General features: G+C 36.5%; 1 protein-coding gene across 2 annotated transcripts; it reads left to right on the forward strand.

The window, feature by feature from the left end:
- Positions 1-1,408: 1,408 nt before the first annotated feature.
- lrrtm4l1 (leucine rich repeat transmembrane neuronal 4 like 1) lies at positions 1,409-93,962 on the forward strand. Of its 2 annotated transcripts, none has more exons than XR_005279210.1 (3): positions 1,409-2,115; positions 42,670-44,364; positions 92,307-93,962. XR_005279210.1 is itself a non-coding variant. In XM_038268251.1 (3 exons), the coding sequence occupies exons 1-3, from the start codon at positions 2,112-2,114 to the stop codon at positions 92,370-92,372; spliced, it is 1,701 nt and encodes a 566-aa protein (XP_038124179.1). In that variant the 5' UTR covers positions 1,411-2,111; the 3' UTR covers positions 92,373-93,962. The 2 variants fall into 2 exon arrangements, 1 of the variants encoding a protein (XP_038124179.1); XM_038268251.1 differs by having other exon boundaries at positions 1,411-2,115; positions 42,670-44,300.
- The last annotated feature ends 26,536 nt before the right edge of the window (positions 93,963-120,498 follow it).

Below are 120,498 nucleotides of genomic sequence, written 5' to 3' on the forward strand. Positions count from 1 at the left end.
TTAAACAGTAGACACGGTGTCAGCCTCATGGACTAAAAGTGGTGGTTGTTTTTCAAAGGAATTTTTGATAATCCAGGTCCAGAAAGTAAAAAGCCGGTACAGAAATCAGTTCCAACCATTTGCAATTCCAGCTCGGAAAAAAAAAAACAGATAGTGAGTTGATCACCTCATTAAGTGAACAGAATGAGGGGAAATTAGGCAGGTTTTTTACTTTCTGGATCTGGATTATCCACCTCCAGCATAATTGAGCTATTGGCTGGACATAATGCCAAATATCCTTTTTACTGCATCTTTCTCATCGATTTGTGTAGCTGATTACTCTCGCCCCTATTAGGTAAGCCAAGCTTTTGCTGTGATGCTGTGAAGCTTTTGGTATAATGTCAATAATTCACAGTTATTATTTTTTTAAACATAAAAAAATATCTTAATGTGGCTCTTAATTAGCAGATTGGGCAAGTAGAGAATCAGTCAGAGAAACAGCCAATAGACCTTTGGTTAATCTAAAAGAGCTGCAAAGATCTACAGCTAATGTGTGATAAAATCAACTTGATACAGTAATAACTAGTTGTATGTTTTGTACATATTTTCTTTTTAGATAAGTGGCAAGCAGAATACCATTGTGTAAATATGTTCTAAGAAATCCTGCTTAAGCATCACCAAAAGCTACACATGGGATACAGAGAAAAAAGTTATCTGCTCTGAAAATAAACTACCTGAACATACCAAAGGAGGAAAACATAGTGGTGCTATGGTAATACTCCTTTTCTGTGTAAGATGTTAAAGATGGATGGATGGATGGATGGATGGATGGATGGATGGATGGATGGATGGATGGATGGATGGATGGATGGATTGGCAGGCAGACGGGTTGTCAATCAACGAGATGGATGGATGGATCTTTACATGATAATTCTGGATGAGGAAGCATCAGACGGTTGCATCTAGGTGGGATGTACACATCCCAGCATGAAAGCATTGCTAACCATGTCCAAAATGGCTATGGAATGATTTATATTAAAATGACATTCATGTGTGGATGTCTATTCTGTGAAGAAATCTCACAGAAGACCAAAACATTCAAATCTTTCACACCCACAAACAGTATTATCCGAAACTTGGAGTCGATAGTTGCAGTGAAACTTGGTTCTACAAATATTTTGTTGGAGCAGTGTTGAGGTGCACTCCACACTTTTCAGGCATTTTTTAAAAATTCATATCCTATACCTTCGACTATGCACTAAAATCCCATTTAAATTAAGGTATCTGTAATATGACCAAAGTGTAAAAGCTGCAACTCTGAAGCCTCCTACAAGATATAGGAAAGCAGCAATCTACCGCAGCATTTGGATGCACGCTTGAACTGAACTCTCCCATCTGCAATAATTATGCAACACGAGGTGGGATCAGGCAGGCTACCCACTCAAGCTGTAATGATGACCACATATAGCCCGTCGTTGATCCTTAACACCTGCAGCACAGAGCAAAAACATAAGTGAGAGACGGCTGCGGCTCCACCAGTCAGACCAAATTAAAATCACCGGATCCTGGGAATCGACTCGAATGTTTTCTGCGCCTTCTCCGTTTTAATTGAAGTCACACTCGTGCGCGCCTGCCTCCCTGCTCACGCGGGCGCACGTTCCTCCAGCTCAGCGCGCGCACATCACCAATCAACCTGCGCTGCTGCACAGGAGAATCCCGACAGGAGTATCTCCCGGCGACCCCTCTGTCTTTCTGTCCTCTGGATATTAGCGCAGAGGGTCGCCGCCTCTTCACGCAGCTTCCTTCTGGCTCTTCTTTATTTCTAAACTTACGCGGGCTTAGAACAGCACTTGTCCCGATACCATGGGTCTTTTTGGATGAAGTGTCCTTTCGGGGTTTGGGTTTTTTTTTTTTTTCTGTGTGTGCCAGCTCTGGAAAGTTTAACTGCGTCATGGACATACAAGGCAAACTTTAAGAGGTTTTCTTCGCTTCTGATAGGAGAGTTATTTGAGAATGAAGGCAGGTGAATCACCCGCGGCGTAAAGCGCGCTCCTCAGGTAGACTGGACTGGAAAAGGCGACACAGACGGAGTCGTGCTGCGGAGGACTGTGTGACTGGACCGATGAGAAAACATGGGTAAGTAGGCAAAAATGATTGAATCATTTTGGAAAACATTTCTGCATAATGTTAAGAAGCTGTGGTTTAACTCTATATAGCGGGGCTTCATTACTGTCAGGGTTTTATCTCATATAATCAGCATATTTCCCACTTAATTTCAGGAGGGATGGGTTTGGAGAAGATATGAGGAAAAATCTATGTGAACAATAAATCAAGGCGTCCGTGACCCTCTTCCTTCCGCCCTTGGTAATGAAAGTGTTACTGTATAAGTTTATTTTTACCATCTTTACGGTCAAGAATTGGGGATGTGACTGCGTAATTTGGTCTCCCCAATATTCCTTCAGTTTCTGCCTCCAGAGCTGTGACATGTCTTGACACAACCCCAGCCCCCCCTCCTCCTCTTCCTCTTGACAGCTCTGGGCACCTACAATCTCATCCCACACTGCCTATCACCTCCTCCATTTTACTGACTCCCTGCTCCACCGCTAAATTCGCCGCTCATCCTCGCAAACCCGCACGCATCGTGCAGACGCACGATGCGTGCGGTTTTAAGCTCAGCTGCTCCAATTTTTTGGTTCGGCATATATTTTAGTGCTCATCATTTGAGCTTCTAAGGATATGATGGAACTATTTCAAGCAGCTTCCAAGGAATGAGTCTCTTTTAATTAAAGCAACGTTTGCACTAAAGCTATAGGCTATACCCCCAGTTCTTTTTATTTATTTATTTATTTTTTTAATATCCACAAAAATGAGTTGGTAATTTTTTATCTTATTTTATATTTTGGGTATGATTTATGTAGGTTAAAGAGATTAAGGAGAGTTTTATATTTTCAGAAATTTACATGTTTAGATTTGCATTTCCACGCCTAAATTTAGGAAACAAACAAACAAAAATAAATAAAACAGGAAGAAACTTTTAAACATCTTTAAAAAAATTATTGCATAGAGTTTTAACTCTTAGGGTCCTTACTTGCCTCTTAAAAGGAAGGGAACTATGATAACATCAATAGTTTTCTTCTCACCTCTGTTTCTTGAACCCATATCAAGCGAAAATATACCTGATAAATTAAGCATTTATTTATTTGAATGTATGGAGCAAGTGATCAAGAATGAGATCCCCACATGGGCACTTATTTCTCAAATATGGAAGAAAAAAAAAAAGAAAAAAAAAAATATATATATATATATATATAAGATATAAGTCTAGAAAATATCTACTAGCAAGTACACTGTAAACTCGAATAAGTTATCTTAACTTGAAAAAAATCAAACTTATTACCTCAAAAATACCATCAGATACATCCAAAACCATTTTAGATACATTTTGAATGCACCTCTGAATACACTGGTAAAATCTCTACATTAAATAGTTCCTGCCTCCAGTTCTCATTGATTTGTGTATCTAAAGTATTACAGGAGGAAATTAATGCTGAATGAAATCTTCCAACTGGAAAAAACCTGATTTTAAAAATGCAAAGAATTGTTTTTCAGCAGCAATAGTTTCATGTCATACTTATTAATCAATACTTAAAATAGTTTACATCATTAGTGGCCAAACTTGATCAGCGAGTATTAATTAAATTGAAATATTTAAAACAAAATGAGGAGACAAAAAAGTAGATGGTGGCTTGAGACAGTTCCAACTCAAACTATGAATGAGAGCTGAAGAAATGCAAACATTTTTTACAAGTGTACTCTACGGTACATTAACTTTACAGGAACAGCCCAACTTTATGAAATATGAATGTGACTGTCCTGTTTACCAGGGTACATTGTGCAAGTTATCTTCTTCCAATGAAAATACATGCAAAAACATAGCTTTTTAGTCAATCAAAACTGGACACTGTGAGGAAAACACATTTTCTAAAAAACATTAAAGCAACAATGTGTCCCTTTTGATTAGATAAATATTCAGCACTTTGCCGCATATCAGCGTCTCATGTGGAGTGCCATCTCAACAACGTACCTATGTAACTTGAGGGGGGCGGATCCTTCTGTGAGTCATGTGACCCAGAGCACTGTTTTACAGCCATCTGAGCTCCCCTTTATAATCAGAGCAAATTTGTTTTTCTAGATTACAAATCAGACATGACCTTAACCTGAATGAGTTTAAATTAATTTATTTAAACATCAGGCGCATTTTGCCGGCGCGCATCTAGCGGTCTTTTCCAACACACACAGGTTGCATTTGAAATCCGACCCAGGCCACATAGCCAAGTGGCCAAGGTCGGATTGGAAAAAATCGGATCTGTGTTGTTCAGACAGCCATGAGAAGATCAGATCCAGGTCGCATATGGGCCAAAAAATCTGATTTGGGTCACTTCAGGCTGCAGTGGGACCGTAGCCAGAATCTCAAACAAAGGGATTCTCTAATTTTGCAAGAGTGCAGTGTTGCCAGTTCCTCTCAGTGGTGCTACACCTGCAAGTTTGGTGCTCCTGCAAGCTAAAAGTTTACAAAAAATGCACATGCACAACCCTGTACCCGCTCCCGAGTGAACGCCTATTAAAATCGTGTGAGAGCATGTACGAGCCCATTTCTCCTTGTGCACGCTCTGCTTAGAAGTTCCTGCTGTCATATCTCATACAAGCTTACTGTATCCAAACTTTCGCCCTAACCCCTAAATCCCTCATTCACTATATAGAATGGGGACTATATTGTAGACTTTACAGCAAAATCAGTTAACTTACCGTGTGGGAAAATTATCATTGCTTTTAGCTCCCCGTTGGTCACATAACCCTCCTCCACTTATGTGAACATATCACCAGAATTATTGATAATTAGGAGCACCACTTATTTAGATGATCCACCCGGAAGTAAAAGATAGTTCTCCATACCTTTAAAAGAGTAACTAAACCCCAGGATTCTTTTTTTCTTTTATGCAGACAAAGATTGTCAGTTGGACCTTAAGGTTGTTATCCTAACTGTACTGTGACATCGTCATGTAAACTTGTTTAATTTGGCAATATTTGCTCTAAGAATGTATCAGTGCTGCCCTCTGGGGGTTAAAAAATGGCTACTGCAGTTTAATTTTCCTATTGGTCAAACCGGTACATGTCAGTATAGCCCACATGACATACATTTAAACTGTAAAAGATTCCTAAAAAAACTGTATATATTATATAATATTGTTTCTATAAAAATCCACCACGTATACTAAAATGCTTCAGATCTCACTTCCAGCCATTAGAAAAACAAAAACGGCAACAGAAAATAGAGTGACCAACCACAATTAGGCTACGTTCACACTGTAGGCCCTAAAGCTCAATTCCAATTTTTTTGTGAAATACAATTATTTTTGCGAGGTCGTTTACGTTTCCAAATGTATGCCACCTGTATGTGACGTTTGTGAACTGCAAGTCTTAATTTGTAAGTTTTAATTATTAATACAGCTATTATGTAACATTTATGAGAGAAAATTATTTGTTTCTTGCACATTACTATGACAAACTTTCCATCCATTTTCCATCACGCTTATCCCAAGCCGGATAGCGAGGGGTACTGGTGCCTATCTCCAGCTGTCTACAGGCGAGATATGGCAAACTAATATACCTAAATTAAATAAAGCTTCATTAACCTTTTTCATAATAGCTGCTAAAATCCTTTTTATGGAGCCCTTACTCACCCAATATCCTAAATCATCTAAAATATTTGTAGAACTGCAAGGTAAAAAAAAAAAGGTGTTTGCAATGTACACTGTACGCCAGTTCTTTTATCCTTAGATAGATTTAAATTCCTTTTCATTTATTACTTAATTTTAATTTAGTACATTTAGATTAGACTACGTAATACTCTTTAAGAACCCATGCAACCCACACATCTGTGCTGAACTGTGGCATTTCCCCAAGTAATAAGCAGCTTGTTGCATCTAATGAGCACCTACTTATACAGTTTTAATTATGTCACCACAATTACCCAAAATAAGTGGCTACATTTGTCTTGAGTTTGATATATTTTTTTTTTACCAATGTTATATTGTTCTTAAATGGATAGAGCCGTTCTAGGTCTAAGCATGCTCCTGAAAATCATGTTCATCCAAACAGTACAAACATGTTCCCAAGTGATATTATTTATTAGTTTTCTGTTTTAATTCTCATTCTGTTTTTATACAGAATTGGGTATATATATACTGTATTTAAATTTAAAACAATTGTTACAAAACTACCAGGACAGGCATTAACGTCATATCTCAATGTTTTTCTGTTTTTGTCTCCCACACCTTAGAGTTGTGTGTCATGTCAAATATTTCTTCAAATGCAAATTAGCGATCCAAACTAGTACAACTTTCACACATCCAAAGCACATCTAAACCTGTGGGTCCCCGTGAGACTTCCATTAAAACCAACTGTCTTTCAGACCAAGAAGGATTTAAATGGGAGCAACTTGTGCAGAAATGCAAGTTAGTTTCTTGAGAGATAAACAAGACAAGCCCAAACAACTTTGTGGAGGCTGCTTGATTAATATTGTTGCAACATTTTATTTCTATTTTGTTGGCTAAAGTATTTAAAGCTATTGTTCCACCAATACCGATACCAGTATCTGGCAGGGCCCAGATCCAGAACTAAATTGGTGGAATCAGTATCAGCGAGTACTGACAAATAGAGCACCGATACCATTTTTGGGGGCCAAATGTTTATTCAGCTATTGTCACCTATTCCAGGTAGGCAATAAAAGGTTCTACTGGAGTCGCTTTGTATTAGTCTTTTTCCTGCTTCACAAAGGTAGGCAGCAGCTTGACAAAGCCATGATGGCAATTATTTTACATCCAAGTAGTATGCAGTTCTTCATATATACACACACACATCAATTTTAAACAGATGGTATCGGTATGGTAGAGGTATCGGCCAATACTGCACAGGCAGATATTGGGTATCGGGGCCAAAAAATGGCATCGACGCAACACTACTTAAAACTAGCCTAGAGTATCTCTTTGTTCAAGCTTCTACCATACTTGAGAAAGATTTCCCACCTTTTTTCCCTTTATAAAATTCTTAAAATTGCTATTCTTTTTATTTCAACTTTGGTATTCTTTCACTCATATATGAATTTATGATGAATTTATTGTTTGAGAGTCTGGATTTTTACAAGCAGTTATTGATATTTGTTTTATTATTATGTTACACTGAAGTACATGTGTTAGTATTAAAGTGTAAATAGTTATAGATCCTGAGATCCACAGAACCTTCCTGACTAATTTTTTTAAAATTTATAACTGAATAGCCATAAAGGAGTTCACTCTTTACGCTGTGATGGATTGTATGTAATGTTTAGACAACCATTTAGTGGTGGAAATTATCTGAAATAAATTCTGAAATAACGATGAACGTTATTAATCTTTGAATGTTGATGCGGCTTAATTTTGCTTAACATTGGTGCTCCTAATAAAAGGGATGCAGAATACTTCATCCTTATGCATCAAAGCACATCAACCTTTATCTTTGATGTTTAATCGGTCTGTATAAAAAGGTTAAAAGCATACGTAATTTACCATTTTAGTTTTATTGTGTTTTAGGAACATAAAAAGGATTTTTGCTGCTGACCACCAGTTAAAAATTCACTAAAAACAGGGTAAATATATAAAAAACTTCAATCATAACTTTTTGACAGCCTATTAAGAGAGCATAATAAATACTAACACTTTTTGTCCAAGCTGATTGGAAAAGCAACAGTTTACAATTAACAGCTTGAAATAGTGATATTTGACAGACTAGCATGACAAAGCTCTGACCTTTTTGTCTGATAATTGAAAGATCACAGTAATTGCAAGCAGTCAAAAAAACAATACAAGCTTAATTTCAAAACTAGTCAACAGCAATACAGCACATCTTTTTTTTTTTTCTCAATAGCTGCCAAGCGTGGAAGCATAACAGCCTGGGAGTGATGAATGCGAATCACCTACTTGTATCCTAATCTGTGGAATTTATATTCATTCCTTCCTCCCACAATACAAACAACACAAAGAAGCCACATTTTCAGCAGCAAACACACCAGTGAAGGCATAAATAATACAAGAGCTGCACATTGGCCTGATGGTCTCCAGTCTGATGGAGCATGCTAATCTTCTGTGGTGGAAGTGCTTCAACAGGAGCAACAAGGCAATTAGGCACAAATAATGTCCCATTTGTTCAATAATCCGTCAGTTTCCTCCATCAGGCTGAAACAATGATTATACCCCTGTGCTTTTTTTTCCTGAAAAAAGAAACTTGAATTTCTTTGGGGGTAAAAACAGTCGGTTAAAAATAAGTGGCACATTTTCTTTCTCTTTCCCCAATTTAAAGGTTATTATAGATAATTACGGTTGCCTTGGGTGTAAGCAATTACTAGAACTAGACCATTATGCAGTGGTGATCACTGGTCTATATATATTATAATAGTCTAGATTTAACTAGGTTTAGGATATAAGTGAACATTTTGTTAAAAAACAAGGTATTCTCTGTAAACAATTAACAGGCTAATCTCAAGAATTAAAAAAATGTGACTTTTAGTGTCTGCAGCTGCATTTGAAATAGTTAAACCCATCAATGGTGGATTATTTCTCTCCCGAGAGCTTGACTCTGTGCCCCAATCAGCCATTTTCTGCTCATGTATAGTAATGTATTCACTCCATCACAGGCCACTCACGTCTCTGAACTGTCATATCACAGTACATCACTTTAAATTTGCTCACCGTGTACCTCTGGGTCACTAGTTGTTCCCCTCCCCTCTCCTGATGTGCAGTGTGTGTAGTTTCTTCTCTATATGTTGTAGTCATTGTAACGTTGAGTGACTTCTCCTGAACATGTCCTAAACATCGACTCTATGCTGCTGAAATATGTTCAGTGACTCAAACCTGAGAACAAAGTCTGAAACCGAGCAGCACGGTGAGCTGAGCTCGCTCGGAAACGCAAGGGAGAGACTGCGGTGACATGCAGTGATGTTTTAATGTGACTGAGATGAGCAACACTCTGCGTTCAGTTGCCATGGTTTCATACCTTTGACCATCAACAGCCTGATCAATGGAAAAGACAATTTTACACCACATGGAAAAAACGCTCACAGATTTGTTATTTTATCTGTTAAAAGGAATAAAATGGAAGAAAAAAGGGTTTCTTCAGAGTTAAGAAAAGTATGGAATTTGTTTTTTCCCGTTCTTAATAAGTAAAGAGACAGCAAATATGAGTATTGAAAAATATTCATTATTATATTCCTTCCTTATCCTGTGCCTCCCTTCCTTTAGTTTGTCAACTAATTTACTGATCTACTTCTTTCTTTCATTCTTGGTGTTTTTCTTATTTGTACCTTCACCTCATCCCATTGCGCTGATTTCCTTTCTCTGTGTCTTACTTTCTATGCCCTTCATTCTTCTTTTACTGCTTCTTTATTTCTTGTGTTCCCCCTCTTTCATATCTGGTGTCCTTTCCCACTATTGCATTGGTTTTTAACCTCTTTTTCCCTCTCATTCCTTCTTTTTTTGCCCACTTTGTATTTTTCTTTCCCATTTCTTATTGTCTGCAGATGTATACCTTGACTAACATAATAGTTTGCTATACATTATAACTATATTCTATATATTTAAAAATAATTCACTGAAGGTGTAGACATGTGCTCCATGAATTTCAGATCAAAATTAGTAAAAAAAAAAAGAAAAAGCAAACAAAATCATGCATTATTTTCTCTACCCAGCACTTTTGCTGTTTTATTAAGTACAATCCCAAGAGGATCTGTGGATATATCCTGAGAAAATGTTAATGTGTCTAATTTGTATGAACATTGTTTAGATGAATGTATTCAGGCAATATATTTTCTGCTGCAGAAAGTAATTCTGAAGTTTTATAGAGTGAGATCTAATTACAGAATTTCCAGCTGCCATTTGTATCTAAAATACAGCCAATAAAAGTGATACTAAAAGAAAAATAAAGGCAGTGATTGTGTTTGAACTTGTTTAGGGACCTAAGCTGACATAATACCATTATGTCTGAATAAACAGCATCCAAACCTAACATATATGTTAAAAGTATTGAAAGAACAAGTCAAAGAACTTCAGTCATCAACATAGACTTACACATCTTCCAAAATATCAACTCCTCAAATTTAACAGCTGACCTGCTTCCAGCATTAGCCAGTTTAAACTGCTCAGTTTGTGTTGATCTTCCGGGCATCAGCTCTTATATTGATCAGCACAGCTCGTCACCTCTCAGCACACATTTGGAGAGCTCTGTGGTCCACAGGAAAAAGCAGTGCCAGTAAGGTTCCTAAGATCTGTGTATTATTGGTCTGTGAAGAGATTTAGCTGTCTCTTTTTGACAGCCTGAGTCTGGAGGTAAAGAGCTTTGGGAGTAAAAGTCAAAGGCCTTCATGGCACATTGAACTACAAGTACTCAATCCACAAAGATGTTCCTTCTAAAGTTGAGTCTTAAGTATAAAAAAAAAAAAAAAACATCTACATCTCATTTCATTGAAAGGTATTGGTGACGTTGAGGTTAGGAAGCAAAACATTGTTTTATCTTTTTAAATGAATAAATCAGCTTGGTATAATGAAGGCAGACATTTTGAAAAAAGAAAAAAAAAAACTTTCCAAGTGAGGGTTTTAGTCTCTTGTGTTTCACACATGAGCAAAGGAATCAAGGGGTGGATAATTTAACAACTTCTGAATGTAGTATGTGTTTGCCTTTTGGTTTGGAGGTCAGGTCAGGGGTAGAGAAACCTAAAAAAGACAGGTTGATATATTCCATCTAATATTTTATAAATTATAGGACCTGTGAACATTAATTACAGTAGGTCCCATAACACAAAAGTCATCATAATAATTCTTATGACTTTGTCTAAGGTGAAGTGCATTTCATGTCCTCCTAGTGTTGCAGTTCTCCAAATACACTCAGCTTATGACTCATTTCAGGGGGACTTTTTATAAATGTGGCAGTGTGCGATCAATATGGAAAACTACTGAAGACACTACTTGCAATACTTGTAACAGCTAAAAGTGTTAGGTAATATGCACTGCTAAAAAAAAGGGAACACTTAAATAACACATAATAACTTAAATGAAATCACAGTTCTGTGAAATCCAACTGTCCACTTAGGAGGCAACCTGATGCTGTTGTGCAAATGGAATAGACAACAGGTGGAAATTATTGGCAATTAGAGACACGCTCTATAAAGGTGTGGTTCTGCAGGTGGGGACCACACACCACTTCTCAGTACCTATGTTTTCTGGCTGATGTTTTTGTAACTTTTGAATGTTGGTGGTGCTTTCTCTGGTCTCATCTTTTGTCCCTCTAACAAGCTAAGTTTTAGAAGAACTATGTGTTAAAGTGTATCTACAGTATCTATCTTGTCAGCTCTGGTTAGCTTCCCTGCCCTTACCAAAAGGAAAGCATCATAAATAAATCTTGATGCCACCTCCCTGCAGCACCACACAGATGGTATATTCAAGGGAAAAATGCAGCATTAGTTTACTGTCTCTCACAGCTCAGACAAAAAGATGGCATTTTAGGCTTTTATTTTTACTTCCAATAAAACAAATTTGTGTTTACTTTTAAGTGGTATTACTTCTTCCCCTCTTCTTTTAAGGTCTAAAGTTTGGATTAAGTGAGCAATGTTTTCTTTAATAATAGATTATATAATATTTTCAAGGTAGAGTAAATCAAGCATTTACAGTAAAACAAAGGTGTGCTTATCTTTTCTGTAGGATGAAAATCTAAACTAGATTTTACAAAAAAAAAAAATTATTATGAAACATCCTTAATTCTTTAAGGAATGTTTTTTGAAATGTTAAGCTTCCACTACTGTGCTGCAATGTTAATGCTGACTGTTAAATACATAGTAACAAGTGATTTTTAGTGAGTTCGTGCTAGAAGCAAAACCTTTGAAAAGTTCACGAGGTTAATGTGGTTTTCCTCGCCTGACATTTTGCCAATTTGCAAAATTTGAGTGAATTCACAGTGGATGAAAGGCTCTACCGCATCATCTAGTCTACTGTTTGTTGGTTTCACCTCAACATGTTGGACATGAATTTTACGGAGTGAGTCCCAGTGCTTTTTTTGGAATTTGGAAAGCTGAGCAAAACCATCTGAGTCAACCTCCCTCGGTTCTCCAGAGATGGAACCAATATGGAAAATACCACCACCTCTTCCAGGAGCTGTGCCTGGATAACTGTTGCTTTCAGCATTATTTCCGTCTATCCGTGATCTCTTTCTAGGACCTGCTTTCCGACGCTGGGGGACGAATCCCCCTGACAACAGAGGTAAGATGAGACTGTGTTCTAGAGCTTAGAGAGAAGCAGCGGAAAATATTTGTGAAAACACCGGCAGAGAGAGCACCGGAACTGGAACGATGAAGCTGGCCATATCCCCTGTGGAACTAAGGTACCACAGCGGGACATTTGACTGTGGTAGATTAGAGAATCCCAAAAGTAAGACCTGGCCAACAAAGCAGCAGAGCAAACAGCGACCTACTGTTGATAGCTCAGAAAGAGATCAAAGGAGGACAATAGTACATTGGAGAAGTCTGCTGGGTGAACATATTGGGAGAGAATGCAGCCGACGGACGGTAGCTGTGCTGTACTTATAGGGTCAGATTAAAAAGGGTTTTTTAAACGCTACCTAAAAACCTCTTAAGGGCATTCCCTAGTTCATCTGTTGTAAACATTATTTTGTCGTTCTTCTATTTTGATTAAAAAAACCTGTCTCCGCTGCAATCCTTCACCATAGGTCACAGCCACAGCTAGTCCCTGAGTGGTTCAGATTTTTCAACTGCAAATTTCAATATGTTTTCTCCGCAGGAGAGGTAGCAGTGCTGCTCTGGCTCCACTAAATTCACCAAAAATTTGCAATCAGCCTGACTAATCTGGCAGCATTCTAGAGACACCCTCTGCTGCAATAGAGAAAAAATGAAAATCGTTTGCTCCAGCCATGAAATTTGATTTTGGTGTGAACACAGCTTTAGAGTTTGCAGTGGCACGTGTGCCTACGTCTTTCTTGGGTTACTGGTAAATGTAATCTGTTGGCATTTTGGCCAATCAAACATTAATTGCAATGGCGTAACTATCGGTAAGACAGTATGCAGTTGCTTAGGGGCCCCCAACCTCTTAGGGGCCCCGTCACTGACAACTGGTAGACCCCCTACGCAATTGGGGACTAGGACGTCTATTTGCAAATGTAATGGTACGAAAAAATCATCTTAAACCCACCTGATACTGAACCGAATGACCAGACCTCATTTATACCCCAACACATGGCATATTTCATCAGGATGGTGAACCGTTTAAACACGAAACCAATAGAAAATTGTTAGTAATGTGTTAGTGACGATGGATACCAAAAAGAGTTATTCCAGAAAAGAAAAAGCAAAGAAGAGCTGCTGGAAGAACGGAAAAAAATTCCCAAAATTAAATATGTTGTTTCAAAGAACCGAAGAGGCAGAGTACTGTAATGTAATTCATATGGGGCCTCTGTTCATATGAATGTCTTTAAAACGTTGCAACATCACAAAAAGGTAGACTAATTTAAGTCATAAACTACTTAAGCAGTCTCAAAGATCTTGAATCATTATTTTTCTTACAGTTTTAGACAACTAGATTTTTTGTCTAGTGGAGTATATAGCCATGCTGTGATGCCAATACTAAATAAAAGCACATCCATAATCACAATTACTATCTGACTTAATGGTTTCTACATAACAAAAGGTAAGAAACAACTAAATTAATGATGCAACTTTCTAGCATTGCATTATATTTTCAGTCTTTTAGTTTCCTTACCTTTTATAGCAGCAAGCTGACTTGCCAGCTCTTGCTAAAGCCATCCATTCATTTTCTACCATTTGTCTGTCACTGTCAAGGGGGGCTGGTGGCAAGAGGTAGGGTATACTATACCTTGAGCAGGTTGCCAGGCCATCAAAATGACACACAACTATGCACACACATCTAAAAGGCCATTTTGAGTCACCAATCAACCTAAAGTCATGATTTTTGACAGTGGGAGCAGTAGAACTCAGAGAGAACATCAACATCCAATCTTCATGCAGAAAAATCCCAGGTAAGGGTTTGATCCAAAGACCTTCTTGTTGCAAGACAACAGTGATACAAACTGTGAAGACCTCAAACTAAACCCCTTCTTGTTAATTGTAATTCTTTGTTTATTGCTCTTTAGTTCAATCAACTCTCCAGCACTACAAGGACTACCAAAGTAAATGATGTTCACATAAACAATTTCATTAAACCAAAACATTTGACCAGAAATACTTCAACTAATATCACACTGTAGTGGATGTGCAATCATTAGGAAGGTAAACACAGAATTAATGTGGGGAAGAAAGGCTGTACAAAGAAGATAATATTATTGGAAGGACATTGTGGTATTGAGAAAATATTTTTTTAAGGAGAAGCAAAGCATTACCATCAACATTACCATTTTGTAATGAACTAAGATGTATGTATGTTTTGCAATTTTACATGTCTGATGGCATTTTGTTCAGATTTTTCTTTTTTGGTTATGATGGGGATGAATATACTTGAAAAAATCTGCTGATGTTTCTTAATATTCATAAAGTATTCAATCCATTCAAACACTCTAGCCATATGGCAAAGGGAAAACTAAGGGCACATTACCCGCATGGGCAGTCTAAAGCATCTGAGAAAAGTACACTTAATTTTTTTTTATGCATGAATTTCCCAACAGTTGTATTGTTTTCAGTCAGCAACCTTTAAAGACGAAAAATAACAAGCAGGATGAAAATAGATATGTATGTCTGCTAATGTCTTCTTTTTTTCTAATTACCGTTGTACCTGTCCATGTAAAAAGTTGGGTTTCAACTTATAGGATTTGCTGTGACCTTTGTGAGTCAACAATTAGTGTTTTCCAAATGTATATATAATAAATATATATAATATATTTAGACAAAAACCTTGCTTTATGTCAGAATTTTCTGTAACCTTTTATCATTTATTTATGCAGCCTATTTTAAAATATCTTTTGCTGATTTCGTAACATCTGCTCAGTTCTCATGAAAACCAGCAAATCTGCACAGAGAAAATCCGTAAAATAAAATAAAGGCTATGGAATGAACACTTAAAGGAAAATTTCTGTCAGCAAGGAATGATCAATGGATCATTATTTTTACTTTTAATTTAATTTGAATTAGCTTAAGCAGCGTTTATATTTACTTTATAAATAAATTAACTTGCAAATTATGAGGGCAAGGCTTTTAAAGTTTAAATCTTCTGGCAAAGATAAAGTAAATATCCTGCAATTTATGGAAGTAAAGCAGAATAAAATCCAGCAAGATCAGTAATATGTCAATTAATTATATGCCACATTCCCATGTAAATATCTGTCTTTGGAGGATGTGTTTTTTTAGCACCCCTAGTTCTCTCATTTTTATTCCAAATACAATTTGTAATTTGAATCACAGGGCTATTTTTATCTCTATGGTTCAGTATTTTCTCAAGTAGCAACTTTACCTGCTATACTTTCCTGTCTTAAAAGGCAGAACTCTTCTAGTCTAAAAAAAAATAATTTGTTGAAATGGGGGGGCCTATTGTTTGAACCCCTTAGGGGCTTTAAAAAACAAAAATGTCTTTTTTTGCGCTTTATGAAACAAACTACCCTATATTTTGTGGATGTACAGCTACATTTCTCATGTAAGTTTGCGTAGTTTTAACACAAACATTTATTTTTCATATTGCACTAGTACAGTTAATGAGCAACCTGTACTTGTGTGCTTGTTTGTTCTGTCTAAAATGTTTATTTTGGAATAAAGAGGTTAATATAAAAAAATGTTTTTGTCCGATTCATCGATTAATCGAAAAAATAATCGGCCGATTCATCGATTTTTAAAATAATCGTTAGTTGCAGCCCTATCCACTACTGTGCTGCAATGTTAATGCTGACTGTTAAATACATAGTAACAAGAGATTTTTAGTGAGTTGGTGCTAGAAGCAAAACCTTTGAAAAGTTCACCAGTTTAATGTGGTTTTGCTCGCCTGACATTTTGCCAATTTGCAAAATTTGAGTGAATTCACATTTAATGATTTAATGAATTTAGCGTTAATCAGTAAAAAAAGAAAAATTATTTTCATCACGATCACTGAGTCCGGTACCGGCCATTTTTGCGAAAAATATAGTAACACCTCACTCCTCACATCTTTCGGCAGTGACATCACGGTGCGGTTAGCCTGGTGCCCTTTTCCCCGCTTACAAGCAAAATCAATGGGAACTGCTAGACTCTGCAATCAAAAACTATTATTTAAGATTTCTAGAGGACTCCACCATTGAAATTCATGCAAGCTGTAGTTAAAGTGACAATGCCCACATGAATGGCAGGTGGATGTTGTAATAAATCGGTTAAAAGCGGAAAAAAAAAATGGTTTTACCTTTGCAATTCATGATTCTCCACGGACGGGTTTGTTGTTGGATTGCCAACTTAAAGTCACAACAAATCCCAAAATGCTTCGGCCATGGATGATCACTACTGTTCAAGTTGCATTGTAGGAAATTTTGAGTCCACTACTGTTTCACCCACTAGACGTTTGGACCCTTATCTAAAATGGCGTAACCACTGTATAGTGATTAGTGCGGACATTCAGACACAGCCTAATACTATTGGAGAAGAGATGAAAGCCGTCCATCCAGAGATCTTATTTCACTTCTTTAAAGTATGTATTTTAGTAATGACATTCTCATGTATCTAAATTAGGAAATTATTATTTATGCAGACCATTTTTACGAAACTCTCTTCAGTTATTATTGAGCACTTGTATTCTTTTATTTATATTAAACCTAGGTTGAACCGGTAATGTGCCCATGGCTGGGCCCCATATCTCTTCGTGATAAACTAAGTAATAGGCTTCTACTTTTGATCCCGGATGAGAGTGCTGATGGATGAGGAATGACATTCCATGATGTGCTTCTTTAGCTTTTAAAGAGCTGTTTTAAAGACAGCAATGCCATGTTTCATTGTTATATCTGTATGTCTCTAGATGTTAAACAAAGTGAGTCATCAGCCGTGAAGATAATCAAGATCATGTAGGTAGAAAGAAGTGTCTCTCCCCTAGTTAAGCTGCATATAACTTTTCTGTTTTGAATAGTGTAACAATTATATTAGCAATTCTGAGTGAAATTAGCTCTTAACCATAGCAGACTGTTTTCAGTTTGATAGACCCTAACTGGAAAAGCCAAACATTTTCTATCAGTGAACGCACCATACAGTAGCAGCCATTCAAAATTGCCCTTCAAAGGCAAACGCCAGCCGAATGGCCGCCCACTTCCCTGCAACTCTCAGCAGAATCCCTCCAACTTCCAGCCACTAGTGTGACCCCTTCTTTCTCCTGGGCGTGCATATTTTGTTACTTTGACTCCCTTTCACTGAATTACAGGGTCTGACCAGGGTAGAACGCTTCCATTTAGATCTAAATGTCCACAAATCATGACATAAAGGATTTTAATACAAATATTAATGTTTAACAAAAAAATTTGTAGGGGACCAGCCAAGGGCCCATCAAGGAAAGTGGGGACATTTTGAATGGCTACTACTGTATGCTTTATCCCAGAATTCTTTATACCTCAGCTTTAGGATGAAAGTAATCTTTTAATTTTATCAACATATTTATTTTTGGCTTTAAATAATGTGTGAAGCATTCTTGTTTTGTTGAGATTTCTTTATAGTGAAGGAATGTTTCTGCATGTAAGTACATCAGATTTACATCAGAGTACTTCCTCTTTCACCTTGTTTTTCAATTTTTTTGGATATCTGCCTTAGATCCTATCAGACACATATTTCTTTATGAACACTGAAAATAAAAAAATACAGAGAGAAACTATGAGGAAATTCTTATAAATTTTGCAGATAAAGACAGAACAGAAAACAACAAAGTTACTCCATTTTATCATTTCAGCTGGCTGTAGAAAAGACAAATTCAATCATCTGGAAATATTTTTGGTTGCGAGAATCATCAAAAGTTAATGCTAATGTTCTTTGCCCTTTGTACACATAGCTGATTTGACTAACCCTTGTTTACCTCAAGTTATGGCCAATGCATATGGGTTTTTGTTTGATAAAGAAAAACAAAATCTATTTCTAAATTATAGCATTTATAAAACCTTTACACTAACTTTGAAGAAAATGAGTGTAAAATAATTCAATCATATCAAGTAATAGTTATATAAAAAAAAGACTAAATCTGTGAAAAGTATTAAAAACATATAATAAAGAAGCAGGTCTTATTTCACTCAAACATTTTTCCATGCATTATCAACATGCACCCGCATCTTCCGTTTAAACATCTTTGTTTATCTTCTTTTAAAATAGCTGGAGGTAAATTTTATATATCTTTCCTACTCTGGCCCACGCTTGATGTGCTTGTGCTGGTGTGATTCACGTTGGGTAGCGACTCACTTTGGGTACTTCCTTTGCAAGTTTGGAGTCATATCAACTTTGACTCCCCCCTCCACCCCCTTATTATTTCTGTAGTTTTCAAATAAAACAGCAAAGAGCACTGAAGGCACAGCCATACTGGCTTAAAATAAGCAGACTGGACTAAGAAATTGTGACAGAAATCTTTATATCTGTGGAGTTTTGTTCACTTTAATTTCTTTGTTTCACCCACAGCTGTCCAATGAACTCCAGGCTGCTATTTTTATCATAGGAAACAAAGCAAACCCTCACAATAATAAATAAGTCAACCACATTACAACAACTCATTGCATTTAGGCAGCAAGATGTAGTGAGAGCAGTTTTCTTCAAACCAAGAATCAGAAAAGGAGATTTAAATGGACTGGATGTGGAGTGGATTTGCTGATTCGAGTAATGCTGCACAGTCTCTCGGTTTTTTTTTGGTTCACAATAGATGAAGTATCTGCTGAGGGCCAGCTGTCTGAATGAAGATGGCATGCAGAAAAGTTCCCTCATCAAACTATTGTATTTCATGATGTTTTTCATGATGTTTCGAGCAGGTCAATCTCTGTATTTAGTTGTATTCTCAACCAGTTATCTTTCTCCATTATTCCTGTTGTACTGTAATTTTATCAAATTATGTCTCAAGTTTCCAAGAACCTAAAAATAAAGGTCACAGTAATATGATTTAATCCAGAATAGAGTAGAAAAACATTCAGTTTCAGTGTTTCCAGTGCATGATCTGTGATTAGGCTGAAAATTAGTGTAACACTAGTAATCAAGAACAAATCTGAAATAAAAACAAATCTTGTAGAAGAAATGTCTACAAAAGTTCAGCTCACAAATGTCTGCCTTGAATATTTCCCAAAGCTAGATATAAACTCTCAGCAGGACCATCCCTGCCTCTCCTTATTCTGTTCTTTGGGTCCTGCCAGTGCAGTTTTAGTTGACCATGGTTGTTATATCCCTGCACTACCCCAGAAAGACAGGAGACTGAGCTAACAAAATTGACTTCTCATTTCTTTTAAATTTTTAATGCATACTGTCCCATTTAAGTAATATTTTTTGCCATTCCTTCAGTGATTAACCAGCCATGCTCCACTTTCCCAATCTTCTTTCTGATGTGCTGTACAGCCTGTGTGTAGGACTCACTTCTGCCTGGATCTGTAGCCCGAGTTGTAATAAAAGAAGCTTTTATCGTAAATCAGCAGTTTCATACTGCCTTATGCGTTTACTGTAAAAATGCAATTAAATTTATGGACATGAAATAATGAATATGAGCATGTAAAAGGTACTTAATTTCAATTGGCCATGGTGGCTGCTAATACGTCATGCCTGTTTGAGCCTTTAATTTTGTTTTCAGATTCTAAACATGTTGAATCTGAATGAAGTCACTCAATAAAGCAGTATATTACATGCTGGAGTACTCTAGATTTTTGCTGACCTAAGTCTTTACAAGCATCACACATATGAAACCTCTTGGCATTTATCAGAGGGGAGGAGAGCTGCAGTGGCTGGGAGTATCAGTAAATGTTGCTTTACTTAATAGGTTTGTATCTGAAGGTCACTTGTTTAGTTACATGATGTGAACATGCATCATAGAAGACAAAACCTTTTTTTTGTTTTATTTCCAAAATGTCTTTTAACTAAAGAGACATTTTGGCTACAAATCTTATTATTTATATCGTTAAAAAAAAACCTTAAAAGTAGCTTCTAAATGCAAAAAAGGCGCATAGATAGAATGTTAATATCTTCAATGGCATATCTCTAATTTAGTTTTTGATTTATGAAACAGTTTTTGAATGCATTGCAAAAGTTAATATTTGAAGTACGAGGGTGTCTGTCTCTAGTACAGCATCTTAATACTGACATTGATGTGCTTTATATTTCAATAAATTACTTAGTCATGTTATATGAATAGTGTCTCTAAACATCAGTCTTTTCAAAGACAATACAATTGAGTTGTTGTTTCAGCCTGAACTTTAATTTTAATAAAAACACGTAAATGTGCATAGATTAAAATCACTTAATGGAAAACCTGCAAATTAGACTTTTAGGCTTTTAGCTAGAGATAAATGTCCGGTCAACAAATTGGTTCAACAAGGCTTTGTATCTCAGCAGTTCCTTCAACATTACCATTTGTATCTTGGCAGATTTTCAAATATTAACTGTTGCTCATCTGTGCATTAAGGTGAATGATAATGAAAGGTCTCCAGATCCACCATTCAATTTCAAAAGTGTTGATGGAAAAGTCATGGTCTACAGGGAGATTCCAGAAAGAAGTAATTTTAAAAGGTATCAGTAAGAAAAACAGGACAACAATCATCACCAACTATATGAAACTTGAGACATGTGACATTAACAATAATTGGTAAGAAGGGCTAGTATGGGGCCTATTATTGAAGCTGCAGTAATTCTTTGTAAAGCTTTAGCTGTCTACTAAAAAGGACAACAATCTCCCATATTTCCATATTTCTAAACTGGAAATAGATTAAAATCTTATGTACAAATATTATATTTGCAACATCCTATTTGTACTACAAACGTGGCTGATTTATTCTCTTATAATCCTGTTAAATAAACACAACTCAATTCTTCTGCATTTTGCACCATATTTAATTTGCACTGCACTGAACATTTCCATACCAATGCCTATTGCACCATGACTTTTAAAATAGTTTCCTTTTTCTTGTAATCGGTTTTACATTCTCGATCACTGCTGCACTTTATAAATGGTAATTTTCACTATTGTAAGCTGCTTATTCACTGTTGTAAGCTGTATATATCAACATTTTGCTTTGTATAAACTGTCTATAAAAGATGACAATAAAGTTTTTCAAAGTCAGTTTTGGCTAAATTAAACATTTAAAATAGACTAATGTGCAAAATCAGTTGTAAAAGAAGGTTTAACTTTTTGTTTATAGCTCACTTCATAGATCAGGCCAAAACTACAACATAAACAAGAATGAAGCATAATGCTGGTAGAATCAGTCTTAAGAGCTGTTTCTTTAACCATGAATGAAGATCAGTTTGTGTTAGGACTTCAGGATTCTGAAGAAAATCTTCATTATTTCTCACACCAACAGCCCAAGGCACAAGTCAGCAAAATCTCTTCACTAAGAAAATATTACAATTTTGGGATGATCCAGATTAAAACCAATGATGAATCTGACAGAGAAGCTCAGCTGGGATCTGAAGAGTTTTTTTTTTTTTTTTACAGGAGATGGTTTTTCGGTCTAAAAGGTTTTCAAGCCTCTGCCATGTTTATCAACCTTTCCCGAATAGGATATAGAGCAGAAATAAATTTAAAAGATCTTTCACACACTTATTCAACCCCACTGTTCATGATTTTAAGGTTTTAACAAAACCAGAAATCCAAGTTTTAATGAAGTTTCACAAATTAGATAACCATTTACAGAGATGTGTGATTTTAATCGAATTTCATACCCACTGTAGCTATAGTAGTTATAATGATTTATTTTTAAATTAATGTCAAATAATTTACAATGGGCTGTTTTGTCAATGGAGCTTTTTTCTCCTCTCTTTGAGAGAAAAAAATGTCACAATAGTTCCAGACACTTTTATAAGCTAGTGAATACATGAAAGTTAATATATATTGTGCCACTCTCCTCTAGGACCTGCCGTTGCACATCTCACCTCATCACAGGTAATGTAGACATTAAATAACAAATAAAAATGTATTTATTTTTTAGAAACTTTTCATTTTCCTGAAGTGCCACCATTGGCCAGTTGAGAAGGGCACTCTGGGTAATAGCTTTTGCATTGCTACTCAGAGCTCCATGCTTTCAGATAAAATACCAAATTGATGTTCTGCCAAAGAGGGAGACAGCTGACTTTGTTCAGCGTGCCAGAGCGCACTCTGTCCTGAGGGGAGGAGCCGCCTCAGTTTTATGGTAATATTGGAAAGTTTGCCTCTGAAAGCTGACCTTAAAGGGAGCAACTGGGGAAACGATATGCTCATGCATCCTATGTAATAGCATTCTGTGTGTTCCTCATTTTCCAGCCAATTCTAGTTGACATTTAGTGTGTAAGCTCTGAGTCTAACTTTACTCATGGGAGTAATTAGGCCCTGGGGAAAGTGGAACACAGAAGCTTTGGATTTTAATTTATATTTATTGCTTACAACAGATGCAAAATCCCTTTTTAAGCTTTAGTTTCTGTATGCAATAAAAGCCTTTAATTTTCCTTAAAGTACTGTTTCACACATTTATTCTTCATTAAATAACACTATTCCACTGGGTAAAGAGCAACTTGGCGTTAGCCACACTCTAATTATGCTGTAAAATTAAGTTTGCATACATTGAAATACCAAGACCAGAAGCACATGAAAGCACTGTGTATTTAGGCATAGGATTCTGATTTAGATTCATACTGACTGCATATTAGTTTATTTAAAATTCTGTTTACTTATGATTAACAGAAAACAAGCTTTTATTGTAATCTTTTTTATATAATATATGGTTTATTTCATCAAAAGACATTTATGCGGCTGACTAACTTTCCTGAATAAAGCACCGTTTTCTTTCAGTTCTAAATAAATGTAACAACTAGGGACCTATTGACTGATTCTCTGATTAACACTCTCCTTTCTCAGGCTCTTTGCTTAAGAAAAACCTTTTAAAGACCTTTACATCTATTTTCAATAGTTTGTTTTAACATCGGTATAAATGTCATTTATTTCTTTGGACCCCATTTTGAACTAGGTATATGATCGTACTTAAAGTGAAAAGTAAATGGTTAATGTAAAAAAAATAAAAATAAAAAACGTTGCTTTCGTCAAAGAATCCTCCATTTGCAGCAATTATAGCATTGCAGACCTTTGGCATTCTAGCTGTTAATTTGTTGAGGTAATCTGGAGAAATTGCACCCAACGCTTTCAGAAACAGCTCCCACAAGGTGGATTGGTTGGATGGGCACTTCTTGCGTACCATACGGTCAAGCTGCTCCCACAATGGCTCAATGGGGTTCAGATCTGGTGACTGCGCTGGCCACTCCATTACTGATAGAATACCAGCTGCCTGCTTCTGCTCTAAATAGTTCTTGCACAATTTGTAGGTGTGTTTAGGGTCATTGCCCTGTTGTTGGATGGGTCCATTGGGTATGGCATGGCATTGCAAAATGGTGTGATAGCCTTCCTTATTTAGAATCCCTTTTACCCTGCACAAATCTCCCACCTTACCAGCACCAAAGTAACCCCAGACCATCACATTACCTCAACCATGCTTAACAGATGGCATCAGGCATTCTTCCAGCATCTTTTCATTTGTTCTGCGTCTCACGAACTTTCTTCTTTGTGATCCAAACACTTCAAACTTGGATTCATCCGTCCACAACACTTTTTTCCAGTCTTCCTCTGTCCAATGTCTGTGTTCTTTTGCCCATCTTAATCTTTTTCTTTTATTGGCCAGTCTCAGATATGGCTTTTTCTTTGCCACTCTGCCCTGAAGCCAAGAATCCCGCAACCTCCTCTTCACTGTAAGATGTTGACACTGGTGTTTCCCGGGTACTATTTAATGAAGATGCCAGTTGGGGACCTGTGAGGCATCTGTTTCTCAAACAAGAGACTAAAGTATTTATTTTCTTGCTCAGTTGTCCAACGCGGCCTCCCACTTCTTTTTCTACTCTGGTTAGAGCCTGTTTCTGCTGTCCTCTGAGGGGAGTAGTACACACCATTGTAGGAAATCTTCAATTACTTAGCAATATCTCGCATGGAATAGCCTTAATTTCTAAGAACAAGAATAGACTGTCGAGTTTCAGATGAAAGTTCTCTTTTTCTGGCCATTTTGAGCGTTTAATTGACCCCACAAATGTGATGCTCCAGAAACTCAATCTGCTCAAAGGATGGTCATTTTTGTAGCTTCTGTAACGAGCTAAACTGTTTTCAGATGTGTGAACATGATTGCACAAGGGTTTTCTAATCATCAATTAGCCTTCTGAGCCAATGAGCAAACATATTGTACAATTAGAACACTAGAGTGATAGTTGCTGGAAATGGGCCTCTATACACCTATGTAGATATTGCACCAAAAACCAGAAATTTGCAGCTAGAATAGTCATTTACCACATTAGCAATGTATAGAGTGTATTTCTTTAAAGTAAGACTAGTTTAAAGTTGTCTTCATTGAAGATGAAGATAACACCCCCTCCTCATTTGCATAATGAGACTGAAATGCATACAGAAATGTAAAAAGGGCAGGCAGTAATGTAAAAAAAATATAAAGGACAAAAAATAAATAAGGTAAATATTACAAAGGCAAATAAATAAAGAAGCTAATTAAGAGTTATATACATTTATGTCTCACTGTATAATTTAAATTCTACTTACATTTATTTGTTTATTGTATTTTTTTTGGCAATTAATTGTATGCTTATATATTTATTGAGCATTTATTTATTTCTGTATTTATTTTTAAATATGGCAGACTTGGTCCTCCATACTGGTCAAGCTTTACTTTGCCAAGGGAAATCATAAACCGATTTTTCTGGCTTATCTCATTAAATAAAATCTATCCTTTAGTAAGTATATTTTATTTAAGTCTTTAACTGTAGTATTTTTATTACAGTAAATCAACAGTCATAGCCCTCTCTCGTCATGCCTCATACTCATTTCTTCTCCGTTCGTAATTTAGTCTTACTGATTTAGAAAAGAAAATAATAAATATGAATAAGGAAATAACTACCTTTAAGCAGTATTAATGCTGAGTCATGCCTTACCATCCCTCCATATTTAGTGCTAATCAACCTGTGTTGAGTAAAGGTCCTGCACCGTTCTGTACAGCTTCCCATGGGATCCCAGTGTGCAGATGTTCAGTCAGTTATTACAGCCCCCTCTACAAAAAATCCATACTGAACCAATGTGTCCTAATTTAAAGGTGCTGTCATGTGGAGGCGTTGGTGAACCAGTGGCTGAGCACTCTGTGGGTGTGCAGCCTGGAGTTTCCAATCATCTAAAATCAATGTGGATAACCCTGCTGTTACTGTCACACAAAAGAAATCCCTATAATATAGCGGAAGTGGGTTAAAATGATCTTGTTTTTTCATGATTCATTCAGATTATGAAAAGAAATGAAACAATAGTTCTTTTGGAGCTGTGGAACCTTGGGTGTGTTTACAGAGCAGTTATTGGAGGTGATGGAAGTGACGGTGCATCCATCGCTTGAAGGACATTAGGGGTTTATATATAGCTCCCATCCTCACATTGTGTTCATCGTCTCCCATTCACATATACTTGCCATCACACCTCATTTACCTCTAGATCCTTGTTTTTCCCCTCAGCAGCCTTACCTCTTGGTTGCACTGTGTAGAATCCATAAAAAGAAACAAAAAATATTTTATGGTAATTTATCAGTACACCTCAACACAGAATATGATCAGAAAATGTAGTACTTAAAGGAAGCCATTTATGTTAAGAAATAAAAAAACCTTAAAAAGACGGGGTGGACTCAGATTTCAACTTTGCAATAGAAATGATTCCTTCCCGCTATCATCACAAGCCCCACACCCACAAAGGGGAACAGAACACCTTGCCTGTTCAGCCAGGCCAACAATTCCCTCTAACTACCACCCTTTCAGAGACATAGACAGGTATCAAGTGTTACAGGCTAACACAGAACCAAACGACTGCCCATTCCGAAGGGGGAAAAACCTGTTTGTCTGGTTCAATTTGCATGTTTTCTAAGCTAAAACAAGTCTTTGTTTTTGGTCCACTCTATAAAGCCTAAACTCAACGCTATTTCTGACATTTTTAATTGAAAAAGCTTCCTGGATGGGAAGCCAAACATCTTCAAACTTGGAAACAAAGTTTTTGGACTTAATGATTTACATGTATGAAAAGGTTGACTCACATAAATAAGTGGAGCCAAATAATGCAGTCAAGAGGTAGCACATTTCCTCATGTTGGGGTACTTTTCCTCTTTGAGTAACTTCTAGAACTGTTCATGAGCTCTTGACTTCAGCTCAATGTCAGTTTGTAGAGTCAAAATCTCATCTTCCACTCCAGAAGCATTCAAGTGAAACAGCGCTGAAATATTTGATGCGAGTGAATTACCTCAGCACCTTCCTAAAAAGGATAACACATGAATGTAGCTACTGGTTCGAGCAAAGAAAAGTCTTGAAAGCGTTTGTCAAACTCTGACAGACAATTGTTCATCTGCTCCATGTAGCATGTACTTTTAAGTTTCTTTCATTTGAAAGCGTTAACTGACCAAATCCTATTGATCAGCGTTTTGTCTTTTCCTTGCAGCTCCAGGTTAAGGTAATTTAACAAATTTGTCAGATCAGTTAAAAATGCCAAGTCTAACACTCATTGACCATCATTTAGTTGCTTGTATTCTGTATGTCCAATTACACGGAAAAACACTTTAATCTCTGGACAGAGTTTTCTAACTCTTTGGAGGGATTTCCCACAACTAAACCATCTCACATCCGTATGTAGAAACAACTCAGAGTGGTCGCATTTAGCCATCTTGAGATGTGCACGAAATAACTGTCTTTGAAGAGATCTATCTGAAATATAAAAGGCAATCTTTGTTGCCACATCCATGATCTCTTTCATGTTGAGCATTTTAGTGCATAATGCTTGCTGGTGGATTATGCAATGGTAGCTCAAGAAGTCTGAGAACGCATCGTCCTGTTTGCACTTTGCAATAAATCCATTCACATGTCCAAGCGTTGCAGGTGCTTCATCTGTAGTGATAGACACCAATTTGTACAATGGGAGCTAAGATTTCCCAATAAAGTTTTTAACCGTCTGAAAAATGTCCTGTCCTCGCGTCTGTTTCTCCATGGGAAGCGCTGTCAATAGCTCCTCTTTTGCAATGAAACACCATACGGATAAAAATGCACATCTGGGCAGTGTCACTCACATCTGTAGATTCGTCCAACTGCAGGGAGAAACACTCACCATTTCTGATGTCCTTCCACATTTGCTGGGTTAAATCCTCAGCCATTGCTTCACAGCGCCATGTAACTGTAGGTCTTGACAGCTGCAGAGCTTTAATTGAAGATAATATCTCTGCCTTATTTTTAAAGTCTCTGAACAATGAGTCAGCTGCTTCAACGAATGCTTCTTTTACCATCTCTCCATCTTGGAAGGATTTATTCTTTTTAATGATGACGTGACTCACCTGGAACGATGCTTCAGTGGCGGCTTTTGCTTTTAAAGTGTGTTGAGTGAAAAATGACTGCTGTCCGTCCGTCCGTCCATGTAAAGTGGGATTTTAATTCCTCCATCTTTTTCTTTCTCAGCTGGCTTTTCGCTCCACATTCCCCTTCTTGGGTATTGCAATGGTAGACTGGCAGATGAGGCAAATGCACTACGAAAATGACATCGTGAAAAAAAGTCCGCCTCCCATTTTGTTTGAAAGTGACGTTTTTGCCTTTTTACTCGGTCCAGCTTTCTCACTCATTTTGGTCAGCATATGTTTTACCAAGGGCTTAAAATCAGAGGCAATTTGCCAACTAACTTGTAAGGTTTGCTGTGCTAGCGCCATCGTTTACGCATTAGCTTCAACATTCAGCTGCCATCTGAATGGTTGCACCTTAGTGGTTTCTTTTGAAAGGAATTTGGATTGAAAAGGAGAGTATGTGGCTAAAAACATATATTTTTCAGGGATTAAAACAGAGGACCTAGTAATCAAGGCAGACAGACAGCTAGATTTCTTTACCTACAGTGACTGCAAGGACATCTAAGGCAGGAACCTCTGGTCTTTGGGTTCAGTCCGTGCCCAGAGGATGAGGTTGATTCCATCCAAACGGCTGCCAACAGCACGCGGTAAAAGCCCAGAGAGTCCCAGACGATGAAGACTTGAACACTGCAAAACTGGCAAGAGATCAGATGTAAGCAGACAAAGGAAGGCTGGACTATCCAGAAGGCGAAGCCAAACCGGGGTTGAAGAGTTTCACAGGAGTCTGAGCTAGAAGATCAGAGATCTGAAGAGGTACCGAAGGAAAGTCCAGGTTGGTGTCAGGAAGCAGATCAAGGTTTGGTCAACAGCCAGAATCTAGCAGGAGTCTGAGGACAGGTCAGGCAAACAGTTTAGAAGAGGGACAGGCAGACCCATAGGTCCAGAGGCAAAACGAGTCAGGATCAGGCAATCAGAACTCAATCAAGTACGCTAGAGAACTCTCACAAAAGGCTTGAATAAGCTGGCACTGATGACTGGGAGCAAGCAGTTTAAGTAGAGACTAGAGCAGGTTACGCAAATAATTAGTGATGAGAAACTGGGTAGATCTAGACAGGTGAATGGAATGTACAATCAAGCCAGTTATCAGCACCAAGATTATAACAATGTTTTGTTAATACAGCAAGGTTGAATAGGATTGGACTTGACCTTGCTGACATATTTGCAATATTGCTTAAAAATTTGAGATGTTTTAAGTCTCAATGAAGTTTAATAAATGAATTCATATACTCTTTTTTTCATTGTTTTGTATTTTTAATTTAGTAGGGAAATTAAATGTGAAAGTTTATTTTATTATGTGTTATCAAACAATATCTACTATGAGAAGTTCATTTTCAAATCAATGCTAGTCCAACTCGGGGGGAGTAGGGGTTGTCCTGCTCCGAATGGCATGATGCTGCCGCCGCCATGTCTCATAGTTGGGATAGTGGGAGCAAAGGTTCGGATAATCATGACCCAGGCATTAGCTAAAAAGAAAAGTAGCTGCGCTGTGCAGATATGGGCTAGAGGCAGGGTAAACATTGGACAGTTTGCCAGTCTGTCGCAGGACAACACAGAGAAACACAAAGACACACAACCATGCACATGTATACTGACACATAAGGACAATTTAGAGGAGCCAATTAATCTAACAGTCATGTTTTTGGCCTGTGGGAGGAAGCCAGAGTACGTGGAGAGAACCCACGCATGTGGGGGGAGAACATGCAAACTTCATGCAGAAAGACCCTGGGCCAGAAACAAAACCAAGGCTTAAGCTGTGTGGGACAATTTTGTTTTAATTTTCTCATCTCATCCGGTTCCTCTCAGTCATCACTCAAGTTATCTGATTTAAAGTGAACGAATGAATAAATGAACTAATTAATTAATTAATTAAAGAAATTTATTTCAGACAATTTGACAGACAGCAATAAATCAAAAGTCAAAAATGTTTCAAACAAATAAACAACCAAATACACACAAAGAGAGACTGCTTAACATCAAACCAAGTGCCAATTTCCAAACAAACTAAATGCACCTGAACATAAAAAAAAAAAAAACTCTTTGCCAAATAAACTGTCGGTATATACAGCCAGAGAATAGAGATCGATAAATGTTAATTGTCTGAAAAGGAGTATGAAGAAGTAAAACTTATTTTTCATACCCCCTCTCCCTCTAATTGTACTTTAAGTAAAGTCATTCATTTATTTAAGTGTAATAAATGTATTTATTGACTGCATCTAAAAATATTGAAAACATTTTCAGCTTAAATGAAGATGTGAAATAATACAATGTTGCATACAATGACTTAAAATGTAATATTAGTAGTTCATCAAATCAGTTTCAGTTTAGTCTGTCAAATAGTCCAGCAGTTATCAGTACTGAGTGTCACAGTATCAACTCAGTATCAATACAGTTTGGCAATGTGTAGAAACGCATAATGACGCGTCATCAACCCATCACTATTAGAAAGCTATACTTTACCAAACTAAAACCATACTACTCACTAGTGCATGTCAGCTCTCTTCTATGCATTGATTGAATAGCATTGCACACCCTCAGAAAACAAGTGCAACTAACAACTATACCCCCCTTTGCATTTAAACTGAAAACTGGTCAACTGCAGAGCAGATATTTTTAAAGAAGCTCAGGTAACATTTTCACCCTATCTGCCCTGTTGGGTGTGATGTGTCTCATTTTTCCCTCTCTGATACTCTATAGATACACCATGAAGTTTGGGTCAGGCCAGTTTTCTATCAGTAAACCAGCACAATGATGCCATAGCCGTTACAGTAGGTATATGGTCAGGGGCCATATTATTCTGCAAAAATAAATCTGCATTTATATAAATCTTATCAACAGAGAAAAGTTTGACGACCTCTGATCTGTTCTTTCATATAGAAGCAGCAACTTTAAAGCCAATAAAAAGCTGTGAACAAAAACTAGTAGGTGACTTCTCTCCCCGAATCATCACTGACTGAAAGCTTCACTCTTGTCCCTGCGCAACTTTGATTATTTAAGTCTTGGCTCTTACTGTAGACACTGTGACCTTGGATTTCCAAATGAAAGGCAGACGTTATTTTCTTTTGATAAGAGCAAAAGCCCAGTCCTTTGTCTTGTATAGATCTCTTCTGTGATCTACAATTCTAAAGTTGGTTGAAATAAGAAGTTCAATGTTTTTAGTTAATTGCTGGATTCATCTTAAAGCTCATTCTCCAACCACAGTCCACACCATTTGAAATTATACCAAATCCTCAGATGGACTTTTCAATCCTACTGATGCTGTGTTCTCTTTTGTAGCTTTAGCACCGTTTAATATTTTGCTATATCCCTCTATTAAACTTTCCATTACAATCCTTGTAAAAAGTCATCTGTAATTAGCATCCTCTTTAGTCATGACCTAATTTGGCTTACCAGCCTTTTAGAGGGTGTCATTGACTTTCTGCTTTTATGCTGTTGAGTCAGCAGTCGTCTTCGTGATTGTGTAGACTATAACATAACAGTTCTGTATTAAGAATCTTTTTTCATATACGCCTTAATCAACAGAATAGTAGAACCAAGCTTAAGTTGTCCCTCAGTGACTACATTTTTGTGTATATCAGCAGCAAAGAGAAAACTAAATGAAAGCACACTGATGCACTCACCAAAGAAGCAACATTAATAATGAAAATAGAGACTGCTTTTAGAACAATACAAAAAAAATGAGAAAACACTTCTACGCAGTCATAGCTAATCAGCAGCTGTAGAGTCAAAACTACAAAATTACGTACAAATAATCAGAAACAAACAGTCAAAATATCTCTGTGCTAAAGGAACTAGTATATTAAATTAGTTTAACCTTTTTGAATTAAACAACTGAAACAAATTAACATGTTTATCAATTCTATTAACTTTGTGGCTTTTTGTACGCCTGATAAATTAGATTTAGTTGCTGAATTCTCAACATTTCGTCAATAGAGTACATTTCAGGAATTTAAAGTGGGAAGGGTTAGCTGAAAAATAATATCAATGTAACCTACAATTGTCCCTCATCTACTCTGATGCAGAATAATGTTTTCTTGACATTTAACTTAAATGCCACAGTTGTAGAAAAGCAGAGTCCAGGGGGAAGCATTTGTTTAGCAAGCACCATCCTCTGTAGTGGTCACATTTTGTTAGAGTATCATCCTTCTGCACACACACACAGTGTAAATTCTGTGATTCAGATGTTTGAATTGGATTAATCAAAATAACATTTGCTGCATGCCCTTAATCAGATTTTAAATTATCATTAACGTGTCTGCTGTACTAATCTGTTACAAGTTGCACAACTTGACCCAAACGCTTTTTATAATTGGTGTATTCATAACGGTAAATTCTCATTTTATTGCATAGTTTTAAGCAAGACTACGCAATGAAACACTAAGTTTACATGTGATCTACAAGTAATTATAGACCTGAAGTTTACAATTTCTTGCTGTCTTTTTATTTATAGACAAACAATCTAATACTGGCTGGTCAATTAGTAGGTCTATCAGCTGAGGCCAGCCTGCATTAGCTGCTTAACAAAGATATGGGTATCAGGTTGTCAGCTCCAGTTTCACAGCGTTCCCTTGATAAGAGTAATGGATGACCCCACGTTTATTTGTTAGTTTAATTTCCTTTTTTTTTTAAGCAAAGGCAGGGTGCAGCAGCATGTTAAAGCCAAATGATTGGCAATGGAAAGCAAAAGTTGGGGAAGAGGATGGCAATAACTGCAAAACTGCATTTTCATGTTAATACCATAAATGGTATTTTTTAAAAAGTTTTCAGTTTTGTTCCTAACTTCTTAAAACCTTAATGCATGAAAACAACTCCAGGCTTTGAGGTTTGTCACATCTAACTGAACCGAATCGATCAATATAAGCAGCCTTAATATAAATCAATATACATAGCATCAGCACGGATTCCTATAAAAAGAAGGGCAGGATGGGTTTCAAAACATTTGCATTTGGTCGGCTCCAAATGGTGAGTAAACTTGCAAAGTTTATCTTGCCAAAAAACATATGTCCTTGGATGTCAAGTGTCTGGATGGGTCATTTTCTGAGAAAAGCGCTGTAGAATCATGTTACTTGCAAACCTATGGCAGCAACAATGAAGCCACCAGTCATTTAGCTCAGTTATCACACATATGATGGCAGCTTGAAATTATTTAGAGGGTACAAAAAAAACTGCAACATACTGGAACAATGCTGTTTAAATTTTGTCCTCAGATTGATCAAAATCAGCTACAATGAGTCCTGTGTTTTAAAACATCTAGGTATCATCCAAGTGTCGGATGGATTTTCGTGCAAGGAAGTGAACATATTACTAATGTCTAATAAAAACACAGCTAAATAATTAAAAAGTGTGGTCAAAACATTCTCCAGAGGGAATTTTGCCAATAATTTAGGAAAATTTGGGTTTTCCCATCATGATGGAACCCTATATAATATATGCATAGTTGATACCAAACTAGTTCTAATATCTGGACGAGGAATCCTTGACCCCATGGCTAGAAATCCCCGATATGCCAGCTCTACCTAGAAGTTTATTTCACATGTGCACCAACAGGTTGGTATGTTGGATGTCTTAAGAAAACTAAATAAATAATTGTCTGTAAAAAAAATATTGTTATAATGCCACACAAGAAGCCACACAACCACAAATGCAGGTTGAGAAGTGGGAAACCATCCCAAAATGACCTAGTTGGTGATTAGCATGAGGAGGAGTTGTCAGGCTGGTTCTTATAGGGATTACCCTGGAGTCTTTTTGGTAAATGAATGCATTATTAAACTGCCAGTTTGTCCTGTTTGTTCAAACTTCTGTCTTCAAATCCAGCAAATGACACCACACAAAAGTCAACAGCAGAATAAGCTTTGGCATTGACAGCGAGGATTTGGCTTGTATTTTTTACACACAACCAACACACTAAACTCCATTACTCAATCCACAAATGCATTTTCCCTCCAAATGTGGCATTATGAGGTAAATAAATAAGCTGTCCAATGATATAAGATATATCCATAAGATGCCTTGCTACCACTAAATAATCCAACCAACCGAACACTAATACAGAAGCTCTATTTTTGTGTGTGTATTTATTAGGTAAGATATGGGTCTACATATAATATGAATACCCCGACTGTCTGCTCCTGGTTTAATAGCTTGTAAGCAGCACATTTTATCTTCATCTTTAGTTCTATGGATTTCTAAAAACACCTACAGTTTACATAAGTAATAGAGTAGTTGCATTACTACTCTGATGTAGAGCAAATTGTACATATTAGTTTCCTACTCACTGATCTGGAATGTCAAAACATACACATCTAACATGCTTGGCTTTGTATCACTGTATTTCCAATGTGAATAGTATCATGGTACATATAACTGAAATAATCTCTCCTATTTATTTTTTTTTTCCTTTAGGGAATTCTATGTTTTTACCCCCATATCCTATCTGTGTGTCTGCTTTGAAGTAGTGGAGTGTGAATTATGAGGTTTTTCATTCATGGGTAGTGTAATTTTATTTCCCTGTCACTAGGTCTCAAGATTTTAAGGTACTCATAAATAAGAAACGTGAAAGGGTAATTCATTATGTGTGTGTTTCTGTGATGGGGAGACTTGCTGCTTTAGGCAAGAGCAAAAAGTTAACTTTTAAAGAAACAGTATTGACTATAAGTAGGAAGGAATTAATTTACAACTAAACAGGATATGTTAGAGCCCCAAAGAGTAGTTTTAAAACTGTAAATAACAAAAATGAAAATATAAAATAAACCAGAAATGTTCTATGAGAGAAGAATTTCTGGCCTTGTGTGCAAATTTTATGGAGTGTGACTCAGAGTCAGACCAGAAATAACGAGTTTTCCTCACTTTACCAATACTTCACCTTTACACAGACTTTCATCTACTGCTGTTTTTGTTTTTTCCTAACAGGTAGACAGACTGATTGGTTTGCTATCTAAATTTGAAGCTCGTGAACTTTTTAAAGACACTTTCATTGCTTTTGTTTGTTCGTTCTACACAAATTGAACGCATTGGTGCCTTGGCTGAATGATTACCTTTTCGCTCTCTTTCATTTTGATTGATTTGATCTTATGTGTTAAAAAAATTATCACTTCCAGTTTGAAGTACCAACATTCTACCAAATGGGTCACAACATGCAGTGACAAACATTTTGGTTACTTTTCCTGTTGCAGTCCTAAGGAAAATTGTAGTTTACAAGAATATCACATGTTAGATGATAAATTAGTTTTCAAACATGAAATGCAAGGATAAGGAAGTTCTGGACATTTTGTGTTGAAGGTATAGAAGAAAATCTTCTATTTCGGGGTGGATCATCTAAATAAGTAGTCCTCCTAATTGTCAATCATTCTGGTGATATGTTTTAGTAAGGCGGTCCTATGTGCTCGTCCCCAGTTAATTATCTTTTCTGCACATGAGCACTTTCAGGCATGTATGCGTGGTGAGCTACGGTTTCCGACAGTCATTGAAGCTCCCCTTTTTCATCGCATGTGAATTTTTTTAAGTAGAAAGGGCGGGTCTTTTAAAAAAAATCACAAAAATCCTCCACAATACCTTTAATATTAGTTTAAAGAAAAAAATGTACTTAAGTCATAAAGTATCTATCAGCGTTGCTGAATTAGAAAATACACTTATTTTCTCACAATTTGAAAATTTGTAACAGTGGCAAAATTGTATAGACAGAAGACACCAGATTCTATAAATATCTATGGAATATCCATAGATTAAAGGAAGTCTGAAAAGTAACTAAAAGCCTTTTTTTATCAGATAATTGGATATTTGTCTGGACTTCGGTGGAGCCATTCAAATAAGTAAATATGGTAAGACAAAGACTTCCCCTTGCTCTGCCACTAAAATATCTGAAATATATAAAATATTGATCCTTTTTGAAATGAAGATGATTTCTGACATGATGTTCCAGCGTTTTATCTCCATTGATTGTGCCCAGCTTCCCTGTCCCTCCTGGATACATTTGATTCCACAGTTTGATGCTGTCACTGGTATGTCTCTCCAGAGGGTGATGATATTGTGTTCAGGGTGATGAGTAGTGTATTTTCTTTGCCACATATTGTTCTTTGCCTGTTGAGAAATGTTCAGTCTTGTGGAAATGAAAAGAGTATTGCATGAAACCTATTGAGAATGGCCATCCACTTTAAACAGGGGACCAACCTGTGGCCCTGGGTCCACATGTGGGATTTTATCTGTCAAAAAATGTTTTCAGTGAATAACTCTTACTATTTCCAAGATAGGAAAGCAAAAATGCTACAATAAGAATTGGTTTTATTTTTCTATCTATCTATCTATCTATCTATCTATCTATCTATCTATCTATCTATCTATCTATCTATCTATCTATCTATCTATCTATCTATCTATCTATCTATCTATCTATCTATCTATCTATCATGCTTAATATTTAGTTTTGAAAAGTGTTATGTATTCCCTTATAAATAAATGTATGGGTTGTGTTTATTTCATTAATCCGCTTACAGTAGTCACATTGGTCCAGAGCCAATTTTAACACTATGAGCGGCTGATTACTAAAACCAAATTTACCAATAATTCACTTTTTTTATGCAGAATATCATCTGAATGCCATTTGTATGGTATTTCAATGCGAAAAATTCAATGAAACAGATAGCTTCCTAATTTACTGAATTTTATTACAATACCATGCAAGTTAAATAACAGTATACTACGCTGTGCACAGACATAACTCTGCTAGCCTACGTAACTAATTATGTGCGGTTCGTCGGCTCTCTTGTGCCACCGGTGCATTTTTTTAACAAGTCTGAAAATAAAGTTTGAAACAAATGCTTAATCACAACACAGTTCTGCGCAGTGTGCAGACATAACTCTGATAGCCTACAGTAGGCCTATGTAACTTAATCTTTGCGTCGGCTCTGCTCTCCGCAGGTGCATTTTTTTAACATGTCTGAAAATAAAGTTTGAAACAAACAGTTTTATAGAACAACATAGAAGATAAGTGCATTGGCTACAGCAAATTAAAGCTAGCCTATCTCTGTTTTGTGTTGTGGATCTGCTGCGCCGCATTGAGAAATCACTTCACATATTTACCCACGGTTCCCTGGATCAGAGTATTGCCCAACACCGAGTTCACTTCTTTTTCAAAACGATGTAAAAGGTCAAAGTTTTTGAAACCAACATGCAGGAGGCCAGTCTTTAAAATGCAAACTGCATTCCTCATCTCAGCTCTGGAAGAGACAACAGTCTCCTCTTCTTCATCCTCCTCCCCCTCCTTGCTGCGTGCAGCACTGGTACCCGCACCAAAATGCTCTTCTTCCTCCGAGATGTACATAATTTAAAAAAAATTTTAAGCAGATTTCTTGATTACTATAAACAAATAATATAAACAGCATTTGTATCTAAATGATTCTGTCCCAAGCCTTTTGATCTATATAAGCGGTTGATTACTATATCCATGACCACTATAAGCAGATTCTATTGTATATAATATATATTTAAATTAGGCTGGATTGATAGTTTTTGAGAATTTTTCTTATTACTGACTAGTAAAAAGTAGCTCTTTGGATTTAAAAGGTTGCTGACCCAAACTGACAAGTTGACCAAGGAAAGCAGTATGTTCTTATTTCTATGTTTAATGAGTAAAACAAGATTGATCTGTTGTTTAAGGGTAATACATTTCTTTTGTTTTCCAGGGAAAAAACAGATTAGTCACATTTCTATATGACATGTTGAATGCCTATTGTGGTTTCCTAAATTGTTCATATGACTTTACTTAGATTTTATTTAGAATCCTTTTAAAAACAAGCATTTTTTTGTTTTAAATAATCCCAGTAGCACTTCAACAGATATTTATAGGACTCCTACAAATGTTTGTGACATTATTTACAGTTGTTCAATATTTCAGTGTTTGAACAGACCTCGTCTGTAAGGTGCATTTAAGCAGAACCCAAGGCCTAGATCGCTGTTAGCAGAATAGTGGAAACAATGCAAATAAAACTCTAAATATAAGGTGCTGTGAAAGCTACTTTTATATATATTAGGGATGGGACGATTTATGAAAACCGTCCGAACCGTTCGGTTCAACTGTCTCGGTTCGGTTCGCGTATGTTTCATTCGCTTCATGCGCTGCTCCTTTTTGTCATAGGCGAAGCGGTTACACTCCAGAGCAGAAGGTGGCGATACTGCGACCAAAGCCAACCACCAGTAGTAAACAAGAAGAAGAAGAAGCAAAGCAGCATAGCCGGGTGTAGCAAGGAAAAAAATCAGTTGTTGTGGAGAATTGTGTCGGAATGGCGAGTGGGAAAGAACAGGAGTTGGAAGACGCGCCAGCAGCACTTTATAGGTCTGCTGTATGGGACTTTGCCTTTAGAGTGACCTACAATAACGGCGGAAAGAAAGTTGTGGATAAAAGTGCAACAGTGTGCAAGCATTGTGCAACATATTTTGTTTATGCTAACAGCAACATGACCAACATGTCATGCTAACCCATAAATCCCGCATACTCCGTCAGCAACCCCCGCTCCGCCCCGCTGCGCTCCAGACCGGCTGCTCAAAGCAAAGCCTACAGCCCCCACTGTGGCTCCCGTCCGCTCCCTTCTGAGTCCCTTGGAGATCGTAGAGGGCATGCGCGAGATGATTAAATTCAAAGCAGCAAAACATACGGAAATGATCCAGGGTTTCCGCGGATCATTTAAAATAATTACAATTCATTATTTTTGGGGGGATTTTTTCATTAATTTCATAAATTTTTTTGGGATTTCGGTGTAACAATCAACATATACCGAATCGAACCGAACCGAAAACCGTGCCCACGAAACCGTGAATCGAACCGAACCATGGATTTTGTGAACCGTTCCACCGCTAATATATATACATTTTCCATAACCTTTGACTTCCCCTGAAAACACATGTTTTACATGAAAATATCAGCTCTCTTACTCTCCATAAGCTGCAGCTGTATATTCATGAGCCTGTAGACACTAATCAAAGAATTAGATCACCTATTGTGTGTTCAGATGTTATAATAGTTCTCAACAATCATCATAGTTATAAAATTGTCCATCATTGTTTAAGGCTAGTGGTATAATTAATATTGTCCAAAGAGATGTTATGCATTGATGTCTGACCTTTCACCCATTAACATAAATGTACCAGCATGGATAAAAGCGAGAGGAACTAAAGGCTGTCAAACATAAGATGCTATATTATGTCGCTGCTCATTTCTAGATGCAGACAGTAGGTTTAAAACACTACCTGCATAAATAAATACCAACAGCAAAAGTATAAATCTACTCTTCTCAAACTTGACACAATATGGAGGCAGGCATACGTATATCAGTTAGGGGTATAAAGTTGCTTCAGTGAACCAGAGAGTGTGACACTGCCCCTCCACCACCTGTTGCTGCCCTCTTTACTACAGATTTTCAAATCGATTTTATTCTTTAACAGTTTATGTGCCAGCATTTTGGGTAGTAGATAGAAAAGACAGTGAAAGAAAATATAAATGATTTAAGCAGTGAGAATACCACGGATGTTAGCATTCGCTCTGGAACTTAGTATCTACACTTTCGGACTGTAGTTGTGAACCTAGTTAAAAATCTGAAACATCGTCAAAATGTTTTAGATATTTTACATTTACCTATTTCAAGTCTTTGATACACAGTTTTATATTTTCAGTTCTGGTCATTTTATTTGAGAAATATCAAAAAGGAAACACTTTCAGGGCTTTTGGTGGCATTCAAACCCTGTTAGAATTAAGCAAAAATGACTTTACACCACAGTAAATTAAGATAGCTATAATCTCAGCTTATCTTGTTCTAGAATCCTGGTATTGTGTTATTTAAATGTATTTTGTTTCGGTGGATTTTTGTACACTCCCTTATTTACTGGACAAATCTGTTAAGCTGATCAGGAAAAACAAGACTTTGGAATCAGTGAAGTGTGGTGCTGTATTGATTAATTGACTTTATTGATCTCATAGTGGAGAAATGTACTTGTTACATTGGTTCAAAAGTCAAAAAGAACATGCCAAATTATGTTCTTGAGGGTTATATACAGTGCGTCAACATATATGATTTAGACAGCTGAAGTCTCTTATTTAACAGGATTATTACTCAGAGTTGTTGTACAGGGTATTAAATGGATATTTACATAAATAGGTATTTATACATACTGTTATTGCACTTTGTATTAGTTATACAAAACAGGTTATTGCACAGGGTATCAGAATAGTGATTGCACATTAGATATTGCAAAAGTTATTGCAGTTATACTGTCGTATTAGCTGTTTACCTAAAGCCTTTCTTAAAGATGTATTGGGTTATCCTCACATTACAGCCAAATATTGTTTTATTAAAACGTTTCTGTCAGTTATATTGTTTATTTAGGGCTTACATAAAATGCTGTATAATTTTTGCTGTGGGATGAATACATTTCACACAATTTTTTGTCAGCTCAAGTAGGAAATCATGTCTCCCCTCCAGTTCTGTAATTTCTGCACCTTTGACCCTCTCTGGAAACATCTCCACATGAACATTACATCATGGGCTGATTTTCTCTTAAGGTGGCAGAGTTGTAGGAGCTGATTTTTTTCTAAAATTGATTCAACCTGAAAAGCACAGTTCACACTGTGGGAAAATCACCACAGATGGTGTTACTATTTAGTGTCGGAATGAAAACATCACCTGTCCTCACTGCGGTAAGCCTGTAAACAGCCCTCTGAAGAAAGCATTTGAAGCCCATATTTTAAGGGATTTCTAACTACAAACCATCCAAATTCTCTTAATAATAAGCCATTCACAGTTTTTTATGTAATTTAGCAAGTTTTAGATGAAAACATTATGCAATATCCTGTTCATATTAAGTTAAAGGAGTCTTTTGTGCCTCTAAGCAGCTAACTGCATCATGCTGTGGCCAAGGTAGAATATGCAATTGACATTTCCCTGCCATTAGCTTTCATCTTGTTTAATATTACAACCTTTGCAAAATGTTGAGGCGGCTGAGTGTCTGCAATTGTTATCCTACAGTTAAGCCTGGTAATTTGGCTGCAGCTGATATTGATAAAAGAGGTTTTAAAGGGCTATAATTTAAGCAACAACTCATAGGAAAAAAAACTGTTAAATGAGCATCAATGGAAATAAGGGATAATTTTGACTAGAAGTGCATTATTATACAGAAATAACCAGTCTAGTCAGAGCTATTAAATGAAAAAGTCTTGTTTAGAGAGTGACATTAAAAAATGAGTGACTGTTATTAGTAAAGAGGGCTAAAGAAAGGCGGAAAATGTTTTTAGTTAGACTCTAAGATGGGAACTTCCATTAACATGACATCTCATTAAGAAGAAATGTCTTAGTGGTTGAATGCATATAATCCACTCAACTCTGGTGGCATTTAATGTTTCTTTCCACAGTGCTTCATCCTCATAAGCAGATTTAACATTTTCTGACTTTACAACCCAAAATGTTAATGTATGTGTTTATAATGGAAAGAATGTGATGTGTGTTTTGTTTTTTATTCTTTTTTGATGCAAATCTAAAACCTGTTGCGCATTCATATTTAGTGGATTCATCACTTTTCCCTGACAAAATAGGGCTGATTGTCTTTTGTGTATTCTCTCTGTTTTGCAAGACTAAAATTCTTACACATTCTTTCTGCATAATTTAGGTTTTAACTTCTAACTAGACATTAAAACACATGAATTTATTCAGATGTGAACCTCCACCTCATGCAGTCTCAGGGCTTTTACACGTTCTAAGATAAATCTTTTGAGTTTGCACACCATTTAACCCAATCTACCTTAGCATCAACTCTGTGTCTCTTTCACTTTAAAAATGCATCCCCTAAGCATAAAGTTTCCACCATTATATTTAACTACGAATGAGGTGTTCAGTTTGTTGGTTTTCATCCTCATAAAGAATCCTATAAGCAGTCCAGAAAGTTCAGTTCTGGTCTCAGCTGAGTAGAGCACCTTTGTTATGTCTTCAGCATGATTAATGGCTGTATTAAATGTGATTATGTTAGAGCTTTTTGCTTTTTTTTAACAAATGATGTTGTTCTTTCCAGTCTTAATCAGTATATTAATTTAAGACACAGCTATTGCTTTCTATCCCTATTGAACCTTTACATTGACTTAAATCCATTTGAGTTCCTGCATTTCTGCCTAACTCTGACATTTACCCTAACCATTATCTGTATTTACCCAACCCTGAAATCAACCTAAAGTTAATTTGCACCATAAGTCTAAACTGACTCTCTAAGGTAAAAAATTGGGGTCTGCTATATTAGGATTTAAGTTGGTAATCTATAATCAGTATATATGTATAAAAAATCTCTTATATTATCTTAGGAGAAATGTTGATTTGACTTAATGTATTTGTATCTCTTTTCTATTTATCATGGCCTTAAAGTGCGTTGCCAAGGGCCACATTGACATTTTATTATCTCTGCAGTTGTGAATATGTCTTTTCACCTCCACTAGCCTTTTTGCTGTTTTAAGTCACAGTTTTTTAACAATGTAAAATAGGTTAGGTTCTCCTTTCATGAACAAAATTAAAGCATTATTAAGGTTCCTAGCAGCCAATAAATTACAACTACTAAAAATCACTTACTACATTCAGGTTGAGACAGGCATGTTTTTGTTCAAGTTTGTGGGAAATTAACTCTAATATAAGCTGTATACATCATCAAGCATTAGTAAAGAGTTTTACAGGTAATTGAAAATATATGATATTATTTGGAAATTCCATTGATTTGGAAAAAATAGAAAAATAGAAGATAGATGATTTGTCTTTACCCTTTAACAATTTCTACACAAGGTTTAGTTTATGACCGTCACCATTCAAAGCCAGTCAAAATAAATAAAAAATTCTCTATTTCCTATTAATTATCTTTTCACTACATTTATGCCTGTTTATTTATTTTATGCAATACAACTTATTGTTTTTTGTTCCAAGTTTTTTTTTTTTTTATCATTTCTATTTTAGTGCTGTTTTCTAATCTTACTTTCATTTCTCCTCTCTACAGGTCCGTTGCTGTGTGATGGAAGGCTGACTTGCTTTCTTTTTCCTCTGCTCCTTCTCTTGCGAGCTCCATTGCTGTTCAGCTTTGGTGAGCGCACATGTCCCAACAGTTGCCGTTGTGAGGGAAAAACTATTCATTGCGATTCCTCTGGATTTTTAGAAGTTCCTGAAAACATTTCAGTAGGTTGCCAGGGCCTTTCCCTGCGCTATAATGAACTACATACCCTGCTACCTTATCAGTTTGCTCACCTGGGTCAGCTCCTTTGGATATATCTGGACCATAATCAGATTTCAGTTGTTGACAGTCGAGCATTCCATGGAGTGCGGAGGCTTAAAGAGCTAATACTGAGCTCTAACCGGATTGCATCTCTACACAATTCAACATTCCATGGAGTACCCAACCTTAGAAGTCTTGACCTGTCTTACAACAAATTGGAAATACTGCAGCCCGGCCAATTCCATGGCTTACGAAAACTGCAAAACCTTCACCTAAGGTCAAATGGTCTCTCCAACATTCCAATTCGAGCCTTTTTAGAGTGCAGAAGTTTGGAATTTCTAGATTTGGGTTACAATCGAATCAAGGCTCTTACCCGCACCACCTTCTTAGGTTTGCAGAGGCTGATGGAATTGCATCTGGAACACAACCAGTTTTCAAGGATCAACTTTTTTCTGTTTCCCCGCTTAGCCAATTTAAGATCCCTGTATCTGCAGTGGAATCGCATCAGAGTGGTCAATCAGGGTCTTCCGTGGACTTGGTACACACTACAAAAACTAGATCTGTCTGGAAATGAAATTCAGACCCTGGACCCAGCTGTTTTTCACTGTTTGCCAAATCTTCAAGTTCTGAACCTGGAATCAAACAAATTATCCAATGTTTCCCAAGAGGCTGTGACAGCATGGATGTCCCTCACCTCCATCAGCCTTGCTGGCAACATATGGGAATGCGGAGCTGGTATTTGCCCTCTTGTTGCTTGGTTGAGAAATTTCCGGGGGAGTAAAGATACCACTATGATCTGCAGCAGCCCCAAACATCTCCAAGGAGAAAAAATCATGGAAGTTACACGCAACCATGGTATTTGTGAGGAAAACGATTACTTTATGACTGAAACACCATCACCAATGCCAGAGCTAATCTCTGATGCAACTGCTGAACCCACCTTTGCCCAGACCAGTGGTTCACCAACTACCCCACCACCCATCACCTTTGGTCCCCTTCCTCCATTCAGACTACGACCAATTCCTCATCCGACCTATCCGGGGCATATGAGCAAAGACACTAGAAACACAGCGATTCGCAGTCGACCCACCCATATATCACCCCCGGCGATAGAACACATGGCGCTACATAAAGTAGTGGTGGGTAGCGTAGCACTCTTCTTCACCATGTCACTAATCCTGACAATTATCTACGTGCTGTGGCGGCGATACCCAGGCGCCACAAGGTTGCTGCAGCAGCGATCAATGGTGGGACGGAAGCGGCGCAAAAAGAGCCCAGAGCCAGAACAGAACCTCAGCACTCAACTTCAAGAATATTACATGAGCTACAACCCCGCTGCCACACCAGAGGCACTGGAGGTGCTGGGCAATGGCACTGGTTCCTGCACTTGCACAATTTCTGGCTCCAGGGAGTGTGAGGTATGACGCATCGCATCAGCCTAAAATAAAACCTCTAAATCAAAACACAAGGCTCAAAAGAGAGGTAAATACTTTACCAAGTATGTCCTGTAAAAAGACACACTTGAAATCCCACTTTTCTACCCCAAAAGTCCTCACTGTTCACACCTTAAACTTAGATGTTGGATGCCTCCAATTATTCCACCTAGTCCTGTTATTCGTTAATTATAAGTAAGAAAAGCTAACTCACCTTACCAAATATTAATAACAAAAATTTAAAACAGTAATTTGTCCAAGTGATTTCTCAAAGGGAGACTCACACAAACTGATGCACTTGAAATGAAAACTGTTTTCATTTTAAGCATTTGTTTCTGTTAATTTTGATGATAACTGCTGAGCTTATGAAAACCCAACATTTATTTTCTTTCAAAATTAGAAAATTATATTAGAACAACATGGATGCTTAAATGCTATGGCTTACACAGTTATTGGGAAGTGTGCTGGCCTAACCTTTGTTCAGTAGACATCCACTGAGACTGTAAAGAAGAAGGGTAAATTTCACCTGAAACAAGGAGCTTTATCTAAATTAGAAAAGGTTTGGTAAACCAAAAATGGCTCTGTAAACAGCTAGCTTCAGTGGGCTTCTGTGATTGTTTGCTAAAAAACTGTCTAGTGAAAACTTCTCTGTATTTGTATAAATAATAACACGACTATATAAGAATGGTGAATAAATCAACTAAGTAAATATATATATATATATATATATATATATATATATATATATATATATATATATATATATATATATATATATATATATATATGTATGTTCATGAAAGCTCTTTAACATCTGATTCCACTTATGGTGTTACCTCCAAACTATATTAAGAATTTTCTGTTGCTTGTTTACTGTTTTCCACCAATTATGTTTTGTTTTCACTCAGCTTTCTGTAACTATGCTTGCATTCAGCGCTCATTATACACCCAGCTTCTTTAGTAGTCACCAACATTTTTATTCAATCTACAACATGTCTACAGAAATCATTTCATTTTTTACTGATGTGAACTGAAACTGAATGTTGGGTTTTCTTTAGATCAGCATTTGTCTTTCAAAATGTTTAATTGACATTTATTGAAAATGCATTTTTGATGAAATTCTAAATTTACCTACATGCACCTATAGTTAGATCCAAAGTTATTCAACCTGGTTGCAGATCTTGATTTTGTTCTATGACCCCAACCTTTTTGTAAATCTGGGGGGATTGCTAAGGTCATTAATTACTAAGTATTACTGCCAACCAGAAGAAGCCTATAGATAAAATGAAATCTAAACCTGCTATGGAGATGGGTAATTTGGCGTTTGCTAAATGACCACAATTATAATTTGGCATAGATACAGTATTTTCCTTTTACTATATAATAAATTTAAAATACAAGTGCTCTGTTATCTTCTAATTTAAAAAAATCTGTGAATAATTGGACGCTGTCTGACTAATGTTTTGTCCCTTCTCCAAGTGAGCATGTTTTTTTTTTTTTTTTTTTTTGGTTGGTTGGTTGTTGTTTTTTTTGGTTGGTTTATGTGCTTTATCCCATACTCTGAAGATGTGTGGACTTGTGTTTTGCAGATGTTCTGTTTGCATCTCTGGCTATTTTCTGAGGCCTATTCAGATTTTCCATATTACAGAAAACATGCTACTGACTTTAAAAAAACAACAACAAAAAAAACTAAGTTCTGGTACAGTATACAGGAAATTGGATGAAGTCTTTGTGGTCAAGCCTTGAATGAGTGGTGAGTTTAGTTGCTTGGAAACCATTTAGGATCCAACGTGCCATCAATGGAGACTAAACGTCAATCTTCCAAAGTTCATTTGCTACTTCTTTAGAAGTAAATGTAATTTGTTTTTTGCTTTGAGGAGTCATTTTAGATGTTCTTTATTTAGTGTGGAACAACTTAACAGATACTTATTTAAAAACCAAAACATATACATAGCTCAATTATTACATCTGATTGTCCCTATCCCTAACCAAACTGCAAAGAAACTACTCAGTATTGAAATAAAAAATGTCCTTAATGATTCTTGCTGAATTTTTGACCACTTTTGCCAGAAATAGTGGAGCCAATGTAAAATATTCTGTTTCCTGTCATTGAACATGTTGGAAGGCAGCATCAACCTAATGCCTACATGGTTGAGATCCAGGCTTTTGTAAAACCATTCTAGAAAGGAACGTTTTTCATGTCAATTCTATTTTTAGTGTTTTTGATCTTTACCAACTTGGAAAACCAAACAGTGTCCAAACGTTCAGCCATCTGACCTGGGTAGACTGTTCCAGACTCTTGGAATAATTTCTAACACCACCATTATTTTATGTTCACACAACAAATATACTACGTTGTTTTGCTGCAGCGATGAGACATATGGTGCGTTTAAAAGTGTAAAAGTCACATTTATATACAAATGAGAAGTATACTGCCAATCATTATGGTGGTAGCATCATACCGAGGGGCTGCTTCACCCTATGGGAACCTGGTACTTACTAAGAGTTCACCCAGCTCTCCAACCCCTCAGAGAGCAATTAGTTGACTGAACAAATTGGCCTTTTGAGAAAGACAACAATTAAAAAACAGCTCCTGAAGTAGCCCCAACCTGAAAGCTACAAAAAATGTCAAAAAATTCGAGTAAAAGCTGGATTCATTAAATAAGGGAAACCCATCATTTTGCCCCAAAAAGATATCCTGTTGTCAGAGTTATGCCAGGGCCGTGTTTATGACCAAGTTCTCTGCAATTTGGTGAGGGATTTTTAACCAATTATGAGAATTGTATGTATTAATTTCAACACCTATACATTATAGAAAGTCAAGGCTACATTTAAAGTTTGGCACCTGTTTTTGAAGTTACTAAAGTACTAAAGTAAGCACAGTACAGCCTGTGCTTATAGTTAAGATACATAAAGTCTTCACCTGCTTTGTACATATCTACTGTTTGCGGTTAGCATAAATGGGGTTATATGTCGATTTAAACCACCATTTACAGCCAAACTTGCTTTACTAGGAAAAAAAAGGAAAAATCTGTATAGAGAGAAGCAAAGAAAGCTTTGAAGCTAAAAAATAAAAAATAAAAAATTATGTAGTGTTTGTAGATGTTGATGTAGTACTTTAAATTGGCTTTGAATATGGTCACTTTTTATTATCGTTTCATGGTTGTAAAGGAGGCACCATTGCAATGTTCTTCTCCACACCGGACAGGAAAACTTTGCCTCTTCAATTTGAATTAATGTCCAGACTAAATGTTAGCATAAATGTCTTAAATGTATGCCTTTACAAATGCCAAAGGTTGCAAAGAGAAAAATATAGGATGAAGGGAGAAACAGCAAAGTACATGGCAGAATGAATGCTTTGCACATAATCAGATTGTGTCCACAAGAACAGTCTGTTGACACTTACATTCAGAGGGATATTACAGTGAGGCTTCAGTGCATAAACCTCTCATTTCAAAGTTGAGTGAGCATTTGAAAGCTCACTGGGGCTTAAACTAGAGGCGCTTTTCAACAGTTAAGCAAAAAAAAAAAAAATAAGATAAATGCACAAAAAAACATTTTTTGATTGGAATTATTTTATGCTACAAACACACAAAACTAAAAAAAAAAACTAGTGGCCTTTTGCGAAGAAAATGGAAGAAACTACATCAAATTAGTTATTTTTTGCAACAGAAAATCTTTTTTTTTTTCATTTCTCCTCATCAACTTTTTTTTTTTTTACTGTTGTGCGTGCATCTCTACGAGTTTCACATCTAAACCTTTTAAATGTTTTCATTCTTTTTTGCAAAATGCATCAAGCCCAGACTTGAGGCAGGATTGTTTCAGGTTTTTCCCTAATTTCTATATTTAATTTCAGTTTAATTTAACTTTGAATGGGCTGTTCAAAACTATGACTCTGCTTTAATGTTCAATGGCTTTTATTTTGCCACTCTTTAGTAAAAGATTTGTGGAGTCAATGATGATAGTTTTCCTCTCCACATATTTTCTTACCTGTGCTGTAGGTCTCTGCCCCCCTACAGATTTGCCATGGCTTCTTGGCTGTTGAACTTAGTAATGATTTGTTGCCAGTTGCACAATTTTCTCTCTATTTTCAGATTGTGCAATGATGTGTTAGATCCTCAAAGCTCTAAATCACAATTTAAAACCAAATCTTCCTCTATACTCTTTTCCTGTCTTTTGTATTCATCGGTCTTGATTGTGTAGGCCTTTTTACAGATGTTCTTTAACAAACTTCTGAGGCTTTTACAGCTACAGCATGTATATAACACACAGGTGAGATGCAGGGGTGGTTTCAGTCCACTTTACCATTAGGGTTGCAAAAATAAACCAAATAAATTGTAGTAAAAATCCAGCCTCCTTGATTATTTTAGCATAAAAACTGCTATTTTTATTTGTTTTTTGCTGGTGCACTCAAAATAATTCAGATGTATCCAAAACTTTTAAGAGTCCTTTCATCCCAATTGTAAGATGTTTTTTTTTTTTTTCCATTTCCAAAGATTGACAGCGTAGTGGTTCAATAACAATTTAGATTTAATTCAATCTACTGACATTTGGGAGAAGAATGCCATTGTAGTTTTGAGACACAATAGTAAAATTATTATTGAAATGGTACCATGTAGTATTTTTTGGGGATGTTTTCCACACCAATATTAGAAAATATGTATAGGAGAGAATTTTTTTACTTTTTTTTGGCCCAAAAATGCAGTCTTGGAATCTCACATATGATTAAAAGTTAGATCACATTTAAAATAATCACTTTCAACCAAGTTCTTATATGCTCACTTGCATTTGTAACCATAGTAGCACATTGGCATATTTAAGCAACCTTTCCAGTAAATAAATCTATTTTATTGTTATCAGCTCTGTACCTTTAACATCAGAAATTAAGTAAAATTGTAAAAAGAAAACATATAGCCACATGCCTACATTAATATAGGCATGAATACATCAAACTGTTTCACTCATTAACCCTGAATTAAGTGTATATTTTACATAATGTCGGTTCCTCTTACAGTATATACTGTATATTTTCTTTTGAATATAAAAACCTTCTGTGAGACTGACCTAGCTGATGGCACAGACTGTATATATTTTCTGTGAAATTTTGTCAAGCTTGCAGTGGCCAGATTTTGAATAAAAAGGCAGAGGAACTCACATCACTAATAACTGCCTCATGTTCCGTTTTCAGTGTAAGGCTGGCAAAATGCAACCACTTGACTCTCATAAAGCATCCAGTCATTTTCAGGTAAGGGGAAATTGCTGTTGCAGAGAAAACTATCAATCCATAATCAATATATTAACATATCAAAAACATAGTGATAAATATGAGAGAAGATTTGTTTCTTTAGACTTATACAGCTAACATTAGCCGAATGGCTGATCCTCTCTGAGAGATTTTTTCAATAAAACCACCGATTTCCGCTCCAGGCTGTGAGATAAAGGATTCATAAAAGAGCAGCTAATCAACCAATCAGTGCCTGAATTGTCAAGGTGGTTTCTCATTTAAAAGAGTTTTTTTTTTTTAAGGCAACATCAATAATTACAGTGCAAAAATATTCCTAGTGCTGAAGCTAATTAGGAATGTTTATGTTTATACATTTGTTTATGCATTCAGCTGTTGTGTTCCTATATTGTTTCAGAAAGACCAATTCAATTTAAACTTAATTTAGTATGAAATCATAATGTGCCTAAAAATACTCTTTAACTTTTCATGAACTACATAATTGTGATGACCTGGGACATAAAGAGCAGCTAAAGTAATTTGAAGTTTTTAGTTGTAACTATGCACATCTTGATACTTCTTTTTTGGAGGAATATATTTTAGTTATGGTAAAATCAAATTTAAAACCTCAGAGCTTTTATTATGCAGAATCAAGGTCTTTAATTTTATTGACAACTTTTTAAACTGCCAGTGTTTCAGTTGACCATGTAATGACTATAATAATGAGAGCAGTTCAGGTTTGAGGCTTCTGTCTGTATAGTTTTATGCCTGATGTGTTACTCAGCTCTATGCAATTTGTCAGGGCGAAACAGGGAGTGTTCTGACATTTCAGTAGCAATCAGTGTTGTAGCATTGTCTCGCTCTACATAACCATAAGCCATAATATCTTATCTTCTGAATAAAATTTTCGCCTTTTAACATCACTGATGGGTGTCAAAGTCATTGATTCAAAAACATTCCACGCCGTTGCTTATTTCACATCTTAAATAATTGAGAAGCTGGCGCCAGCCTTGTTTAGTTTGATGAAAGTTCCATTTTGCAGGTCTGCGCAGCTGGCTTTGTGGCTTTTCATTATGGCTCAGCGCAGCACCATCAATCCCCGTGGATGGCAATGTGGGGGAACAAAAGCCAGCAGAACACATTTCCCCCGCTGCGGAAAGACTTCGGAGAGGTTTTGAAAAAGACTGACGCAGAACTGTGTATGAGCACAGCAAGAGGCAGTTTACTGTTCACTTCCACTTTTACTTCATAACTAAAAGATTTTTAGGGCAGGAGGAACAGGAAGCCCCAAACCCCTCATGAATCCTGATATGTGCTGCTTTGCTGACAGCAAACTGATTTGACCAAAAATTCTTAAACTTTGTTCAGTTACACTTCATGATGCATAAAATGAATGTTTAAAGCTGGTATCTTCCGGGGGAATTTGGAAAGGAAACAGAGAGGAAAGGAAAATGCAATGATGATGTTAAGAGATTTGGCATAACATGATGATGGCTGACAAGTGAGGTAAAAACACCTGTTAAATTTTCATCATGGTAGCTGCCAGTTGATGGGATATAACAGACAGTTCCAAATTAATGTTAAAATCAGGAAAGGGAACAGGGTGTATGAATTTAGTGATGTAGACAAGAACAATGCCGACAGAATTGGTTCTGGATCTGAGAGAAAAGTGTCAGAATTACAGTGCCTTGCAGTGTGCTGTAAGTAGAGTTTAGACCTGCAAACCAAAAAGCATATTTCATTTTTGTTTTACGCTATTAAGGGCTGGGCAATAAGTCAATATCAATATATGTTATGATAAAAAAAACAACTAAAAAATTATCGAAATCAAGTGATATAACCGGTTTATGTCATGATACTTTTTTTTTTTGGCCATATCTATCTCTGGGTAAAATAAACATGGACCAAGCGCAGGAGAGAGATACTAAGAAAAAAAAGTAATCAGCATCACAATGACTGCCGCTTGATATTGGTAATTTTCATAATGACCATTCGGTCACCAATCGTGGCCAATCACATAAAAATCGTCCAAGCACTGCTGATTGACCAGCACAAGTGTGGTATTGTGTTGTTAATTCACCCCAATGGGATTCTTAAAGTATAAGTCAGACACTAGAGACAGTAGAGACAGTAAAAGGCAACATTTCATTGGGCTTTTAGCATTAAGTATTTGAAAATGAGGTAGAGCTTTAGTTGAAAGCTGTTAGCTTCTTTATCTGTTCTAAAACAAGTTGCAATGTGTGTTTAGGATTAAGGTCCAGCTGTAACATCCTTTGGCTGTTGGTTAGGAGATTTTGGAAAAAAAATAGAGGTACTCCAACTTTGTGCTGGTTCCTGATAATGCTACCACTATAGTTGATGGATGGTGATTTTTTTTTTTTTAAACCGACAGCATAGGTGCTTTTTGGATTTTTTATTAACATCATAATCACATTTTTCTCATCTGTAGAAGACAGTTTGGGTTAGATTGTAGAACAGTGAAGACTTCCGGTGTTGCAACGAAACAATATAAAAAAAACCCAAAAAAGATGGGTTTGAACAGCTTACAATGAAAACCCTAAATAACATTATTGAAGCCCTCATCTTAACTCCTTTCACCCCAAGATATGGATTAAAAAGATGAGCCATGAGCAACTCCTGGAAACAAGCCACTTTAAATTAACTCACACCTAGAAGAGTGGCCTGATGATCTACCAAGACTGACTGGAAGTTCTTTAAATAGCTCAAACATGTGAGTGAGCAATATACAGCTTGATGAATTACATTTATTGTCTGGGCTCATAACAGAGGACCCAGTATTTAGACAGAGACATAAAGACAGGACATTTATTTAAAAACAACAAATCTGTAGTGAGCAGCTTGGGTATCTAAGGCATGAACCTGTGCTCTTAAAGTTCAGTCTGTGCCCAGAGGTGGATTTTAGCCGGATGGCTGCCAACATGACGCGGCGAATGCTGCCCAGAGAGTTACAGACTCTGAAACCTTGAAGACTCCAGAACTGGTAGATCAGGTCCAAGCAGACATAGGAAAGCAGGACAACCCAGAGGGAAGTCGGAGCCAGGGATGAAGAGGTTCAGGAGTCCGGGACAGGAGATCAGAGATCCGAAGAGGTACCAAAGGGAAATCCAGGTCGGTGTCACGAAGCAGATCCAGGTTCAGTCAACACGTAGAATCCAGCAGGAGTCCTAAGACAGGTCAGGCAGACAGATCAGAACGGGAACAGGGAGGCTGAGAGGTCCAAAGGCAGAATGGGTCAGGATCAGGCAATCAGAAACAATCAGGTATGCTAGAGCACTCTCACCAAAGGCTCAAGAATAATCTGCAACTGATGACTGGCTAGAGGGCTGGTTAAATAGAAGCTGATGCAGGGCGATCAGATGAGCAACGATGAGAACCTGGTCAGAGCTAGACAGGTGAATGAGTAATGAGTAATAAAACCAGTCATAAAACCAGTCATGTGCCAAGATCATGACATTTATATGTATTTAGTCAGGCTGTAGGTTTAATTTTGATCATTAATGAATTGCCAAATAATGATGGTTGTTGTCACAAAGTGCCAATGCATGATTCTGACCAGAACTGGACATGAAAAAACAGAAAAACGTTTTTTTCTTTATGACTAATGGTTAAAGGTAACAATGTGTTTTTTTTGTTGTTTTTTTTTAATATTGTTATATATTACTATGGGGAATTTATTTTTATTAAATTATTTTACTAAGGTGTATGTTTTTAGCCTTTACTTAGCCTTTAATTATAATAACATGCTGCTTACAGGCAATGAACAATGTATTTTTTTATTTCTTATCCTGGAATATTACAAAATTACAATGTAAAACAAACTTCTTAGAGAAATAAGGGTCTATGTTTAGTATGTTTTTTTCTTAGCAGAATAGAGGTGCTAGTTTGGAAAAGGTACATTCAGTCTTAGAAAATAAGCCCCAAATAAAATAATTTCTAATGTATTACTTATTGTTATGATAGATAGATAGACAGACATATAGCTAGATCGATAGAAGTATATTTATCACACAGACTTTAAAGCTGCCTTTTTCTGCAGCTGATGCAGCTGTCAGGATGTCTCACTTAAGCATTTCACACATGTATCTTGTGTTGTTATGCCATTTGACATTTTCAAATCTAGGTCTTCAGGATTCATCTGGCTGTGTTGCTTACATTAAAGCTCGCTCTGTATAGAGCTGTCACCAACAATCACAAGAAAGTCAATCACAAATAAAAACAAGTTGAATGTTTTGAAGATGTATTTCTGTTCAACACCGGTGAACCATGTTAAACCCACAAACAGAGGATCACAGTTGAGCTCACTGTTCTATATTTAGCTTTTACTATGCGAAAAAATCTAACAGAAAAAAAAATGTAAAAATGTAATGAATACAATAGAAAGCAGACATTTAAATACACTGAACTAATCCTATATGTGATTATTTTCAGTTTGACTCACAAAGACATATTTCACCCTTCCAAACTTTTTCATATTGTCATATGTTAAGACTAGACACATAAGTGTGGCTTATATATTAGGCCAATTTAAAGGAGTGCATAAGTTAGAAGGGGAAGATAAACAATAAATGACTAGTCCTACTTCCTCTTCACTACTTTATTAAGGTACCCTTAAATAAGATCAGGTACCACCAATATTTAAGATTTTAATCGATATGAATGGATTTGCAAGACATTCAAATATTAAGGCTGAAAATTTTTATCTAATTGTCTGGTTTATCCAGTTAGCTAAAACATACTGTTTCATTCCATTGATACCAACTGATTGCTGTATGAAAAGTAGAGGTAACCATCATAAATGAATATTGCTTAGACTTTCTGGCACACTGTAACAATCAGCAGTGTTCCTATTTATTCACATCTTGTGTTGGAAAATGTGAGCACATTATTATTGACACCTACACATTTTATTAAAATACAGAATAAGTGAATTCACAGCTGTGGGCAGACTGCAATGAAATATGTCACTGGTTGTGTTTGCAGGGCACTAATTTACATGCAGTGGGTAATCATAGCATTGCTACTAAACTATTCTGTTTTACATTATTTATTTATTTTATGGGGGGTTGTTACTTCTATCAAGCAAAATTCAGCTCAAAGCCTTTAGAGGATCATACTCAATTTAAAAATTATTATAGCTATTAGAATTTCTAGATAAAGAAGTTTCACATTTGTCACTGTTAATTAGTGTTAATGAAGAAAACATATTTTTGACACATTTCTCTAAATTCTGTGAAAAATCGTTAAATATTCATTCAAATGCATTTAATGTAAATACTTTCTTGTTGTTTTGTGTTGAAAACTTTTGAATCCGCTTCTCCATATTTTTGTTTATCTTTTGTCACCAAAACAAATGTGGTGAATTCTGGACTAATAATTGACTTGCAGCTGTTCCCACCTGAGCTGTGGATCTCTGCAGCTCCCCCATGGTTTTCATGAATAGAGGATGCACCTGGCAGCTTTGTCATCCTTTCTTCATTATCAGATTCTTGATTGACCAGAGCTCTGTGATATTTTCAATGATTGTTATAGTGACTGAAAGAAAATTAACATTGACTTAACCTACAATTTGTATATTAATCATTTACAAGTAAATATTCTAATTGGCTCAGCAAGAAAATCTTAATCGATTTACTAAACAAGGAAAATGATAAGCACAATATTTACAGTAATTACAATACTTACATGTAAATGACTACAATACACATTTTGGGTTAAGCCATTGTTAAGTTTTTAATATTCTCCACAATTTTGTATTGTTCATTCTCCATAATGCCGGTGAGACCTTCACGAAATAATTGTGTTTACACTGAGATTTTAAAGGCTACTAGTTGTGTATGATTTAAGGTTATCAGGGTAAACTGGACTATATTTATTTATTTATTCATTGTTTTAAGAATCTGTAATCTAATACCGGCAGACTAATATGCAGTGTGTAAAGAAAAATTGTTTGGCTGGAACCTCATTATGAAGTATTTTATCTGTTTTAAAAAGCAAAACATTTTCTTTCCACTTGACAACTATGTACCAGTTTGTTTTGTTCTTAAATAGAAATACTAAATGTTTTGTGGTGGAAATGTTAATGTAACAAAATATGAGAACTTTAAAAGGGGTAATAACACTTCTGCAAGAGCAAAAATCTACCATAAGTAACCTAATTAGAAAGCCTTTAGAAATAACTCATGTATGTTTCTTATGAGATAAAAATAAAAACAGTGTATTGGCAGTTAACTATTACTCTTTGGTGTTTTCATAAATTCCCCACGTACAGCTGGAAGACACTAAACTGTAACCATAACCAAGCCCTTCTTCCCAAACAGCTTTGCAGAGTAAAAAAAGAAAAAGAAAAAAACTTGCATAGAGGGGCTGCATTTGCTCCCTTTGCATGAGCCCCCAGCTACTTTTCCCTTCAGTCCTGTTCCACTTGACAGGCATTGCTCTAAAAACCATTTAGCAGTAGACTTTCATTTTCTGCTCCCGCTCCCCTCTAACTCATCAGAACTATTAGGAGATTAAGCAAAGGAAGGTGTACTCAGGAGAAAAAGAAAAACACAATATGCCTCATCAGAGGTCTCACACGCCAACTTCTGGTTATTTTATTTGCTCTCTTTCTGCTTTCTCCATCTCATACTTTCTTAAAGACATTGTGCATTGTGAAATCCTCTTTGGTCATAGATTATTGAAAACCTAAACTTTGTGATTGTGCAAGCTAAAGTTTTTAAAGACTCAGTAATTATTGTCAATAGAAGCCCTTCACTGACAAAAAAAAGCATGCAGCTTTAAAACTATGGACTTTTACTGTTACTGGAGTAAAATGTTGCACTGCTTTTAATTATTAGAGGAAGGAAATGAAAAATCCTTTTAAGTGGATTCAAAAAGTAAAAGTCATATAATAGTAATTTAATACATTTCATTTCACCATTCCCTATGAATTCCTAATTAAAATAACTGCCTTTTAGGCAATAGGGATACCAAGCAGGATTAAAATGATTAATAGGAGGCCCATCTAAGATGTCTAGATACACTGGTTACATTTTTAGAATTAGGTTACTTGAAAAATAGCTCTTGGTAAATAAATTCTGAATGTTTTTTTTCACCTTTTATGTGACATAAATCTTTTCTCCACACCCGTGAACTTATAAATTGTAAAAAGATTTTCTGAAATCTTTTCAAAATTTTAAGGATATAAAAAAAATGTCAATACCTTTTACTTAGTTTTTTCCTGAGTTTTGTTTATCAAAATTAACAAAAGTATTGCTTTATTTAAAGGAAATTAAACATCAGAATAGCCAGGCAATCTAAGAAATATGTGGGACCCTCTAAAGGGCAAAGTCCTCACAATCTAATAGAACAAGGCTGTCAAACTTAAGTCCTGAGGGCCCCGTATCCTCCAACCTTTATATGCTATGTCTCTGGTCCACCACAACTGAACCAAAAGGCTGAATTGCCTCCCCTTGCAGTCAAAGTTCTCCATAGTCCTGTTAATGATCTAATTATTTGATTCAGCTGTAACACAGCAGAGCTGTGTTACAGCTCAAAGTTGCAGGATAGTGACCTGGACAACTGGAGTTGGACAAATGTGTAATGAACTTCTGCAGGGCATCATGGGCAAATATTACAAGCACTGATAAATTCCTGCCAAAGAAAGCTATGTGCTAAGAGTAAATCAAAAGGTCCTAAATTTATTAGCTAAAATACATTTAAACATCGTAATGTTTTACTCCCAGATATATTTGTTTGTTTTACAGATAATTGTAGAACTTAAATGTGACATCAAAGGGGAAAGAAGTTTGAATTTGAGGCTACGGGAGGCAAATTTTACCTTTTGCACTCTAAACTGAGGCCAAATATATCTATTAATCTCCTACATCCACTGCGCCATGTAGAGTAATTAAGGTGGTGTCCACCAACAGCAGTGAGAGGCAAGGTCCATCCTGGAATAGCATCACAGAGACACAAAGGACAACAACGACAGGTGAACACACTCATAACTACAGTAAGGGCAGTTTAGACAGACCAGTTAACAGACAAAGATTTTGACTGGGAGGAACCAGTCATGCACTGAGGAAACACACAGAAAGGGATATGATTCTGGGATCTTTCTGCCAGGTATGACAATATTACTACTAATATGTCATTGTGCAGCCAAGTACCAAGCCCTAAATGAAATTAACATGCACTGAAAACAATCGAAATCTAGATTAGTCTTTTTTTTTTTTTTTTTTTAATAAGTGCATTTGTTCTTGGATTAAGGAGGTAAAAGAGACATTTTGCCAATGGAACAAGACAATTTACATTTAAAATAAGAAAATACAATTGCATTGTCTTATTTCAAGTGCATATTATCTAATTATCTTATTTTAAGAGTAAAAATACTCATTCCATTGGCAAACTATCTCATTTACCTACTTAAATTAATGGTAGATACAATTAATTTAAGATATTTTTTACTTATTTCTACATCATTTTTCCAGTGTGTCAATAAAGTTTGTTTCTAGAGTAAGGTATGAAGTGCTCTAACATTTGACTTTGGACACTAAAAACTTTTAAAACCAACTTCATCAGAATCAACAATTTACCTTTTCCTACCACCGTTGTTTTTCCTTTCCTAACCTTTTTATTAAAATTCTTGCTCAAAATTGCTAGTTTCTGTTACAATGAGACTCATCCTTCATATAGAGGCTGTTGGCGAAGTAAGCAGTCTTTTCTATATCGGGATAAGACACAAACAAGCCATAAAACATTTTTTTTTATATGTTTTTATATGTGTTTATAAGATTTTATATATTCTATTATGTCAGGCAATACCTCATTTAGCTAAACACACCATTTTAAACACTAGAATATAATTTACTTTCATTGAAATTCAACATCTGTTTTCTAGCTTTAAAAAAAAAAATCTTTACTTGTATTGATTTAAAAGAGTCAAAGGTTAGAAAAGCCATACGGACAGACCTCAGAACCGGCAAAAGCCCTGGGAGCTGCTTCTGTCTCTACAGCGCAACCACTTCACTTCCTCAGAGGGCCAATTTCATGCCCTCTTCCCTCGACTGCTGGGTCATTCTCCAAACAGTAACCCACTGAGGGTGGACGGAATGATGATTCATGGACTCAAAAGTTGTTAGATTGCTCTTTTTTTTTTTTGCTCCAGGCGTTCCTCCCTGTCTCCCACACTGAAATATAGTCACACATACTTGAAACCAAACCTTGGTGAGTTCATATTATTAGCTGCATCCGGAGCTTGCCTTAGCCCTGCAGCTTAGGCAAACAAGGATCATCTGTGTTACAGGATAACATGACTAAAAACGGAGAGAAGTTATAATAAGACATACTTTTAATAGCTTATGTGTTTTTCATTTGTCCACATGTGTGACTTCAACAGAAAAGGGGAAAAGACCTCAGTGGAACCTTACATAAAATCCACCCCCTCTTTTGATCTAAATTTAATTTTCTGATCTGCTACTTGCCCCCCTTCCTTCCTTGTTCCTTGTTCCTCTTGCTGCAGGCTTTGGCAGTCACTGTACACTTTATCTTCAGATAACGGTGGCATCTACCCACCCACCTTTACTTGTTCACTCTGAAAAAAAAAAAAAAACAACAACACAGAAATACCTCATTCTGCCATGTTTTTAATAACTTCAAAGCTCATGTACATTCATGTACTGAAAAGCGTAGAGGATGCAGGAACAAATATTTCATTTTGTCTTGACAACACAATTAAACTAAAGAGACCAGCCTACTGTATGTAATCTACAAGATATCTAAGTTGAGATGGTAAACACATAGGAGAGAATGGAAAAGGCTCCTATTAATAATGTTTTAAAATTGCTTCCTTTCAGTTCATAAATGTTTTCATAAACAGCAGGTTTTTATAGAGTTTATCACCATACTGTACATACAGTATAAGTCATATATTTATTGCATGAGAAAGGTGTACTGCAGGGACTTCAAGGCTTCTGTAGCTTTTTTGAATTTTGATAAATCTGTTACAACTGGCATTGTCAACTTATGTACATATGAGTCTGCAGGTGCCTGTGGCTGATTGGTTTCTAGACAATGACAGAGATGCCCAATTGGTGGCCTCCCAGAGGTGACGGATATATAATCTGCTGAAGTAGACTTCATGAATTCATTCTGAGCTCATCTCAACTGGCCAAACTCTTTAAAACCATGTACAATAGCAGCCATTCAAAATGGCCCTTCCCAGCCAAACACCAGCCAAATGCTAGCCCACTTCCCTGCAACTCCCAGCGAAATCCCCTCCAACTTCCAGCCACTGGAGTGACCCCTCTTGTACATGTTTCACTCTGACTCCACCATTCCACTGAATTACAGGGTCTGACCAGGAAATGACGCTTCTCTTTAGATCTTATTGTCCACAAATCAGGACAGAAAAATATTTTAGTGCAAATATTGATGTTTAAAAAGGAATTGTAGGGGATTGCAGTCTCACTCTATTATGCAATTACAACTGTTTTTAGGTATGTCTCCGCCAGTATGCATCAACATTTTTTCCTTTTCTTCTTGAAGGTATAACACAACTGGACAGGATCAAGAACATCTTTGCTAATTCATTTTGAAATGTTGCCTCAGATTTTCGACTAATTCAGGTGTGGATTATACTTTTTAGCACAGAAATATGTTTAGGGTTAGGGTTGAACAATTTCATTGAGACTCTGGCTGTGAACCCGAGTTCCAGACACATGCATTTATCTATTACAGGCTTTTTGTTCACGGTTGTGCTTTATTGTCATTTACCCATCTTACTATCAGACAACATTCAAATAGGATGATGCTGCCATAACAAGTTCGACCACAGGGGGTTTGCATGTTCAGCATACTGTACTGTGTAGTTTTCTATAATGCACACTCTTATATGCACTATGTAAGGAGTGCATATAAAAGAGTGTGCACTCATTATAGACGCACACAACACCCACACACACTCTAGTGAGAGTTTGCGAACATTATGATTTAGCCCATAAATATAATTACGATTAACAGATACTGAAAAACCTTTGAAAATGAATTAAAGTTGGCTTGGATGCCACAAAGAGCAGGGGTGAAAATAGTTTTAAATTCTTGCAGTTTAAAAAAATAATTGGCTCATTCTTTCTTTCTTGCACCCTGCATGCAAGATACATTTTTTTGGGATATTGTACTTTTTGATTTTGTATTTTGAGCCTTTAGCCTTTCCATGTTTATTATTCAAAAGAATTTATAAATATTAAAATGTAAAATTCAGGCTGACTAATAAATGATGATTAATTAAAAATCCAAATACACAGATATTCTTTATCTTCAGAATAATAGATAATAATAATAATTTTATATATCCTGCATTGTTATCCAACTTTCTGAATAATTAAAAATAAAAAGCCTTTATTAACATAACGGCAATGAAACTTCCCAGGGATAGTACATTTTTTAGCTATACTCAGGCCGATGCAGCACCAACAAAACTCTTTTTAAAAAGAAAGTTTTTAAAACATTAGCAGTTATTTTAACTCTTCATTAACAATTAATAAACTTAATTTATAAAAGTTTTACCCATGAAATCCACTAAAATTTTAAAATAACCTAATATGAGCTTGAAAAACAATACACAACAAACCTTCAAAACAGCCTTATAATGCCAAACCAGAACTTTAAGATAAACTAGAATGTTAAAAATATCATAAGAAAAATAGAGAAAATGTTTTTATGAAAATACAAGGAAACATTTAAAGCCTAATTGGATTGATAGAAACAGAGGAACTGTGAAAGAGAAAAAGTCAAAGAAGGTCTTCGTGCCTTTTTTTCATTTGGGTCTGTGTCGAGAAATAAACAGTAGGATAAAGTAATCTGGATCTGGATATAATTTAATAATTCCTTTTGCATCACCTTTCTAAAGCTGAAATAAATAAAATCTTGAAGGTTAGACAAAATAATATTTTACACTCTGCAGATAGTTTTGTTCAGCCAAGTATAGTTTATTAATGTTGGGAGGGCAGATGCAGCTGATGGCACAACATTTGTTAAGTGAGTAAGGAGCTGCTGAACGAGGAGAACAGTGTTGTTTTTTGAAGCCTCGTAAGTTTTAGTGTTAGACTTTTGGATAAATATACTCATTAATTTTAGTCACATTGAAGTTATTTTATATACAACAGTTTTGGCTGATGAAAATAAAATGCTGCATTATGATTAGTTAACAAAACCACTCATAACTACCTCTGAAAGTAGACACTAAAGCTCAATGATTACATGGAGCCATTGCTCCTTTGGTAACAGAATGGATCTACAGTACTGTAAGTAGTTGAATAAATCACAGGACAACTGCTTAGATCCTTGCCATTGACAATGTGGTGCTCTTCTGCTTCTGTTACAATGACAGCTACTGCCATTGCACAGCATGGTATCATATTAACCGTGTACACACAGGATTTTCTAAATCATAAAAAAGCTAAAATCGCAGACAGCCTCAGTCAGGGATAGATTGTCTAAATTGGGGGTTGTCCAGCTAGCAGACTGTGTGATAACTAATCGCACGTAAACTGACCTGATAAACATATCATAATGTACCGAGATCTACATCAACATAGATAAGGAGGTAAATGTTGCTGTCTAAACATAAATCTTTTTTTTTAATGTAACAAATAGAGCATCAAACCCAACTTTAGTCTGTCAAGGGGACCTTTGCAGGAATGACACTGCAAGGAGCCTCAAGATATTAGTGTGGTATTTTCCTTCATCACTTATGTCTACATAACCTCAGTTTTACTCTACAACACATTTGATTTTGTTTTGGATGGATCATATTTAAAGTATATGCATAGGACTTCCTGTGTTGCCCAAGCACCAAGCCTGGCTTCAGCAAGCTGTGGCCTCTCTCAGGGGGTGGAGGACGGGGCCAAATAAGAAAAGCAACGCTGTACTTCAGGCTGCTTGAGCACATCTTATTTCTATTTGCTTTTGCTGAACTGCGGTCATCAGGATCAGCTGCGCTGAAGCCAAAAAACATTGAAAAACCTGTAGGACAGCGGCCCTCAAGGACTGACTTTGGACATGTCTGTACCACACACATAATAGGAAAATATAATTAGTTTAGTTTGTCCAAAAAGTCCTGAGATGTATTGAACGTGCATGTGTGAGATTTAAATGGTGCACACCTGTCGCTCAGACCGGTAATTGTTTGCTGAAATTGGCGGGACAAAAAAAATGTAGGCAGCAGGTTTCCTAAAACCAACCCTAAATCGTGAGTAGTGCATTAGACGCTGTGAAGGTTTTCAGTCCGGGGATGGGGGCAGAGAGGGTTTTCATGCCGCCATGCAAGAGAAGCCCTTATTGGCAGCTGCCCACATTGCCCAGACCACTGCATGCATACTGCAGACACACATTAAAAACTGTAGTTAATTCACTGTTTCAACTTATAAAGCTCAATGGTCTCTGCTCCACTTTTTTTTAACATCATGACTTTGAAATTGTTTCTTGGACAAAAAACATTTTTTTATTATTTTAGGCAGAAAGAAAATAGCAGCTTTCTTCAGCCAGCTGGCCAGCAGGACCAAATTGAAAAGAATCTCTCAGCTCATCAAAGTGGCCTTAAACAAAAGGAATGGTAAAATTGATTACTTTTTAGCAGTTAAAACTTAACTTTTTTTTTCATGTATCTTGTACTACTAACCTTAGGTGAACTTTATATGGTATTCTATTTGCCATCTAATACCATCTATTTATTCTATTAGCTGGCAAACAAAGATACATAAGATAATTGTCCAGACACAATCAATCCCAATGCAATATTTGTTCTATGTTTTTTTTTTTTGACTGTGGGGGAAGCTTGACTGGTAAACCCACTCATGTGTAGTAAAAACAGTAAGCAATACTAAACTGCAATACTAAGCTGGAATATACTTTCAAAAATCCAATTATGGATATGTTGTAACATCTAACATTCATGTGCATTCATTTATGAGAGAAGGCAACACTAATTATCTATATCTTATATGAAAAATATACTATGCTGTCGCTTGCAGGGACAACATGCATTTCAAAACACAATCATAACACAGAGCAGTAATAGGCCTACAGTTGCATTTCTTCATGCAGGGATCACTATTCTACTCCTCTATAATGGTGCTGCTTCTTGTTCTATTAGTGAGCCTTTACAGTAAATTGGTCAAATTGCATGACTGTGGCTGTGCTTTAGTTGTCCTCTCATTCAACATAGTCCAACATATAGCAAGTCAGCTGTTTTTGGTAAATTCTTGCAATTTCCGCTGCAGTTATTCATTTACTAGTAGAGTACATTTTGTGCTCTACAATATACTATAATTGTGCTTTACAATATAACTTTCAAAACATAATACTGCATTCTCTGAGCTTACAGGGTATGCTCATGCTAACATATAAGATAACCTTAACCCTGTAATGCCAAATGTATCATATTTGATACATACGGTTTCTGAAATGTTTTGCGTCTGACACCTTTTGCATAATTTAATGGTAAAAACTTTGCTCAAAATGCTATGGTACACAATCAGATGTACCTGATAACAGAGGGCAGAAGACTTCACAAAAAATAATCTTGACTTATCGCATAGTAATAAATTATTAATATCAAAAATGTATTTCTGTTTTTTCTTTTTACATATTTTGTTAAAAGGCCAAATAAGGACTTCAAACCAAAAAAAAGTAATTTTCTGTTTTGTTTTATTCTTGGATTTGGCTTTAAAGGGTTAAACCCATTCGACACAATCGGTTTAAGAAAAAATATATGGAACACTAGAGAAACCAGATTAGAAATTGGATGTTTTCTTTGACAAAGTTGTGACTGAAGCAACATTTTAAAAGCAGAACATGATCAGAAAGGAATACAACAAGAAATGATAACCATACATCTTCTCCAAACTTTTGGTTTTGGTCAAAAACTCGAGACAGAAGTTGGAATAAGTGTTTTTTCCCGGCTTTATTTAGTGGATCATTTCTGTCAGGGTTTAAAAGCCCAGATTTAGACAATATAACAACACAAAGGCTGTGATGTCTCAGTGGGAATGATGCTTGGAAGCAAGCCACAGCTTGTCCTGCTTCTGTTATTGAACAGCTTGTGACTCACTGTTTTAGTCAAAAAAGTACTATTATTAAATCTCTTTCATCCAGTCCTTAGTCCTCTGTACAGTATATATGAAGCCTTTCTGAATGAACCTTGAAATGTTGCAAAGGGAAACAATGAATATTTTATTGGCTTCGTTCTGCTGATCAAATAAGTTAGTACATCCAACCCCCTAAAAATTATTCTGCCTAATTTTTTTGGAATGCATAACTCTAACACAAAAAACAAAAGAACTTGTATTCAATATTGTTATGCGACTGCTTTACTGGCCATGGTTGACATTTCAACACTTCACTGACATACAGAGGGTTTAGCTGGCTTCACGGATGTTAAGACCTGACAAACAAACAGGAAATATTTTGCCTATCATTGCTAGTGTTTTCAGATTCCCCATCTGGTGTTTTTGTGCTTTTTGAAATCCAGGCCTATTCTTCTCCTTTAAACAAGCCAGTGTAAGTTTTTCTCATTTTTGAAAGGAACACATCTTTCCCCTTAAATGCCTAAATTATTAAGATCTACTTTCTGTTGGAGGCAGCAAACTCAAAACAATTTTGTGCTGAAGTCATCTGCCGTCAGAACTGGCAAAAATTGTGCAACTGTTAGAAAGCAGATATAACATATCTGGATTCACAGGACTAAGTGTATTCCATGCAGTAAGTCTGTTTTTACCAGCCATGGAAGAAAACACATAAAAAAAATGTCAGTCTCACAGGTTGTGTTATGAACCTTATAAGGTATTTGAGTTTTGGATTTTAAAAAAAAATCTATTTTGTTTTTTCTTATTTCTGTTCACTGGTTGATTAACCTGACTCCACCAGATGGATTTGCTCCGCATATCCATCTGGAAACCTTCCGTAGAAGTAATTTTGGGAAGGGGCGAAAATACTGTTTAGCTGATTGGCCTATGTTGATGATAGACGGGCCAAATAAACCAATCAGATCAACGAAGCATATAAAGTACTAACAACCAGGCTACTCTTGCCGAAACCAGTCGGGAGAAGAGCAAAAACATCTTTTCCTCTGAGAAAAACCCCCAGAGCAGTGTTTTGCTCTTCTTGCAGTGAAGAAATACTCTGTAATTCCGATAAAACTTGCTCGATAGCCACGCTAACGCTAGTTTCATCGGCTGAAGCCGCCATGTTCTTTAGACTGAACTGTCGCACTTCTCGTTGCGTCACACCTCAACCCGCCTCAAAGCCAACGCTGATTGGACGTTCGTTTGGTGAACGGCTCCAAATTTTCTTCAACAGAGAGTCTCTAGACTGATTAGCGAGTGAAATCTTGAAAGCTCGCGAGATCAGGATGGTCTCACGAGGCTACTGGTTGATGGCATCTTATTTTATTTCTTAGTGGATTCGGTTATATGTACTTGTTGTGGTATTTTCTGTGCAATAACTGGTATTTCTATCCAACTAGCTCTTGTTTTTTCTCTTCTCACCTTAGCTTCCTCTTACTTCATTCCTTCTCCACCCGACTGCTGTCGCCTGTCTCTAGCATTTCCTTCTCACACTTTTCACAGCATATAAGCTCCATGGCTTTCATTGATAATCACCACTGTAATTTCCTATTCAAGTATGTTTTCAGTCTTGCTTTTTATGGAGGTCATTTATGTAGTATTTATCTCCCTGATTAAGTCCTTTTCAAAACCAAACATGATAGGGATAGTTCTGTAAACAGAGATGTCCAGAAAACACTTATGGTGTCTTCACCCTGTTTTGAGCATATAAAATGCGTTCAATGCCTCAACTTGGATGCCCAAGTCAGATGCACATCAAGAGCTTTGTTAATGCTTTGGATGCTTGAAGCTTCTTAATGATTCTCAAGCCAAGTGTGTTGAGTTTTCTGTTCTTTTCCAGTGCCTGTATTAGTGGGAAAAAATAAGTTTTAAAATGTTTTATGCAGAGAGCACACCTCGGAATGTCATCTGTGCACTCACCTCTTCAGAAATATGACCTTAGTTTTAAATATTTTGTTGTTAAGAGCAGCAAACCTTCTTCATACTATCCGCTAACAGTGCAAGGAGTCTCTCTCAAGTCAGCCAAGCTGGCTTGGATTAGGTTTGAAGCAGCTAACTGATGATATAACATGATTTTGAAGTTTGTGGTTGAATACTACAACAATATAAGATAAAATGTTTTTCACCAACAGGTTTTGACTTTTTTAGACCGGGTAGTCAGTTTACGTATTGAGATGATAATTATTATAATACATTTTTAAATGTTTAATGTATAAATATAAGTTTTTAGGATTGAAATTATTGTGTCCCACTCGGCAGGTGGGAGCACTCCCCTCCCTGCAAAGGGAGAAACCTTACATTATAGATAAATTGCGATAGATCTGATGGACATCTGCACTTTATTTTAATGGTTTAATGCTACATTCTTGACATTTTGCCTTTAGCATCAAAAGAAAGTGCATTACACAGACTGTGCCATGGTGTCTCATAATAGCAATGTGCAGCTTAAATTTTGTTGAGATAAATTATTGGCTCTAAAAACCAAAACAAAAAAAACAGCGCTGATAAAAATATTTGAATCCAATATTAAAATAGCTCTACTTGCATGGAGGATTATGAGCATTTGCTCTCCAATATCTACAGGCTCCACCTGCAAAGGACAAGCCATTTGTGATGCTTTCATGATAGGGCTCAGCCGAAATGTGCTACAGATAAGTTCAACAAATCCTGCAGCTGACCACAGTTAGTTCACAGATATAAACTGGACTTATTGTGTGTTCTCATTTATCCTGCTTTCTGTAGAGGGACGCATGAGGAAGCCATCACTCCAAAAAAAACATGAAAACCATTAAGAGACAAAGGGGAAAACTAACTACTATTAGGAGGCCGTGAAAGGATTACCCAAATATGTTTGACATATTTTCTTACAGTTTTGATTTTGACAAGATTAAAGGAAATGCATCTATAATATCTATATGTTTCCAATTTGGCTAGCTTATATTAACAATAACTGAAAGTTTCAAAGAGTTATATTCTTCCGCATCATATCGTTTACATTCAGTTTTCTGTTGCATGTCATATCAGAAATATCCTTCGTCAACAGCTGCATATGAAGCTGTCGCAAGCAGACAAAGTGTTGGCATTAATTGCAGAAATGCCCCCTCTGGCAACTGTCAGCAGCCATTTATGAGGAGTTAGAAGGAAATAAGAATAATGTTTCCTGCAGCTCTTGGCACTTATTTAATATCAGATCATAATATGTCAAACAGTCTCAACTAATTAGGAGCAAATGAATACAACTTGCCTCAGAAACTACGAGAGGCTGCAAACATAGCATTCAAAAGTCTTGTTTATTCTATTTGAATAGTACTAAATGTATGAAGCTGTATTTTGTCACAGCATCATGGCATCTCACTGAATCTGTCAATTTATGTGGCAAAGGAATGATTGTAGGACTATTTTGTCATGTTTTATTTGATTTTTTTAAGGGTATTTATTTAAAACTACAGAGAAGTTAATGCTATTTTAAACAGGCCATTACTGCAACCACAAGTAGATAGTGATTTTAGCACAAAATGGATCAACTAAAGGTTCTACATAAAAAGCCTGAAGTTAGACATTCATTAAAAATCACTAATTCACTCCTCATATGTCTCTACATGGATCTACAGAATTAATATCAAGATTTATTTCCAAGGTTTGGGCTGTGTTAGTATAAAATATTATTTAAAAATAATTTTTGTATTATTAAAGTAAATCAGCTGCACTGCATCTTTTCCTTTGTTGGGTAATATGATTATGACATTATTATTGATTCAACCGAGGTTTTCTAACCAAAGTTTTGCAGCTTTACTCACAGTAGAATGTACTGCTTCCTGATATATGCTCACTGGAATATAAATTATGTGAAGATTAAGGGTCAGCAATGACATTGAATTAAATAAAAGAGAAGGACAGAATAGGCCTGTCGCGATAATCAATAAATCAATTAATCGCACGATAAATAAAAATTATCCACGTCATTTAATTTATCGGCTATATCGTCTCTGCCTGTGTTTTTCTCCTTCTATTGATGTCGCTAGATGAAAAGGCTTAACTCCGGTGCTATCCACTGACCCCTCCCCTTCCTCATTTTTGAGGAGTGAGCAGGAGTGGACTATCGCATCAGGTAGGGAGCGCGCATCATTTTGTACTTATGCAGCTGTAGAGCCCCGTTAGGCGTTAGAGGAGTTATCGAGGTTTAAAAAAACCCACATCTTATGTTGGGGGAAAAAACTCGAAATGGAACTGGTTTGAAAGCCGAGCGCAACAGCCGCAGTGTGGGAGTATTTCGGATTCAAACCAAATAACAGGGACGAACCTCTGAACCTAAGCGAGCCAGTATGTCGCATTTGTCATAAAACAGTAGCAACTAAGAGCAGCAATACAACCAACCTACACATGCACCTTAAGCACAACCACCCAGCAAAGTTTCTCCAGCTGGAAACAAAAAGTACAAGCGGTGGTCCGTCTGTGTCTTCAAGTTTGTGACAGTCCACCATCACTGAAGACATTAATCGACAGGCAGCATACAAAAAGGACGGCACAAAGTGGCGCGCGCTCACAGACAGCGTAGTTCATTTAATTGCTAAAGAGATGCTTCCATTTAATATTGTTGAAAAGCCGGCATTTCAAAAAATGTTGCAGACATTTGATAGACAGTATGAATTCTCTAGAAACCATACATATGACCAACGTGATATTTTGTATATACGTTTTTATTTTCACTGGTTTTATCTTGTGTTTAGTTTTTTTTCAAGTGTATTTTAAGTTAACAGAGACTGAGAGTCCATTTAATTTTTATTTCTCGTTTTATTTTTGGCAGGAAAATGCATGCATTATTACATAATTTCCACTAAATTAGTGTAAAAAGGTCTTCAAACAATATTATCGTTTATCGCAATAATTTTTGAGACAATTAATCTTTCTGCAAAATTTGTTATCGTGACAGGCCTAGGACAGAAAGCAGTTGGAAATTTAGAAATCCTAACCGAAAACATAAATCTAAGAAAAAATGTTTTGTTGATTTCAGAGATAGTTACAGACCAAACAAGAGAGCAAACAAATCCATTAGCAAACTTGGGCAGACAGGGGTTACAATCACATAAGGACTTAAAGAAAATAAATAAATACTCTGATTACCAATAATCACAAACGTTTTTTATTAAAAGAAAGACAAAAGGGTTATGTACTTACAGTATATATAGAAGAGCAAACAAACAAGACTTCTGTTGTCTCCTGAAGATTTCTATCAACTCAAATGAAAGGATGGGGCAGGTTAACGACCAGTGTGACATTTCCAATTTCATTAGAACAAAGATTTATAAGCCACAAATTAACAACCCAGTATCAGATTTGAGGTAGCGTAAAAGGTCCTCAAGAAAAACAACTAGAACACTAGTTTGTTTTTATGAAATCAGGATTTTTTTAATACACATGTACAACAGAGCCTCCTAAAATATCTAACTTTGAAAATGATAGATTTTGATGTTTAAAAACTGCAATGTGACATTATTATTCTAAAATGTTATGTCAAGCTCTTCCCATCCTCTGATTGAATTAACAAATATGATAAGCATATGGCCTGGATTACCTTATCTGTCAAACGTGGTGGGGCTCTGTCATGGCTCAGGCATGCTTGGCTTGTAATGGAAGTGGCACACTGGCATTTGTTGAAAACTTCAGTGCTGAGGGCAGCAACTAAATGAAGGCAGAGGTGTGTGCTCAGCTTCAGTCAGCTGTATCTAACAACATTTCACCCGTCAGTAAGACAAAACTCCTCCAGGGGACCCAAGGGGGCTTTTCAGGCTGAATAGGAGAACAACTTAAATGACCCCATCTCTAGATTTCAATGACTGGGCTGCATTCTGTTTACCTAAATCAAGATTAGAGGTAGAGATGCCACCACAAGCCATTCAACAAATGGAAGAGTGTTTCTTTAAATTATAAATGATATAAGTTTATCTTTTGTTGTCGGATGGAGCATTGAGGAAAAGGGAATAGCATATCAACAGATAATATTAGCACAATGATTTTGAAGACTTACAAAGAAAGGAATGGTTTGTTCAGATTATATTTTTTTTTCAAGAAAATACATTTTCTGATAAAACAGAATTCTATTTATTAAAGAACTTCCGACTTTCTGATTTTGTCTCTTATTGGGATTTAGCTACAGTGGATTGAATTGATTGGGAGGTTCATAATGTGTACTAGAGCACAAAAGTGCAGAACCAACTGTTAGGGATTTTTTTTGTCATTTTCTAAACACTTATTCAATCACTTCTTTGAAATCTCTGATTTATGCAAGTTAACTTTCTCTTTAGTACCTACAGCTAAAAAGAAAACATTTTCTTAGTGTCTAATGAAAAAAAGAAGAGTGCTTTAAAATAAAATATGAATATGGATGGTTATGTTACAGGGCTTTTATTTCCGTTTTTTTTTTTTTTTTTTTTGTGAGATTTTGCTTGTTTTATTTTATTAGCTTTTTATTATGTCATTATTCTTTTAATAACCTAGCTGATTTCTTTCTTCATTATAAATGTACAGCTTTCTTATACAAGAAGACTGGCACCAATCTAGGTTTTTGTTCAGTCATTAGTCATGGATTCTTCCTATATGAGTGGCTTTTCAGGGCATTTTATTTAAGGAGTCCTTTTTTGTGAATTTTTGAACCTCTTCTTCTGGTTCAGCCTGCACTTTCATGTAATGAAAGAAAATTCAAATATCTGCTATAATTTGTGCACCTTTGTATCAATATTTAATTAGATGTTTTGTGAGCTTTAAACAGTGGCATGTTATTTAATGTCTGCCACGCAGAATGTGTTTTAGCACACACTATTAGAAATGTGACCCATAGTGTTGAGCTCCAGCCAAATGTATCACCACAGTCATGGTCAGAATTAATTACAGAAGCCATTGCAGAAGCACAATATAACCAAAACCAGAATGACATCATGGATAGAAAAAATGTCCAGTGGAAAAAAGGCTTGAGCTCAATAGGCTTATATTATTCTTTTAATACAATAAGACTAATAATATATTTCTTTTCTGAATGTAATAAGTCATCTAAGAAGGTTTTTATTATGATCATTACATTACCAAAGGGTACATTCTAATTTAAACCTGCCTTTCTGAGTGTTGCCAAACCCTCCCTTTTCACTCGTTAGCCAAAATACTGTCCAAGTGAAATATTTGATATGTAGAATTATTCACAGCACTTCTGTTACATTTAATCATTCTACAGCGCATTGTATAACATCAGAACAAAACCTAATTGAATTTTATTAGGTCAATGAGTGCAGACTTTGATTTCTTGTAAAGCTGTAATGAGCCAATATCACCTCTCCCAAAATTACAGCTTCGATTTCCCACATCAGTGGTATTAGAAATATTTAATAGCAATGTGCATAATATTCTTAGATGGCTTGCACCGTTCAGTTTTACATAAAATCCCTGATCACATGTTTGGTTCCTCTCTAGGACTTTGGTTATGATTTATTCATGCCCATAAAAAGTTGATTAATTGAACAGTCTCTGGCCACAGAATTACAGCTCATGAACTCTAATTCAGGGTGACTTTCTCCTCCCTTGACAACTTATTTAATTTCATGATTATTTTTCATGCAGAAAGTCATTACATTGCATCAATGACATTCATTTGGTTCCTAAAGTAAAAAAAGCCAGTCTTTAATAAAAAATGTGAAAATAAAAAGGCAAATGACAAGGTTGCCATGACTTGTAATATGTGTTTATTAAAAAGGAAATGCAGAAACTCTAGAGGATCTAAATATTAGTTGTTAAAAAGTGCAGAAGCAATGTTCTAATCTGAGATACGAAGATCTGTTGGGAAAGCAGAACCCTGATTTGATCAGCTTTTTTTATCAAACTCATATGCACTCATGCAGTATTGCGTTGTAAGTCTACACAAATGAACTCTGAAATATTTGAGAAACATTCGACAGATATGAAAAAAATATTATATTTCAGATAAACTAACAGATTTTTATTGTTTTGCAAAGATGTTAACTGAAAAGTATTGTAAAACATAAATAGGTTTTTAAATAATTGAGTATTTTTAGTGGTGATTTATTGTACATTTATTTAAATGTAAAATTGAAGCCCTATCATGATAGGTACCAACATTTTCTACTAAACGTATATGTATTTACAGCGTAGGCTGTTTATTTCTAAGTGATGAAGAAAGAAAAAAAATAAGTTTATATCAGATTTCAGACAGACAGACAGAAAAGAAGACTCTGGAGTAAAGGGGATCCCTTAGCAGATGGTCTGACCAAAAGAGATCAACCTAAACATTATGTAGTCTGTCTGACACCACATGAAATGACAGATGCTGCTGAGACAGCTGGTTCTCTGTAGAGCTGAGCCAAGTTTACAACGATGTTTAAAAGAAGTTGCATGCACCGTACTCTGAAGGCTTTTGAAACACTTGAAATGGCGCAAAGGGTGGCGACACTAAGATCTGATTTCACTTCTTTACACATCAGCAAAACACCTACTGAAGCATTAGTTTTGAAAGCATCATCCCATTAAATCATTTTTTAAATACAGTTTTAAAGTTCTTTCTATTCTCACACCAAAGTAGTGCTTTTAAAATATTCAGGATTTAATGAGGATAAAGTTTAACTCAAAGAGCAAAATAAATTTTTAACCACAGATCTGGTTAGATTTAGAATCACAGAACAGAGGGGTTTTTGGGTGTTATACATTTTTGTATCTAAATCAGACCAATGGTTTGGTAATGCTATCTGTTTGTGAAGCTGTGTTCATGGATCTTTAATGAATCTTGTTCACACTCTGTGTTAAACATGCCTTTTGAGTTTCAGAATGGGAATCTCTTACACCCTCCAGATTTTACAAGGAAAATCGTGCCATGAGCAGAGAAGTGTAACTCCACAGTTTTTCTGGCTTAAGAGGATTAAAAAAATGTTGCAAACCACTATAGCTGATTAAAGTCTACATTAACACATTTGTCAGTAATAAAACTCTTAAAGCTGGCGCAGGCCTGTTTTATTTTACCTAATTAGCTTTTCTTTTTTTTAGCACACTTGGCAAATATTGTATGTCGGATATAGTGCATTTTAGAAGATAATATGATCATCGAGATGAGCCTGGCGCTTCTCCTAAAGTCTGCTCTATCTTTGAAGCAGGTGTATCAAATATATTTGATCAATTTTATGGCATAATCAAGTAAAGAACCTTAAAAATTACTCACTGTAAAAGTCTTTGAGTTATTTTGTCATTTTTCTACATCAATAAATCTATGCCTGTTTTATGTCTCAGTTTTATATCAAATACTTTTCTTAGTTGCTGTTGCAGTTATCTAGTTTGGGCTGGCAAGAAAGATGAAATAATAATAATAATGCAGACATTCTCAGCCAACTTATTGATTGATTGACTTTATCGATCTTACAGTGGAGAAATTTACTCCTAACATCCGCTCAAATAGTCAAAGAAGAAGAATGTGCCAAAGGAAGAAAAATGTGCATGGGATATAAACGGTATATACAGTGCAATATATACACTATATAATAATGTGTTATTATTTAGTATTATTTGCTTATTTTTTTCTAGCTGAACCAAACAAATAACACAATTCTCAACATTTTAATGCTATATCTAGCAGCACAGTTGATGCTGAAATTAGCTATGAGTTGCTCAGACTCAGATTCAGATGTTAGATGTTATAAGATTTACACTACACTCTGTGATTGGAGATGGGGTACAAACTGTATATCTTTTGGGATTTTTAAACACAGCCATTGCTCATGTTTACATCCATCCATCCATTACATCCATTTTCTTCCGCTTATGCGGGGTCAGGTCGTGGTGGTAGCAGCTTCAGTAGGGAGGCCCAGACGTCCTTCTCCCCGCTCACTTTGGCCAGCTCCTCCAGGGGAATCCCAAGGCTCTTCCAGGCCAGCCGAGAAACATAGTCCCTCCAGCGTGTCCTGGTTCTCCCCCAGGCCGCCTCGCGGTGGGATGTGCCTGGAACACCTCACCAAGGAGACGTCCAGGAGGCATCCTACCAGATGCCTGAGCCACCTCCACTGGCTCCTCTCGATGTGGAGGAGCAGCGGCTCTACTCTGAGTCCTCCCCGGATGACTGAGCTCCTCACCCCAAGGGAGAGTCCAGACAAACTAGGGGTAAACTTTCAGCTGCTTGTATCCGGGATCTCGTTCTTTCGGTCATGACACAAAGCTCATTACCATAGATGAGGGCAGGAACGTAGATCGATCGGTAAATCGAGAGGTTTGCTTTTTGGCTCAGCTCTCTCTTCACCACAACAGATAGTACACGCTTCACAGCAGACGTCGCACCAATCGGCCTATCGATTATCATGTTTACAGAGAATGGAAAAAGATTACATCCAGTGAGAAAAAGGTAGGGTGGTTAAAAATGCTTTGTTGATGTTAGAATTAAAAGAGTAGCTCAAATTACCTCTTGTTGTGACCAAGGGGCATGGATCACTCACTTCTGAGTTCTAAAACAGCCATATGCCACACCTCATCTCTCTTTTATAGCCGCTTTCAAACTGCCATTATTACATGTAATCTGCTCATTTTAGTGGGCCAAACCAGTTTAAACTTCTTATTATCTTTGCAGATCACCCACAACATGCCAACTTGTTGCATAAACAATGGCATGTACAATTTGGCACAATTTTTTTGCTAAGTTTTTCCTCTAAGGTTGTATCATATTTTTACCTCTTTTTTATCTTTGCATATTATGTGGGCCTTCCAAACTGGGGAATCTACAAAATGTCATCTTCTTGATTACTCTTGATTGAGTGTTTCCCGGACCAGAACTAAACAGGGAAGGGTATCATTTAGTTTCTATGCTACTCAGGTCGAAATCAAACTCCTGAGATGTGCAGAGAGCATTGGCTTCTTTACTTTTATCCTAACAAGGGTGAGAAATACTTTGTTTATGCATTAAATAGAATTTATAGCAGGCAAAATGATATACACAGAGAGTGACTTAAGGGGAAGAATCTGCCGCTCCTAATGGCGCCATCCATCACCAACCTAAATCACAACAACTATAAGTCATAACTCTCAACCACAGATAAAAATGCATGATCATGCACACCCATAAATAAGCTTGCATGCTGAGACATCTCTTCAGGGAGGTGCTCAGTTTGCTCCCAGCCTCCATTTGTTGGACCAGATTTCCACGGGGAGGTCTAGGAGCGCTACCTCTAGACCGCGGTTTTCATGTCTCGCTTAATGCATCTACGCTGAAAATTGCTCTCTTTTAAACTTCAAATGGCGAGAGAGCAACATACTCTCACCGGCCCACTTAGTTGTGGTTGAGTGTATCCTCCTTTCGCTGAAACACATTTAGCGTTGCGAGAGACAGATAGATGAGGAGGTGTAAAGGGCAAACCCACTTCAGGCCAAATCATTTGTTTCTTTTTTCACTCTGATTTTCAATGAAGAGCATAAAAACTCACAATATTCCACAAAAATAGTTGCTTTTATTAACACAGCTTTTTGGAAACCAATTAAGGTACATACACTATATTGCCAAAAGTATTTGCTCACCTGCCTTGACTCACATATGAGCTTAAGTGACATCCCGTTCCTAATCCATAGGGTTCAATATGACGTCGGTCCACCCTTTGCAGCTAGAACAGCTTCAACTCTTCTGGGAAGGCTGTCCACAAGGTTTAGGAGTGTGTTTATGGGAATTTTTGACCATTCTTCCAGAAGCGCATTTGTGAGGTCGCACACTGATGTTGGACGAGAAGGCCTGGCTCTCAGTCTCCGCTCTAATTCATCCCAAAGGTGTTCTATCGGGTTGAGGTCAGGACTCTGTGCAGGCCAGTCAAGTTCATCCACACCAGACTCTGTCATCCATGTCTTTATGGACCTTGCTTTGTGCACTGGTGCACAGTCATGTTGGAAGAGGAAGGGGCCAGCTCCAAACTGTTCCCACAAAGTTGGGAGCATGGAATTGTCCAAAATGTCTTGGTATGCTGAAGCATTCAGAGTTCCTTTCACTGGAACTAAGGGGCCAAGCCCAGCTCCTGAAAAACAACCCCACACCATAATCCCCCCTCCACCAAACTTTACACTTGGCACAATGCAGTCAGACAAGTACCGTTCTCCTGGCAACCGCCAAACCCAGACCCGTCCATCAGATTGCCAGATGGAGAAGCGCGATTCGTCACTCCAGAGAACGCGTCTCCACTGCTCTAGAGTCCAGTGGCGGCGTGCTTTACACCACCGCATCCGACGCTTTGCATTGCACTTGGTGATGTATGGCTTGGATGCAGCTGCTCGACCATGGAAACCCATTCCATGAAGCTCTCTGCGCACTGTTCTTGAGCTAATCTGAAGGCCACATGAAGTTTGGAGGTCTGTAGTGATTGACTCTGCAGAAAGTTGGCGACCTCTTCGCACTATGCGCTTCAGCATCCGCTGACCCCGCTCCGTCAGTTTACGTGGCCTACCACTTCGTGGCTGAGTTGCTGTCGTTCCCAAACACTTCCATTTTCTTATAATACAGCTGACAGTTGACTGTGGAATATTTAGGAGCGAGGAAATTTCACGACTGGATTTGTTGCACAGGTGGCATCCTATCACAGTTCCACGCTGGAATTCACTGAGCTCCTGAGAGCGACCCATTCTTTCACAAATGTTTGTAAAAACAGTCTGCATGCCTAGGTGCTTGAATTTATACACCTGTGGCCATGGAAGTGATTGGAACACCTGATTCCAATAATTTGGATGGGTGAGCAAATACTTTTGGCAATATAGTGTATAACCAAACTCGATTTCACCATTAAAACTACTTTTTTGGCTTTTACAGTTGTGACATTTTATATACTATTTTGCGTTTATGAAGTGGCATCTACTCTTTTATATTCCTGTGGAGCCTTTTTGCCTATTCTTTCAAGAATTGTTTTTATATTCAGCCACTTTTAAAAGTTATATGACTTGATGTGGTTCAAATGACTTTAATCCAAGAGCTCTTAAATCACGTAAATAAAATTGATTAGTTTACATTTACTAGTGTAAAATTTTTGCCTTTTAAGATTGTGACAAAATACTTCCAAATGATCTCTATGTAATGAACAAGTGTTGACATGCATGAGTTTGAATGTTGACATTCAAACTCAATTGATTAAAATTTGAATTTAACTGTAAATATGGTTCGCCTGTGGTGCCGTCAACTTTGGATCCTCTACTATAATAACAAGCCACTGTCTGTCATTACCACAATTTTATATGGCAGTTTTAATTGGTTTGAGGGCTTGAACTGATTCGTGATCGTTCCATTTTTTTTTTTTTTTTGACATTTCTGTAAGACAGAAGAATTAACGGATCCATCAATTACAAGTCCTCCAGATCCTGATCTAGCGCTGTAGCCGCAGAAAATTACATTACATCCCTCAAGTTTAAGCTTTTTTTCTTCCTTTGTTTTTAGGAATTCCAGAAGCTTTACAGCAGTAACATGTCTGACAATTCTCTGTCCAATGCTTACTGTACTGTTTTGTTTTTACCGATAGTTTTGCCTTGCCGTTATTCCACGGATACTTTATTTTTGCCAAGTCTCTTCCTTACTGTTAAATCCTAAACTCTTACCTACAATAGTAGCCATTCAAAATGTTCCCACTTTCCTTGGCTGGTCCCCTAGAATTCCTTTTTAAACATCAATCTTTGTACTAAAATATTCTTTCTTTCATTATTTGTGGACATTAAAGAGAAGTGTTATCTCCTGGTCAGACCCTGTCACTCAGTGAAAGGGTGGAGTCAGTGTAAAAAAATATGCACGCCAGGAGAAAAACAGTGGGTGGAAGTTGGAGGGGATTTTTCTGGGAGCTGCAGGGAAGTGGGCTGTCATTTGGCTGGCTTTTGACTGGGAAGGGCCATTTTGAATGGCTGCTAATGTACACTAAGTCATGTGAGGCCTACTTGCTTGTGGATTTGCCTGCATTCTGAGTATTTTTTTACCTCTGCAGTAAGTCTTTGATATGGTCTTAAACTTTGTGCCATGTTCACATCTTCTTTTCAGATCAGATCTTCTATCAGATCTTCTTTTTAAATTATACATATACTAATCAAGAGAAAATTCTGTAAGATTATTTCTCCTTTTTTGAACTAGGTAATGAGTACAATAATCTGAGAGTGCAGTTTAACTATTTCTCTTGGTACTTGCACTTTGAGATTTTTGTTAATGACCACATGATTTTTATGGTTGATTTTTATCTTTGATTTTATTTGCACTGTGTAGCACTTTGAGATTTTTCTTAATGAAAAGTGCGGTACAAATTGGATTTATTATTATTATTATTAAGACTTCTTGTTTTGAAAATGTATATAATTATTTTAACTAAACCCACTATTTGTTATTGCTTGAAATACAACACAATCAAGCAATTTGACATGAAAGTACAAATCAGAGGCTCATTTCAACACAAGAACATCGATGTGCACATTATTTATGATGGAATTTTGCGTTTTTACTGCCACTGTCAGACTCTTGCGTTTCAAAAATGGGCCCTTACATTCTGAGAAGTCTTCACATATATTGTTAGGAGAAAATATGTTTTCTTGCCAAACTCATCTACGTATACGACCTTTGAATTAGAAATACTATTTACATTACCTCTCATTCTGAGCTCTGAATGAGCACTGATTTGAAAGCAGAGACCTCTCAATGCTTTTAATATTGGACAAGTGTTTCAACTTTCTCAAGAAATGGCAGACAAACATTGCACATGCATACCCACATATGTTATGTCACATTATCCTTGCGGGGACTTGTCTTCCATTCATTGTGTGTTAGATTATTTGACCTGACAGAAAACCTTTACAATAACACTAAACATTTCCAACATATACCTAAGCTTAAATGGAACATAAACCCCATAAATCTTAGTTCTCAACCTAACCACTAACCTTATTGGTAGACGTTTCATTGACTTTCATTCGTTCGTTTGGAATAACCCAGACCCTAACCCTAAGCCTTGCATATACTGAATTCCTGCCTAAGACCTAAACCTAACCCAAAACCCAAGAAGATAACTTTTTCTAATGGGGACCAGTTGTGTGGCCCCCACAGATACCTGCAAGCCCCCACAATGTAGCATATTCCTAGGAAATCAACCTTACATAACAACTGCAAGGTAATAAAAACAAGTCCACACACACACTCAAACAATAGGCCAGGGAAAGGGAAAGAAGGAGAATACACACTTAGTTATATCAGGTCTGGGTCCAGTGGGCTCGAACCACCTTGGGTGTAATATAAATGTGTTGGGTCGAGAGGGGTGCACAGTGCCTGGACAGCTGATGTTTTTCCTAATTTATGTTCTTCACAGTAAATGACCCAAGGTAAATGAGTCGAAGTCTCACAAAGAAAAAATAAAGTTAGCTGGGGTTGTAGCATTTAAAAAAATAAAATAAAATCTCTCGAACGGAAATAGCATACAGGTCTGGCCCAAGGCATGGCAGACTGGAGGTCCCCACATACTCGGGCAGAATCTGTGTGCACTGTCCTTGGATGTTTCAGACTTCATTCATGTGCATTTCAGTCAGGGTTTGAACGGCAGAGAAGTAGAAGATATTTCTTTTAGCTTCAAAAAAAGGGACCCAGGGCAACTCGGGTTCCCCCCCAGGCTTGCAAGAACAATTATTTCTTTTGTTCTTTTTGCATGTCTTTTAAATTTTAAATATTGTAACAAAAACATATAATTTCATGACTGAATAATGCATTTTTATTTCAATACATCATTAATCATGAAGAAAGTGTTAATTACATTATAATTACATCTAATTTACATTACAAAAGGACCCTGAGGTCAGCTATACACATAGATGAGAAAGGACTAATGTAATCTTTTCACAGTCTCAGTACAGACTGATGATGATGAGAGTTAGCTTGTTTCAGAGATGGAGACTTGCCAGACATCCTAAAGCACAGCTGACCCAATTTACTCACTTTCCTCTCTCAAAACGAGATATGAACTCTACCCAAATCTTTGAGTAGCTCTAAGGATGACCAGCACTCTCCCTGTCACTGCTGCATCTGCAGAGTAGAGATTTTACAAGCTTAAATTAATAAAAAACTACAAGAGGGCTTCCATGGTAGAAGAATGATTGAGTGCTCTGGCAACATTAAAAGCCAAACAATTTGGGTTTTTGATGATTTTTTGATCATGTAATGTTTTACTGTTATATACAGTGGGGCAAAAAAGTATTTAGTCAGCCACCAATAGTGCAAGTTCTCCCACTCAAAAAGATGTGAGAGGCCGGTAATTTTCATCATAGATATACCTCAACTATGAGAGACAAAATGAGAAAAAAAATCCAGAAAATCACATTGTCTGATTTTTAAAGAATTTATTTGCAAAATATGGTGGAAAATAAGTATTTGGTCAGTTACAAACAAGCAAGATTCCTGGCTCTCACAGACCTGTAACTTCTTCTGCAAGAGGCTCCACTGTCCTCCACTCGTTACCTTCATTAATGGCACCTGTTTGAACCCGTTATCAGTATAAAAGACACCTGTCCACAGCCTCAAACAGTCACACTCTAAACTCCACCATGGCCAAAACTAGATAGCTGTCAAAGGACACCCGAAACAAAATTATAGACCTGCACCAGGCTGGGAAGTCTGAATCTGCAATAGGTAAACAGCTTGGTGTGAAGAAATCAACTGTGGGATTAATTATTAGAAAATGGAAAACATAAAAGACCACTGATAATCTTCCTCGATCTGGGGCTCCACGCAAGATCTCACCCCGTGGGGTCAAAATGATCACAAGAACGGTTAGTAAAAATCCCAGAACCACATGGGGGGACCTAGTGAATGACCTGCAGAGAGCTGGGACCAAAGTAACAAAGGCTACCATCAGTAACACACTACGCCGCCAGGGACTCAAATCCTGCAGTGCCAGACGTGTCCCCCTGCTTAAGCCAGTACATGTCAAGGCCCGTCTCAAGTTTGCTAGAGAGCATTTGGATGATCTAGACGATGACTGGGAGAATATCATACGGTCAGATGAAACCAAAATAGAACTTTTTGGTAAAAACTCTACTCGTCGTGTTTGGAGGAGAAAGAATGCTGAGTTGCATCCAAAGAACACCAGACCTACAGTGAAGCATGGGGGTGGAAACATCATGCTTTGGGGCTGTTTTTCTGCTAAGGGACCAGGACGACTGATCCTTGTGAAGGAAAGAATGAATGGGGCCATGTATTGTCAAATTTTGAGTGAAAACCTCCTTCCATCAGCAAGGGCATTGAAGATGAGACGTGGCTGGGTCTTTCAGCATGACAATGATCCCAAACACACCGCCCGGGTAACGAAGGAGTGGCTTCGTAAGAAGCATTTCAAGGTCCTGGAGTGGCCTAGCCAGTCTCCAGATCTCAACCCCATAGAAAATCTTTGGAGGGAGTTGAAAGTCCATTTTGCCCAGCGACAGCCCCAGAACATCACTGCTCTAGAGGAGATCTGCATGGAGGAATGGGCCAAAATACCAGCAACAGTGTGTGAAAACCTTGTGAAGACTTTCAGAAAACGTTTGACTCTGTCATTGCCAACAAAGGGTATATAACAAAGTATTGAGATGAACTTTTGTTATTGACCAAATACTTATTTTCCACCATATTTTGCAAATAAATTCTTTAAAAATCAGACAATGTGATTTTCTGGATTTTTTTTTCTCATTTTGTCTCTCATAGTTGAGGTATATCTATGATGAAAATTACCGGCCTCTCTCATCTTTTTGAGTGGGAGAACTTGCATTATTGGTGGCTGACTAAATACTTTTTTGCCCCACTGTAAGACAAGCTAACAAAAAGCCAAAGGGGACTGCATGGTACGCAACGGCCTACACGTCTTGAGCTGGTGTGTATAAAGATAAAACAAAGGTTTTAAACACTATATAACGATAATTTTTATGTGTTTCTTCCTATATTCATTACATTTTTAAAAAAGTCCTCCTTAAATGAGTTCTACTGAATCTCCCAGCTACAGTATAGGCTCCATTCTTTCATAAACCAAGCCTAAAGAAAGTAGGATTCTATTTAGTTTCAATTTACTATCTTTATATCTGAATTGGAGCAGTTTACAGAGACAATTCAACTAGATAATTTAGTCAGATTAGTTCAATGTTTTCTAAATGACCAGGTGATTGCATCGACTGTTGAACTTGACAGCAATCCCTTAGCTATGATATCTTATTTACTTCCTTGAAGATATTTGCCACCCCCAGGGTTGGCATTGAATATGAGGCTGGTGCATAATATAGTTTAAAGAGCTAATTATCCCACTTAACATTTTTTTTTATTTTATAACATTATACCACATGCTTGTGTTTTGTATTTTATTTGTTTGTTTGTTTTTTTGTACATTACTGTTGCATTTGGAACCGAAAAGTATAAACCGTGTAACTCTTCTTAATGTAAATGTACCGCATACTAGTTTACTTTATTACAGTTACTAACTCTATATGATGAAGACAAATAGGAGACTGTAAACAGCACTGGCCAGGCTGCAATGATTTCATAGTAGCGGGGTGAAAGATCTGATCACATTTTGCTAAAAGCCCATATGAAAACTTTGCCTTGCCCTGATAACATACAAGTGTTAAGTAATTTTGGAAGCTGAATGTTTCAGTTTCTGGACAAAAGCTTGTCCTGTGTTTGCCATTCTTGAATAGCCTTAAAAGGGGCTGTGACCCTTTCTAGACTGATGGATTTGCTGAAGACCTTTTCATACGTTTTCTCATTCTTAAGTATTGTATTTCTTTGTGAGCTCTTTTGACCTACTTCTTCCTTTCAATTTATCAACAAATTATTTTTTATTATGAGCTGTAGTTATTGAATTAAGATTTTAATATATTTTTATTGTTTTGTAACACTTTCTGTTTTGTTCAATCCTGTTTTGCACATTCCTTTCGATTGTATTATAGTTCAGATGGGCCTTGAGCCAGGCCTATGCTCACTATTGCAAGGCATTTTGTAGTTTATTTTCTTATGTTATATTTCAGTGTGGCCATTTAGGCAAATCATTCATTTTTGATAATTAGATAGATTCTGTTAGTTTCTTCCTTGTGTTTCTCGCTGTCAGCACCTGATCATTATTCTCCCCCAGTCAAAGCCACCAATAGATATAATAGATAGATATAATAGATAAATAGATAGATATTATTGTATTTTTCGAATGAAAATTTTTAAACTCATTTTTTTTGCTTACCTATTGAAATTACTGTCATGTATTTGCTAAGCCTATCTCTCATGTTAAAATCTATTTGATAATCTAAAAAAATATTTATTTGTGTCAAAAATAAAAGAATCTCAACAAAGACCATTAGGGGTGAATATTTCTTCACTGCAATGCCCTCTGGTTTAAGGAAGACTTCTTGATTTTCTGTGAGGTTATATTTCTGTATATGTAGAGCCTATAGACATTAGTGACACATTTATGATACTTTAGCCCTGCAGTGACATTTTTTTTTTTTAAATAATTGATATCCTACATATTTCTAAACGCTGTCATTTCCAAGTTAGCATTTAAAATCAAAGTCAACAAGCAAAAAGTGGTGCTGGAGGCATAGTAGCGCACATGCTGTCAAGATTACATATTCATATATTCATGCTCTCAGCACAAATATTAATCTGGGTACCATTATTTATGCATTTGAGAAAGAAATGTTAATGCAGAACCTAAGAAAAAGCAGTCAATGCATTTAATTTTTTTACATCACCTTCCAGATGTTTGTTATAGTAACTGCTTTTAGCCTCTGGTTTCATTTAAAAGGGCAATCAAGATAATGGATGTTTCCCATGATACACATCTTTGATTTTCAATATGGCATATTTAAAAAAGGCCTGACTGCTTTAACACAGCTAGAGTTTAGACAGTTAGCAAAGAGAGCATCACTTTACTTCTCTGTTTTTTACAATTCATTCCCTTTTAATATAAAGTAAAAGATTCCCATTTCTCTAAATTAACATTTATTGAATTTTTAGACGAGACAAGGAAAAATCTCCCTGTCTGAAGTTATAATAGGATTAAATATGTGCTCTGAGAAAGAACCAAAGCTTCAGAGAAACTGTAAGTCAATCTGTATTACAGAGATCAAGAGCTTAGCCAGGAATTAGTTTCTATGAAAAAAAGTTAATATTTTCGTTCTATTTATGTTGGCATAAATTATCCTAGTGAGACAAGAGTTTTATATTTCAAATTCGTTTTGATATTTATGAAGATAAGATAATTTTTAAACTGACGGATGAAATTAAAAAGGCAGAGATCAGACCTATATCTTGACAGTGTTATCATTTCAATCAAACCACCAAACATGTTACGCTAATATTTTCAGATCAAAGGTGATTGTGCTCGTCTAATAGACTCTTTTTTTGTATAGAATTGACATAATCAGTCCAGCTCCTGTCTTTTTTTGGTCTGGTTTAAAAAAAAGGGGGAACATTAACTTTACATGAAGAGGGAGGAGAACTCAAACCTTATGACTTGTTCAGCGAGTGGAGGGGGAAGTTTGTGATCTCTGAGAGTGGCAGACTTTCAGTGCGTTTGTGTTGGTTCCAGCTGTCTGGACAAAGAGATTAATTGGGCTAATGTTAATTACTAACCTAATTAAGAGGACATTGAATATGTTAGAGAGGATGGAACAAAGTGGAGACATGGACATATAACCCGTGTTTGTTAATAGACAAAGGCTGATTGCTTAACCATTTTTTTTTCACTGAGCAGTTATCTTAATTTATATGAAGCTTTTGGTCTACTCATCGACTTAATTTATATCCTTACCTTTTCATCCATCCTTGTGAAAATGAACAAAATGTTTTTCCCCTTTTAGATGAAGACCAAAAAAATAGTAATAATACATGACAAAGATAACCTAATCAACTACATAATGTGGTTTCCAAATAATTACCTAATCTATTAGAGGAACAATTATCCAAGTCACATAGTCATTTTTGAATGTATAATTATAATTAATGATTTGAAACATAAATTAACTGAGATTAACCACATCTTTATGTTTTAATCTCCCTTGCTACACCTGACTATTTTCTGCTCCGTGGAAAAAATTAATTGTTTACTAGTTGCTGTCCAAGAAAATAAGAGAAGTAAAAAAAAAAATGATGAGAAAAAATCTTTGGCAGTTTAGAAAGTTTTGCAATCGCCAAGAATTTGGGGAAAAAATTCCATAAACAGTCTAAACAACATTTTATAACCGATACCGGACGTTCTTCATATGTACCTGCGGTGATTTCTAATTGAATACTAAGGAGGCTAAACCTCCACTATAAATTTAATGAAATTCTTGTTAAAAAATGCATTGTCAAATTTCATAAAAGTAGTGATTAAACCGCACTAAATTTGCTCTTCAGCTGTTTATTCTTGGAGCACCAGGATGCTGCCTGTCCGTCTCTATAAGAAATCCCTGTTGTGGTTTTAGCCTCAGTTTATTGAGGTAAGCATGAAAGTAGAGCCCTGATTGGATAACATGGCAAAATGTCACTTCCTGTGAGGCTAAACCTCTTAGAGGGTCTATGGAGCAGGGGCAGGTCATAAAGCTGGCTGCCTGATGCTGATTGGCAAAGATAGTTAAGGATTTTTGACTGACTATGTCCAGACAGCGAAGTTTTTCCTCATGAGTTAAACATCATGGTCTTTAAACTTTAGTTTATATAAAAGCATGTTTATCCAATCTGGACAACAAATTAGCCTGTAAACTTTGAAAATCTTTAAAATTGTATTTAGAAGTTCAGGTTGGCATTCATTAATTTCCTAAGGACCACATGGATCAATCAGTGATCCTCATTTACTCTCATTTAGGTGCCTCTTCTCAGCAAGCCATTAAAAATATTTTACATCATTGGTGTGCCAAAAGATCTCAAGAGCTTTGTAAGTAATGTCTTGGAGAAGTAGTTACTTAACTTTGCTTACTTACAAAAGTTATGAATATGTCTGTCTGTTGCTGCCTTTCTATACCCAACACTCAGTGATCAAAGAGGGCACCCTGAGCCATCTCCAATTGATAAAAGATGTTGCAGCCATGCTCATTACCAGGACACAGTGCTGAACCCATCACCTCCGTGCTCAATTCCTTGTGCAGGCTTCCTGTTACATTTCGGTGCGATTTTAAATTCTCACACACATTCACAGCCTTTAATGGTCTCGCCTCTGGCTGCCTCTCAGACCTATTGACCGGGAACGTACCCATCCTGACAGCAAATGCTCTGCCAACTATTCCCAGGTCACGGTTTGTGACACAAGGTTTTTAGGGCGGCAGCTTTATAAGACCTTTCTGGCACCTAAACGTAACCATGATGTGATTGTGGAGTTTCATCTTTTCTTAAGTTTTTGAGGGTTTTTTTTGGCTGACTTTTACATATATTTGCTCTATTTTTGTAAACTTCATCATGACCTAAGCTATTCATTCAGACACATTTTTGCAAACAAATAAACAACTACCTTTTTTACCATTATAGAGCTTCAAGCAGGGATGTGTAATGAAATAATCTTTGTTACCTACAACAAAAATAGCAGATAGAGATAGTAACTTTGGGAGAAAAGATTATATAATTATATTTCTAGAAAGTCCTATAATAGTATACTGAATTAATATTTTCTTTTAAAAGTAATGTGGCACCAGCAAAAAATGTGGCATGAAAGTAATCAAAGGCTGCATTTAAATCCTATCCATTTAATCAATGATAATTATCCTAACACCATTATTATGATGAACCTAAAAAATAAAAAGTAGTACAAAATCAGTTGCTGGGAAACTGGGGGGAGCTAAATGCAGGGCAAAGCTGGATGATAAATCTGTTAAAGCCTGAAATAATTTAAAACTTGGGGCTAGGTTATTCTGTAAGCAGGGCAAGGACAATGAGGATGACAGTGAGGGAACTGCTAGTGTTAAATTATATTGATGGTTGGAATGGCCCAATTAAAGTCAGAAATAAAACTCAGCATTTGTTGCAAGTCTAGCAAAAAAAAAAAAACATAGACACACAGGTATTTTAAAAGGTCTGTAGTCTATAGATGTCAGAAGTTTCTAAAAAACAGACCACAAAAGACTAGTACCTGTTACTGCAGCAACATTAGCCCATGGATTCTGGTTGCAAATGCATGCATCATTTTTCAGTTGTTACAATTAGGCAACATCTGAAGCAATTGACTGCACTGGACTAGCTGATGGTCTTGTTTTAAGAGGAAAGGGTGATAAAAAAAATGCCCACAAACCTTTTTGTAGTAAAAAGAATAATAAGAAAAGGGTTAATTTCCTTGCATGCCTGTTTTTCTTTCAGTTATAATTAGAAAGGATTTTGAATTGATCTATTAGATAACATCCCAATAAAACAAATAGGTATATGTGACTGTGATGTGAAAAATACAAACAGGAAGTGCATAGTGATATGCATGAATGTGTTCCAGGCACTGTATTGGAACAATAAAAAAGTGTACCTATCATTGTTTCCATTAGCACGTCAGAGTCACAAAGCTGACACTTGCAGGACAAGAAAAGAAGATTACTTTATTATACCATATTATATAACACACTTAAAGCTGTCCTTCCTAGTACAATCTACACTAACAAATTGAGTAAAATCCATTCTCAAGAAGAAAAAAAACAAAGCAGTATGCATACTAACTTCTTCCTGATGAAATACTTATATCTGCAATCTGTAGCTTTTATATCTATTTTCTCATTCATGTGTTCAGAACACATCTGTCAATCTGGCTGGGATGTGTTTCTGCTTTGCAGCGTTCTGAAATTGTCTATGGTATGACAATTTGTGCTGCAGAGTTCTGCTCCCTCAATCCCACCTGAGAGGCCGATAAAGCGTTGATTGAAGACTCGTCAGCCCATTTGATAACACTTAAATCAAAGTTCTGCTCAGGGCGCGTTCGCCTGAGTCGTGAGTCAAAGAGATGTGCTTCACACTGACAACAATCTCAACTTCAGCAACAAAAAGCTGAGCCAGGGACAGTTTGGAGTGGATTTGAAAAGCTTTTAAGTCTGCTTAACTTCAGTATTTTCTGTTGTTAAAGCAATAAGGAATGATTTTTTTTCCCAGTGTCATAGAAAGCAGGTTTAAAAAGTACTTAGAACTTCCTCTATCTGTTTTATATTTTGGGGTATTTTGACACTTGTAAACTTGAATGAGGGGAAAATGTCGAAATGCTGCACTAATTTGCAAAAACATTTCAACAAGCATGACTTGTCCTATGGGAAAATCCCTGATATTTAAATGTGCCATGATGGGTTACTCACCCATCAAGATGCACGACTGACTCTTTCTACTGATTTTATTTTCCTTTAAAACTAAAAAAAAGCTCCTGAAATCAATCCATAGTATTCTTCTGATGAAGAGGATGCTGCATAAATGACCTGCCATGTGTAGTTATTAATTCATTTTAAAAATTCATTTTATTTTTTAATGTCAATGTTCTTCATACTGTCTTTGAAAACTGTAATGGCAGGACAAACATTATGAACCTTGAATGATAAAAGGTCTTTTTTAAGATAAAGGTACATCAAAAATGGTTAATTTGCTTTCTGATGAGGTTCCTTTTTCAAACTAAATGTACCATTTGAAATAAGAGCTTTAGCTCATATGTAACATCTTTTTGATTAAGCCCACAAGTTAGTAACAAAAACAATGTTTAAGGCAGAATGACATAATAATTAAAAGAAGGAAAACAATATTAAAACCCAAGTCTGTGTGAACTCACTTTAAATAATGTGTTTTATTGACCAAAGCATAAATAAAGGGTATACAGAGGGAATGGTGACCTAGTGGTTAGAAGCAGGGTGTTTGTGTCCCAAAACGGAGGCAAGATTGTCAGTTGCAACATCCCTCTGTGTCTCTAAGCTCTTAGCTTCAGTTTGTAGCTTCATGCTACCTTTATCTTTAAAGGGTTGGACAAAAAAGGGATTTTCCTTTCTTTCCTTTGCTAAATTAACTGATATACAGAATTAACTGAACTTTTCAATGATATTCTAATTCATTAAGAAATAGGATATTATAGTATTATATAAGGTTTAATTTCTAACCAGGAATCTGAAATAAACTGTAGGACAATCTGTTACTATGCTAAATCAGCTGTGATCTTACTTTAGGAGCTCCAGTCTAAGATCACTTTTGTTATTTACTATTTATTTTTACATTGCTTGCCTATTTAATATTTTTCTGTCATCTGTTCCTTACATTTTTCAACCGTCACTGAGCTTATTTTTCAGTCCTGGATGCCTCATATATATTAGTGTAACAGTCGTCGTGAGAAAGCTTCACCAAGTTTTTAACAAGTTTTCTAATTTTTCCAGATGTTGGCTCTCAATGCGGTTTGGTGGATGCTAAAAAAACTTTTTTTTTTTCTTTTTTTTTTACTATTTTGCATCGATAGAGGCCAACAACTTTTTTTTCACATTGTTAATTTTCATAAATTGAAGAATAATTAGTTTCTTTTGGAATAAATAGTGCTGTAACCATTTTTTCTCACTACAGTTTTAAAAGATCTTAACTGAATACTTGTTTTTGTATTTTTACAAACAAAAAATGAAGAAGAACAGCCTCCTGCCTTGCAGCCCAAAGGGAGAAAGACTTTATCTGACATTACTAAAAGGACTTTGTTAACTTCTTTTTGTATTAAGGTTCAAACTGATGGCCTTGTCCCACTTTATACCCCTGTGCCCATCTGCTATTTTGTCCCTGAGATCAGATTTTACCCTTAAACATGGTAGTGGATATGCTGAATAAAGGAAAATAGATTTCAAGACATTTTCCCAGCGCATACAAAACAAGCTTTTAGTCAGAAGTGTCTGGGGCATGCTTCATGATTTTCATGCCACCAGGACACAAAACCAGAATCAGGAAATTGTAGGGGATCAAAAGGTTCTGCCCTTAAGGTTTTTCATTATATTTATTTCATTCAGCTGCTTTCGGTGTTTGTTGTTCTTCAAAATATTCAGTAAGTATCAAAAAAAAAAAAAAAAAAAGTATGGGTAAAACATCAAGTATGATGATTAAAGAAGACAGAAATGATTAAAAATCAGAGAGAGAGAAAGAAGCAAATACTGTATGGGCAAATTGAATGTGGGATTTTTAGAGCTGGATCAATGATGAGGTCTATTTTCTAAGCATAAATAAAATAGCAGTATAAAAAAAATACTGGTCTCAAAGTAAAAATAGTGATTATTTGTGAAGTGTAAGAAAAGAGGTTCTTAACGTTTCTTACGAACAGAAATCTGACATTGTTGTGCATTTTTAAACAACCCTACTTTCCTCTCTATTAACCTTCCAAGTCAACAGCAATTACCCAAGATATTCGGAGAAGAGTTGTGGTTATCAAGGAGTCTGTTTCATCCTTTGGAATAATCTCTAGATTCCTTAAGAGGCCTCATTTATCTGTTCAAGTAATAAAATGCTAGCTTTAACGGCACGGCAAGGTCCAGCATTCATTCCTCATAGTAAGTAGAACTGAAGTGGATGATAATTTCTCCCAGAGGTAAAAATATTGTAGTTTAAAAAGTAGTGTAAAAATCCCAAGACAACATCAACAGTCCTTTTGAAGATGTGGGCTAAAGCTGGTACGGTGGGTCATCAATATCATCAACAACTAAAAATCCTGTGCCAACACAGGCTATTTGGCAGGTCAAAGAACCAGAATTTGAATACAATTTAAGACTGCAAGAGCAATCAGGGATAGAGTTTCATTTAAAAAAGATATGTCTAATGAAGCTTAAAACTTATAAATTTGACTAAATACTAATATTGCAATCTGAGACAAGACTTAGACTTGGACAACTTTTATTGTCATTTTGTATACACAGACTGTATGAATCTGAGAACTCCATCTCAACACTGGAGTATGGGGAGGTGGAGCATCATGGGTGGTCACCTTGCTGCAGGAGGAACTTGTGCACTTAACCAACTATATGACATTGTTGTATATTACAGTATATGGAGATGTTGAAATCTTGAAACAAGTAAGAAAAAGCTTGGGCCCTAGAGGGTCTTTAAATGGACAGTGAATCTAAACTAATTAAATTAATTACTAAGAGTCTTAAGAACCACAAAGTTATTGTTTGAAGTGGCCATCCAAGAGATTTAAACTCAGATAAGGGTCTGTTATGGTGTATTTGAGCCAGGTGGTCATCAAACTCAACTCCATTGGTCCATTTCAGCCAGGAAGAATGGGCCAAAGTTCTAGCAAACTACTGTGTAAACAACAAATGTATAACAAAAATCTTGTAAAATCTAGTTAATAAAGTTTCAAATTACTTCATTAGGATGTGCTACTTTATGCTCATAGCTACAGGAACACATGGCACTGTAGATGCCTAGATATGCTGGAAGTGGCATTTCAAATTTCAGCTGTTCTAATTAGATATGACTTGGTTTAATTGAAATTTAATCTGAAGCTTTCTTTTACATGCCGTCAGTATGTCTAACCACATGGGATTTTATCAACCACTTAATTGCTTATCCTTATTTGCTTTGCTGGCGCTGTCACAGGCCCACTGTGCTGTTATCAAATCACCAGAACCTGCAATTAATTTCACGTCGTAACCACCAGCTGTGTAGCATACACAGACCGGCTGTGAAAACAGCATTGACTCCATTCTGGGTTTTTTTTCTCTTTCCTGTTCTTGCAGAACGAGTACACGTGTCCACGCCCCCTACCTGGTGCCTGGCTGGGAGATGTGCCTACGATCCATTAACTCTCAGAACAAGGACTGTTTCAGATGACGCAACACATCAAAGCCCATCCCAGAAGTCTGGCAGGATTTCTCCCTCATCATTCAGATTCAAGGAGACGTTCAAATTGTGCTCCATGCAAATAAATTCAAGGCAACTATCTATACAACAGGAAAGGGGAGAAATTGTGGCATTTTTTTGTTATTTTTAAGATTTTATAATGTGTTTTTTTTTTATTCAGTCTTTGGCATTTCCCATGATGCTCACTTCACAAACACATGCGCTGATGATCGAGGTTTCCTGTTGTGTGGACGACAGCAGAGACTAATGAGAGCCAAGGGATGGATACAATAAAGCTGGCCGCCCACTGCAAAGACCATAACTGCTTATTGTCTCCATAAGGACAACATGGCACCGTACAAAAAATGCAAAGGGACAACTCATTAGTGGAAATGCATAGGACAAGCTGCTCCAACAACCCAGGGGTGTATAATTTAAAAGGGGGTTTGATATTTTCATTTCCTGTAAAACGTCATTATATAATCTTTCAATTTTTTTTTTATTTTATAAAAAAAAGAAAGACTAACCATGAGCTGTGATGGTATCTGCAATGGAGCAGAAAAGGTGTAAAATAAGCAGAGACATTTGCCTTGTCTGGTGGAAATCATGTTGTTTGAAGCATTTTCTCTTGGAGTGTTTTTCTATTTTTTTCCCAAATGAAATTAAAGATGAGAAATCCCTTTCAATTAGAAAAACACAAGAGGGACGGGAACAGATCAAGGACAAAATGTGATTTTCAGAAATTTTGCTGTTGATAATGTTGTATTTTTTTTATGTGTTTGAGCAACAAATACCAAAGAGCCAAATTAATGTTTCTTTGCTTTTGGCTCACCTTAGCATATAGGTGCATCTAAAAAAAATCATCATTACCATTGAAACGTTAATTTGTGTCCCTTCAACTCACAAAATGAAACTCTGGACTTCATGATAGCTTCAATATACTAATTGAAGTGTTTAGTATCACCAAAAGTTAGAATAGTGCATGGGATCAATGTGAAAAGAATTTCTAAAAGAGAAATACTATGGTTTTGCCTTCATGGGGATCATGCTGATTTGTTAGTTGCCCAGCAGATGGTTATAAGCCGCCTCTACAAGAAAAATAAGCCAGAAAAGGTCATTACCAAAGAAGCAGGTTGATTGCAGAGTGCTGCATACAAAGAAATAATTGGGAAGTTTAGTGCAAGGAAAATGTTTCAGACAGCCATGGAGAAGTCGTGAGGCAAAGCCCATTAAAAAGTGTATGGAGAGGGTGTGGATTGTGGGTGCAGTCAGTCCTTTAGGAGTTACCCAACAGACAATCCAAGTAAATGGGCTCAAACTGCAGCATCTGGTTAAGACTGTCCTGATCCAGTAGCAGCACCTTACTTAGATTGAGTATAAGTATTTACTGCATGACATATAATACTTTTTATTAGACTAGGGATGGGATGGTTTATGAAAACCGTCCGAACCGTTCGGTTCGACTGTCTCGGTTCGGTTCGCGTGTGTTGCGTTCGGTTCATGCGCTGCTCCTTTTTTTCATAGGCGACGCGGGTACACTCCAGAGCAGAAGGTGGCGGTACTGCGACCAAAGCCACCAACCAGTAGTAAGCAAGAAGAAGAAGAAGCGAAGCCGCGTAGCCGGGTGTAGCAGAAAAAAATCAGTTGTGGAGAATTGTGTGGGTATGGCGAGTTGGAAGACGCGCCAGCAGCACTTTATAGGTCTGCTGTATGGGACCGCTTTGCATTTAGAGTGACCTACGATGACGGCGGAAAGAAAGTTGTGGATAAAAGTGCAACCGTGTGCAAGCATTGTGCCACACGTTTTGTTCATGCTAACAGCAACATGACCAACATGTCATGCTAACCCCGAAATCCCACATACTCCGTCAGCGCTCCGCCCTGCTGCGCACCAGACCGCCTGCACAAAGCAAAGCCTACAGCCTCCACTGTGGCTCCCGTCCGCTCCGGTCTGAGTTCCTTGGAGATCGTAGAGGGCATGAGCGAGATGATTAAATTCAAAGCAGCAAAATATGCGGAAATGATCCAGGGTTTCCGCGGATCATTAAAAAATATTACAATCCATACATTCTTTTTTTTTTTTTTTCATAAATTTTTATGGGATTTTGGTGTAACAATCAACATATACCGAACCGAAAACCATGGCCACGAAACTGTGAATCGAACCGAACCGTGGATTTTGTGAACCGTTACCACTACCCCTATATTAGACTGATTTTTAAACAAAATGTTGTTGTTTTTTACTTTATCAATATATTAGTATTAATCATTTATTTGGTGTTCCATTAGGCCTGTGTTAGAATAATTAAAATGAACATAAAATATCTGGAATCCTCGAAAGACAGCGGGTATTCATGTTGCTTGTGCTATCTTTTTTTTTTTTTTACTTGATTTTTTTCTCTCCACCAACCTTACCACTAATGTTTTTGGATACAGCACTCTGTAAGCAGCCAGTTTCTGTTTGTACTTGCCCTCACTTGACTAGAAGAAAAGAATGGGTATTATACCTAGTGGTTTTGCCAGCCAAACATAAAGTATCTGTATTGACCTTTTCCTTTGGTTTTATACAAGTCTTGATTTCCACAGCAACTAGATTTTCTTTTAGTAAATCTACACAGCATGAGTTTCAGTTTTTAAATTGCATTGGTTTAAATTAACTTTTCGATTATAGTGTAACTTTTTTAGATGCACCTATAGTTCCTAACAAATCTGGGATTTGTTGTCTTTACATATTAAATATCAAAAGAGGCCTCAATTCCTTTCAGGTCCAGCAGTGCTCTGCTGCAAACGCCGCTTTTCTTCTTTCTCCCCCTTTTTCTTTTCATCATGTGTGCAACGTGTACGTCTTTGTGAATAAATGACCTTGCAGCGGCAGGAAGATATTGTCGGGATGATAACTCAGCACTACTTTACATTGTAAAACTTTTCTTAAAACAGAACAAACTAAGAAAAAAAAAATGCTTTCCTTGAAAACATCCACCCTGCTCGCCCCCCTTAAGGAGACTGCATAATGTTGCTGTGCACGGTTTTGCGTGGGCTTGTGTTTTATCATTTGATTTAGTTTTTCACTGTATTTGGAACACACTGAGTTGTCAATTGTTTTCAACTGTAAACATACTCTTTCTACACAAGGAAAATAGTACTTTTTTAATGTAAATCTCTGCCCTCAACCCTCTTGCTTATGTCTGCTGCCAATAAGCAGCGGTATTCTTTGTTCACTTTTAACAGTATGTTTTATAATTAAAATGATGACTTCACTGGTGAGCAATAGTAATTGGTCATATTAAAAATCTCCATTGATCCTTTTCTGTGTTAACTATCCGCATGTTTCTGTTCTCCTCTGTAATTTTCATGACTTATGCTCTTTCGAAAATTTGCTGTGTTCTCCCCACTGATCTCCCATGAAGAGGCTGTCAAATCCACATTAGCCTCATTAATTTAGAGAGCAGAACATTGATCTCTGTTCGACCGTTCTGTTCATGGTCACACTCATGGCGGGACCCACCAGCCCCTATAATTATGCTCTCCGTGTAATGTGTTGCGTGTCACAGGAGGAGGCCACGCTTAGATAATTTGCTCCATGTTTGCTGTTCTTGGAACATGTCAAGCTGTCAGCTCAGAAGGTCCAGATGGCCAATCTGTCCAGCGCGCTCTGTGGTAATTTTTTTGCCTGCTCCTCTCCATCCACAGTGCCTTGTAAAAGTATTCACTCCCCTTGCTTTCTTTTTTCATGCTTAAACCACAGAATGCAATGTATTCTGTTTAGATTTTGTGTCAAGTTAAGACTAAATAAAACATATAATTATGAGATGAAGGGAAAATGAGAAATTGTTTTTAGCATTTTTATAAACAGAATTCTGTAGATTCATTGTTTAGTTTGCTTTACTTTATAATTATAGTATATAGTACAGTATATACAGTAGCAACCATTCAAAATGGCCCTTCCCAGTCAAAGACCAGCTGAATGGCAGCCAAGTTCAACACAACATCTGAAAAGGGAAAGAGTAAAGCAGAAATGTAAACCTGCTAGAAAATGGCCGCCCATCAACATAAAAAGGCCAAGGGAAGGAGAGGATCCTATAGGCTCATTTTAACTTTGAAGAAACTACAAATTCACAGCTTCAAAGGTAATTAGTTACACACATCAAAAGTTTGAGTCTAATAGAAACATGTGATATGTGCAGTGGGTAGCACTTCTTCCTTGCAACAAGAAGGTTGTGGGTTTGATTCCTGGCCCTGGGTTTTTCTGCACGGAGTTTGCATGTTCTCCCTGAGCATACATGGGTTCTCTCTTCCTTCCACAGTCCAAAAACATGACTGGACTGGTGACCTGTCCAGGGTATACGACAGCTGGAGGTGGGCACCAGCACCCCTGGTGACCCTACTTGGGATTAAGTGTGTGGATGGGTAGCAGCATCTTTCTCAAAAAATAATTCATATTTTAATGCATACCCTGAAAATACTTGCAACAGTGAATCTGGAGGATTTCATTTTCCCTCCACTTCACAATTATGCAATACTCTAATTTGAATAAAATAACAAGAAATAACAGTGTTTTATGACCAAGATTCAGGGAGTATGTATGCATCTTTCTGTAGATCTTTTCCTTTATTTCAGTGGTTTATCTTCCTTCCATTTCACTCCATTTGACTTTTACCTTTTTTCATAACATGATTTTTTTCTGCTCTCACTTTAATGCTCTCCCTCGTTCCTATCAGTGTGAAAGGGCAATTTCACTAACATCACTAGAGATTTTCCATTGTTTCACCATCTACCCAAGAAAATTGCTTCACTTTTAGCCTATAAAATAGTGGACATTTTTCATAAAAACTGTAATAAAAAGTATGTTTTATTATAGGTCTGTCAGATTGCAGTAGTTTGAGCTGAAAGTACCTCAACACGCCAGACAGAAGCTTAATGTTTGTTTCAAGGTTATAAAGTTCGGCTCCCACACTGAAGCAAAAGCTTAAAAGAATTTCTAAAACCTTTGTTGCTAAGGGCTTTGATAAAAAAATTAGCTCAGATTTAAAAAAAAAACCAACAACACTGAAGTCTTTGAATAACTCATAGTACTGAAGATTGCATGTTTATTTAAACGTATCTTAAGAATTTGTTTTTCAATAAATCCAACATCTAGGCAGAGGTATCAAAAGCAATTGTGTGTATTACTGAAGCAGAAATAGAAATCCTACTGTTTAAAAACACTTGTAGAAGTTAGAGTATCAGCCTAAGTTTTTAACTCAAGTAAAGGGGTAAAAGTACCGGTTTTGAAGCTACTTAAAGTAAAAAAGTAAAAGTAATGCAGGAAATAATGTAAACAGAGCAAAAAATTTAAATCTAAATAAGTTTTTTTTTTTTCTTAAAATAAGTGCATGAGGAGGGAATTGAGACACTTTACCCATGGAACAAGACAATTTACATTTAGAATAAGAAAAAATTTCAAGTGCATATTATCTAATTTTGATCATTGGCTACTTACTGTATTTTCTGGACTGTACATTGCACCTAACTATAAGGCGCTCTAATTTCTTTTTGTACAATCTACACCGGGCTATAACCCGCCAATATCTACTCAACTATCTCCCACCAATTCTGTGCAGGGAGCTTGCTTGCTGATAGCATGTTCTTGTGCTAAAATGAAAATTAGCACCTTATTCTTTCATTTCCAACGTTGACTTTCCCCTCTTGTTGTTAGGAAAGATCCACAAAAAAACGGCACCTTCTTATAAGCCGCACGTTTCAAATCCTGGGGAAAAAGCAGCGGCTTATAGTCCATAAAATACTGTAATTTTTTTATAACTTATGGCAACAGTTTCAAATAGGACTTAGTATCATCTTAAAAAACGATTTATTTTAGTACGTGGAACAACAAATTTGTGCAGCACTGAGTCCAACCACAAATAAATTAATTGTCAGGATACAACAAATTATTTTGGTGGTTTTTAATTTTAAAATACCAACAGGCCATAACAAAAATGCTTAATGAGCTTAAATAGATAGAAAAAATAAAAAACTAACAAGTCTACTTTCTAAATGTAAGATATGGAGAGTAGATATAACTGGAAAAAAATGTAAGGAGCAGAAGCAAGCAAGTAAGGCAACAAAGGATTTGTACTTAACTTGACTCTTCTTAACTTGCAAGTAACTTGACACCTCTGTATCTAGGCATGTAGACTGCTTCTAAAAAAAGATTGCAGAAAAGTTGATTGCTTTAAAATTCCTCAGAATTTCTAGTGATATTATGTGATGACACCTTCTCAAAAAGTCCAGTCAGAAGATTTCCTCAAAGATAAATATTCCAGATTTAAACATTTGTATTATAATGGAACACAGTAACTTAGAAGCGGCCATAGAAGATCCTAGAGGTCTGAAGGAACTGAGGATCATAGTGCATAGAGGTCACCCATGGTCTGCAAAATCTATTTCAGTGGATCTATAACATTAATGTGGCCTACAAATTAGCTCCAGTTTCCGTAGGTGATATATCTGCAAAAAGCCACTAAGTTAGTCTTTAATCCAGTAAGTATTTAGATAGAGAACTTGCACAAAGTCCAGACTTTAACCTAATACCTTTGGCTTCAGAGCCTGACCTTACAAATGAGTTCCTGGAAGAAGGTCAACGTGGTGCAGAGAGCTGAGCTAAAAGGCAAAGCTCTTGATTTTATCGATCACACTACAGTCCTTCCCTGACTGATACTCAGGATCCACACAACAAGCTTCCTCTGTCGGGTGTTCTGGCACTCCCAAAAGGAACCCTACGCATTTAGGATAAGATGTTATTTAAGATCATCTGTGTGAAATCACAGGAGCAAATACTTTTGTATGTATTTCACATTTCTCTTAATGATTGCCCTTGCAGGCTACATTCAGCATTACTTGAGCAAAATTACTCCGAGTGATACAATAGTTTAACAAATCCTAGTTAAATTAACAAGTACCATGAAACTGGTTATTTAATTTCAAATAAATTGAAAATCAGCAGATATCCCAATCCCAGATGTACTAAGACAACAAAAAGATATTAAACCGTTGTTTATATTTAATAGTCACAAGGATTGTTTTGACATTGAAGTTTTAGATGTATTTAAACAAATGATTATTTCTTAATATCAGGTTCGATACTCTTTCGCAGACATACAGTAAAGTATAAGTCTGTCCCATATGTTCCCTTGCTAAGTGCACAGTTAATTTCTAAAATCATTTTGGATTTTTAACAAATAGATGTCTCTTTAAGAAATTACTAAAGGATTAAACAGAAAATATTTATTAGATTATGGCTTTGGAGAACAAAAGAAAGTTTTTCTTGCAATTTAAAAGAACCTTTGCTTTAGATATGTCACGATATGTGCCTTTCATCTATTCATGTTTCTCCCTCTCCCTGTCTGATCCACTGCATTTTTCTATGATCTCTGCAAATCAGTCTGCATGAGCCGTGGCAGCACAGACAGCGCTGTTGTCTGCCTGTGAACAGACCTCATGCATAATTCATGAGATTTAGTTTCCCAGCTGACCTGAGTCCAAACAGTTGGCAGAGTACAATACTTGCACAGAAACGCCCCAGGAAGAAGATGTTAAACTAAAAGGAAAATGAACTGATATAAGTTTAAACAAGCCTCTCCTGCGACACTAAAAACAAAACAACTCTGAAACATCATCTTCTTCTGCAAAAACACAGTTTTAAATATAGACTTTGATGTTATGCATTTATTTCCAGGACAGATGCGGGAAATATGAACAAAAAAAAGTGAATATTTAAATTATTTTCTTTTATAAATTTGATGAAGCAAAGTTTAGAACTGCTTAAAGAGCTTTCTCTATCCAAGGCCAAACAAAGTGAACAAACCAAGACAGCAGATAATGGGCAAACTGTCAGACGGACAGACTTGGTTTAAGCCAGAAAAAGAAAGCAACCCTGTTGAGCCTTGATGTGAATTGTTTTATCTATTGGAAGATTTCTCTGATTGGCAGAGGAATGCAGGAAAACAGCAAAACATTTTGGTTCCCATGTTCCTCCTCCTACTCCTCCCCCTCCTGCTGGCCTTCGCTTCAAACAAATGTTCCACTAATAACTTTACCCAACATCTCTGCAGCTGACTCACAACCGACTCGCTCTTTTTATGGAAGGCGCAGAAATTTGCTATGGCACTCCAGGTTATTGCCGTTTCTAATCAATTTTTCTGTTTATTTTTTTTTTACCTCTGATCGGCTCCTTTTTTAGAGAGCAGATTTCACTCTATCTTAAACTGTTACGTGTATTAGAGAGCAGGTACTCTGGTGCAAGGAGATGGAAGCTCCAATATAAAATTTCATCAGCGAGCTAATGGCTACTCTGCCTGTAAGCATTCATCATTCTAAAAACATTCACGTCACAGGAGTGCTGTTTATCAGGTCATTTGCCTCCTCCATCTGCTCCTAAATGAGGACAGAGAGGCTTGTGTTGGGATCATCTCAAATACCATCACCGCCAACTGCTGGTTGAAGCTGACAGATTTTTTGTCACTGTCATACAAGTCAAACTGCTCTTTGCATGATTTATTAAATCACATATTAAAAATAAAAAACTGCTGGATGCAGCAACACTCTTTTTGAGAACTTATTTTCAGTTAACATGCCAAATCTGCATCTTCTAATGCGAAACTATATAAAAATCTCCCACTTAAAATATAAGATTAACACAAAGTACTAAATTGGGTGTCTAAAAACATCACGATAATGTAAGATAAAACTGTTAACATGTACTGTATCGACTATATTTGAACTAACATCATTACCCTCTATATGGCCTCTCCACAACAAAGCAACTGCATCTGCTGCAGGGAAAATGTTATCTACAACACCATGAACTAGAATAGATAAATCTAAACCATATAATCCACCTGAGAGGAAGCAGCAGGCTACGGTTTGGCAGCAGCTGATAATTATCATGTAACACCTTCTTGCTGTTCATTCCTTCGAGCATAAAGTTTTATTTTAGTGAAGTTATATGCACATTATTATTATCTAGAGCAGAGGACCGTCTCTATCTGTGCTTCAGTTAAAGATCTTCAGAATGTTTGACTGGGTTTTGTGGAAATGTAAGGTAGGTGATCTTATGTACTGCATGATAAACTCTCCTTATTGTTGCTGCCTACCACCTGAAACAGTTTTATTTCCAAAAGTATTTGTCATGATTACTTTTTCCCAGTTCTACTGAGGCTTTTCTCATACAAAATAAGCCTGTTTCAGAAAGTGGGATTAACATATGCTGAGTATAGAGCAGCTTTCCTGAGTTAATTTATTCACCTCGGTGATAATCCGGATTTTCCCTTTCAGAACAGGTGATATTAATTAGCTAACCTGACTCTGAGTTAAGTCAGCCAAGAAGCTTAATAAAAGGCCCTCATCAATGGAACACTGAAACACAATCTACCATAGCAACAAGAGGAAATAAGTAGGCATTTTTCACCAGTAGAATTTAAAATAATTATACCATATGGAGATTACAAAAACATATTAAACAGAAAGGCAAACCTGTTCCTGCTGCAAAATAAGGAGATTTAATGAGGCAGAGGCCATTCAATGCATGACTTAGATGTGAAAGTTAATTAAAGTTATATCCTCAACATTAAACTTATTCAAGAAAAAAATGAATATGTGTGTCTGAATGTCTGTGTCTGTGTGTGCACATGAAATATGCAAAAAGGAAATAAAATAAATCGAGATAAAGGATAAAAATGCTGTTAAATGAGGTAGGGTCTCAGAAATGGTTATGTCTAAACTTTACATAAAGAATTAAACAGGCTTCAATAGCTTTAATCAACAAATGTTAGTAATATATATGAAGCTTAACCTTTGTTCATGACTTAATATGGAAAAGAGCAGACAGGCTTCTGATATTGCTGTTTTCGTTCCACCCTCCCTGTTAAATAGCTGTACAAGATGCATTTATAGGAAAACCTAAAAAACAATAAAAAATAAATCTCATCCATTCAGTGAAGGACTAGTAAACAGGAAAACCATAAATGCATTTAATGTTCCCTAGAAACTCAAAATATATATGAAGAGATAATGCTTGAAATATCAAAATGTGATACCGACTAAATTACTGATACTCTCAGAGAGCGTAATGAGCACTTACTATCCAACATCTAACTGTGCAGTAAAGGACACACCGTTTCTGACATTTTTCTTGTTTCTGATTTCAGCTGAAATGTGCGACAAACCGAGGATAACTTCTAGAAATCCTGTTACCAATTAAAGTTGTTTCACAGTTAACTTTTGAGTCAGGATAACAGCTCTCTGAAGCTCCTGAGTTGCAGGGATTTACCCCAAAACTTAGTCTGAATTCTCACATATCCCACTTTCTGAAAAAGGACCCTGGAGTTTCTGACTGAATTGACATTTTTATCAAAGAACTTTACAGTAGATAATCATCATGACAAATGAACTACTTTTAACCAGTTTTTTATTTATGTATTTTTTTAGGTAAAACACCTTAAATAATACAAAGAAAACAGAATAAGCTCTGAAATAAAGTGAGGAATATATATATATATAGGTTTTTTATGGACACATGTTATTGGATTGATAAGTAAGACTTTTAACTTTCCATCAACAGCATTGAGCTTCAAACAAGTTATTAGTCTTAAAACTTTTCTTGAAGGACATCCATACCTACTGTAATTATTAGTGAACAATAATAACTTCTATGTTACATTTTCTTTTTTACTGTCTTGCATCCTGCCAAAATCACTTCCTGTGTCATCAGACTCATTACCTTCTCTCACCTCCTGTCCATTAAAGTCCAGCCTTTGCCAACAGTCTTCTCTTCTCTTCTCTTCTCTATTCTCCTCTCCTCTAACATCAGGGTGTAAGATACCTAAAATAATACATGGAATGTTATAACCAAGTGGCTGGTATAATGGACAGAAACGTTTGTACAGAATGCTCCCATTAGACCCCCAGGTCAAATGGGAGCCACCCCCAAGGTGATGGAGAATGACAGAGCTAAGATTCGGTAGGACTTACATGTACAAATGGGCAAAATGCTGGTGCCCAACCAAGTGGACATTGTGATGATTGATAAGCAGCAGAGGACAGCCGTAGAGATTGATGTGGACATCCCAAATGATGGAAACATCAGAAAAAAAGAACATAAGAAATTGGAAAAATATGAAGGGTTCAGGGAAGAACTAGAGAGTGTCTGGAAGGTGAAGGAGACTTAGGCTGTTTCTCAATTTGTGTATTGTGCATTCTCATGTGCTTGTTTACTCGAAAAATGTCATCAGCCTCATTCCTAGTACTGTTCCAATTCACAAGAACAAGAAGACCAAGTACGGACAAAGTCCCCGGATGTTGTTCTCGCCCCTCCCTCTTTATCGAGAAAGCATCAGAGCAGACTTGTCTGTCCTTGAGATTGACAGCTGTCCCAGCATGCACCGCGGCAGCAGCAGCTTTCAGCGAAGTGCTCACAGAGCTCAGAGTATTAGGTTAAGCAGTCTCTTTTCTGTTGCTGTTGTTCTATAAAAGTACATTTTAAGATCATTTGAGGTGAGAACATTATACTTTTAAGCTTCACTATACTGTATGGCCCATTTACTGATTTAGTGCGTAATTTAAAAAAAGTTCGAATGATGAAAGGACTGTGGCAACCAGTGGCCCTGCACTCTCTCGGCACAGTCTGCAGCAGCCCTCTCTTGTAGCGTTGTCAAAAGTATTGATACTCAAAAAGGTATCGATACTGAAACGTTGTATCCGGATACAATACTAGTTTTTAAAAGTATCGATACAGTGCCACCACCAGTGTCACCTAAGCAGTCATTCATCTAAAGTGCAGAATAGAGGACAATGCACTTTCTGAACACTGTGTGATTGAATAATTCTGTGCACTTTTCATTTTCAGACTTTTTTCTGTCACAGGTGCAACTGCTGAGAATTATTTTTGTTTCTTAACCAGTTTGGCTAGTGTCATTGTTATGTGTGCAAAGCATAGCCAAGGAAGGAACACTTAATTTTAATTTTATAAGTTTTTATCAAGCTTTCTTAATATTGTGCACAGCAAACAACCTCACAATATTGTTCTTATTGTTTATTGTATTTTATTTATTAATGAAAATATTTCTGTTGAATTTTGGAGTCTTTGTTTTTATCCTTGTGGTATCGAGTATCGAATATTTTCCTGAGTATCGGTATCGAGTTGAAAAGTTTAGTATTGTGACAACCCTACTCTCTTGGCATAGTCGTGTGTGAAGTACTGCTGGCTCTGATGGTGATTTTTTTTGTTTTATTTGGCGAAATGTTAATTTGATTTGTGTTTATCCAACTGTGTTAAACATTATCCAGGCACTAAATGAAAAGTCTAAGAAATCATTATTATCTAGAGACTGTTTTGACGTGGTGACGTCACAAGTATGCTTCTGTTCCTTTTGACCCATATTTATGCTGCATCCTCCGGTTCTCCCTAAGTCTATCCTGTGTTCTTCTCAAGAACATACTTGGCGAGGACACGAGTCCGTACTCGTGTGAATTGAGAAACGGCCTGAAAGGCTGTGATCATTGGAGCACTGGGGGCAGTAACCCCCACACATGAAGCAGGTTTAACAACTCAGATTTAAATCTGCAACTTCAAATTGATCTAGCGTAAAGTCGGGAACTCTGACTTTTCGGTTTCACAACGGTTTTCCTCCGTGAAATTAATTAATATATTTATAGTTATCTGAAAATGATTTCAGTAGTTTTTCATGTAGTGTAAATATAAATAAATAAAAATAAGATGATCTGCATGATGAGCTGTAATAAATGGTCAAACAACAATATTTTCATGTTACAGTTAACATTATTTTATTCTATCTGGGTCGTGATGATATTATTAGCAGAAAACACACCCAACCGTTTCAGGATATAAGAAGAAGCAGCAGAACTAATTAACACATTGCCACGTTGCATCTATGGAAGCAGAAACCTTTACTTCTTTATCTAGTTTGAAATAAGAACTTCTAATGAATTTTAAAAGTAAGTGGTGTCAAACAAGTCATATTCAGAGTTGTGCTGGGAACTAAATAGCCAAGCTGCTTTTATCTTTATTTATGCAGGGGGAGTTTAAAGTTGCAGTTGTTTGCACTGTTCCCTTTTGGCCTGTTTTAAAACTGACATTGAAAGGGCATGGGCCAAAATCTACTGCTATCACTCAACATCTGACTGACAATGCCTCTTCATGCACGGTATGTTCTGCAAACTTATCCCAAGAGTTCTCTGATCTGCAACTTCTGTTATGTTAAATATTTCAGTTTATGCCACACATGTTCATGAGGAAACGGTCTATTGGGAGGTCTTTTATACTACAAATACTGAAGAAAAACCTCTCATTGAGAGCAGATGATTACTTAGTTTCTATCAGTTTTATTTTACATTGAGTTTTTTGTGCAAACAAATGTTTTTCATCCTGTGTGGACTGATGCATCCACAGCAAAACAGATGCTGCTTTTCAGATTCTGCACTAATAACAAGCCAGATGGCTTTTCTTTTTAGCCCTAAGGAGGTGATGTTTCATGAGTCTAAGAACTTAACACTCTTATTCATCAGACATTTAAAAAAGGTAATTTCCTTCCCTGTAGTTCATCTTTAGGTGATATCAGATGCAATGCAAGGAAGATTGACAGACAGCTGAATAACACAGTGTAAGTATAAGTGTGCATTAAAAACCAAATCTATGAAAACAATTTAAATGTCACATTAAGATTTTGGTCTTAAATATACATGAATTCTCACTAGCATTAAGGAGATATTAAGGAGTCCTTTTCACAGTCATTATAACCTACATCATAATTCATTTACCATTAAAAGCATTTTTGTATGTATGGATGCCTGCAGAACAAAGTAATAGCAATGAGAAAAGATTAACTCTGATATCTTCATTTATGCAGCATGAACCATTCTAAGTGTTGTTCAGTAAAAACTGATTATTTTGTCCGAAAATCGTCTCCACAGAGGGGATAACGTGTAAGTGAAAGGAAATCCCTTCAAAGGACAATAAAAAAATGTTTTATTAAAGAATTTAGTTTTTGAGTTTAATAATTATGATATGGACTTGAAAAGAATAACAGATTCAAACCCAGGCACCATTAATATAGAATAGATGGAGAAAATTCCCTTCCAAAATAAAAAAAAAGAAAAATATGAAACACATTCTCATCCCTAAAGTGTTATTCCCCCTGCAGCACCTTAAGATCATAGTGACCATAATCTTATCCCGGCTCTACAAGATATTAGTGGTATTTCTTTCTTTTCATCTCATCATCCTAATTATAATTTTTTTTCTCTTTAATTATCGAAGTACATAAATTATTTAATTGATTTATGCCACTGGAATTGTACTATTCCCATTGTGTTCCTTTCATATTTTCATGTACAGAATTTTAAAATATCTTGCCACTGAAATGTCCAGCCTTTCCTTCAGGAACAGCATATATTATAAAGGAATTAATTAAGGTTTTTTTTGTTATTTATTTATTTTTTTAGCTTTTTTATTTCAGAGATCAGCCAAAGATCTTCTATGGAATCCTAAGGATAAAAAAAGGAAGATATGAAAAATAAATCAGAAAAAGTTTAACCCAAAATCACCATTGTTTTTGTTTTGTTTTAATAAAAAGGTAATACAGAAAAAAAAAGAAAGATTAATAACGAGAGCTGGTCATTATACACCTTTGCAGTTTTGAGGGAACAAAATGATTTCTTTCACAATTGGATGTGTTGTAGCAACAAACTAAACAAAAGGGTACGTTTTAAATATCAACTTGCCAATAATCATCAAGATCAATTTTCTATAATTACAGTTGCAGTTACTTATAGTTCTGTTTTGAAGAGTTAATTCAAATGTCATTTCTTGTTATAGCTTTCAAAAATGAACATACAATTACCTTTGGATATATATTATACTTGAGCATAAAGATATTCAAACTGACACATAAGAGTTTAGGTAAATGCACGATGTATTTAAGTCATCATGTTTCGTGTAATATAAGTATGAAGTGGTTTGATTAGGTATGAAAGGAAAGTAGGAAGAGATAAAATGCCGTGTGAGGAACAGGTCCCTCAGGGCAGTTTTGAGAATTTTGAAAATATGAAGTGCTGAAGAGTGATAACGTTTAGCATCTTATTCTTATTATTCATGTCATAGCAGAAAAGATCATTAAACCAAACTGAGTTTTCAGCCTTGGAGCATGAAGCCGTCGCTTTGAATAGGAGCAATTACTGTAAATACAAAACAGACTTTGAAATATGAAGTCAATTAACTATCAAAGTTCTTTGTAATAATTGCCTTTTGAAGATGATACAGTAACTTACCTGTGGTGACTGAACTTCTAACAATGTTGTTGAACTTGATGGATAATATTAATCATATCTGAAGCTCTAAGGCTTCCCAATATGGAAATAAGTGTTTTCCAAATCACATCATGAGGCCAGGCTGATAGAAAAATGATGGTTACCCAATGATCCAGTTATACAGTATTGATGTCGCTGCCATTAAAATACACTTTGGTTTATAAGAAGTGTGATAATGAAGAAAAAGGCAATTTTTACTGAAATGGTCACCTGATCCTTATTTTTTTTGGCTTATTACTGGAAGTGGAAATTTGCAAATTCAATATTAAATTCTCTTTTTTGTGAAGCAGATGGGGTGAGACCATTGTCTCAGAGTTAAGAGTAGGAGGAGTTAAAATATCTATCTTATTATGGGATGAAATTTACACGAATTATAGGACATTATAGGCTGGTTTATGTTAATCAAGAAAAGAGAAGACTTAAGGCCAAACCTCTGGCAGTCTGCTTATCATCTGTCCTACAAATGCCTGGTAAGGGTTGTCATAACAAGCTGCCGGGTTAAGCAATATCTGCTAATTTTTTTTAAATTAGCATCCCGACCTGGAATGTTGGTAAGCCAATGGAACTGTTGCTGCAGATTCATAGAGAATACTTCAGTGTGGGAAGGCCATTTTTATCTTTGAGCAGATGGGGTGGAGAGAGGGAGCAGACACACATCAAATGTTTCACTGGGTCAAGACTGGCTTTGCATGCTTGTCCTCTTAAAATAACAACCTTTTTATTCCTAGTTCAAAGCAACAGGCAGATTTAATCAACTATTGCAGTTTTAGCTGTTTTCCCAGCTGCTGTGCGGCAACTTAACACATTACTGCCACCTGGTGAAAGCAACACCTGACAAAAGACTACCAGATGGTCAGTTTTAAACCAGAAACTTTTCAGTGTTTTTTATAATTATCTCTTGGAATATGTTTATAATCCTTTCTGATATGCTATATTTTCATTAAATAGATCGGCATGTATAAAATAAGATACAGAATGCAAAAAAGATAAATTAGGGATAATCTTATGAGCAGAAATAGGTTTTCATAAGGGACTGGATGCAAACTGAACGCTTTGTCGTAAACGTTAATCTGTTAGAAACAGGAGAATCAGCAAACAAATAATTTTGAAAAAGTTCAGAGGGGACCAACTGTGATAGCTAGCTGCATGGATGAAATTATTTCCAAAAGTGCATTTCCTGTCGGATGTTCTAGGTCTGTTACTGAAGGTTGTCCAAGGAAAGATCAGAGATAAAGAGGCAAAAAGTTCAAGGCTCATTGATGCACATTTGGCAAAGGAAGGACTGAGAGTTGGATCAAATGGGTAAGTTACCGTAGCGCAAGCTGTTGAAAAGGTTAATGATGTTTTTTCACATTTGTGGCTAATGTGGTGGTAGAGCTGCAGACCCGTCAGGGTGCCCATGCAAACCCCCTGCCCCCCTTTAAAACTTTCAACAAAGGAGATACGAGTATTAGAACAGAACCATATAGCAATTGAATGTGATATGTCCTGGTCAATCATTTCCAACACACTTCACATCATCGACACCAGCAGCTTTCAAACTCGGTCCTCGGGACCCACTATCCTGCATGTTTTAAATGTTTCTCTCCACCAGCACACCTGCATCAAACGATAGAATGTCCTCTTCAGCAGCCCCTAGAGTCCGTTAACCACCTAGCTATTCAAGTCAGGTGTAGCAGAGAAGTACTTACATGCAGGACAGTAGGTCCTGAGCACAGAGTTTTAAAAAACCCACTGATCTACTCCACCTGCTATGAACTATGAAAGAAGGAGCTGCATTTTCTCACTTACCATCTTGCAGAAAATCACATGATCTTTGAAGACTCTAAATCCTTTCTTGGGAAAATCCTTACTTGACAGACGCAGTAACAGCAAGGATGGGAAATTAAGCCTATTTGAGTCCTAATACTTATGTAACAACTTTCTGAGGAGTCCTCAGATTTTTCTCCTCCACCAGGCTTTGTGAAGCAAAGAGGCCTGACTGTTTGCAGATTATGCAACTTGATAGTGGGATTAAGAGTTTGATGTTGCTACTCCTATGCTGCTAAAATGTTAGTTTTGAAAGGCAGAGTAGAAATTTACAAGAGGTATTCAAAATGAGCCAATATGATGCATGTATTGAAAATTGTCACTGGACAGTATTGCCTTGATGTGTGTATGTGAGGAGAGGCTTTGGATTTGGAGGTGATTTTAGGAGGCTGTCTTTCATAATAACCTGCATTATTATAAAGATCAATACAGAAATAAACTTTAAGAAGACTAAGATACAAATTATATATAATTTATTTATTTATTTATTTTTATTAAATTTTCCAGATGAATTATACAAAAATGAACATAAAAGATCAAATCCCCACCCTTCCCTTACCCTCACAGAACAGCACATCATAGAACACTTGCACAGTCAAGACAACACAATGAAAACACCATACATTGATCCAAAGCATTCCTCAAGCATGAAAAAAAAGGAAAGTTATACAGGGTATTAAGCAGTGAGGAGTCAGTCGGAATCACTTTTTCATTGAAGGAATGTTAGTACAGGGTCCCATATTTTCTCAAACATATCGACCTTATCTTCGTTATAGTGTCTCAGTCTTTCCAGATGCAGAGTATTTGCTAGTTCTCCCAACCACAAATCAAATGTAGGCACAGAGTCCTTTTTCCAAAATCTCAAAATCAATCTTTTAGCAATCACCATACCAAGCAAGACAGCCATTTTCTCACTTTTAGTGGCTGGTCGCAAAGCACTGGAGATCCCGATGATGGCAATAAGAGGATCTGGATCCCATCTTTTTACGAAAGCTGCTGAAAAAAAATTAAAAATTTTCTTCCAAAATTAATGAAGCTGAACACATGACCAGAAGGAGTGTGTCAAGTTACCAATAGCAACCCGACAGCGATTACAAATTGGAGACACACTAGGAAAGAAAGTGCTCAGTTTCTCCCTGGAATAATGGAGCTTATGTATAGTTTTGAACTGTATGAGATTGTGTCTGACATTGACTGAACAACATTGAATACTTTTCAAACCCTCCTTCCACAGATCTTCAGATAACTGTTGGCTCAACTCATCTTCCCATACCTTTTTAATCCTGGTTGTGTCTACACATATATTGTTAAAGATCTTATAAAAGTAAGACACTGCCTCCCGTCTGACAGGATCAAATTTATTTATTTCCTCTAGGGTTTCATGTTTTGTTAAAGTTCCAAAATCTGATAAATTTTTCCTAACATAGTCCCGAACCTGCAAGTAACGGAAAAAACTCGACGGGGGAAGATTATATTCAGAACGTAACTGTGCAAAAGATGCAAAAATATATCATTTATTTTAAAGGAAACTAGATTTTTAACATCAGGTTAAAATTAATCCAGCACTATCACCACCCAACCAATCATTATTCAAATTGATTAAAATACAAAATATGTTGCTCCCTCTTCAGTTATATATAATTGTGCTGTAACTACATGAGTGTTAGTACATAATCTTAATAACTGTATATGCATTATTCACCCCAAGGTTTTAAACTGTATTAAGATGGAAATTTGAGATTACTGAAAAAAATTCATGTTCTTTTCTCTCATTCAAAAATTAAGCTTTAATTATTTATGACCATCCTTTACTGAGAGGACCATCATTAATAGTAAAAGATTTAAACCCACCCTTAAAAATCATCCATTTTTTCAGGTTTTTAAGATGGGAATTGATAGAAGGTCAATACTGCTAATCTAATTACTTCAATTAATTCTAAGTGCTAATTTTTTATATTGGATTTTTTAGTAAATAATCCAAAAGCATTTTATGACATATTCAGGGTAGCTAAAAGCTATTCACTAAACAGGGAAAAAGGAAAGCGAACAAAGGTAGGTGGACACAGTTAAACTGAAGGAATATGAAATGATAGGAGGAGGGGTGGTGTCAAACATTGAACGGCCCCTCATTCGTCGATGACTAACAGTCTCAGCATGTGGGGAGCTCATTTTACCTCTATGCAAGGCAGCTGCCTGCTATAATCCTTTTTAATATATCCATCCATCCTCCGCTCCTTATCCATCAGGGGGGTCATCTGAATTGTGCAAATTAGTGAAGACACTTCAGCAAAAGTATCCCACAGGAGCAGGAGCTTAAATTTGCCCAATTTGGATGGAGTCACGGTTGGGGAGGGGGGCTGGTTCCTCAAAGTCTATGGGCAGAGTACAGGTCGCAGGTTCATCACAGGGCAATACAAGCATACAAAGATGTACATACACTCAACCTCAAGGGCAATTTAGAGATGCAAATCAACCTGATGTTGTGTTCTTAGACAGTTGGAGAAAGCAGAAGTACCCACCCTTACAAGGGGAGAACATGCAACCTCTATTCATGAAATGCCCAGAGAGAGATTCAAACCTGCAACCTTTTTTGCTGCAAGGCAAAGTGCTACACACATATGTTGCCGTTTTTGGAAAAATCTGAACCAGAATTTAAAAAATCAGGAAATACAAAGTTTAAAAAAAAGAAAGTGTTCTGTTTAATTTATGGTTCAAAGTTTAAATGAAAGAAGTCATGTTTCTGTTAACATTTTTGATCACTTTTCAGTTAATTTCACAAAGATAAAGCAGTCAGAGGACTTTTTGTTGAGTCTGGAAGTATAATGGATGATCTTTCAGCTTGAAGCTCCAGGGGGATCATCTTATCTTTTAGATGTCCTACATGCCAATCTTTGTGACAAGCTCATTTCCTCTTGCTGTGAATGCAAACTTCTCTTTTCTTGGTATCAAGTGAGCTACAGCCATTCATTGCAGCTTCATTGCTCTCACTTTGAAAATGTTTGAGAGTCCCAACTAGCAATATGTCTTACAAGTTTATGAAAGGAAGAGGAAGGCCTTGGAATAAAGAAATAAGACCAGAGTTTAATTTGGTGATTTTTTTACATGATGGAGGAAGAGCAGGAGTTCTTGAGCATTTATTCAAAAGGTTTCTAACCTACATTTCCTGAAAAGTCATTGAATATACCTTTAATCTTTTATGTTTTCTTTTTTCTTTGTAATTCTCACTACACATGAAAACCTTTTTATCACATCAAAGATTTTTTTACCTTGGGAAAAATACTGCAGCTAACACGATTACTTAAATATTACATGCAATTTTGTTTTGTGTATTGCAGAAGTTGTTTAATTAAAGTACAGAGTAAAAGTTATTATGTTTTTATAAGGCTGTTGATCTTTATGAAATATTGTGAGGAAATTAGATGCCTAACATAATTATACTGCAAATGGTCTGTACATGTAATACATTTTTTTCTGAGGACCACAATGCACTTTATCTTTAACTGAATATGTAAAATTAAGTTTGTTGCTATGAACGAAAATAATATGCAAGAAGTATCTAATAATAGTCTGTTTCTTGATTTTATTTATTTATTTTTTTGTTGCTGTTTTTAAGTATCTCTAAGCTGGGTTTTGTTTTTAATAGTTTCTCCATTTCATCTAAAATCCCAAGACTTTTTATTTTCTTAACTATTTTCAACATTGTTCTCATTCTTTACTTCTCATAAAGGATTTTTTTTATTTTATTCAATCAGTAGTTTATGCTTTCTTTCATGTTAATTTAGTTTAATTGTGCTAAAAATGTTGGTGCTTATTGCACATTGCAAAGTATGAAAAAGGAAGCAAAAATCGAATCCCGCAGGTCTGACACATCAAATTAACTTTGGTTTTTCAGAATATCTTTTAAGATAAAATTTTTCCTTAAAGACATTTACTATAAGCATTTTTGCCATCATATGCAAACATGCATTCTCCATTTTTTAATACATTTTCCAGGTTCCTAGAGGTACCATGTTTTTCTTTTAAGAAAGCTATACAAGTTTTAAACTCCAAGGAAATGTAACGCTATTATTCTCTTTAAGAGTGAAATAGGTTGTCTGCCACAGAGATGAATGTTTCTTGGTGAGGTAGATCTAGTCCTGTAATTCTCTGGGGATCAAGGCAAGGTATTTAGAAGCTGTTACTTCTCTTATTGCTTCTTCATTCTTGCCATTTGACTGTGGTAATCAAAGGCACTAGCTGTACAGCTCTCCTCCGCTCCCCTCCTCATGTGCAATTCCCTCCTTGTGGATTATACCCCATTTTTGTCACCATTCAGCTACATATCTTAAGCTTGGATGACATTTTAATGTTCCAGCTCTAGATCCCAACTCTCACTAACTCTTAGCACACAGCTTGATATCATCCATGTAGAGGAGGTGACTGATCATGGCCTCATTTCTGAGTCAGTTTTCAGGCCCTATGCAGATCAGCACTTAGGAAAGATTGCTTCCTTGGTATATCTCACATTAGATTGCGACATGTACTTTAAAGGGCTCAGACTTTGGTTGGGTTTTAACAGCATAATGGAGTTGTCGCAACAGATCTATTTGTGTGACAATGACTCACAGGCTTTTTTTGTATTCAATAAAGACAATGAATGAGAATGTTTGTCTGGTTTTGCAACTGTTCTGTTAAGCAGTATCTTGTGTTTAGTATCTCAGGTATTCTTACCAATGTCTTTTCTGCCTCCGTCATATATTGATTATTGATCCAGCTTACCTTGGCCACTAGGATGTATGACAGGAGCTTCCATTTTGTAGAGAGAAGCTTTACTGAGTAACAATTGGATTGTCTTTCATATCAATACTGTTGGGAGCTTAGTCTTCGGAGGTGCTCTAGTCAGTGTGACATAACTAAAGCAATCAATTTAGCCCTCAAGTAAGAGATTTAAATCTACATCAGTTACTCTGCCATACATTTCTGTCAATAGGGCTCATGGCTGCCCCCTTAGCATAGAGTTATGTAGTGTATCTGGCAGACTTCTCTGCTACTGCTTCACATATAATATAAAATATATACATATTAAAACACCATGAATGCATTTTAAATGAAACTAAACATTATTTAAAGTAATTCCAATAAGAAAAATGTTTTCTGTCATCCCCTTTAGATTTCCCATATCTTATAAGGTGTTTTCCTTACTCAGTGTTTTTGGGTGGAAAAGAAATGCTGTTTGGGTTAAAAGAAAGAAACTCGTTTAGCCTTAAATACAGTTCAAAGTTAGTTCAAAGGTACCGCTAATGAGTAAGCTTTAAAAGATTATTTAAGAACAATCCTCAACAAAAATAAAACAAATTCTTCCCCTACTAATACAAGGTTTCTGCATTATAAAACTTAGCGTACAAGACCAAATCCAAATATGCAGATTTTAGTACAAATATGTAAATTCACCTAAATTAGCCGTCATACTGAGGTAAATCTTCCAGCACCCGTTAAAAAGACTTCAGCCCAGATCTGCTTTGCTTCAGCTGACTTTTTGCTTTTTGCAGTCAAATAATGATTGCAAGTGTAACTTTGTGGAAGCCAGAAAGCAGATCCTGCACAGAGTCAGCTGCTGTGTGGACAGGCAATAGTGAAACATCAGTCCTAAGTGTTACACTTGCTTTTGTTCTGCTTTGCATCATAGAGTATACTGTAGTTAGACTGTTTTAGAGAATAAAAGAATGCCTGTAATGTAGACGTTTGGACAATGTACATGGTGACGTATTCATGGGTGAAACTGTTTAGCCTGTGATAGGGGGGACACAAGGCAGTCCTAGTGCTCTAAGCCTGAAGCATTTCTGCCGGGAAAAGGCAATAATTTTTTCAGGCTTGCATAATAATGTTAAATTAGCCCAGTCTAAGGCAATTCCCAACAATCTGTTTTTTATCTCAATTTAATAAGGGATCCTCCTACAGTAATTGTCAATCATTTTGGTGATTTGTTCACGTAAGTCCGTCCTTCGTGCTCATCGCTACGTAGCTAACTTTTTGTGCGCATGTGCACTTTCAGGTGCATATGTGTTGTGAGCTATGGTTTCAGAGAGTCATTGACGCTCGCCTTTCGCATCTCGATTCTTTGAAAATGACAAACGTCGTGAGAGAAAAAGTGTCTACGAAGTGTAGGAGAAGAGAGAAAGGCCTCAAAAGAGAGAATGCTTGTAGCTACAGAGACACACACATATTTGCATTCAAAATTTCTATATTACGATTGGTTTTACACATATTTTTTTAACACGTTTGTTTGTTGTCAATACATTTTCTCATACCAATGGTGAGTCTGAAATAGTGGAAAAATTGCAAATCTTGTTCTGGAAAGTAAGCTTGTATAATCGATGCAAACAGCAACTTGTAAACAAAGCATGTATGAGGAGAAATGGACTCGCGCATGCTCTTGCATGCATTTAATAGACGTTTCCTCTCTGAAACGGGTATAGGGTTGTGTGTATGCATTTTTTTTTTAAAGGGGAGAGGGCGAGTCTTTTTAAAAAATTTGGGAAAATCGTCCCCTATACCTTTAACTCTAAATCTGCAGTGGCAGCAGCAGTCTTCAGTGATGTTTGCTGGAGAAGCAGCATCTCTAGAACTGAGAGAATGAGGTTAAATAGGCTCATCAGGAAGGCAAAGGAGTGCCCTATGCCCCTTTGACTCCTTTACAGGTGCCCAGAAAGAGAGGAATTCTGGAAAAAATAACTTCATTGTTGGACATTTTCTTCCACTCCATGCTGCTGCAAAGCTAAAGAGCTCATTAAATGACAGACTACTGCATCCTAAATGTAGAAAGGAGCATTATGTATGCAGCAGATCCTTCCTTGCAGCAGCTGTAATGCTTTGTAACCATCATTGCCTCCAATTAACATGATAAGTGTAGCCCTACTAATTTTGCAGATTTTAAAATTGTTGTCAAAAGTCTGTTTTTTAATGCATGAATATAAATGCATGTTTTGCACATTTTCCCACCATCAATGTTTCAAGTTGCACATTCATTACTTTTCTTTTTTTTTATAGTTGCACTTTGGATTGGTCTAATGGGATTTTCCAAGACACTTAATTCAACCTGTAAACCATAATCATTAAAACCCCAAAAATAAGCTATATTTTACTCAATGTGCAATGAATCCATATAAAATAACTGTTACCGTTTATGAAATGATTCGTAAACAGGTTGCACTTTTAAGCAAGATTGGTTTCGTTTAATTAACCTCTATTTTTTAATCACATTATTTACTGTCATCTGTTTCTGCATGTATTCTTATGGTTAAGATAATGTTTATATTTCACTTTTTTTATGTTGCAAAGGTTTAGGTCAGATTCTCTCCAAGACATAAGAAAACTGAGAAACACACAGTGTAGCCAGAAACATTTAATTCACAGAGGTATCAAGTTGGCATGGTCTACTTTTGAACGGTTTAAAATTAAAATAGTATTTTTTTTCCACATTTATTTAATGCACATTTAATATAAAAGTATTGTTACAGATAGATTAAATACTATATAAGGCTTTTATTCCCTTCTTTTTAACTTCATTTTACTACTTTTAAGGGGTTTTACAACCTCTTTTCTCCATATTAATGTACCAGAGTGTCTTCCTCCTTATGTAGAATAATTTCAAACTAAACATAGAATTTGTTTCACAAAGCTTGCGAATAGACAATTTCAAAAGTGATAATTATTCATAAAAAAAATCCATGTATGTGTACATTTTGGGACGTATAGAAGTTAACATATTGCTTGACTGTTTATACTGGCTGAATATTGGACTCATACAGGAGTGACTTAAGCACAAGTTTCATGCAATTGGTGCTCCTCAGAGAAATTACTGCAACTGTACTAATGAGGGGAGGATGCTCTCTTCACACAGTTAAGCTCAGACATCTGCCTTAAGCTAACGTTATTATTTTACTCTGGTTCTAGCACGGATTCGTTTTTTAAATAGCTAACACGTTCAAGGCTTATTTACTGCCATGTTTTGTCTATGAATCACCGACTTCGGTACCAGATGGTGATGGTATTAGTGTTGCTCCACAGAGCTGTGGCTGCTAAGGGAATATGTGTTTGTATATCAGAGATGAGTTTCTTTCTGAATTCGTCTGAATGCCTGGCAGCCTAACAGACTGGAATGCTATCTGTGCGCTGTGTTGCTCATTGGTTGGTTCTCTGTGTGACCCCAAAATTTCTCAGTGGACATCTTTGAGAAACCCCTTAAGTTTACAGATAAAAAAACACAGTCATTGGTTTGATCCAGGACAATAATAGGTCTGCATACAGACAGGAGGTGGAGTGGCTGCTCCATATGTGTATTCGGAACCACCTGGAGCTAAAACAGCTAAAAACAGTTCAGGAGAGTGTGGACTTCCGGAGAAAACCCCTACGCTGCTGCCCCTCATCATCCCCAGAAACACTGTTTTACTCTGGCCCACTTCTTTTTCCTAGGAACCATCCTTTAAATTGACCTTAGATGGCCCTCACCCATAGGTTCCATATGGAAAATGGCACAGCAGAGACAGTACTTCCTTCTACAGGAGCTGGAAGTCATTTTCTACACCACCATCAGACCGTTTTCTTTTTTTTTATTTGCACATGCACCTGTGTGTGGTGTAGCTCGGCTACCAAACAACACAAGTTCAAACTGCAACAACCAATTAAGTCTGCAGAAAGGATGATTCGGGCTGACCTTCCTACCATCCATGGGCTTTACAAGTCTAGAGCCAAAAAAACAGCCTCTAACATCTCTGCCAACCCCATGTGTGCTGGGCAAAGGCTGTTCAAACTCCTACCCTCAGAATGCTAATGGAAAAACAACAGCTACTGAGGCAGTTTCTTTCCTGAGGCAATATCTCTGTTGACCTCAATTCACACCTCACTGTTAGAAGAGTCAGACAGTCTGCTAAAACAGTTCAGGCCTTTCCAATAATAGAACTTGCCTCATCTCTTTCAAATAAAAAAAAGTACACTTGTACCTACCTGTTTTATCCTTATTTAATAACCTGTCATAACCACCTTTAAGCATCCTTTTGCATGTTGCATTTGTCTTTGTTTATATTGTTGATTATGAACAGGGAGATGGAAAACTTGGCCACTAACCTTTATTTTAGAGTGTCTGGACCTTCTTGACCAAAAAGCACTGGAGTCATGCTGCTTTCACTGGTCAGTGGGTGTCCCTCTTAACAGCAGTGCTGTTTAACTGAATGAATGTAAGGTTAAGACATGCTGAGAAAATCTCCACCAATGCGAAGTATAAATGAGGCTGTAAACACAAGCTGTACTTGCCTGAATGGACTCATATCTTGGGTTGTAATTTACCTTTTTGTTGCCTAATGCAGTGGTTCTGATATTTTAAGCCAAGCCCATCCTTTATGATACACTATTTTATTCTTTCTTTTGTCCAAAATACATTTTTAATGATTTTCATTTTGGCCACTTGGTGTCTATTTTAATGTATGCCAGCAAAGAAGGATTTTACAATAGAATAATGAAATACTTCATCAGCATTTTTTAATGAAGAATGGAAATAAAACTACATATTAAATTATGTAAGATACATACTTGTGTAATATTCTAACCAGTGCATAAAAGTTATTGTTTTAGACTGAGTGTTTAGACTTATAAAATCCCTAATCACTTATTATTATTCATAATTACATAACTTTATCAAAAGTATCAAAATGTCTTTGGCATTACATTGCAACTGTAAATATTTATCTAAATTCATCCTGTCTGGAAAATATAACCATCTCTTTGTGAAATTACATGTTTTAAAAGAAAAGTTAAAGTAAAAAAGAAAAAAGTGAGAAACAAAAGGCGAACAGAATTCTCACATCAACAGGATGTGTAACAAGATTTTTGAGACAGTGACAACAGTATTAAAAAAAAGAAAAACATTCTCTTTTTACTTTTGAAAATCACAAACACATCTGTGATTTTTAATTATTATATGACCAGGGGTGCAAATACAAATTTTTGTTGAGTTATTTAGGTGAGTACCAGGAGATGGTGTTTGGTACTCACCCCATATGTAGCATGGTCTTATTAAGCTCAGTCTTCCTCACTGTCCTCTGCTTCAGAATGCGTGGTAAATGATGAAGATGCTACAGATGCACTTCCCTGTCCTTGGTTTAGCCCCTGATTAGCTGTCTCCAACAGCTGGCTTTGGGTCAAATGTCTCTGTGGTCTGCCTTGACAGGTGAATATGCATCAGGGCTGAGAGATGAGCAGGTGACAGACGAGATCTGTACTTGCTTTTTATTATGCTGAGATGCAAGGTACCCTCTCACAAGCTGCACTGCTTAAAGGCAGTCTAGGAGACAGTTTAACCACCTTGTTGATGTTGGAGTAAGTACTTGTTTATAGTATTTGGACCAGGTCATACGAGGCTCCCTGCTTTAAGCACATCCATTCTGTCACAGCAGTGTTTTTTTCAAGCTGCAAGACTACAAACTGTTGTGTTTCCAAAACTCTGGAGGTCTTTGATTTCCTCATGCCATGTTGAAGGATTGAATACTAAGAAATTATCACATGGCTTGAAGGAGTTATATCTGATTTCAAACTCTTCAATTAAGCCCCTGAGTATTTTTGTCTTGTCTCTGTTAGCATCCGCATTAGAAGCAGTGTGTGCTCCAATGGCGTAACGACTCAACAACAGGCCCGACATCAACAATAGCAACATTATCTGGGTGGGCCCCATATGAGGTACAACATGTGATAAAGGTTCAGGATACGGACACAGTTCCATAAATCAGCCAAGAAGATACAAGTATGCAATTCTCAGTAGTATATGATCACACGGAAAAATTGTGACTGCGCACCTTGAATTGGTGACAGCGCACCACCACGTTACTCAAGATCCCAAGTTCCAAAAACTAATTTCAGGGAGATGCTTATCGATCGGAAGACATAGGTGGT

This window comes from Cyprinodon tularosa, unplaced genomic scaffold (assembly GCF_016077235.1).
Source record: "Cyprinodon tularosa strain WSP-4 unplaced genomic scaffold, ASM1607723v1 ctg7, whole genome shotgun sequence".
Taxonomy (NCBI): domain Eukaryota; kingdom Metazoa; phylum Chordata; class Actinopteri; order Cyprinodontiformes; family Cyprinodontidae; genus Cyprinodon; species Cyprinodon tularosa.

What these genes read in the sequence shown, in the direction of transcription:
- lrrtm4l1 (XM_038268251.1), top strand. An exon ending in CTGGCTCCAGGGAGTGTGAG is followed by an intron (nt 44,301 to 92,306) that starts GTATGACGCATC and finishes CTGTTCTTGCAG; the next exon opens with AACGAGTACACGTGTCCACG.